Source organism: Budorcas taxicolor, chromosome 10 (genome assembly GCF_023091745.1).
Source record: "Budorcas taxicolor isolate Tak-1 chromosome 10, Takin1.1, whole genome shotgun sequence".
NCBI lineage: Eukaryota > Metazoa > Chordata > Mammalia > Artiodactyla > Bovidae > Budorcas > Budorcas taxicolor.
In genome coordinates this window covers 56,777,216-56,902,657 of record NC_068919.1, presented here as the reverse complement: position 1 = coordinate 56,902,657, position 125,442 = coordinate 56,777,216, and the positions used below count along the sequence as shown (strand labels likewise).

Below are 125,442 nucleotides of genomic sequence, written 5' to 3'. Positions count from 1 at the left end.
GAGGAAAGCTTTTCATATAGTACATTCCTAAATAAAATAGTAATAATTGCACTTCAAGGTTATCTGTTACACAGGATTACATTATTTTGGCAGATTTTAGAAGCATTTATTGCTTTGTCTTTAGGGCAACAAGATCACAGGATGAGATATGAACGTTCAAGATAATTATGTAGATTTTGTCCACATGGCATGATCCATCCAGACATTTGCAAAGATCAGGAAAAAATATGAATTATTATTTATCCAGAGTTTGTCATCTCAAGGACAAAGCCTGTGAAAGTACAACTAAGATGACTGCCTGATAGATGCTTGAATCTTTTCATCCAGCAGCCAATAGTGTCATGTTAAGCTAAGGACATTTGTGACTGCAGCCTCTGGCACCAGCTCTTTGATAACTGTCAGTGCCTAAGGCTAGAATTAATGGCCCTCTGACATTGCCTTAGGCTCCTCTCCCTCCTCTTCCCCCTCCTTGCATTCCAGTTCATTCTCTTTCTTCTCTGTAATTCTGAGCCTTGTAAAGGTGATGTCCTTTGTTGATGACACCTGGAGCTAAAGGAGTTGCTGACTCAGGCAGATAAATTCACTAAGTAATTGAGTGTTCCTGAGTTGCTTGATAGCAATAAAACAAATAAATGGGAAAGCATTTCATACATTATTCTAGTTAGTTTATAAAACACACAGAAACTGGAGAGAAAGTCCTTTCATTAGCCACAAAAGTCTGTTGGGTTTTCTGTAATATCTTTTCGACCAACTTTTTTGACCTTTGAACGAACTTTTTGACCAACCCAATAAAATTAGATATTTACTTGTAAGTGCCCACATCTCTAGCTCTAAAATCTTTTGAAAAAAGAAAAAGAAAGAAGAAGAAAACAAAATAAAATCCTTTAAGATCTAAGAATATTTTATTATAGTTTTTGAGGGAATAATGAGCAGAGCATATTGAATTTTGGAAATCACAAAGATTCTTTAGTTTTCTGCTAGATTTCCCTATCTATTAAAAAAAAAAGTAGTAACTACTATTTGATTTTTTTCTTTCCCTTTTACTCATTTAGCTGTGGTATGTTGGAGCCAACTCATACAGGTTTCACCATTATTAAATTATCAAGAATCTTGCAAACTGGTTGCTAAGCACAACCATTATTAAAAATTAACGGCATGCACTTATGATTAAATAATTATATCCAAAAACAAAAGTAATACTCAAAAATACATTTTGCCATTTTCGTACTCTTGAGATTATTTGCACCTATTGTGTTTTTGGCACAAATTGTTTTTGGCAGAAATGCTATATCGTGGTATGGTATTATACATCTGTCCCCAACTTGCTAGTTCTTCCCAACTAAGAAGTTCTGTACTTCTTGTTGGTAGTTTGAAATTGATCATGGCATGGAAATTGATAAATGTTATAAATCAAGACTTTCCCCTATCTCACCTATCCCCAGGTTGCTGGTTCATGCCTCTACCATCAGCATAGCACTGGGTGAAATGTATACAGTTTTTCTTCTTTTTTTTTTTTGTATACATGTTTTGGTTACCATGTTGCCAAAGGGAAGAACACTTCTGTTTCTTAGTTGTCTTTCTCCTTTCCCTTCAGATTTGTTGCAAATATATTCAAGTGCAGAGACCCTGACATGCCCCACTAAGTAAGGCTTTTTCCTTTCTGGTCTCATTTACTCTCTTTCTTGCCTTCTCCCATAAGAAATCTTGGATCCTACACAGAGTATTTCCTGCAGCCCCAAGATACTGTGGACCTGGGGCTAAAGCAGTTCTTGGCAAACCCTGGCAGGAAGAAGGAAAAAGGTCAGGACTTGATAGTGACTGTGCTGCAGTTGTTGATAGTATTAAAGCAAAATAATGGGATATTGTCAAAATTTAGCACTGTTTTTAGCTTATAAAATAGTTAGGTCAAATGTATATAGAATATATTAAATCAAATATTATTAATCAACTTATCATTACCTGTGTTTTTGAAGTAGCTTTAAAGGTGGCATTTCCATGAGTATTCACGTAACTATTAGAAGATAAACTTAAATTTAGAGGGCCTATATATCATTTAATTAACCTAGGACTTCATTTCCCCATCTCCACAGTGTTTGTAAGTAGAAGTTCCTTCATGATCCTGAGCATGGTTAATCCCTTACTATCCATCATGGTGGAGCATAATGTATATACAATATCTTTATACATATGCATTTTGTCAAATATTATGTCAAGATATTTGGCAGCATCTGGACAATTGATTGAAGGGAGGTCATCTTTCCCCAGACCACCTCCTTTCCCCTGTTAGACTTGTACAGGCCCACCCTATGTGTAAAATCATTCACCTGGACTTACAGGCTCCTGTCACCAACACCCATCCCAGCATATGTGGAAGATAACTTTTAGGAGATATTCTGGGAGTCTAGAGAGATCATGTCATTAGTCCAGCACACCTCCCCATCTGCCAGAAGTGTGTAGTGAAAGCTGCTTTATCCTCATCAGCACAATTAAATTCCTGCCTTTCATCTTAGTAGGGCATAACGTAAATAAATGCCGTGCGAGTGTGTGTGTATTGCCAAATATCTACCTGGGTATTTGGCTGCATCTGGACCACTGATTGAAGGGAGATACTCTCTCCCCAGCCCCATTTCCCTTGTTCTTTTTAGAGCTGTTTTAGGCCCAGGTTGATTATGAAATCACTCCCTAGAAATTGCAGCTTAGGTCACCAACCACCAAATTTCACAGCACTATGGAAGATAACTCTTAGGGAAGCCTGGAAATTATTTCATTGTTCCAGCACCAAATCTCTCCATATGCCTAAAGTATATGAGTGAAAGTGCTTTCATCTCCATCAACATGCTAAGGCCCCTTCCTTCCATTTGTGTAGGATATATTGTATATAAATATTTTGTACATTAAAGATTGCCAAATACTATAAAGGAGGTATTTGGCCAAAGCTGGACTCCTGATTGAAGGGAGATGTTGTCTCCCAGTCTCTCTTCCATCCCCTCTCTCATAGTTGATACGGGCCTAGGTTAGGTAGAGAATCGCTAACCTGAAGGGGCTCGTGCAACTCACCCATCTTAAAGCATGCGTTTCATCTTACAATACAAGCCCATCTCCATTTAAAAACTCACAAAACATCCCAATGCCTATACTCCTCAAAACAATTTCCGTAAGGGAAGCCTGGCACATCAAATCAAAAGAACGGCTGCTTCCCTTCCAGACAGAAATGTGGCCCCTGGCAGGGCACCAGCATTAAGGAAACCAGTGTGTTCTGAATAACTGCCATGAGAACATTTCAGTCAAAACTGAAACCGATTTAAGCATCAACATGCTTTAAGTGTAAGATAGCCCTTTAAAAGTTCCAAGAGTTTGAGGATATTTTCCTTTTTTGTGGTCATGATGTACTTAGCCCTCTTCTAGGCACTGTGAAGGAGACAGGAAGTGTGAGATTATTATAATTTGACCTGTGCTTCTGGGTCTTGGGATAGAGTGCCCTTTGGGAAAGTAGATACCATTTTTTAGCTCAAGTATTGATTGCATATGCAAAAACTAGCAGGGAGCAGTGAGCTGTGAACACTGGGTTCTGTGCTGTGTTACCTATCCCCAGGAGAACTGTTTCTGGAGTTGGGTTTGAAATCATGGTTCTGTAGCTTCCTTCTTCTCTTCCAATAATGAAGCAATGATAGCTATATTCATTGTAATGAACAGGGAACTAAGAAAAATTTTAGCTTTGCCTTCCAGTAACAGTAACAGTTTCCCCTTATTGCTCCTAATTTAGAACATCCCTGCCACTCACTGTGCCATCCTCAATACTCAAGGATGGAGACACATCCAAAGGAAAGGTGTGAGAATGCTTGGGAGCATCAGGCATGCCCTCTGGATGAAAATCACATGATCAGCCCCCTGGTAACAAGCTGGAGAGAGAAAAGTACCCAGAACTTCAAGGATGTAGTCACTGTTCTTGCTCCCAACTCTAGGTCAGATCAAATTTTATTTTGTGGTTCAGGAGTTTAGTAGTGTGGAGGGGCTAGGTGCTGTGGAGAAGGCAGATGCAAATCAATGTTTTTCATTTGCCTAAGGGTAGAAGCAAGCTCTGCTCAGCTTACCTCTTTCTCCTCTGCCCATAACAGCTATGATTAAACATTCAGAAGATGGATGAAGGAGGAGTGGCAAAGTTTGAATTTATAACCTGCCTGTGCTAGGAAGGTTGTACACATATCAGAGGTTATCCCAGTTCTGTGGTGCATCGTTGACTTGGAAGGAGGGTAAAGGAGACTAGACTTTTCTCTGACATCTTCCATGGTAGTCATTCTGAGCACATTGGCTCTGCTAGTTGGTATGGTGGAAGGGCACCATACCAACAGATTTGGAGACTGACTCCTAATCCCATCACCAACACTTAGCAGGTATATGATCATGGGCAATTCATTCAATTGCCTGACAATTATAGACTATATAGGGGGAAGAGCACTGGATTTGGAGTCAAGACACTTGGACACTTGGCTCCATACTTTCTTAGCTGGGAGACTATGGGGCAAGTCACTCAGTCTCTCAAACCTAAGGTTCTTCAGTTATACTATAAGGGGAATAATCTTCACTAACTACCTCACAGAGTTGTGGTGAGAATATAATCAGCTATTGGGATGAAAACACTATACTGGAAAGGGCTATACAAAAGTGGGAGATCATTTTTTATTATCTATTCACTACTGTTTTCCACTGCCTCTTGAATCTGTTTTCTTTTCTTCTAAGCAACAATTACATCTTTCACGTGTTTTTGAATATGGGGAATTGAAGCATGAGTATGATGTCGGGGACTGGAGTTATTTTACTTTCAACATAGAAGTAGGAGAAGTGGTAGGTAGGTGCTGTGGGTGTTAGACATACCAGTGAAGAGTGTGGGGCGGGGTGGGGGGAGCATTTTCCTGGGCCATTTTGACAGCACCCTGGGATGTGGTCAGGACCCTTGCAGAGAGCCTAAGGCTGGACACAAGGGGGAAACAAACAGTAATTAAGAATTGAGGGGAGGGTCTGGAGCACCGCTGCTCTCCAGTCAGCTCTGTCACTACCCAGGGGGTGGGTTCGGCTAAGGCTTGAGGTGTGATTGGAGGCCTAGGAAAGAGGACTGTTGTTAGGGCCCCAGCAGCTGTGTAACAGGCTTGAGCCCTAATAGCAAAGGGGAGAAAGTATCACTTGTGAGGTCATCTCTCCCAGGCATCAGCTGCTTTGTTATCACCAGCAACCTTAGCCCTGATCAGTATTATTTTCTGCTAAGATATTGAAACATAGCCTCAAGGGACTTTCATAAGCACTGGGAGGCAGGGACTGTCTCATGAATCTTTGCATCTTCAGTAGCATCTAGTAAGGTGCCTTGTACATAATAGGTGCTTAATAAATGTTCTTGAATTGAAATGTCCTCCAGCCCCGTAAGAATCATGCTCCATTTGCCACCAAGTGATACTTTTGGAAAATAATACTGATTTCGATGTCAGCTCTGTGTGGATTCCCTAGTGGCTCAGGCAGTAAAGAACCTGCCTGCAAAGCAGGAGACCTGGGTTTGATCCCTGGGTCGGGAAGGTCCCCTGAGAAGGGAATGGCTGCCATTCCATTATTCTTGCCTGGAGAATTCCATGGACAGAGGAGCCTGGCGGGCTATAGTCCATGGGGTCACAAAGAGTGAGATAATTGAGCAACTAACACTCTCACTTTTTTTCACTATGTCTGACTTTGGTCAGGTCTTTCATCGAATCTTCATTTCCTTTCTAAAATGAGTGAGTGGATTAGATGCTGTCTAAGGTCCCTTCCAGCTCCCAAATGTTACAATCCTGTGATTCCAAATGTTTCCGTCACCTGTGAACGTGGGTGCTCTATGTGGCTCCTTCTCTCCTCCGTAGGCTTTGTTCAGAGGAAGGGGTCTGAACATTCCACAGAGCTATTTCTTCTTCAGTGGTTTTTACTGTCTTCAGAATAGTTCTAGAGGAGCAGCCTTTTCAAAAAGGACATTTTAAAATATATTTTCTCCTCAACAGTAGAGAAAGAAAGAAGGAAATGTAAAGAAACTGAGCACAGTAAACATGGCATGTTTTTCATAGATTTTTATTTAAAGATGGAGAGAATCTGAGCACATAAAAGCCAATCGCACAGTACACTGTGCGACTGAGAGAAGCTTGTCCAGGATTAACACGTTCCCATGGATAATCTAAATGTGGATAGATAAGAACTGGCCATATGGTGAGATGGATAGAAGGTATACTTTTAAAGGACATTTTATTTTAGTACCAAATTTTGCCAGTGACAATCTTTAGTTAAGAAAGAAATTCTTCGGAACTAAAATTCTCATCTCTGCCACTTTGCTTTTTAAAAAACCCCATTATATTCATGGAATAATATTTATATTTTAATTAAAACTTTATCTTAATTCTGTTTCATCTATTTAAAGAAAATAAGAGCATTTTTCATTGCATTAAAAAATGTAAAATACTTGCATGCCACCAGTGTGTAATACTTTCCCAGTTCAGATGCTTGTAATATGTGACTTTATGTGTCTCTGTATTATTTTGAAAAGAACAAAGGAAATAATACTTTGTAAGCTGTTTAAACTTATAATGGCAATATTTATTTGGCTAAGTGGTTATTGGAAAATGCACATAGTTTCGTTTTTCACTTTGAAACTTTCCAATCAAAGGTAGATATTGATTATATTCATTAGGGAATTGAAGACTAATTTGCCTTTTAAATGTGAAATTGAACATTTTGTGGGAAATGTGTGAAAAAGCAAAATGTATGAAGTGTGAAGAACTTTTCCCATGATAATTAATAAGGATCCCAGGTGGCATAAATAGATGCAGTGTTTGACTCTTTGGAATTTGCCAGCCTGATCTGACGCTAAGGTAAATGTATACTGTTTTAATTAATCAATATCCTTCTGCTTTTAAAAGATAATAATGTATTCATTTGTGTCTGGAATGAAATTTCCAAGTGAAAATGTACAGAACACTAGGAATTAATAAACTTTTCTTTTTAAAAATGAAAGCAAGGACTGATTTAATCTGGATAATTTTAAGACATCTGATCTTTTTAAAATAAATGGTTGGCACCGTGTTCTCATATTAGAAAAGTACATTTGCTAGAAAGGACCTTAGAGTGTCCCTATTATGAAGAAGATAAGAAGTAGACAGACAACCAGAAGTAGCCAGAGGAGAAAAAAGACGCTATTATCAAAAGGAACACACACACACACACACACAACATTCAGCTAAACAGTTCATGTTTGTTCCAATAAATGGGAACAAGAACACAGGTAACTCAAAGAGGTTAAGTGTTTTACCTTGATTTTTTTATATAAACTTTGGAATTGCTTTCTTTGTAAAGTATGCTGGAATTCAAAACAGAGAACACTAAAAATAATAAAGTTACATTGTAAAGGCTTGTCCTGGAAAAACAGGAAAACCTATTCTTTCTGCTGCCCTGTTGAACTGTACTCAAACTCTTTGTCACTTGGACTGATGACAAAGCCCAAGAAGAAGCACGGAAGGCCTGTGTCGAGTTTTGGTATTTGCTGTCTCACACCTTTTCATGGTCAAGGAGGTATAGTAATTATTTGAAGAATTCTCTTTCAGTCTATGAGGCTGTAATGAATAGGCATTACAGGTGTGCACTTTGGGATCAGAATCTGACTTCTGTTAGTTGGGTGAGTTTCTGCAAATTACCCAGCCTCAGTTTCTTCACTTCTAAAATAAGAATCACAACCCAGCTTCCCATTAGGGCTATCATGAGGATGCATGTGTAAACATTTAGAGCAGTCCCTGGCATATAGAAGACACTTAGATATTAGAAAAATTCTAATCTAAATAAGTATCCATGAATATTAACAACAACAAAGTTCTCCATTTTATGCTGACAGTGTTAGGAATTTAAGAAGGACTGACTCTTACTGGTTTTTGTGTTTTCATTGTCCATCCCCTTTCTGTCAGATAGGCCGTCCCCCATCACTCCGTGAATCAAATATGAATAAGATAGAGCTGACTCAGGAGTTACTCCTGACCCACCCCCTCACTTAGCTTTTCGTGAATCCCCTGACGTTTCACCCTGCTTGCATTTGCCCTGCTTGCTGGGTGCTCTCCTTTGGATTTGGCAGTCTGGCCTCAGGAGTGACTCCTTGATTTTGGGTCAGTTGTATGTTATGCTTGATTTTGTTATGGACCACCTTCTCTTGGTTTGATCATACAACCTTTCTCTGGGGCTGTAGGAAGTGGTGCTCCACACCCTCTCTGCCCTGCTTCCAACTAACTTCTCAGTCCTACCAGTCAGGGAACACAATCAGATGCCCACAGCATCCTGCAAGTGTCCCACATATCTCAGGGCCTTCACAGGAACTAGGTGTATGTGTGCTTTAGTGAGACGGGCTACACTTTGGGCCCAACCAACCTAAGAAATGAGATGCTGTAGGAGAATCAGTGCATGACTCAAAAGGTTTGGTGGTAGAGGTAGAAGCTGGGCAGAGATGGGAGAGCTCCAAACTGTAGACTACTGAACTTACTGGTCTTGAGCAACAGTTTAGAAAAGTGTATTATCCATTTTAGTGGTTTGTAAGCACTTAGAAGTGAAGCAGTGATCTCTAAGAGGCAGCATGCTGCTACTGTTGCTGCTAAGTCGCTTCAGTCGTATCCGACTCTGTGCGACCCCATAGACAGCAGCCCACCAGGCTCCCCCGTCCCTGGGATTCTCCAGGCAAGAACACTGGAGTGGGTTGCCATTTCCTTCTCCAATGCATGAAAGTGAAAGTGAAACTGAAAATGAAGTCGCTCAGTCATGTCCGACTCTTTGCGACCCCATGGACTGCAGCCTACCAGGCTCCTCGGTCCATGGAATTTTCCAGGAAAGAGTACTGGAGTGGGGTGCCATTGCCTTCTCCAAAGAGGCAGCATAGGTTCATGTAACATAAATGGTAGGAAATCATGAGAGTACCGTCCAAAGAACATACAGTGTTTAGATCTCATTGAGACATTTGAGAAAGTCTCACATTTAGATTGAGTCTTTAGCTCGTGGGCTCCAGGACAGACAAGGAATACTTTGACAGGTTCAAAACTATCTGGACAGGCCAAAGTCTATGCCTGTATCTAAACAGATAAAATTGAATAGAAACAACAGTACAGTTTTCTACTCTTAATCCAAAAACCAACTACAAAAGATAGAATGGAAAAAATGTGACTTAATTACCATCTGTGCGGATAAAGACTTCAGTGTTGACTAAAATCTTAACTGTGAGCAAGAAGTAGAATGTGCCTGCCTAAAAGTTAACTCTATGCTTAAGTGACTAGACAAGGAGTCCTGATAGTTGGCCAAGAATCTGCTATTTGTCCTGGGCTTTGGGCCTCAGCTTTTGGAATGCCTACTTCACTATTATTTCCGTCATCCTTGAACTTTGTCATGATTTGTGTTTATATGTTTTTAAGTGTTATTCTTATATCTAATCAGTCAACAGTATCACTGATAAGAACAAAGTATGTCATTTAGATTTGCTATTATTTTATGAATGTTCATTTTTAGATATAGGCAGGTATTCTAGATTTAATCTCGTGAAAAATCTCTGTTATTTGTTGCAGTTCTATTAATTGCAATATTGTTGCAATATTAAATTATATTGCTGATTGGCTAAGTAAAATCTGTAGTGATTCCTTTATTTTGTGTTAAACATCAATTAAAAAGAAATCAACTCAAAAATTATTAAGAACTTTCAAGCAGTTAAGTAGAGAAATAGGTTGACAGGTACTACAAATAAGGACTGCTAGATACCTTAGGAATCTTTTTTATTCAATAAATGTTTCTAAAACTTTAAGTAATGATACAAGGAAGGATAAGAAGAGATTATATCATAACTCTATTCTTTGTGGAAATCTTTGGTGTACCTAGAACATATAATTTAAAACAAGAATTTAATTCTTGCTTAGTTACATTTAGGACATGGCTCTTGTTCATCTACTCACCTCAGCTGAAATATGACTCTCTCCAGTGACTGTACGAGTCTTACAGCTCACAGAGCTTGGAAATTATTATTCCTATGCTATGTTAAGCTTTACTATTTAAGTACCAATACTTTAAATAATATTAAAACAGTAAGTTAGATTTTGGCATCAGTTTTTAGGTTTGTGTATCCTAGAAATTTATTTTTTGATAGTGACATTTGTGAGCAACTTTGGCTTTGGCTGAAAATTTGAATTAGCCCTTTGTCATCTGGCTGAAAGGTGGGTATATTTAGTGCACCTCCAGTGGAGGCATAATAGGATATGAAAATGTGAGGAATGGCAAAATTAATTCCAGCTGATGGCATTAGGGGAAGTTTGAGTGAGAAACAGGCATTTGAGATGCACAATGAAACATGAGGAAGCTTCTAACAAGCAGACATGGGGGTGCTAAGGAAGGATATTTCAAGCTAAAGGCTTAAATCCTTCCTTTAAAATCATACACACCAGCTATGGTGTCTGTCTTCTCTGATTCCTACCTCCCACTGCTTTAACCAACTCCAGGCTCCCAGGAATGAAATCTTTACCTTTTTTGTTACAACTTGATGTCTTCAGCTTAAGTTTTCTCTGCTGGCCTATAAAATACATTAAAAAAATAAGTATATCAAGGAAACTATTTCCTAAAGAAAACTTTTGATAACAAGAAAATTGCTGCTGGCATTAATTTGCAAATGATGATTCAGTGCAACAGGCTTTATGAGTTACTCTGGCTGGAAATTTAAAGATAACACTAATTAGGCTTGTAATACATTAATTAAAGTTACTGTGTCACTTTATCAATCACTTTCACTCTCACTAAACCCTGAAAACAGGAAGTGTACTCTGTTCCTTACTCAAATATTTTACCTAACAGCCTCAGATTTGTTCTCTTCTGTACGTTAAACTTAATGAAAGTGAAAGTGAAAGTCCAGTCACTCAGTCATGTCTGACCCTTTGCGACCCTGTGGACTGTAGCCCACCAGGCTTCTCTGTCCATGGGATTCTCCAGGCAAGCATACTGGAGTGGGTTGCCATTTCCTTCTCCAGGGGATCTTCCCGACCCAGGGATCAAACCCAGGTCTCCCGCATTAGAGGCAAATGCTTTAACCTCTGAGTCACCAGGGAAGCCCCAAACTCCCCCATGCATTTAGCCCCATAATTGAAGTGAAGTGGGGCTAAATGCATGGGGGAGGGGTGCCATACCACTTCTATTTCAGAGGCTTGCCTTTCATGGACTAGTCACTGCAGTAGTCAGCTTTGCTAGGTCAGTCTATAGTAACAAACAAACCTAACTCTCGTTTACTTCCTGCTCACATTACATGTCAACACTTGCTTTTGGCCAAACCTCTGATTCCATGTGACCTGTTCTAAAACCCAGGCAGAAGGACAAGACTTGATCTGAGACATGCCATCCTCCTGGTAGAAGGAAAGAGTAAGCAAACGGGTGGAAAGAGTAAGCACATGGGTGGAAATAGCATTCTTAGAGCCTCCACCCAAAGATGTCTTATTGTCACTTCCACTCATTTTACTGGCCAAAGAAAATTCATGTTTATAAGTTTTGCGATGATGATATGAAAACATTTCGTGTGAAGAAAGAAGGAAAAGAAGCCTGAAAATATATACAGGGAGGCACTCCAAATCATATAACAGTGGGTAAAGCAGTCCTTACAGGAGAGCAAATAATTGGGAACAATATTGAAATCTGCCATTTAGTTAGATTATTTAGTCAGATTAACCTTTTAGTTAGATTACCCTTTCCACTTAATTATGTAAATATAATTTTCAAGTTTTGCCTTTTTTTTTTTCTCTTCCACAATTGTGCTTTTCGAACTGTAAGCTAATAATGGCAACTCACAAATCGTAGTCCTTTAAAAAGAAAGCTCTGTCTCCATTTCAGGATGAGTTTCACTGGATCTTGCCTGTGGAGCCAAATCCTCTCACAGCTGGTGTTTATGGCTGCATCAGAACCTTGACTGGTCTTTACCATGAACCCTGTGGTTCTGTGTCCCACTCATGTGCAGGAGGGGGAAGGAAGGTTATTTCATGTATTTATTGAATACCTACTATATGTCAGGCATTGTTGCAGATGCTAGGGAGAGAGGGGTAAATGATGTGAACTCCTGGAGCTTACATTAGTATATCAAGCAAGATGTTAGGTAGCAACAGGGTGCTAAGAAGACAAATTAAGGGGAGAAAGGGTAAGATGATCAGAGAAGACATTTCAGAGGTGACATTTGAACAGAACCTTCGTGAAAATGAGGGCATGAGCCAGGAGTATTTGGGAGGAATGCATTCTTCAGTATACTGGAAAGAACTTGAAGTGACTGGAGCAGAGAGAAAGAGTGTGTGTGTGGCAGGAAATAAAACAATCACATAAGGACTGGTGGGCGTGGTAACTTTGGATTGTATTGGAAATATTTTGGGAAGCCCTAAGTGGTTTGGAGCAGGGGGTGACATGATCTCATTTGTTTTAAAAAGACCCGTTCTGGCACTTGTATAGAGAAATAGATTATAGTTAGAGAGAGAAAGCAATGAGGAAGATTCTGGGTTTTGTTTTGCTTTTACAGTTTTATCCAATACTCAAATGTTATTCTTAATGCCTCTGGCCCCATTTGTGATATTTAATGTATGTGGGTTTAGGAGATTCATATTTGTCAGCCTTGTCATTATCATATGATAACACTTGTCTGAAGAAAGGAAAAGAATCCTTCACCAAATCACTTTATTTTCAAAAGATGAAGGCATTTGTTAGGGACAAGTTAAAGAGCTAAAAAAGAAAATATATTTAGTGTATGCCTGATACCGAAGGAAATGGCAACCTACTCCAGTATTCTTGCCTGGAGAATCCCATGGATGGAGGAGCTTGGTGGGCTACAGTCCACGGGTCGCAAAGAGTCAGACATGACTGAGTGACTTCACTTTCACTTTCAATACCCCGTATTGGAAGGTCAGGGAGGAAATGTGTCATCTTTAAATCAGTCAGATACTGAATTAAAAGCCCTCTCTGCCTAAAGAGTAAAGCAGAAGAAGCCATATTACTGCAAAGTCCTGAAAATAAACCATATCTGGATAACCCTGCTCCCTTGCTTTTTCAGACACTCTGGTTTGTCAGTTTTTCCTGAGGTGTAGCATGAACTCACAAGAGACTTTCTGGTTAGCCACAATACCTATATATTAACTTATAATGAAATCTAGAACTATCAAATGAATCCACATATTCAGCTCTTCCAGTAAGAGCATCATCTTCCTGGACTGTATTAGAAAAATTTTTAATGTACCTTAGACGTGGTCACAGCAAGGAGATCCAGCCAGTCCATCCTAAAGGAAATCAGTCCTGAATGTTCATTGGAAGGACTGATGTTGAAGCTGAAACTCCAATACTTTGGCCACCTGATTCGAAGAGCTGACTCATTTGAAAAGACCTCAGCGCTGGAAAAGATTGAAGGCATGAGGAGAAGGGGACGACAGAGGATACGATGGTTGGACGGCATCACCGACTCAATGGACATGAGCTTGAGTAAGCCTCGGGAGTTGGTGATGGACAGGGAGGCCTGGTGTGCTGCAGTCCATGGGGTCGCAAAGAGTCGGACCCGACTGAGCGACTGAACTGAATTGAACTAAGATGTAGTCACAGATTATCTTAAAGAATTTGATGAAATTTAGGAGACAATCTGATCAATGGTGGAAAGCATGCTAGAATTTGAGTCAGGCTACCTGGACCACCTGACCTGCCTCTTGAGAAATCTGTATGCAGGTCAGGAAGCAACAGTTAGAACTGGACATGGAACAACAGACTGGTTCCAGATAGGAAAAGGAGTACGTCAAGGCTGTATATTGTCACCCTGCTTCTTTAACTTCTATGCAGAGTACATCATGAGAAATGCTGGACTGGAAGAAACACAAGCTGGAATCAAGATTGCCAGGAGAAATATCAATAACCTCAGATATGCAGATGACACCACCCTTATGGCAGAAAGTGAAGAGGAGCTAAAAAGCCTCTTGATGAAAGTGAAAGAGAAGAGTGAAAAAGTTGGCTTAAAGCTCAACATTCAGAAAACGAAGATCATGGCATCCGGTCCCATCACTTCATGGGAAATAGATGCGGAAACAGTGGAAACAGTGTCAGACTTCATTTTTTGGGGCTCCAAAATCACTGCAGATGGTGACTGCAGCCATGAAATTAAAAGACGCTTACTCCTTGGAAGAAAAGTTATGACCAACCTAGACAGCATGTTCAAAAGCAGAGACATTACTTTGCCAACTAAGGTCCGTCTAGTCAAGGCTATGGTTTTTCCTGTGGTCATGTATGGATGTGAGAGTTGGACTGTGAAGAAGGCTGAGCGCCGAAGAATTGATGCTTTTGAACTGTGTTGTTGGAGAAGACTCTTGAGAGTCCCTTGGACTGCAAGGAGATCCAGCCAGTCCATTCTAAAGATCAGTCCTGGGTGTTCTTTGGAAGGACTGATGTTGAAGCTGAAACTCCAATACTTTGGCCACATCATGCAAAGAGCTGACTCATTTGAAAAGACCCTGATTCTGGGAAGGATTGAGGGAAGGAGGAGAATGGGACGACAGAGGATGAGATGGTTGGATGGCATCACCAACTCAATGGACATGGGTTTGGGTGGACTCCGGGAGTTGGTGATGGACAAGGAGGCCTGGCATGCTGCGGTTCATGGGGTCACAAAGAGTCTGACACGACTGAGCAATCGAACTGAACTGATACTGGGTGTAGCTGGAATGTATCTCAAGCAGGCACTTCAGGCCTCTATCTGGATGCATTTTTTTTTTTTTAAGAAGGCGTATCAAAGTGGAGCTTGCTCGAAGGAATGGTTTATTCCTGAAGGGCAGACCAGGAAAATTACCGGCCAGTGATTAATGAATGCAAGGTCATGGCTGTTTCCTCTCCTCAGAGCTCAGGACAAAAAAGGCAGCCATTTCATAGGCCACCGGGGAGCTGTCTTCTAAAGTATTCCTGCTCTTTCCCTCCTCACCTCCAGAGTGTCCACCTGCCCCAGCTCCTGGCTAAGCAGCTCTTCTATTTTTTCTCCCACTGACATCAGTTCAGTTCCACTGCCTGGCGTACAGTTTGTAGCTAAAATGCGAGGTTGGGATGGGGCTGAAACAGATCTCTGCAACGTCATCCCTGGTTTCATACCTAAGGACCTCACTAGGGTCACTATGCCCTTGAGGCGACATCTCCTTATTTATGTCTCTCTCGTGTCTTGGCCTTTGTTTCCTTTCCTATCAGTTTTTCACAAAAAATTTAGAGGATTCAAAGTCATGTTCTCACATTAGCAACCAAGCATACAAGTCCTGCCTTGAGTCCCTCTTGACTAAAAGTCAAAGTAAAAAAGGAAATCTATACTAATAAGCCTTTAGCTCCTGTTTATAGCTCCCAAAGGGTCCAAGGTAGATAATTCCACGAGCAGAGGACGTTTCCTCGGGCTGATGCTAAGTCTTGGCATTCTCAGCCTCTTTCAACGTCCATCAAATAGAAAATACCAGGGTTTCGCCGAGTCGCGCCCTCCTCGCTCGGACTACAACTCCCAGGATGCCTCCTCGACCTGGGAGTGCGCACGCGCGTCTGGGGGCGGAGTGGGAACCAGCGCCGTCGAGTTGGGGGAACGCCGGCGGGTGGATCCGACCACTCCCTGGGAGGCGGACGCAGGCGGACGGGCGGGTACTGGGAACCGAGCGGCAGGCAGTCCCCGCAGGTTTGTGAAAGAGGTCGGTGGCCGCAGCGGACGCCAGTCAGGTAAGCCCAGCCCGGTGCTTTCCAGGAAGGCCGTCTGCGGGCGCGGGCAGGGAGTCGCACCGGCCATGGTGGCTGAGGCGGGAGAGGTTACTGCTTTCCAGCCGCCCGGCTTGCGATCTCCTTCCCTACGGATCCCACTCGGGGAGCGAGGGGACGCTGGGGGCTGCTTCAGAGCTGACGGGCCGGGGTAGCAGCCGTGGGACGTGCTGGGGCGTCGCCCGCTGTGGAGGCGCGCGAACCCCGAGTTGCTGATGAATCACTCGGGGGCCCGGCCTCGCGGGGCTCGGGACCGGCCCCTTCCCCGCCGGGCTGGAGCTCGCGCGGGCCGCTGTCGTGAGAGCTCGAGGTGCCTGCCCTTTCCCCCCTCGCCGGGCTGTAGCTCGGGGGACTAGCGTCTAAAGGTTTTTTTCACCAAGACTCCTTCAAAGATTTGATTTCTGCTTGGTGAAAGTTGGAAAGAAAAAAAAAAAAAAAGCAGGGCACACCCTTTCCTTTTTGATTGAAATCTGGCTTGTCTTGCGTTCCCCGTTTTGATCTATTTGCACTTAGAATAAGTTCCTGGCTCCCATGCAGGACAGCTGGATCCGGCTGTGAAGTTTGTACGTTGGTTTGTTTTGAGGACGTGACTGGGTCGTTATATTTTTGCTTACAGAAATTGGGGTGTTACCTCTGCAAGCTTGCATTCTCATTACAAACAACTGAGAACAGACATGGGGGGTTTTTTTGTTTGTTTTTGTTTGTTTTTTTTTTTTTATGTTTAGTTCAGAATCGCATTTCCAACTTGCCCTTGGCTTCTCTTAAAACCAAAAGTCATCTGGTAATGAACATTGCAGTAAAACGTAATCCCAGGAGGTCGTACTTGAACAGGAAATAAGCCTGTGGAGATTTAAGCTAGTTATGTGCGGTCTCCCTTGGTTTGTAACATTTTCATGCACCTCGTGTTTCTTTTTTCTGAGAATTCCTTCAGATTACTTTTTCAGATTAAATTTATTAATTAATTGGCCTGTCCAAAAATATATTGGGCTTAGAAAAATAATTTTCTTCAACCTCATTTGCCTTTGCTAGTCTCTCCTTCCTAGTCCTAGGCACCTTTTAAAAGTTTTATTTATTTGCTTGTTCTGGATCTTCATTGCCTCAGGCAGGCTTTCTCTAGTTGTGGCAAACGGGGGCTGGGGGGCTGTTATTCTTCCTTGGGTGGGAGGACTTCTCATTTCGGTGACACAGGTTAAAAGGCCAGGCGACTTTGCAGCACACAGGCTCAGTATTTGTGGCTCTCAGGCTTAGTTGCACACCGCCTGTGGAATTTTACCCTATCAGGGGTCGAACCCATTTCCCCTGCCTTGGGAGACGGACTCTCATCCACTATATCACCAGGGAAGTCCTTTGGCACCTTTTTTTTTTTTTTAACTGTCTCACTTCTTTAAGAGCCAAAGTTATTTTATTAGAATACTTAGAATCACTTAACACATTTCTAGGAAAGGAAGAAAAAGGGAAAATGTCAGATGCAGTGTATTTTGGCTTGTTTAGCTTGCTTGCTTTCAAAGCTCTCAGGATTTCTAGTTTGCTCATCTTTAAAATGAGGTTGTTCGGCCAGATGACCCCAAGATTATCAGCCCTAAATACCTGACTTTAAAAATGCATTTTGTTCATTCAGGAAACATTGGGCACACCTGTCATTCCAAGCCTTTGTACTAGGCATGAAGGAACAAAAATAGTTCTTTAGGATGTCACTGACCTAATAATGCTCAATTTGTGTGTGTGTTGTTATGACTAATTCCAAAGTTTTGTGGTATATCTTCCAGGTCAAATAACTCTGCAATGAATAACTTCACCTAAAGCTAAATACAGGTCAAATCCAGTTACAGTGCTCAGGTTCCTCTAATCAGATTTTTCAACTTTCAGCTGCTGGTTTATTTAAATGAAACACAGATTCATCACAACAGAAAGGACTTGAATGGGGTAGAGTGGCTCTTCTCACTATAAATTACCCAGTGTCTGGTAGGTTTGAAGTGGGGCTTTTGTATCTTCTGGTCAGATAGGCAGTACTGTAGTTGCATTGGGAGATGACACTTTGAATATGAAGGGCTGAGAGATGTTTTAGGGTGTTTATAATGACAGTTGAAAGACCAGTGCTAATAGCTGTGATATGAGATGCATAGCAATGGCTTTTTCCAACTCTCTTTCATTATTAAAAAATAATAATCCTTCTAACAAAAATAATTTCCTTAATAAGGTTTCTCCCTTTCTTTTTTCTCTCTTGCTCCTTCCCTTCTCCTTTCTCTTTGTTGTATTTTTTTCCCATCTCTCTTCCTCTTTCACCCTCACATGTTTTCACTCACATTAATTAGGTAATTCACTGATTCAACATGTGTTTTGCCCCCACCTGTACAAGACCCTGTCTTAGGCTTCTGGTGAATACAGACATAGAAGATACTTTTTTTTGTGTAAGAGTCTGCTGTCTCCGAGATTAGGCATGTGTACTTGTTTATAGTTCAGAGCACTGTAAGCTTGTCTGTAGGGAATAAAAACATGCTGTAGGATTTCAGAGGGAGAGATCTTCAACAGTCATGGGAGTAGGTAACAAATGAAGTCATCTTTTTCCCACTAAGTGATCATCTGCATTCCCCTAGGCTATACTCTCTATACTGTTTGAATGTATTTATGATATATCTACATAGAATAGAGTGCAACTTCATAAGTTTATTTATTTGGAATCTGGAGTGAGGTGGCTTTATGAAAATCAGTTAGATCTGAGCACTGTCCTGTGGAGGGTAAGAGGTGGTGAAGATGGAAACAGACCTGGATAGAGGCACGGAGGAGGACTCAGTGATAACAGTAGAAAAGGTCTCAGTGAGTTTTAGGTGTCTGTGTGATGTACACTGCTGTTGTTATTTAAGATATGTTATCTTTTAAAGATCAAATTACCTGGCAAATTATTCTTCATGCTTTTCAATTGTCCTTAAATTTAAACATACTTGACTGTCTTGATTGAAGTAGTTGAGAGCCTTATTCTTTGGGTTTGCCAGGCTGCCTTTTCCGTTCTCAGTTTTATTTCAGACCCTCTAAAATGACAACTATAAAATCATATTAGAAAACAAAATTTTACTGAACTTCTCACAGTCCATTAGGCATGTATTGAAATTTGTGAATAGTCAAAGTTGATTTGACGTTAATGAAACCAGAACATGAACACATATACTTTTGATCTGTATACCTATAGGCATCTGTAATCCATTAGGTGGTTTACAATAACGAAGGAATAGAGAGGTGAATAGCAAGTAATTGAACATGTGTGTGGTATTCTAAAATTTCATTTGAAACAAAATCATTACTGTCTTGAAGCAGAGTACTACATTACATATATATATTTTTACTGAGGTATAATTCACATTCTATGGAATGCACACATCTTCAGTATCCAGTTCAAGGAATTCTGTCCATTTTATACACTGTAACTTCTACTAGTGAGATAGAACATATTTTTATCACCATAGAAAGTACCCTCATGCCCTTTCCAGCCGTTTCCTTTACACATTCTCCAAAGCCCACCACTTTCTTACTCCCTGTTTCTGACACTATAGGTTTGTTTTGCCTAGTCTTGGACTTGACATAAATGGTAACATAATGCTTCTGAGATTTGTCAGTGTTGTGTGTATCATGGTAGGTTGTATCAGTGGTTTCTCTTTTACTGATGGATAGTATTCCATTGTATGAATATACTCCAGTTTGTGTATCTCATTTCCTCTTGATGGATATTTGGGCTATTTCTAGATGTGAGTTGTTAGGAATAAAGTTGTTATGAACATTTTATGAGTCTTGTGCGGATAAGTGTTTTATTTCTCTTTATAAGTTCCTAAGAGTGGATTTACTGAGTCATAGGGTAAGATGTACATTTAATTTTATTAAAAAGTTGCCAAACAGGTCTCCAGAGTGGTTTATGTGAGTTCTAGTTGCCAAATTTTAATTTTAAATGTCGCCAAATTTTAGTGCCATCAGCTCTTTTTATTTTAGTCATACTAAAGGATATAAAATGGTACCTCACTATGCTTTTAATTTGCCTTTTTTTTTTTTTTTGATGATTAAGGATGTTGAGTGCTTTGCATGCTTGCATGCTCAGTGTGTCTGATTCTTTGCCACCCCCTGGACTTAGCCCACCAGTCTCCTCTGTCCATGGGATTTCCCAGGCAAGAATACTAGAATGGGTTGCCATTTCCTCTTCCAGGGGATTTTCCTGACCCACGGATAGAACCGGGTCTCTAGCATTGCAGGCAGACACTTTACCCTCTGAGCCACCAGGGAAGCCCTGAGGCTGCTCAGTATTGTGTTAATATAGAAAGCATTCAGTGGGGTCAAGGAATGGTCCCGAGGCCAGCCATCTTTTCAGAGTGAGGAAAGCCAATATACCCTTTATAAACTTGGAGGATCTGCATGTACATGTAATTGGTTTTGATACTCTTACCAGTAAGTTCCCCTGTTTAAGTTACATGATTGGTCTGTTAATCTCTATACTCTCTTCTGTGGAAGAAAGCAGGAAGGCACCTGCCTTTGTTCAGCACGCACGTGCACACACACACACACACACATGTATAAGGCTTCCCTGGTGGCTCAGATGGTAAAGAATCTGCCTGGAACGCAGGAGACCCAGGTTCAGTCCCTCGGTCGGGAAGATCCCCTGGAGAAGGGAATGGCAACTCACTCCATTATTCTTGCCTGGAAATTCCCATGAATAGAGGAGCCTGGTGGGCTACAGTCCACGGGTCGGACACAACTGAGCGACTGACACACATATATATACACATAGACACATATATATATATAACCCATGCATTGTAGTTTTCATCTTTCTGCTACACTACTTCAGTCCAATCCTTTTTGCCATACAGTTTCTGAATTTGTCTTGAAACAATTTCCAAGGTTGGTTCTTTTTTCTTGGCTATCAGATTATCAGATTTTATTGACTGATAACGCAATACTGTAACATTTTAAAAAGAACATCACCTTAATCATATTACTCTAATATAACTATTTTGTTTTTTCTCATTTCCTTCCTTCCAGGCTTTGTTCATCCACATACATATTTTTGTATGGTTGAAATCATAGTGTACATGTCCTTTTCTGTGGTAACCAGTGGACACCGTGTTCTGTATGTCGGTCACCCTTGTTAGTACAAGACTAACAAAGCTGGAGATGGAGATGAGACCACTAAGGGACTTAGCAGTGGGAAATCTTGAAACTAAAGCTTGATTGAAACTGAAGTAGAAGACAGTTGAAATTTTCGAAGATAGGGTTACCCTTCCATGGAAATGCAGGACAACTTTGGTTTCCTTATTCTTTTTCTTTTTAATGTATAACAGCTTTATTGAAATATAATTCACATATACAGTTCACCTGAGGCAAAGAGCCGACTTGTAGGAAAAGAACCTGAAGATAGGAAAGATTGAAGGCAGAAGAAGGGGACGACAGAGGATGAGATGGTTGGATGGCATCACTAATTCAATGGACATGAGTTTGGGCAGATAGTAAAGGACAGGGAAGCCTGGTGTGCTACAGTCCAGGAGGTCGAAAAGAGTCAGACACGACTGAGCAACTGAACAACAGCCTACAGTTCACTCACTTAAAGTATAAAAGACAGTGGATTTCAGTATATTCATAGAGTTGGGTAACCGTCACCACATTCATTTTAGAACGTTCTCATCACATCAAAAAGTAACCCCATGCCCATTAGTAGTCACTACCCACTTTCTCCCAACCCCCCTAGCCATAGGTAACTGTTGCACTTTCTGTCTGTGAATTTGCCTGTTCTGGACATTTTATATAAATGGAACGGACCTCTTTTGCCCTTATACTCTTTCTTTTTTTTCCTCTTTTTGCTTGTTTTCTATTTTTTATTTCACCCTTTTAATAATTCACTTTGAGAATTGTGCCACAGGCTAGGTTCCTCCACAGACATGCACCCTTTTTGACCTGTAGAGAGAGACACTCCCTCGGGTATGTGTGCTCAAAAACTTAAACCTACTGTTTGAGGGAGGAACACAAACACACCAAGACACACTTAAACTCTAAGGTAATTGATGCACAGAGATTACTCTTTAAAAGTAACAGTTTCATATCTGGACACATCTAAGCACTAATAGCACTACAGGCACGCACATGTGAACATAATTCCTGAAGCACATGTGAGAACACTGGTGAAAATATGGTAAGCTGGGAGGGAGGCATGAGTGGACAAGAGTGAATGAGAACTGATGGCAAGTTGAGTTTATTTCAAGTATTTTCTCCTGGTGTTAAAACACTTCCTGAAACTTTCAATCTGTTAAATCAGTAGCAGTCATCTGATGTTTGTATTATTTAATATGTATCAATATATTGGCTCAGAGGTTAAAGCGTCTGCCTCCAACGTGGGAGACCCAGGTTTGATCCCTGGGTCGGGAAGATCCCCTGGAGAAGGAAATGGCAACCCACTCCAGTATTCTTGACTGGAGAATCCCGTGGACGGAGGAGCCTGGTAGGCTACAGTCCACGGGGTTGTAAAGAGTTGGACACTTTCACTTTCATAGACTTGTAGGTAAGATTGTTGTAGTTAGCTTAGATTTGGTACAACCCCAGGATTTATTTTTGTTCATGGTGGGTGATTATTAACCCAAGTTAGTATTCTTAAAGAACTGTTCTTCCCCCCTCCCCCTGCCTTTGTCATAATGGCCTCTGGGCTACTTTGCTTGGCTTGAAGGTGGGATTGGAGGGGTGGTTGGGATGGGGGAGTGGGGAAGTAGGGAAGCAAGATTATTATGATTAGGAAAAATCAGTAAAGGATTATTTAAAAGTCTACCCCCTCCATTTGTTTGTCCCAAGGAACTATAGTATCTTAGAGAAGATGGTAGAACCATACACCGAAATGGACCTTGGCGGATTTACACATTTTTATCTCTGCCAAGCCCTCTGTGCAGCTACACCTGCTTTTGCTTTGCCACTTTTGAGCCCCTGTTAGTCCTCTTTGTCAAAGAGTCTCGCCTCCTATTCTCCCCTAAGACATCATTTGCTCTCCACCAGGGTACAGTTCTTGTCACTGCATTCAGCTTCTTAGTTAGCCTTCCCATCTGCCATTTCCTCTTGTCTATCTTTTCCCACTGCTAAATAGGAGTTCTGGCTTATAACTCCTTCTGAGTCAGATACAAAGAAATGTTTGAACTGGTCCCTGAAAGAACAGATCTCAACATGAGCAGAGGGTGAAAGGACATTTCAGGTGTAATGAGCAGTGTTATCTGAGGGCTGGAGGCAGAAGAGCAGGGAACCATAAAGTAAACATACTTTGTGGCTGTACTACAGAGTATGTGAGGATCACATCTTCCCCTTTAAGTTTCTTCCTTTCCTTTCTCTGGTTCCCTGCTCATCCTCCTCCCATCCCTTTTTAACATGTACTTTGATCTTCTAGCTTCAAATATAGCTCCGCCCTGCTATCTGGATACAGGATCCTTCCCTGATCACCCACAGTGATCTCTGAACTTCTGTAGCACTAATTGCTGGTACCATTCTTTTGTCAGTTATTTATATATTGCCTTGATTTAAAAACACACACACACACACAAAAGCTTTATGTGCATGTCTCATTTTCCCAAAACAGAGTTTATCAATCAGGGTTCTTAGGTCTCAGAACACTACCCGCTTAAGCTAGCTTACTCAAAGGTATGGCAGAAAGGCTGGGAGTTATAGTGGGTGTTACCCAGTTAAGGCGCCTGAGCTCCTTGCACCGAACTACAGCTGGAACCCAGAGCAGGCACTTGGAAAGCCCCTGTCCTTCCTCCCTCTGAACAGTTTGCATGGGCTCTCTTCAGCTTCTTTCTGTGCCTCCACTCCATTCCAATTTGGATTTTTAAAAATATCGTCTGTCTTTGTAACTGAGTCTCTTGGTGCCCTCTTAAATCTTACACCTGGGGCAAATGTCCCAGCCCTGCTCCATCCCCTCCTGACTTTCTCTGTTTTCCTTTGGCTTCTGCTTCCCCCTTAGCTTCAGCTTAATTTGTGACTTTGGCTTGCTATGAGGCTACCTCCAGACTAGACTGGATGATACATGATCTCTCAATTTAGGTTTTGTTTCTCAGCTTTTCAGATTCCTGAAGATGGATTTGATCTGTCTTTCTTAGGCTGGGGTATTCCCTGTATGAACATCTGTGAGGAAGGAGGCATTGTTATGGCTGTGTGCTTCATAAGGCCTGAGGTAAGGGAGGTCTCAGACAAGGGGGTTTAGGCTTGGTCATCCCCAGCCATGCTTACTTTGGTACCGGAGGTCATTGTGTTTTTGTATCTGCACTTCATCTGGCAGATTGACAACTAAAAAGTAGGTGTGTCTATTTAGATCAGTTTATTGCTATGACTTCTGGCCTGGAAAATCCCATGGACGGAGGAACCTAGTAGGCTGCAGTCCGTGGGGTTGCAAGAGTCGGACACGACTGAGCAACTTCACTTTCCACTTTCTGACCATTAGAATTAACTTTGGGGCATAACAGGCAAATCAGCAGTATTTTTAATATTAAAAATAAATTATCAAAGTTTGTTTTATCATCATCACTTGAAAGATTTCTCATTTTAGAGCAAATTAACTATTTTTTAAACATTTTTGAAATGTATTTCCTAGTTCAGAAGGAATAGAGGAGTAGAATATTGATAATCAATTAAATAAAAAGTGATAATAAGTTGACTCATTGGGAAAGACTCTGATGCTAGAAGGGAGTAGGGGCAGGAGGAGAAGGGGACGACAGAGGATGACATGGCTGGATGGCATCACCAACTCGATGGACATGAGTTTGGGTGAACTCCGGGAGTTGGTGATGGACAGGGAGGCCTGGCGTGCTGCAATTCATGGGGTCGCAAAGAGTCGGATACAACTGTGCAACTGAACTGAACGGAATAAGTTTTTACTGACTCTTCCGCCAGTCCTGTTAGGACTGGTAAAATCAGGTATGCCCATCATTGATCTCAAATCTTACTGAGTCCCACTCCCTTCTAATTTTGTTATACATTTAGTATCTGCTATGCTGCAAGCCCTGTACTGAGCTGATAATATAAAAATAAGTACCTGCCCTTAAAAGACTCTTGGCCTATGAAGAAAATAGATATTAAGCAACTGATTATATTATGAGATATATGTTGATAGAAGTGTAGGCAAAGTGGTGACTTAACATCTCTCTTGTACTGCTTTCTTTGTACATTTGTCATCTCTCACTTTTTTATAATCTTTTTTTAGTCTTCATTGCTCTCACCCAGAATTTTCAGTTAATTACTTGGATTATATGGATCTCAGTATGATATCTCATTTACCTAGCATGAACTAATGAAGGTATTCCTTTAAAATGAACTTTGAAGATAATGACTTTATTAGCCAAAATTTATCGAACATTTGCTCTGTGTCAAGAACTGTTTTGATTTAGATGAATTCATTTGATGAATTAATATATCAGCTGCCTGAGATAGGTACTATTATTATTCTCATTTTACAGATGAGAAAACAGAGACAAAAGGTCACTAACTAGCTTGCCCAAGTTTGCAAAGTGAACTATCTGTAAGAAGACTAAGTTCTTTTTAAAAATCTATTTAAAATGTCATTTTTGGTAAAATGCATTATAAAGCTCTTCCTGGTCTTAAATTCTTTTAAGATGATTTGGAGGACATAGAATTCAGAGTTCATTGTGTTCAGCTGAACATGCATACGCTTGTGCATCAGGTATTCTGTGCTACTGATTTGCCTTCTGAGGTTGTTGGCAGTTTGGGGGTAGTTATATTAAATTGTCCCACACTTTTCTCTTTGCCTCCAGCTGTGGCTTCTTGTTGCCAATTACTGCTGTTTCAGCAACTTGCTTCTGTTAGTATGTGGTGTGTAGTAACATAAAAGTAAAAACATGGTAGCAAGTATTTTATAAAGGCAGCGTGATAGAGTGTAAAAAATGGATTTTAGGGTCAGGTTCAAATCTCACATCTCATTGTTGAGAAACAAGTTATGTATCCTTGGACAGACTCCTGAGCCTCAGTTTCGTCATCTATGACATGGGGATAGCAATATTTTAAATATTTTGCTATGAAGAGATGTATTTGCGAAAGTAGCTGACACATAACAGGTATGCAAATAAAAATCATTCCTTTATTTTTCTCTTCATTATGTTGGAGTATGACATGTGGCCTCTTTGTTAATCTGAGAACTCAGATTAATGAAAGAAATTTGTTTCTAAGATGTAAGAAGATATAGACAGTCTTATTCTAACTCTTAAAAATTTTAGTTTATAGTTGGCATCATAAGTGTCTATTTGAATATTATCCTAAACTCCTGTTTTGGGTCTTATACTAAGCTCTTAGTAACCTCCTCCCCTTCTCTGCATTAAATTAAGTTGCCTCTACTCCTTTCTATGTGGCTTTCTTGATTTCCTTTGTTTGCTGTTAAAGGAAAAATGTCCCTTAGCCCTTTATAAAAGAACGTATGCCAAGGCAGACATTATGACCTTGGGGACAGTAAACCAAGCTTCTTGACCAATAGCAATGATTTCTAAGATTTCCTTTCTTTCATCACTTCTGCTTTTTTCCAACTATCAACAGTCTTAAATATTAGTCTTTCTTTCCACCCCACCCCTTCCATTTCTCCTTTCTCCAAAACTATCCCCACTAGCTGAACAGTTCTATTTCATTAGTTTTATATGGTTTGGTTTTTATTGTATGTATTTCTCAAAGACTATATTTTGATAATTTTTATTATTTATTGGAAGCTCTACTATCATAATATGATGAAAATTTTCAGCTTTTGCACCAAAGGTTTTGTGCCTTCTGTCTTGAAATTCCAATAAAAATCTGTGGTACCCTCTCCTTACAGGACTGTTAGATGCTTCACCCCAAGCAAGTACTCCAGCTCAAGTCACCCCAAAGTTTTTTAAACAGTTTTACTGAAGCATAATTTATGTATCATAAAATTTATCTGCTTTAAGTGTACGATTCAGTAACAGCAAATAACTTTCTCTTCTCAAAAAATATTGAGTGCTGTCTTTAGTCTATAGGAGGATAGTCATCTTGGCCTTCTCCCTTTTTGTTCCTGAGATCACTTGTGGTGGGTGGGCTGTGTGATCTTGCTCCTGGTTGCCAAGTGGTTACTTACATGTCTCCATCTGTTGGTCATTGCTTCAGTTATTCACTTGGGATACCATAGTATCTCATTAACAGTGACGTTCTCTATGCTTGGGACACAAAGTCAAAGTGTTACGATAGTGCTATTTTCTTGAAGAATGGCTCCTTTTTGGCATTAAGTGAGGGATTCTTTCCTCTTAGGTATTCCTCATTCTTTCCTGTTAGGTATTCTTCACCTGATGAGAATTATACCCTAATACTACCCCTTGAGACATCAAGACATGTTATGTAAATTGTAGGCATGTGCCTCTCCAGACATAACAGTTTGTCTATGTTAGTCTGAAAATTAATTGCTATGGCAAAGCTTGGTGTGTCCCTGGTCTCCTGAAACTGATTAGGGTAAAATGAGTGGTATCCCTAAAAGTCACACGTGTGCTATTTCTCCAATGTTATGTATGAAATACTTCACCATGTAGGAGTAAGGCACAGCCCAAGGGGAGCATGCATTCATAGCAGGTAGGGCACCAGACACTTAATGAAAGTGCTGGGGCTAAATGGTGTGGTTTATCTTGAGCGTTGTTAACCTTCAGAGTGGAAAAGAGGCCAAGTAGGCTGGGAGGAGCTAGGAAAGGCTTTGAGGAAGATGGACTTGAGCTAATCTTTGAAGGGTATGCAAATGTGGATAGGATGGAGAAGTGAAATTTGGCACTGGGGTAGGGAGGATTGTTGAAGAGAAGTGCAGTCCATTTGGGGCAACAAATGAGGCACAGATGTAAAGGGGAACTTTAGGATATTTGTGTGACCTTGAGCCAGCTTGATTAGGGCTGAAGATACCTAACAATCCTTAGTTAAAAAGTAGAAAGGTGGAGTTTTAGCAAAATCACCCAAGAAACTGTCAAAATACAAACCATTAACAAATAAAAATTAATTCTAAGCAAACAAGTGTAATGTAGAAGCACTGTTTCAGGAAGCGTAGTTGGGTGACTGTGATCAAGATCGTTAGAGCAGGAAAGCAAAAGCTTACGTCAGGCAAGGAGTTCATTTGTCCCTAGGAAAGAGGGCTTGGTAAAGCATTGTTTTCACTTCCCCTCTTTATGAGACTCCAGAAATTTTCCTAGGTACTGGAACCGTTCCTGGGAAGAGGCAGAGTCCAGAAACAGAAGTCTTTAAAGGCCTGCACAGAACTTTGGAAAAGCTAAAGTGATTTCTCTTGATGTTTCCTTAGAGAAAAACAGCCCAAAACTGGCCCCTTCCCAGTTTGAGTTTTAATTACATAGGGCCTTTGGTCCCAAGCTTCTGGAGCTTTGGAGAATTGATAATTATGTATCTCTTTAAATGATTTTTACTATTGGTCTCATGAATTGTTAGGTTTTCCTCTTAATGTTCTGAAATTCTTTTAATAGTACTCTTTAATGAAACTTTTTGTTCTGGCATGCATAAACTCAGAGGCAGTATTTGTCACTGTCTTTCATACACAACTGCAAAGTATAATGAATGACTCATTTGTTGTTCAAATTAAGAATTACATGTGCGTGATACAGAACTCAAAAGGGGCCGCTGGGGATCTAGTGCGCACTCTCCCTGTTTCTTTAGTTCTCTGATTTGTCTCTGGTCCTTCTGAGCCCTTCCAGAGTTGGTCCCCAGGCCCGTATTTTTAAAACTTGAGTGATCCTAGGGATCATTTGTTTACCATCAGTCTTTTTTGTAGTAATAGAGAAAAGTGCCAGATTTGAGGGATGGACATGGATGAATTAATGGGATTGAGTGACTCCTCTAAAATTTCTTAGACTATCACCTTCTGAAACTAAAGCATTTATGAAGCCTGTTTCCCAAACGCCTCTTTCCTAGATTCTAAATCTGTTTTCCCAGTCTGTTTTCCTTGTTCTAAAGTCTTTTCCCTAATATCTTCTAGTACTGTCCTATTTTTGAGTGTCTTGGTTTTAAATTTTAATTGAAATAGAGACAGAAGTTACTTGTAAATTTATTTTAAAAAGAAAAAATGACATAACAAGGCAGAAGTGCATATGCTGCTCTATACTTCAGCGTTTTTACTGTATTAATAAAATTTGTATTTAATTTTGTGATTAAAATTCTTTTGCATTCATTCTTATGATTTATTATGTATTGGGAATTCATGTTTTCATAGAACCATTTCTAATTTTATTATGGGAAAATAGGAAATGATCTGTAAAAATTTGCTTGATTTGGCAACTTTCCAAGAAAGCATTTATTAATGTGGTCATTTCACTTTAACTTCTCTAGTGCATAACAGCATAGGCCCATGTTTGACTTCGTTATTTACTTTTTTGTTGTCTAATCTGTTCTTGTTTTCCAAGTCACTTTCCTAAAGTGTTTCACTGTATGGTTTTTGAGCTTACCTAGCATGATTCAGCGCTCATATTTTCCCTTTCTACTTATACATTGTTCATCTTGACAGCGATAAGGGCAAGTTACTATTTTCCCCCCAAGTTTAGGTTAGTGTTCCTGTAAGATCACAGACAGTAGAGCTAGCAGAGACCTGAGGGCGTTGGAGTTGGGAATGAAGTTAATGGGCCTCACCCCTTTGCCACTTCTCTTCTGGTGGTAGTGGCTGCCTGAAGACTGAGGCAGAGTTTCCGCTGACTGGGAGAAGGCTGTTTGATTTGCTGTGTCTGGACCTGGAGGAGTCTATTGTCAGAACTAGGACATATTTTGGTTATTCCTCATCTAGCCTGAAAAACTGAGAAGGGAAGTAACTTGCTCAAAGTCACAGAGCCCTTAAATCCATGGATCTACTGACCCCCAATGTTTGGAACTAAATGCTAAGCTTTTCTCTCCCCAAGAATTGTGGATTTCTTTCTGTATTTTTTGGTTTGTGTTTGTTTTTTTCTCCTTGAGGGATAAGTGGATTCTATTAAGTATTGGGTTGGCCAAAAAGTTCGCTTATTTTTTTCCATACCATGGCTCTAGTTGTGCTTGGTGGTCTTTAACTTCATTTAAGACAGTTTTGTTAGATTGTATTGTGACAGCTGTTATTATCAGTGTGGCATTTAAAAAAAAGAAAAAATAGGTCAGTTTTTATGTAGCCATTTTAATATTGAAGGTGGAAGGAAAAAAGCATTTTCAGCATATTATGCTATATTATTTCAAGAAAGGTAAAAACAATTAAAATGCGAAAAAAGATTTGTGCAGCGTATGGAGAAAGTACTATGATTGAACATGTCAAAAGTGGTTTGCAAAGTGTCATGGTGGAAATTTCTCACTGAACAGTGCTCCAGTCAATTGACATTGATAGTGATCAAATAGAACAGTCAACATTATACCATGTGGGAGATAGCCAACATACTCAAATCATCCGAATCAAGCATTGAGAATCATTTGCACCAGCTTGGTTATGTTTATTGGTGGTTATGTTAATGGTTTTTGCATAAGTTAAGTGAAAACCTTGTATTTCTGCATGTGATTCTCTAAAACATAATGAGAATGTTCTGTTTTTAAAACAAATTGTGATGGCAATGAAAACTGGATACTGTACAATAATGTGGAACAGACAGATCGTGGGGAAGTGCAGTGAACCACCACCAACCACACCAAAGACCAGTCTTCATCTAAAGAAGTTGATATTGTGTACATGGTGGAATTGGGAGGGAGTCCTCTATTATGAGCTCCTTCTGAAAAACCAAACGATTCGTTCCAACGAGTACTGCTCCCAGTTAGACCAACTGAAAGCAGCACTCTATGAGAAGTGTCGAGAATTAGTCAACAGAAAACCCAAAATCTTCTGTCAAGATAACAGAAGATTGCATGTTTCTTTAATGACTAGGCAAACACTATCACAGCTTGGCTGGGAAGTTCTGATTCGTTTGTTCTATTCACCAGACATTGTACCTTCAGATTCCATTTATTTTGGTCTTTACCATGTTCTCTAAATGGAAAAAAATTCAATTCTCTGGAAGACTGTAAAAAGTGCCTGGAACAGTTCTTTGCTCAAAAAGATAAAATGTTTTAGAAAGATGGAATTATGAAGTTCCCTGAAAAATGACAGAAGGTAGTGAAACAAAATGGTGAATATGTTGTTCAATGAGGTTCTTGGTGAAAATGAATAATGTATCTTTTATTTTTACTTAAAAACCCAAGGAACTTTTTTGCTAACCCAGTACTTCAATTTGTCATAGTCTGTTGTATCTTCAGGAAAGACTCAGAAGTTTTCATCATGCAGTTTAGAAATAAAATTTTCCTCATTCTAGGACAGAAAGGGGACTTGAGTTATAGTCTAGCTAAAACTGAGAACTTTCTTTTCACTTATTTTTAAGACTGAAAAGTTTTCCTATTAAACTTTTAAAACTTGCTATCTTATCCTCATTACAATCCAACCAGACCTCTCCTCCAAAAAAGGCAGGGAAAGTAGAATTTTATTAGAAAGAATGAATTTTATTAGAGATTGTTGGTTCAAAACAAAATCTGGTCTGGAAGGATTAAAACACTAGCCGATTTATCACCTGTACTAGTTGACATTTTGGGCAAGATTGTGCATTATTTTGTAATTACAGATACAAATATCACAGTACACAACACAGATAACAATAGTAGCTGTATTCTGTGTGTATGTTATGGATATGGGCTTATTTTGATGACTTAGGTTAGTTCTAATAATTCCTTAGAGCACTTTGTCCCATGTTTTACCAAAACCTTCACTTTTTTAAGTCTCGCGAATGCTGGGACAGCTTTCACACAAAGTATTTTGATGCCTTATTAAAAATGTTTATCAGCAGGTCTGCAAGTATTGCTAGCAACACTTATGTACATCTTCATATAGTCACATTTTGTTGAGAATAGTGGATTTCTCCCAGGATAGTTTCCTCATTCAGAGGTATATTTTTCTATAGAAACACATTTTCAGTTAAACAGTGAACATTGCACTTCTTAATCCTTTTCTGTGGCACAATTATTGATACATAGCATTGCTGTAGGATAGGGTTGTACATACCTGTGGATGTTAAAAGGGAGTGGAGAAGGAGAAGTGAAGAGACATCCCAGTGTTGGGTTCATTCTAATGTACCACCTGGGCTGTACTCTTACGATGGAAAGTGGCAAGAGAGGGTCTGAGGGAGAATCAGATTTACTCTCACTGTGTGCCCTGCTTGCTGGTCACCACACTGGCATATTGAGAGAGCTCAGCAGTGTATCTGAAGAAAACTTTACAGTGTTGAGTATGAATCTGCATTTATCATTAAATCTGCAGTTGAATATTATGGTCTCTATGCCCTATTTTTGCCATGTCTTTGATTCTTATGATCTTTAGATTTCAGTTTGACAAATGTTATATATTAATGTATATACATGGAATCTAGAAAAGTGGTTCAGATGAACCTGTTTGCAGGGCAGGAATGGAGATGCAGAGGTGAAGAAAAGACATGTGGACACAGCAGGGGAAGGAAAGGGTAGGGCAAATTTGGAGATTATCATTGACATATATACACTACCATGTGTGAAATAGCTGGCTAGTGGGAAGATGCTGTTTAGCACAGGAAGCTCAACTCACTGTTCTATGATGACCTAGCAAGGTGGGATGTTGGGTGGGGTGGGAGGGAGGCTCAAGAGGGAGGAGATATATGTATACATATCGCTGATTCACTTTGTGTACAGCAAAAACTGATACCACATTGTAAAGCAATTATACTCCAATAATAAATTTTTAAATAAATCCTGTTTGATATACAAGCAGCTCATGCAGCTCAATACCAGAAAAATAAATGACCCAATCAAAAAATGGGCCAAAGAACTAAACAGACATTTCTCCAAAGAAGACATACAGATGGCTAACAAACACATGAAAAGATGCTCAACATCACTCATCAGAGAAATGCAAATCAAAGCCACAATGAGGTACCATCTCATGCCAGTCAGAATGGCTGCTATGCAAAAGCCTACAAACAATGAATGCTGGAGAGTGTGCTGGAGAAAAGCACCCTCTTACACTGTTGATGTGAATGTAAGCTAGTACAGCCACTATGCAGAACAGTGTGGAAATTCCTTAAAAAACTGGAAATAGAACTGCCATACGACCCAGCAGTCCCACCGCTGAGCATACAAACCAAAGAAACCAGAATTGAAAGAAACATGTGCACCCCAATGTTCTTTGCAGCACTGTTTACAATAGCTAGGACAGGGAGGCAACCTAGATGTCTATCACCAGACGAATGGATAAGAAAGCTTTGGTACATATTTACAATGGAATATTACTCAACTATTAAGAAAAATGCATTTGAATCAGTTCTAGTGAGGTGGATGAAACTGGAGCCTATTACACAGAGTGAAGTAATAAGTCAGAAAGAAAAACTCCAATATAGTATATTAACGCATATATATGTAATTTAGAAAGATGGTAATGAAGACCCTATATGTGAGATACTAAAAGAGACACAGATGTAAAGAACAGACTTTTGGACTGTGTGGGAGAAGGCAAGGGTGGAATGATTTGAGAATAGTATTCAAACATGTATATTACCATATGTGAAATAGATCACCAGTCCAAGTTCGATGCATGAAACAGGGCACTCAAAGCCGGTGCAGTGGGACAACCCAGAGGGATGGGATGGGGAGGGAGGTGGGAGGGGGGTTCGGGATGGGGGACACATGTACACCTGTGACTGATTCATGTCAATGTGTGGCAGAAACTACCACAATATTGTAAAGTAATTAGCCTCCAATTCAAATAAATAAATAAATTTTTAAAAATTCCAATTTGAGGAACATAAAATGGGGAGAGAGAATAGCAATCTGTTTATGGAATTATCTGAAATTCTTTTCCTTTCATTCTCATGATCCTTTTCCTCTCCCTATATCCTACCTGCTTACGTCCAGTGTCTCCCTTCTCCTGGACAGCACATTAAGTGTAATTCGCACTTAATAAATGTATACAAATACATTTACTGATTTGAAGATGGGGAAATTGGTAAGGCTGAAAAGGAGTTTTTCAGAATGAAGGAGAAAATCTGGTCTGGAGCCCAGGAAATTGAAAAGGGTGAGACTGAGGAAAGATGTTGCTGTTCACCTTTTGCTCGCTGCGTAGAACTCAACTTGATCTCAGCATGATTTCTTTTAGATCTAGCCTAGTTTATTTTAGGATTTAGTGTCTAGTTCATTGCTTACTAACGCGGTGTATTAAGAAAATTCTTGCAAGAGGAAGAATGAGTCATAGCAATACTTCCCTTGGGAGAGAGAGAGAGAAAACTCTCAGTCTCTCCATTGTATACTTGGAGTGGATGCAGCATTTTGACTGATGGCTGAGCACTGATAAGCTTTTCCTGCAAGTCACCTCATATTTGGTTTTGCTCACAGTGTGACTGGTAGAAGGATCCTTTAGGTTAACCAACAGAGATAAAGAGCTCTGTAACCTTAATACCCTGAGAGACTTGTTTATGATGTCATTTCTATTTTAAGGTTTTTTTGAGTTTGCAGTAACTTTTAGAAAAGCTTGAACATTTCCTCGTTTACCCAGTCTGTTAAACAAACCAAAAAGAAGACTGGAAAACATGTGGTACTTATAAACTGGGTTTGCTAAGGGCGTGGTTGATGTGGCATTCATCCAAATAGAGTGGGTTCCTCTCTGACCTTGCCCTGGATCTCTGATGCTGCAGCTACACGAAGAATAGAGAGGAGGTGGGCTACAACTGGGAGCTGGCTTGGCTACTTTGAACCATAAAAGGAAGTGGGTGCTCCCATGGGAGCCACAAGGTCTCTCAGTAGAGTCTTGTTGAAAGATTGTTTTTGAAGTGGTATGAATAACCTATGAAGTATTTCTCCTAATAGTCACAGAAATGACCTGGTTGCTTTTGCCCTTAAGGGCGCACTGGGTAACCTGCTTCCAGTTAAATCTCTTTTTTGTTCTGGCCCTAACAAGTTTTTCTGGACTGCCCTCAGTCTCCAGACTTTATATTCTTTCCTTGTGCTTTTGAGGTGAGTCTATAGACCTCATTAAAAAAAAAAAAATCAAGATAACATCAGTTACAATGGCAAGAAAGACAGCTGCTTAACTAATCTCATACTTAGTGAAGGTTGTAAGTTTCCAGGGAACTTTTACACAGGCTAATCAACTACCAGTTTCTCAAACTTCTGTGTGCTGAGCAACTTCCTCACTCAGATGTACCCACATCTGGGTCAACTGTAGCATCCTATGAATGCCACAAAAATCATTATTTAACACCCTGCCTTTTATGCTTCATGGTATAGAAGAGGTAGTGAACAGACTAGGAAGATTTAACATCCAATTATTTCCTTTAAAAAAGTCTTATTTACTGCAAAAGTAATACACATTATATACACCTAAAATAAAATGGTTTTTATATTTTAGAAGGTAAATATGGTATGCATAGTATTTTGGACACAGTGGTGTCCAAAGTACATTTTTTGGTTATACTGTTATCTAGAATCATAAGCTCATAAAAAGGAAATGACCTGTGAGACTTTTAAACTCTTGCAGTTGAGGAATCTGCTGCACAGTATTCCTGACAGATATTCCTGTGCTTTAGCAAATGCCAGGAATAAAGGACTTTCTTTACTCCAGCCTTCTCCATCAAAGGGGATGTTCCTCAAACCAGCAGAGTTGAAACTCAGGGCTGACACTAACTAGGACAGATTTAGATGCTTTAAATGTTAGCGATAGCTTATTTTAAAATTGTTTCCAGGTTATTTTTGAAGCCAGGCCCAAACGAGAAAGAAAAAGGAATGTTGATTTGAATTTTTTTAACCAAAACATATTGAATCAGATACTTAACAAGTTGTGGATGGTGAACCATATTCAGTTCAAAAGACTAATAGATATGTACCCAGAGAAAATATTTTGATCCTAAGTACTGTTATCTAATATGTATCAACATTGAAATACTTTTATTGGTTAAAAAGATATATGTAGTCATTAAATTTTCTTTAGCATAAAAGGATAAGACTACTAGCCAATAGTCAATACCTGAAACAAAAAGACAAACCTGAATTTAATACCTACTGTAATTAGAGAGAGAGCTGTGCTAGCTAAACACAGTATATCTGAGCAGAGGAGACCAATTTCCTATATATGGTTTTTGGAAAGAGTGGAATTATGGGACTGGCAATTGCTGCACCATTGTGGTATGAGTATTCTAGACTGGTTGACTCAGTTTGCATTCTGTTAGCAAATTATGCATATCAGTTGCTCCATATCCTTGCCAATATTTGACATTGTCATTCTTAACAGTACTTGGTATTGTCATTCTTTTTTGTTTTAGCTATGCTTGTAGGTATTTGTATTTTTATTTTCAAAAAGGCAAATTTTGAAGGAAAAGCTAAAAATACAGAGTTAGCTCAATCAAATGTTAATTTTCCTATTAATTTTTAGCTTGATTTATTTGCTTCTTAGTAAATAAGCCTTGATTTATTTCTTAAACAACTTCTTAACTTATATTTGATCTAGGAAGAAACATCCTAAACAAAGCTACTGTCCTTTAAAGGTAAGAAGTTAGTGTTTCAGTAATCCTGAGTGACTCCAGGTCGACTTAACGTGACTTTCGTAAGTATACCCTTAGTCTTAAGGTTAGATATGTTTGCTGTTTTTTAGTTTTGGCCTGTGCCATGATGTATTCTCTGATGATGTAGCACTAAACAAAGCAAAGTCCTTGATGGACTATAGTTTAGGTTTTAGTGACAAGATATAGATAATACATAGCATGTTAGACAATAATATATAGAGAAATACAGGGTAAGAAAGTAGAGAATGCCTAGTACAGTAGTAGGGGAGTCTGTGAGAGTTGTTATTTTATAGACAGAGTTGTTATTTTATAGACAAAAAATGTTATTTTATGGACAGAGAACTCCTCTCAAATCAGTTGATATTTAAGCAGAGATCTTTTCTTAATATATTTATTTTATTGAAGTATAGTTGACTTACAGTGTTTCAGGTACACAGCAAGGTGAATCAGTTACACATATGCACATATATTATTTTTCAGATTATTTTCCATTATAGGTTATTACAAGATATTGACTATAGTTCCGTGTGCAATACAGTAAACTTTTGTTGCTTGTTAAGCAGAGATCTTAAAGAAGTGAAACAACAGGTCATTTAGCCATTTTAAGGAAGATTTTTCCAGGTAGAAGGAACATCAAGTGGAAAAGCCCTCAGGCAGGAGTATGCCTGGTTTGTTGGAGGAAGAACAAGAAGATAAATGTTGCTAAAGTGCTGTGAACAAAGTGAAGAATGGTTGGAGATGTGTTGGGGCTTGGGTTGGGGGAGCTGGGATGTTGTACAGCTGTGTGGACCATTGGAAAGCCATTTGGTTTTTATTCTGATTGAGATGAGATGACATTAGAAGATGTGAGCAGCAGAGTTAATGGGATCCGGCCAATTCACACAAGAACCTATACACAAATGTTCATAGATACTTTATTTGTAATAGTCAAGAACTGTCTTTCAACATCTGAATGGTTGAACTACAGAAAATACATACCATGGAATATAACTTCTAAAGTGAACTATTGATACAGAGCATCTTGGATGAATCTTTAGGAATTTATGCTTATGATAAAAGCCAGATCCCTAAGGTTGCATATTGTGTGAGTCTATGTATATAACCTTTTTTAAAATTACTTAATTTTAGAAATGGAGGGCATTTCTTAATTTTAGAAATGAAAGTGAAGTTGCTCAGTCATGTCCGACTCTTTGCGACCCCATGGGCTGTAGTCTATCAGGCTCCTCCATCCATGGGATCTTCCAGGCAAGAGTGCTGGAGTGGGTTGCCATTTCCTTCTCCAGGGGACCTTCCCTACCCAGGAATCGAACCCAGGTCTCCCGCATTGCAGGCAGACGCTTTACCGTCTGAGCCACCAGGGAAGCCTTTAAATTACTTAATTTTAGAAATGGAGGGCATCAAATGTTGTTTGATAGAGTTAGAGAAGGAGATGGGTATGGTTATAAAAGGACAACATGGGGAATCTTTGTGATGTTGAAACTATTCAGTATCTTGACTGTAGTGGTGGGCACACAAATCTAAAAGATAATAAAATTGTATGGAACATACTATATGTATATGCCCAAATATGAGTATAAGTAAAACTGGGAAATCGGACTAAGATCAGTGGGCTATGTCAGTGTCAGTATGTTCACTGTGATATACTATAGTTTTGCAAAATGTTCAGTTCAGTTGCTCAGTTGTGTCTAACTCTTTGCCACCCCATGAACCGCAGCATGCGAGGCCTCCCTGTCCATCACCAACTCCCGGAGTCCACCCAAACCCATGTCCATTGAACCTGTGCTGCCATCCAACCATCTCATCCTCTGTCGTCCTCTTCTCCTCTTGCCCCACTCCCTCCCAGCATCAGGGTCTTTTCAAATGAGTCAGTTCAGTTCAGTTCAGTCGCTCAGTCGTGTCCGACTCTTTAAGAGGTGGCAAGAATACACGGAAGAACTGTACAAAAAAGATCTTCACGACCTGGATAATCATGATGATGTGATCAGTAATCTAGAGCCAGACATCCTGGAATGTGAAGTCAAGTGGGCCTTGGAAGGCATCACTACCAACAAAGCTAGTGGAGGTGATGCAATTCCAGTTGAGCTGTTTCAAATCCTGAAAGATGATGCTGTGAAAGTGCTGCACTCAATATGCCAGCAAATTTGGAAAACTCAGCAGTGGCCACAGGAATGGAAAAGGTCGTTTTCATTCCAATTCCAAAGAAAGGCAATGCCAAAGAATGCTCAAACTACCGCACAATTGCACTCATCTCACAGGCTAGTAAAGTAATGCTCAAAATTCTCCAAGCCAGGCTTCAGCAATATGTGAACTGTGAACTTCCTGATGTTCAAGCTGGTTTTAGAAAAGGCAGAAGAACCAGAGATCAAATTGCCAACATCTGCTGGATCATGGAAAAAGCAAGAGAGTTCCAGAAAAACATCTATTTCTGCTTTATTGACTATGCCAAAGCCTTTGACTGTGTGGATCACACTAAACTGTGGAAAATTCTGAAAGAGATGGGAATACCAGACCACCTGACCTGCCTCTTGAGAAATCTGTATGCAGGTCAGGAAGCAACAGTTAGAACTGGACATGGAACAACAGACTGGTTCCAGATAGGAAAAGGAGTACGTCAAAGCTGTATATTGTCAAATGAGTCAGTTCTTCCCATCTCTGTTAAGCAGAGATCTTAAAGAAGTGAAACAACAGGTCATTTAGCCATTTTAAGGAAGATTTTTCCAGGTAGAAGGAACATCAAGTGGAAAAGCCCTCAGGCAGGAGTATGCCTGGTTTGTTGGAGGAAGAACAAGAAGATAAATGTTGCTGAAGTGCTGTGAACAAAGTGAAGAATGGTTGGAGATGTGTTGGGGCTTGGGTTGGGGGAGCTGGGATGTTGTACAGCTGTGTGGACCATTGGAAAGCCAAGGGACTGTCAAGAGTCTTCTCCAACACCACAGTTCAAAAGCATCAATTCTTCTGCACTCAGCTTTCTTTATAGTCCAACTCTCACATCCATACATGACCACTGGAAAAACCATAGCCTTGACTAGACGGACCTTTGTTGACAAAGTAATATCTCTGCTTTTTAATGTGCTGTCTAGGTTGGTCCTAACTTTCCTTCCAAGGAGTAAGTGTCTTTTAATTTCATGGCTGCAGTCACCATCTGCAGTGATTTTGGAGCCCAGAAAAATAAAGTCAGCCACTGTTTCCCCATCTGTTTGCCATGAAGTAATGGGACTGGATACCATGATCTTAGTTTTCTGAATGCTGAGCTTTAAGCCAACTTTTTCACTCTCCTCTTTCACTTTCATCAAGAGGCTCTTTAGTTCTTCTTCACTTTCTGCCAAAGGGTGGTATCATCTGCATGTCTGAGGTTATTGATATTTTCCCCAGGAATCTTGATTCCAGCTTGTGCTTCCTCCAGCCCAGCGTTTCTCATGATGTACTCTAAATATAAGTTATTATATGTATATAATATATTCATGTATGTATATATATTATATATGTAGTAATATATACATATATTACTGTCAGAGAAGACTGGACAACATGTTGAAGGGATCCCTCTGTGTCGCTTCTTGCAACTGCATGTGAATCTATAAATATCTCAATAAAAACTTCAATTAAAAAGAATAAGGTACCTGTGGTACCTTTGCTGAAAATGGACTACAGGCTATATGGGCCTACAGGAGCCCCAGTTAGGAGGGGTTTGCAATAGCCCAGGAAACAGATAATGATGACTTAGACCAAAGTGGAAGCAGTGGAGATGGTAAGTCCATGATGTTTTAAAGATAGAGCCAAATGTTTGATGGATCAGATGCGGAGTGTGAGAGAAGTCCAAGTTAACTCCAAGATTTGTGGACTGAGTTGCTGTTTATTAAATGTAAAATCATGGCGGGAGTAGGAGGTCTGGGGGGCGAAAAAATAGTCTGTCTGTTTATTTGTGTTTGAGATATCTGTAAGCCATCCATTTCTATCTATGTAGAAATGTTACATAGGTAGAAAATTTTAAGTCTGGAGTTTGGGAGAGAGGTCCAAATTGAAGATACAAATCCAGGAGTTGTCAGTATATGAAGTCACCTGGGGAGTAAGTATAGAAGAGAGGCTGTCCAAAGCATTAAGTCCTAGGAATGCTTCCTTGTTTAAAAGTAAGGAAGACGAGGAGAAACTAGCAAAGGAGAATGAGGTGAGGCAGCCAAGAGATATGAAGAGACCAAAGAAAATAATGGCCTCATAGCCAAGTGAGAAAAGTGTTTTGGGATGAAAAGCGTGATCTCTTATCAGATGCTGCTTCAAGAAGTGACCGTTGGATTTGGCACCATGCAGGTTATTGCTGACAAGATCAGTTTGGGTGGAGTAAGTGCTATGAATGAACACCAGATTGAAGAAGGTAGAATAAGAGGGTGGGAACTTGGGGTACCAAAACCAAATAGTTCTTTTGAGGAATTTTGCTATAAAGAGTCAAGAAATAGTTGAGAGGGAGATGTGAAGTGTCTGGAGGGGAATATAAAGTCAAAGGAGTGCTTGTTTTTAATTTGGGAAGGTATGTTCCTGTGTGCTGATAGGCATGATCCTGTTGAGAAAGGGCCAACTTAATGGAGTAATAATGTATATATGCGCATGAATGGATCTTGTCACGGACTATGGGATTGGCCTTAAATAAGAGTCTGAACAGCTTATGAAAACAAGAAGGAAAGTAGACTTATGGGTACACATTCAGGTCAGTTGGTAGACGTAGCAGTGGGAACTTACGTATCCTTTTATGATTGCTTCAGTATTCTTAGTGAAATATTAAGGTGGAATCTTCATCTGAGAGTGATAGGTAAGAAATATTAAAGGTTTGAGGGAAAATGAGAAAGTAAAGAAAATAAGTAAAATAGTCATATTAGATTGTGAGAGAGTGACTGGACCAGGGAAATACATTGGGATTACCCACTAGTTTGATGTTAGTGGGATGATAAATATTAAATATGGTTAGTCAGTTTGTGTGTTTTTTTTTGTGCTTTATCTTCCAGTCTGGTACAGGTGAGGGGTAGGAAGAGTGTTTTAACCAGGATTGGGGTTTTGCTAAAAGAGTTCCCGAGAGAGATAGGAGATCAAAGAAATTGAGTTATGAAGGGATATAATTATTGGTAATGATTAGCATTAGGTTACAGCCATGGGACTGTAGAGCTAATATAGGGCAGAGGACCAGACCTTCAGAAGAAAGTCAGGGAACTCAGACTGGGTGTTGGAAGAGTCAGCTGTGTGGATCTTGAAATCACACTGATTGCTGTGTGCCAAATTCATGATCACCTCTTCCTCAGCAGTTTGACAATAATTGTCAAAAATATTGGAGAGAAAATAAATTAGGAACAGTAGTTGTGTAGTATTTTTAAAAAAAAATCATGGCAGATATTTGCTTGTTTCACTTTTTAGACTCAGCTCTTTGCAAAAGATGCCAAAAATAGTATTAACAAAGTCATACCCTTTTTTGGGGGGAGGGGCGGGTATGGAGGAGCCATGCCACACAGCTTGCAGGATCTCATTTTCTGGGCCAGGGATTGAACTTGGGCCACAGCAGGGAAAGCCCAGAATCCTAAACAAAATGATCACATGGATCACAGCCTTGTGTAACTCAGTGAAGCTATGAACCATGCTGTGCAGGGCCACCTCCTAAGACAGATGGGTCACGGGAGAGTTCTGACAAAATGTGGTCCATTGGAGAAGGGAATCACAAACCACTTCAGTATTCTTGCCCCGAGAACCCCATGAACAGTACGGAAAGGGACACATAGAGGGACTACCAAAAAAAGGAAAGGGGAGAGTGATACATGATCCTGTTAAATCAAAATTGTCTTACCTATGAATAACCAAGTATTGTGCCTCTTGATGGCATCCCAGTAAGAAATGAGTTCTGGGAGAGAATCTCTTCTGTGAGGGACTTACAGTGTCTAGCGAGACAGACAGACAATGACTGAATACACTGTCATTGTTGCTTTGATTTGAGATAGAGGATGTCTTTATAAGTAGTTGGCCAGCCAACCTTGGGATAGAATTTCATGTGGTGGTCCTCAGCTTTGCTTTTGCAGAGACCTGATTTCAATCCATCAGTAGGTGCCTGATTTCTTAAAAAACAGCCCATACTAACCACGCTCATAAAAGACTGGTGCTTCAGTCAAAACATCAGTTTATTAATTTACAGTGAGGAAAGCTATGGAGAAGACAATGGCAACCCACTCCAGTACTCTTGCCTGGCAAATCCCATGGACGGAGGAGCCTGGTGGGCTACAGTCCATGGGGTCGCTAGGAGTCGGACACTATTGAGCAGCTTCACTTTCACTTTTCACTTTCATGCATTGGAGAAGGAAATGGCAACCCACTCCAGTGTTCTTGCCTGGAGAATCCCAGGGACGGGTGAGCCTGGTGGGCTGCCATCTGGGGTCGCACAGAGTCGGACACAACTGAAGCAATTTAGCCGCGGTAGCAGCAGCAGCAAGCTATGTGAATAGCCAAGTTTTAATTAGATTACTTGGTGAGCACAGAGAAGAATAAGGGGAACTGAGTAAATATTGAATGACATTAAGCATTGGCCATCTGAGCTGCTTCATACAAGGCATATAACTGCAGTGGGAATTAGCCAATCACATCTGCTAATCAGGACACTGAGCTTCCCTTGTGCTGAATGAACACAGCCAAATCTTGGTTCAGTTCAGTTCAGTCGCGTCCGACTCTTTGCGACCCCATGAATCTCAGCACACCAGGCCTCCCTGTCCATCACCAACTCCCAGAGTTCACTGAGACTCACGTCCATCGAGCCAGTGATGCCATCCAGCCATCTGATCCTCTGTCGTCCCCTTCTCCTCCTGCCCCCAATCCCTCCCAGCATCAGAGTCTTTTCCAATGAGTCAGCTCTTTGCATGAGGTGGCCAAAGTACTGGAGTTTCAGCGTTAGCATCATTCCTTCCAAAGAAATCCCAGGGCTAATCTGCTTTAGAATGGATTGATTGGATCTCCTTGCAGTCCAAGGGACTCTCAAGAGTCTTCTCCAACACCACAGTTCAAAAGCATCAATTCTTCAGCGCTCAGCCTTCTTCACAGTCCAACTCTCACATCCATACATGACCACTGGAAAAACCATAGCCTTGACTAGACAGACCTTAGTCGGTAAAGTAATGTCTCTGCTTTTGAACATGCTATCTAGGTTGGTCATAACTTTTCTTCCAAGGAGTAAGCGTCTTTTAATTTCATGACTCCAAAAATAAAGTCTGACACTGTTTCCACTGTTTCCCCATCTATTTCCCATGAAGTGATGGGACCAGATGCCATGATCTTCGTTTTCTGAATGTTGAGCTTTAAGGCAGCTTTTTCACTCTCCTCTTTCACTTTCATCAAGAGGCTTTTTGGCTCCTCTTCACTTTCTGCCATAAGGGTGGTGTCATCTGCATATCTGAGGTTATTGATATTTCTCCCAGCAATCTTGATTCCAGCTTGTGTTTCTTCCAGTCCAGTGTTTCTCATGATGTACTCTGCATAGAAGTTAAATAAGCAGGATGACAATATACAGCCTTGATGTACTCCTTTTCCGATTTGGAACCAGTCTGTTGTTCCATGTCCAGTTCTAACTGTTAACCCCATTTTCTTATATCTGCATGGCAACCCCTTCTTTCTGTGGTTATGTTACTACCATTCTAGAGTCATTTGTTCTACTTTTTTAGGAAACATTCTCTTTTCATCCTCATATGTTGATCTTATCAGTTGAAGATCTTTCCTGGGGGTGGGAATGGAGAGCAGAGAAAATGTCCAGGATGATATGTATGACGTTTACTTAGGCCTTAAAGAATATGTAAGGATTTGAGGACAGAGGAAGATGAGAAAGAGTGCATTCATTGTGGAGAGAGGGAAATAAGCAAAGGCCTAGAGACCTAAAACTTGAGGGTCTATTTGGCATATAGGCTATGTGATGGTCAGCAGCCAGAGATAATGTTGCAAAGCTAGCTGGGATCCGTTTATAAACTTCGTATCTCATGTTGAGGAGTTTGGATTTTATCTGGTAGGTCAGGAGTTGGCAAATGTTTTCTTTGAAGGACCAGATAGTAAATACTTCAGGTTTGACACACCATATGGGTCTTTGTTGTATTTACTCAACTTTGCCATTGTGGCACAAGGAGCAGCCGCAGACAATACATAAGAGTGTGACTGTGAGTCTGTTGCAGTAAAACGTTATTTACAAAAATAGGCAGCAGGCCAAATGACACTGTACTTTACCTTATCCCATTGAAGATACTGTGAGACTTAAGATTTTTGAACCAGAACACAAGACCACATGTATGCATTAAAGAGAGAAAAGATAAGAGGCTGAACCCAGAGCCTGCCCTATTGAAATAGTGATGCAATGAGGGTTAACTCCTCATATATTAAAAGAATGTAACTCTGAATCATGTAATTCCAGTCGTGGAGGGTTTTTTTTGTCTTTTTTTTTTTTCCTTGAAGAATTTTAAAAATTAATTTATCTTTTAATTGGAGGATAGTTGCATTACAGAATTTTGTTGGTTTCTGCCAAACATCAACATGAATCAGCCATAGGTACACACCCCTCCCTCTTGAACCTCCCTCTTACCTCCCTCCCCATCCCACCTCTCTAGGTTGTTTCAGAGCTCCTGTTTGAGTTCTCTGAGTCATATAGCAAATTCCCATTGGCTGTTTTACATTACGTATGGTAAATGTACGTTTCCACGTTACTCTCTCCATAGTCTCACCCTCTCCTTCCTCCCCCTCCTCCGACCACATCCACAGGTCTGTTCCCTGTGTCTGTGTCTCCGTTGCTGCCCTGCAGATAATTTCATCAGTACCATCTTTCTAGATTCCATATATGTGTGTTAGTATATGATATTTATCTTTCTCTTTCCAACGTACTTCACTTTGTACAATAGGCTCTAGGTTCATCCACCTCATTACAACTGACTCAAATGTGTTCCTTTTTATGGCTGAGTAATATTTCAGATATATGTACCATAGCTGCTTTATCCATTCATCTGTCAATGGACATCTAGTTTGCTTCCATATTCTAGCTATTGTAAATAGTGCTGCAGTGAACATTCGGGTACATGTTTCTTCTTGAATTTTGGTTTCCTAAGGGTATATGCCTAGAAATAGGATTGCTGGGTCATATAGTGGTTTCATCCTAGTTTTTTAAGAAATCTCCATACCGTCTTCCTTAGTGGCTGTATCAATTTAGATTCCCACCAACAGTGCAAAAGGGTTCCCTTTTCTCCATACCCTCTCCACCATTTACTGTTTATAGACTTTGATGATGGCCATTCTGACTGGTGTGAAGTGATATCTCATTGTAGTTTTGATTCGCATTTCTCTAATAATGAGCAGTGTTGAGCATCTTTCCGTGTGTTTGTTACCATCTCTATGTGTTTTTTGGAGAAATGTCTGTTTAGGTCTTTTTTCCCACTTTTTGATTGAGTTGTTTGTTTTTCTGGTATTGACTTGTATGAGCCACTTGTATATTTTGGGAGTTAATCCTTTGTCAGTTGTTTCATTTCCTGCTAATTTCTCCCATCCTGTGGGTTGTCTTTTCACCTTGTTTGTGGTTTCCTTTGCTGTGCAAAAGCCTTTTTTAAAAAAAATTCTTCAATTTTTTAATTGAAGGATAATTGCTTTACAGAATTGTGCTGTTTTCTGTCAAACCTCAACACAAAAGCTTTTAAGTTTAATAAGGTCCCACTTAATGTGGTGTTGCAGTCCCTTGGACTACAAGGAGATCAAGCCCCAGGCCATCCTAAAGGAATTCGGTCCTGAATATTCATTGCAAGGACTGATGCTGAAGGTGAAACTCCAACACTTTGGCCACCTGATGCGAACTGACTCCTTAGAAAGGACCTTGATGCTGGGAAGGATTGAAGGCAGGAGGAGAAGGGGATGGCAGAAGATGATATGGTTGGATGGCATCACCAAATCAATGGACATGAGCAAACTCCGGGAGTTGGTGATGGACAGGGAAGCCTGGCATGCTGCAGTCCATCGGGTCGCAAAGAGTCAGATACGACTGAACAACTGAACTGAACTGAGGTTCCACTTGTTAATTTTTATTTCTCTTACTCTGAGAGGTAGGTCATAGAGGATCTTGCTTTAAATCATCGAGTATTCTGCCTGTGTTTTCCTCTAAGAGTTTTATATAGTTTCTGGTCTTACATTTAGGTCTTTAATCTGTTTTGAATTTATCTTTGTGTGTGGTGTTAGGAAGTATTCTAATTTCATTCTTTTACATGTAGTTGTCCAGTTTGAAGAGGCTATCTTTGCCCATTGTATACCAGTTGTTTTCTAAATAGTGTCAAGATCTAACTCTATTTTAAAAAAAAAAGTGAAACTAAGGGAGAATAAGTGGAGACTGGTAAAGTAGAGAAGTATTTCTCTTAAATTATTGTGGATCCTAGTGTTAATTGACTATTTTCTCAAAAAAACAAAATTGCTGTCAATGGGAATATGGTACTGACTGCTTCAAGTTCTGTATAAATTCATTATGCCTGTCCGACCATCTGCCGTGTGCGAACATAATTCTTCCTACTATTTTTCTGTATTTGAACCTCAGAGAATCCTTTGGTTACATAGTACTTTGTCTCTATTTTGTGCAAATGCATCATTTAGGTATTAAAACTGCCTGTGTATTCAGTTCAGTTCAGTTGCTCAGTTGTGTCCAACACTTTGTGACCCCCATGGACTGCAGCACACCAGGCTTCCCTGTCCATCACCAACTCCTGGAGTTTACTCAAACTCATGTCCATCGAGTCGGTGATGCCATCCAACCATCTCATCCTCTGTCCTCCTCTTCTCTTCCTGCCAACAGTCTTTCCCAGCATCAGTGTCTTTTCCAGTGAGTCATTTCTTCGCATCAGGTGGCCAAAGTATTGAAGTTTCAGCTTCAGCATCAGTCCTTCCAGTGAATATTCAGGACTGATTTCCTTTAGGATGGACTGGTTGGATCTCCTTGAAGTCCAAGGGACTGTCAAGAGTCTTCTTCAACACCACAGTTCAAAAGCATCAATTCTTTGGCACTCGGCTTTCTTTGTAGTCAAACTCTCACATCCTTATATGACTACTGGAAAAACCATAGCTTTGACTAGACGGACCTTTGTTGACAAAGTAATGTCTCTGCTTTTTAATATGCTCTGTAGGTTGGTCATAACTTTTCTTCCAAGGAGCAAGCATCTTTTAATTTCATGGCTACAGACACCATCTGCAGTGATTTTGGAGCCCAGCAAAGTAAAGTCTGTCACAGTTTCCATTGTTTCCCCATCTATTTGCCATGAAGTGACGGTACCCGATGCCATGGTCTTAGTTTTCTGAATGTTGAGTTTTAAGCCAACTGTCACTCTCCTCTTTCACTTTTCATCAAGAGTCTCTTTAGTTCTTTGCTCTCTGCTCTAAGTGTGGTGTCATCTGCATATCTGAGGTTATTGGTATTTCTTCTAGCAATCTTGATTCCAGCTTGTATATCTCATGATGTACTCGGAATATAAGTTAAATAAGCAGGGTGACAACATACAGTTTTGACCACTTCTTTCCTGTTTTGGAACCAGTCTGTTGTTCCATGTCCAGTTCTAACTGTTGCTTCTTAACCTGCATACAGATTTCTCAGGAGGCAGGTCAGGTGGTCTGGTTTTCCCATCTCTTTAAGAATTTTCCACAAGAACAATTAAAGCAGTTCTACTTGGTGCTAATGCAGTGATAAATATAAATGTAAATATGGCATCTGGAATCTCACAATAGTGCTTCATTTAAAGTGATCCCAAAAATCTAGAATATAGCTATTTAAATTCTAAATAGAAAGCTAAAATTTAAAACATCTGTCAAATGAGATGGCTGACAATCCATCTGGAAGTCATGTGTGGAAAAGGAGAAGGATTCTACAGACAGGTAATAACTGAAAAGAAGTCAGTTAATGGAATGAAGGCTTTTGGCAGAACATTCCAGAGTTTCCCTGTGTTCCTGGTATTGCTTCCACTAACTGAATCCAGGGGAGCAGGAGTGAAAAGGAAGCCACGCCCTGGCAACAGCCCCTCTAGCCTTTGGGGCTCTTCTGACAGCTCTCCAGCCTGTGGGCAGGGCAAGACAGCTGCCAGGAGGATGAGCAATCCGGCTGTCAGACCTTTCACAGTCAGCTCCTCCAGAGCAGAGCAGAGCAGAGCAGTGACTCTCAAAGCCTGGCTCCAGACTGACTACGTCAGCACCAGCTGGCAGCTTGCTAAAAATGCAGCTTTTAATAGCCAAGACATGGAAGCAACCTAGATGTCCACCAGCAGACGAATGGATAAGAAAGCTGTGGTACATATACACAATGGAGTATTACTCAGCCGTTAAAAAGAATACATTTGAATCAGTTCTGATGAGGTGGATGAAACTGGAGCCGATTATACAGAGTGAAGTAAGCCAGAAAGAAAAACACCAATACAGTATACTAACATATATATATATGGAATTTAGAAAGACGGTAATGATAACCCTGTATGCGAGACAGCAAAAGAGACACAGATGTATAGAACAGTCTTTTGGACTCTGTGGGAGAGGGCGAGGGTGGGATGATTTGGGAAAATGGCATTAAAACATGTATAATATCATATAAGAAATGAATTGCCAGTCCAGATTCGATGCAGGATACAGGATGCTTGGGGCTGGTGCACTGGGATGACCCAGAGGGATGGGATGGGGAGGGAGGAGGGAGGGGGGTTCAGGATTGGGAACACATGTACACTCGTGGCGGATTCATGTTGATATATAGCAAAACCAGTACAATATTGTAAAGTAATTAGCCTTCAATTAAAATAAATAAATTTAAATTTTAAAAAATGCAGCTTTTCAGCCCTATCCCTCAACCTACTCAATCAGGAAACTTGGGGTGGGGCCTCAGGGTGACATTCTAACAAGCCCTCCAGGGGGTTCTGATTCACTCTAAAACTTGAAAACTGCTGCTCCAAAAAGGGAGTCAAGGATAGAGAATTAAAGAGTCTGATCATATCAGAATTTCAAGTTCAAAAATTTTCTACTTCTGCCTTGAAGTTTACCTAATTGGCAAAACTAACTTTTGCTTATATACAACCTTTAAAAAAAATGACTTGAGACTATTATGTTTAAAAAAAATCTATTCCTGTACTGTGTAAATTGTGAAGTGTATTTTTATGAAATGGATTTTACATTAGCTTGGCAATTAAAAGAAGTTCCTGTAGACTCAGTGTAGATTTAAGATACTTCTCTAGGACACTGGTTGAAACCATTTAGCATTTATTCTCCTTCCAATACACAGATGTCAGAGGGCAAGCAAGAGAGGACATGTTATCCATGGACAGAAAGCAGAGCTAAGCACAGCTTCCAGAGCTTCCCTTCCTAAGAAGTTCGAAGCTTCTCTTGCTAATGCTTGGCATATTGTCACTACACAGCTAATCCTCAGTGAAGGATGAGAGGTACAGTCAGGTTAGGAATCTGAACGCTTTTGCTGAGTTTTGAGCAGTGTTAGGTAGGATGAACTACCTGGAAGTTCTTGCCTCTTGGCAAAATTTCATAGTTTGAACTTAAAGGAAATGCCTTTGCATTGCTTTGAAAAGGAAAAAACAAGCCAAGGAAGTAAATTCCTTAGATAACTGAAAAACATTTTGATATGTTTTCCCCAAGAAATACCTTAATAAATTAGTAAGAGTTAAAATAGAAAAAGAGATTTGAAATGTATAACTGACAAAGATTAGTATCCAGAAGATGGTAAAGAGCATCTATCCTGTTTTTTAAAGATAACACAATATAAAAAAGGGCAGAGGTTCTTCATAGACTAAGGAATACCACTGTGTCTAAGTGACAGAGGCCAAGAACATAAAAAGATGCACAGCCTCATCACAACTCAGCAAAATGCAAATTAAAACCACAATGAAATATTATTTCATATCCACCAGAGTGGGTAAAAATACCCCCACCTCTGATAATATCAGTAGTTAGCAAGGATGAACAACATGAATTGTCATGCACTGAATCTTCCAGGAATCTAAATTGGTACAACCACTTTGAAAATAGTTTAACATTACCTAGTAAAGTTGGTAATACCATACCCTTGTCCTAGCAATTCCATTCCTAGCTTTCGACAACTTGGAGAAACTCTTGCACATGTATACCAGGAAAATAGGCAACAAGCAGCCTATTTCACAGCAGAAAAATAGAGCAGGAAAGACGGCAGGTCTTCAGATGTTCATTTATACAGTGGAATATTATATAGAAATGAAAAGAAAGAATTTCAGCTCTAAATATGAACGCAAAGCAATGTTGAGTATAGAAAGCAAGTCATACTTGTGGACACAGTGTGGGGAGGGATAGTGAGATGAATGAAGAAAGCATCAGCGTATATCCACTATCAGGTGTAGGATGGATAGCTGGTGAGAAGGTGCTGTGTCGCACAGGGAGCCCAGTCTTGTGCTCTGTGATGACCTGGAGGGATGGAATGTGGGGAGGGGAGGCGGGGAATGTTTGTATAATTATGGCTGATTTGCATTGTTGTATGGCAGAAACCAACACAGCACTGTAAGAAATTTTTAAATTAAATAAATACATCAGGAAAAAGATAAAATACATAATGTACAAGTCTACATATGTATATGTACCAAAAATAGCAAAACTAAAACTGTTTCAAGATATGTACATTTGAGGTAAAACTGTGAAGAAAGTAAGAGAATGATTAATTCAAAATTCAGTACGTCTACTGGCTACTACTTCTAGAGGAATAGATGGAAAGGGGAACATGAGAGTACTGGTAGTGTTCTCTTTCTGAGGCTGGGTTGAATGTTCTCATGGTGTTCATTTTATTAATCTTTAAGCAGTACTATTCAGTGCTTTGTGTGACAGCTTTTACTTTGGAATAAGGAGCCATCTCTTGGAGTATTCAGTCACTTTAAGGGAAGTCATGTTCCAAACCTATAGATCCTTTTTTAAAATTTTATTATTATTATTTTACTTTACAATATTGTGTTGGTTTTGCCATACATCAACATGAATCCGCCACGGGTGTACACGTGTTCCCAATCCTGAACCCCCCTCCCTCCTCCCTCCCCATCCCATCCCTCTGGGTCATCCCAGTGCACCAGCTCCAAGCATCCTGTATCCTGCATCGAACCTGGACTGGCAATTCGTTTCTTATATGATATTATACATATTTCAATGCCATTCTCCCAAATCATCCCACCCTCTCCCTCTCCCACAGAGTCCAAAAATCTGTCTCTTTTGCTGTCTCGCATACAGGGTTATCGTTACCATCTTTCTAAATTCCATATATATGCATTAGTATACTGTATTGGTGTTTTTCTTTCTGGCTTACTTCACTCTGTATAATCGGCTCCAGTTTCATCCACCTCATTAGAACTGATTCAAATGTATTCTTTTTAATGGCTGAGTAATACTCCATTGTGTATATGTACCACAGCTTTCTTATCCATTCGTCTGCTGGTGGACATCTAAGTTGCTTCCATGTCCTGGCTATTATAAACAGTGCTGTGATGAACACTGGGGTACATGTGTCTCTTTCAATTCTGGTTTCTTTAGTGTCTATGCCCAGCAGTGGGATTGCTGGGTCATAAGGCAGTTGTATTTCCAGATTTTTAAGGAATCTCCACACTGTTCTCCATAGTGGCTGTACTAGTTTGCATTCCCACCAACAGTGTAAGAGGGTTCCCTTTTCTCCACACCCTCTCCAGCATAAAAAGGTGAAATTCATTGTTTTGGGGTGAAATGTCCTATAGATATCAATTAGGTCTAACTGGTCTATTGTATCATTTAAAGTTTGTGTTTCTTTGTTAATTTTCTGTTTAGTTGATCTATCCTTAGGTGTGAGTGGGGTATTAAAGTCTCCCACTATTATTGTGTTATTGTTAGCATACTTGTTAGCATTTGTCTTACATATTGCGGTGATCCTATGTTGGGTGCATATATATTTATAATTGTTGTATCTTCTTCTTGGATTGATCCTTTGATCATTAGGTAGTGTCCTTCTTTGTCTCTTTTCACAGCCTTTGTTTTAAAGACTATTTTATCTGATATGAGTATTGCTACTCCTGCATTCTTTTGGTCTCTATTTGCATGGAGTATCTTTTTCCAGCCCTTCGCTTTCAGTCTGTATGTGTCCCTTGTTTTAAGATGGGTCTCTTGTAGACAGCATATATAGGGGTTTTGTTTTTGTATCCATTCAGCCAGGCTTTGTCTTTTGGTTGAGGCATTCAACACATTTACGTTTAAGGTAATTATTGATAAGTATGATCCAGTTGCCATTTACTTTATTGTTTTGGGTTCGGGTTTATACACCCTTTTTGTGTTTCCTGTCTAGAGTTTAGTTCAGTCGCTCAGTTGTGTCCGACTCTTTGCAACCCCATAAATCTCAGCACGCCAGGCCTCCCTGTCCATCACCAACTCCCGGAGTTCACTCAGACTCACGTCCATCGAGCCAGTGATGCCATCCAGCCATCTCATCCTCTGTCGTCCCCTTCTCCTCCTACCCCCAATCCCTCCCAGCATCAGGGTCTTTTCCAGTGAGTCAACTCTTCTCATGAGGTGGCCAAAGTACTGGAGTTTCAGCTTTAGCATCATTCCTTCCAAAGAAATCCCAGGGCTGATCTCCTTCAGAATGGACTGGTTGGATCTCCTTGCAGTCCAAGGGACTCTGAAGAGTCTTCTCCAACACCACAGTTCAAAAGCATCAATTCTTCGGTGCTCAGCCTTCTTCACAGTCCAACTCTCACATCCATACATGACTACTGGAAAAACCATAGCCTTGACTAGATGGACCTTAGTCGGCAAAGTAGTGTCTCTGCTTTAGAATCTGCTATCTAGGTTGGTCATAACTTTCCTTCCAAGGAGTAAGCATCTTTTAATTTCATGGCTGCAGTCACCATCTGAAGTGATTTTGGAGCCCCCCAAAATAAAGTCTGACACTGTTTCCATTGGCTCCCCATCTATTTCCCATGAAGTGATGGGACCAGATGCCATGATCTTCGTTTTCTGAATGTTGAGCTTTAAGCCAACTTTTTCACTCTCCTCTTTCACTTTCATCAAGAGGCTTTTTAATTCCTCTTCACTTTCTGCCATAAGGGTGGTGTCATCCGCTTATCTGACGTTATTGATATTTCTCCCGGCAATCTAGCAATTGTTGGAGAGCTGGTTTGGTGGTGCTGAATTCTCTCAGCTTTTGCTTGTCTGTAAAGCTTTTGATTTCTCCTTCATATTTGAATGAGATCCTTGCTGGGTACAGTAATCTGGGCTGTAGGTTATTTTCTTTCATCACTTTAAGTATGTCTTGCCATTCCCTCCTGGCTTGAAGAGTTTCTATTGAAAGATCAGCTGTTATCCTTACGGGAATCCCCTTGTGTGTTATTTGTTGTTTTTCCCTTGCTGCTTTTAATATTGTTCTTTGTGTTTGATCTTTGTTAATTTGATTAATATGTGTCTTGGGGTGTTTCACCTTGGGTTTATCCTGTTTGGGACTCTCTGGGCTTGGACTTAAGTGATTATTTCCTTCCCCATTTTAGGGAAGTTTTCAACTATTATCTCCTCAAGTATTTTCTCATGGTCTTTCTTTTTGTCTTCTTCTGGGACTCCTATGATTCAAATGTTGGAGCGTTTAATATTGTCCTGGAGGTCTCTGAGATTGTCCTCATTTCTTTTAATTCATTTTTCTTTTTTCCTCTCTGATTCATTTATTTCTACCATTCTATCTTCTACTTCACTAATCCTATCTTCTGCCTCCGTTATTGTACTATTTGTTGCCTCCAGAGTTTTTTTAATCTCATTTATTGCATTATTCATTATATATTGACTCTTTTATTTCTTCTAGGTCCTTGTTAAACCTTTCTTGCATCTTCTCAGTCCTCGTCTCCAGGCTATTTATCTGTGATTCCATTTTTAATTTCAAGATTTTGGATCATTTTCACCATCATTATTCGGAATTCTTTATCAGGTAGATTCCTTATCTCTTCCTCTTATGTTTGGTTTGGTGGGCGTTTATCCTGTTCCTTTACCTGCTGGGTATTCCTCTGTCTCTTCATCTTGTTTATATTGCTGCGTTTGGGGTGGCCTTTCTGTATTCTGGCAGTTTGTGGAGTTCTCTTTATTGTGGAGTTTCCTTGCTGTGGGTGGGGTTGGACGGGTGGCTTGTCAAGGTTTCTTGGTTAGGGAAGCTTGTGTCAGTGTTCTGGTGGGTGGAGCTGGATTTCTTCTCTCTGGAGTGCAATGAAGTGTCCAGTAATTAGTTATGAGATGTCAATGGTTTGGGGGTAACTTTGGGCAGCCTGTATATTGAAGCTCAGGGCAGTGTTCCTGTGTTGCTGGAGAATTTGCACGGTATGTCTTGCTCTGCAACTTGTTGGCCTTTGGGTAGTGCTTGGTTTCAGTGTAGGTATGGAGGTGTTTGATGAGCTCCTGTTGATTAATGTTCCCTGGAGTCGGGAGTTCCCTGATATTCTCAGGATTTGGACTTAAGCCTCCTGCTTCTGGTTTTCAGTCTTATTTTTATAGTAGTCTCAAGACTTCTCCTTCTGTACAGCACCATTGATAAAACATCTAGGTTAAAGATGAAAAGTTTCTCCACAGTGAGGGACACCCAGAGAAGTTCACAGAGTTACATGGAGAAGAGAAGAGAGAAGAGGGAGTTAGAGGTGACCCTAATGAGATGAGGTGGAATCAAAAGAGGAGAGAGCAAGCTAGCCAGTAATCATTTCCTTATGTGCTCTCCACAGTCTGGACCACTCAGAGATGTTCACGGAGTTATACAGGGAAGAGGAGAGAAGAGGGAGGAAGGAGACAGAGGTGGCCAGGAGGATAAAAGGGGAAATGAAAAGGAGAGAGACAGATCCAGCCAGTAATCAGTTCCCTAAGTGTTCTCCACCGATTGGAACACACAGAGATTCAGAGTTGGGTAGAGAAGAGAAGGGGGAGGGAGGAGACAGAGGCGGCCTGGTGGAGAAAAAGGAAAGTCCAACGGAGGAGAGAGCAGTCAAGCCAGTAATCTCTCTCCCAAGTAAAAATGGGTACTGAAGATTGGGTTTTTAAAGGTACAAAATTGATAACAAATACCAAAAAGCAAAGATTAAAAATCTAGAGTAGAAGTTGGATTTTCAAAAATACAATATTAAAGAAAAGATGAAGAAGAAAACAACAAAGTCACAAAAATTATTAAAATATATATATATATGAAGTTTACTTTTAAAATAGGGTCTTTTTTTTGAAAAGTAATAGGTTATAAAAATGAAAATTAAAGGAGTAATAGAGGACTTAAAATTTTTAAAAAGTTTAGAAAAAAGAAGAAAAAAAAGAATAATTGTAAAAATAGTAAAGATATATCTAGGACTTTCTCTGGTGGTGTTGTGGGCAATGTGGGGTCAGTTCATTTTCGGATAGTTCCTTGGTCTGGCTTATATTTCTCAAGATCTATAGGCCCCTTCCCATGTAGTCGGTGCTAACTACAGGGTTTTAATCTCCTGCACCTGTCGCTTCCAAGGCGGTTCCCTCTGTTTTAGGTTCTTCTGTTTGCTGGTCTCTTCAGTGTCTTGATTTCTGCCCTGACACAAGGGGGGTGGTGGTGGACACTTTTTTTTTAAGGCTCACTTGTTCAGTTGTGCTGTGGGGAGGGAGGGATGCTGCAAACAGATAACACTGGCGTGTGCTCGCAGTGTCTCAGCCACACTGGGCCTGCCCCTGCTTGCGGGGCACACAGCTCAGGCTCTAGGTTGCTCTCCCGGGAACTGTCTGAGGCCAGCCCTCGGCTGCATGCACCTCCCAGGTCTAAGCCACTCAGGTTCAGGCACTCAGGTAGTCCTCAGTGGTGCAGACTCGGTTGGGCCTGCGTTTTGTGCCCTTCTCAGGTCCGAGTAGCTCAGGTGTTTGGCGAGTGCGGTCACTGCGACTTATCGCCTCTCCTGTCCCTGCTGCTCGGTTTTCTGGGTGTACAACTGGTGCACCTTCTCAGGCGGATGATGACTGTCCAGAACCCCAAGAAGTCTTAGTTAGCAAAGAAGCCTGCTTGCAGTTTGGTAGATAATGTCTCTCTGGGGCTCAATTGCCCCCTTCCGGCCCTTCTGGCTCTGGCTGCCTGTCACCGGAGGGGGATGGTCTGCAGCCGGCTATTTCTGTTCTGTCCTTTGTTCTATGTGTGGTCTTGGCGGTGTCTTATGTTAGAGCTTCTCGCATGGTAGATATCCCACAGTCTGGTTTGCTAGCCCAAGTTAGTTCGCTCTGGTTACCCTTGGGGCATTCGGCCTGATCCTTAAAAAGCAATGCAGCCCGTGCCTCCCTGCCCAGCCCCCTCTTGCTAGTGGCTGATGCAGGCGTCTGCGCTGCTTCTCTGCTGGGGGATTTACCGTTGGGCTCCTGATCTGCGGGGTTTAATTATTTATTTATTTTTCCTCCCTGTTATGTTGCCCTCTGCGCTTCCAAGGCTTGCCACAGACTCGGCAGTGAGAGTGTTTCCTGGTGTTTGGAAATTTCTCTCTTTTTAAGACTCGCCTCCCGGGACGGAGCTCTGTCCCTACCTCTTTTGTCTGTTTTTTGGTCATTTATATTTTTTCCTACCTCTTTTCGAAGACAGTGAGCTGCTTTTCTGGGTGCCTGATGTCCTCTGCCGGCATTCAGAAGTTGTTTTGTGGTATTTACTCAGCGTTTAAATGTTCTTTTGATGAATTTGTTTGGGAGAAAGTGGTCTTCCCGTCCTGTTCCTCCCCCATCTTAGGCCTGCCTCAGGACCAGACCTATAGATCCTGAGTGGCATGTAATGTTGCCTTTGCCCCTAATGCCTTATTCCTATCATATTGCCCGTTACAGTACCTTATTAGTAAGATTGAAATGGAGCAGGACCCTATAGATATTGTCCTTCATGTCCTCTACCTGCTTTTTTTCTGTAGAATCTATTTAGCTAAAGAATAAGTTTAATCAGAGCAGTGAGAACATGCAGAAACAAAGGAAAACAGTCAAAGGAGGCCAAATAACACTAGCTTAGCCGTTAAGCAAGGTCAAGGACTTTCAGTTCCTCCTCAAGGGCTGTATGTATGTGTTAGTCACTCAGTTGTGTCTGACTCTTTACTACCCCATGGGCTGTAGCCCACCAGGCTATTCTGTCCCTGGAATTCTCCAGGCAGGAATACTGGAGTGGGTAGCCATTCCCTTCTCCAGGGATCTTCCCGAACTAGAGATTGAACCCAGGTCTCCTGCATTGCAGGCAGATTCTTTACTGTAAGCTATGGTAAATTCCAGGAACAGAGGGGCCTGGCAAGCTAGAGTCCATGGGGTTGCAAAGGGTCAGACATGACTGACTGACACACACACAAGGGCTGTAGATAATGTTTTGAGCCATGTCTTGTGAGCTGTCATAGATACTGAAACCCCCACCAGGTGGAAAAGTTAATTATATGATGACCAGATTGTAGCCAAGACTTAAGTTGACACAATTCCAAGAGCTGGCCTCAAGAAATGGAAACCAACCAACCCTGGAACTAAAGATTAACTGTACTTACAACATATCAAGATGATGCTGATCAGACCACCAGTGATCAATTTCAGATGCCTGTCAGAGGTGACTGTGCTGTTTCCGTATGTAGCCCCCTCCCTTGGCCTATAAAAACTCCAGCCCACTGATTGTTGGCCGGGAGAGTGGGGGTTGCATTTGGACAGCCCCCCACCCCCAGCTGCTGGCATCCAAAATAAAGCAAAGTGTCCTTTTCACCAGCCTTGCCTCTTAATTGGCTTTTGAGCAGTGAGTTACAGGATGACCTTTATTTTATGGCCCAAGCTGGAACACTTGAGAGTAAGGTGAGGGGATGCTCAAAATACTTAATACTTATTTCTTTGAAATATTTATTGAGCAAGGTGTTGGCTTTATGTTTGCTATAAACCTCATGGCAAATAGATGGGGAAACAATCGACAGTGAGAGACTTTAGTTTTGGGGGCTACAAAATCACTGCAGATGGTGACTGCACCCATGAAATTAAAAGATGCTTGCTCCTTGGAAGAAAAGCTATGACTAACCTAGACAAAATATTAAAAAGCAGAGATATTACTTTGCCAACAAAGATCCGTCTAGTCAAAGCTATGGTTTTTCCAGTGGTCATGTATGGATGTGAGAGTTGGACTATAAAGAAAGCTGAGTGCAGAAGAATTGATGCTTTTGATCTGTGGTGTTGGAGAAGACTTTTGAGAGTCCCTTGGACTGCAAAGAGATTCAACCAGTCCATCCTGAAGGAAATCAGTCCTGAATATTCATTGGAAGGACTGATGCTGAAGCTGAAACTCCAATGCTTTGGCCACCTGATGAGAAGAACTGACTCATTTGAAAAGAACCTGATGCTGGGAAAGATTGAAGGCAGGAGGAGAAGGGGACGACAGAGGATGAGATGGTTGGATGGCATCACCGATGGACATGAGTTTGAGTAAACTCCAGGAGTTGGTGATGGACAGGGAATCCTGGCACGCTGCAGTCCAAGGGGTCGCAAAGAGTCAGATATGACTCAGTAACTGAACTGAACTGATAAACCTCAAAATATGTTAAACTACAGTAAAGACTTTTTGAATTGATTGTTCAAACATTAAAAAATATCAAAAGCTAATTACTCTTAGTACATATTCATGTACTTTTATCAGTTTCTTACCCTTCAGTTCAGTTCGGTTCAGTTGCTCAGTCATGTCCAACTCTTTGAGACCCATGAATCTCAGCACGCCAGGCCTCCCTGTCCATCACCAACTCCTGGATTTCACCCAAACTCATGTGCATTGAGTCAGTGATGCCATCCAGCCATCTCATCCTCTGTCGTCCCCTTTTCCTCCTGCCCCCAATCCCTCCCAGCATCAGAGTCTTTTCCAATGAGTCAACTCTTCGCATAAGGTGGCCAAAGTACTGGAGTTTCAGCTTTAGCATCATTCCTTCCAAAGAAATCCCAGGGCTGATCTCCTTCAGAATGGACTGGTTGGATCTCCTTGCAGTCCAAGGGACTCTCAAGAGTCTTCTCCAACACCACAGTTCAAAAGCATCAATTCTTCGGCACTCAGCCTTCTTCACAGTCCAACTCTCACATCCATACATGACCACTGGAAAAACCATAGCCTTGACTAGATGGACCTTTGTTGGCAAAGTCTCAAATACCATATCACTGATACTTTAATGAAGGAAGTATTTTTTCAAAATGTTTTCTATTTTTTCCCCTGTAGTTACCTACCACCTCCTTTAAAATTGCATTTTATGGTTAATATATTTGAAAGTGCTGATACCTTCTATTGAATAGTCTCCACAAACTTTATTGTTTTTAGTTGAGCAGATACACTCCCTGGATGCTTGATAAGCATGTATTCCTAAAGTTGGAAGTACAGAGGAGGTTTACCAAGCTTAGTAATAACAATAATGATAATAATTACGTGTTCAAAAAAGTGAAAAATAATCCAGGGTTGCTGCTAAACCAGATGAGGCGCCAGCAGAACAGGTGTAAGCCAGACCCATCTAGGGCTATTGTACAAAATGCCTCTGATTTAACATCTGCGTAAGTACGGCTCCATTTATTTGCTTGTTATTGGACCCAGATGTTCGCTAGCTGACAGACCCCTGTAGTGAACCTTCCTTTCTTCTTAGGAGATGAAAACACATAAAAGGATCCACGAAGTGTTACTAGTTTGAGGAGGAAAATGTATTAGTAAAAATACTAAGTTAGGAAAAATTGGGAGAAGGGAGTAGGAAGTGTATCCCAGCTTTAAAGTACTGGGCGTTTTATAGCCGAGAAAAATTTAGCCACATCACTGGGTCTCAGGATTATTTCTTAATCACACAGAAACATTTGTGAGACAATGATCCACATATGTGGCTAGCATTTCTAGAAATACTTCATTTTTATTTCACACTTTTTGTGGTACTTATTTTAAGTATTTTTTTTTTTCCTGTGGTACAGTCCTGCTGTATCTGGAAAGATGCTGCTTTTTGAGTCACTTCAGAGCTGTTTGGGAGGGATGGACATGGTGAGGAAATGGTGGGATCCTTTCCTATCGCCAGACCCACCTGACCAATCTTTCTGGTCAGTGAATGACATATCGCAGCATAGTATTGAGTTTTTTTCTAAAGCATTTTCAGAATGCTGTGTTGTTTTTTTTTTTCTTTAAAGATGCCTTTTCTTAACAAGAATGTTAGTATCTATTGTTTAAAATATATATAATATTTCATATTTAAAAAATAATCAGTACACTTTCTTCAGAATTTTATTTCAACTTGGAACCTAGATTACTTTGCTAAATAAATGTATTATTTTCATAATGCAGCAAAATATAAATTAGAAGGAAAAATGCCTTATCAAAAATATTTTTTAAATGTATCTGCTCATTTTTTTCCAATGGCCGCTTCTCCTGTGGAAAGTATATTAATATCCCCTCTACATTGAGTCAGAAAATAATGTTCTTCTAAGCAGTTTACAGCAAAACACGCATACCTCAAACATACTGTGCTTAAACAAAGTACTCTGGTAGCAATCATTTGAAAACCATTGATGGAAAAAAAAATATTTTGATATATAAATTCTTCCCCCCACTAAAACAGAGTTATCAGGAAATCTAAGTACTATCAAGAAGCTGTCTTAATGGATTTGAATTTTATTCGCTCCTTCACCTCTTTCTTTCTAGTTGTGGCTTTCTGTTTTTGTTTGGTTGTTTTTTGGCAACAAAAGGCAAAAGGTAAAGGCATTTAATGATTCATAGAGGAGGGTAGTGCATGATATATGGTCAAAGAATTTATGACACATGGAATTTACATTTCATTTAACCTAGAATAGATTGAAGTAAGGTGGACATGACATAACATTTTAAATGTTTTTGTTTTCTCTCCGTAGTTTTGAGGAAAAAAAATCACTTCTCGCTGTACTGGATAGCAAAAATTAAGTGACTTCCTCTACTGTGAACCATGGCGCTGTCATTCCGGAAGGACTTAGAAAAATACAAGGACCTGGATGAAGATGAACTCCTTGGGAATCTGTCAGAAATAGAACTGAAACAGCTGGAAACTGTTCTGGATGATCTTGACCCTGAGGTAGGTGCTAGGTCATAAAGAGAAATGAAATAATTTTTGAAACCCTTTGATACTAAGTAGCCGCCTTCGAGCACTTATCTTTTTCATGACTTCCCTGACACTGCCCTCCCACTCCTTCTCTTTATCCAAATGAACTTTTTGCCTCCTTCTCAGTTCCCCCACTTTTGCCTTGTATCTCTAATAACATAACTAGTCTAAGCATTTTTTTCCAACATTTTTATTTTCAAACATATCCCGAAATTTTCTCCCTTTTAAGAAATCTTTTCTCTCTGGGCAGGGAATAATGTTTTGGGTAAAATACAGCATATGCCAGCCTCTGTGCCTCTTCAGGGCTTCTATACCAGGATGGTTGCAGTGTAGAAAGTGTCTCTAGAAGGTTCTTCATGACCTTAAATCTAATGCTTACCTTTCTGAAAGATGCTGAACAAACTGAATCAAAGTTTCCAGTCATTGGTAGAATAGATCTAAGCAGACTCTGGGCAGTACTGCAATCCATGTAAAGCAGACCTGAATATATGTTTTGTTTTCCAAAATGGATGTTGTTTATCTTATAAATTACTTAAGGCTAAGGTAGAAACCCTTGATCCTTGAATTATTAATCCCTGATATGTTTTGGGGGGCAGCAGCAGATGGGTAGGGGGTGAAGGTAAGTGGCAGTGAGGGGAAAACACTGAGTTAATGGCTCCCTAATCTAAAGGTAATGACTATTTGCTGCGCTTCTTTACCATGTTTTATTATGCCGAAACATTGATTTTTAGTGCCTTTTATGGACTGTGGTAGAGTTTGTTTTATGAAAGTGTTCTTGTCACTACCACACATTTATTTCCTGCGAGAATATTTTTTAATTTTATTGAGCATTACACTCCTATTCTCAGCATTACTTCAGCACGTGGTTAATGTGTCTACTACAGATCAAATTCCTTAACCATAATTGTTATTGTAAGGAAGATTTTTTAGTGCACCTAAGTCTGTGGGTTAACTCAGAATAACAGTGCTCTTTTGCATGTCACAGCAGAATCTTCCCCAGGTAGTTCAACCTATCAGGCCTATTTGAATCAAACAGTAGGAACGTAAAGCTTTCATCTAGTCCAGAGTTTCTCAGCCTTGGCACTATTGACATTTGGGGCTGGATAATTCTTTGCTGTGGGCTGTCTGATGCTTTATAGGAGGTTTAGCAGCATCCTAGACCTCTGCTCACTACATACTAATAGCACACCCTCCTGTTTTAAAATGTACCTGGGATTTTGTTTTAATCAGGTCTGGTAAGATGACATGTAAAAATAACTTACTTGAAAGAAGAGTTTATTACAGTTCCCAACAGCAGGAGGCACACCAAGCTGCACAGGGCGGCAGGGGAAGCAGGGGGTTGGCCAGGAGTCAGAAGGAATGAGGAGCAAGTGTGGCCTAGAAATTTTACTGTGCTTTCCAAAGGAAAAAAACAGGTGAGACAGAGTAAGCAAGTGTGGGCAAGCTTAGGATTGGGCAGTTTGAGTAATTCAGTGTCTCTGGGCTACAGGAGGGGCTTCTAGTTATCTGGTATCTGGTCCTGGGCCGATTTAGGGCAGAGCAAGTACTGGCTTCGTGTGTGAGAGGTAAAAGAGGTGGTTGGGGATATAGTCTCAGTTTTCGTATGAAAGGCACACTGATGACAGACAGAGTTGTTTGCTATCCCTAGGAACTAACTGATTAGCCCTGCGAGGGGCGTTCTTTCCAGGATTAGCAAGGCCCCCACAATGTCAAAGCATCATAGAATACAGAAAAATTTAAAATATGGTTAACATGCTCTCCCGCCAGTTGTGACAATCAAAAATATTTCCAGATATTGCCAGTTGTCCCCTGGGGAACAAAAACACCCTTAGTTGAGAAAAACTGATCTAGCTCTTGTCCTCTGTTTCACAGACAGAAAACAAAAAGTTAGGTGGCTTGCCTCAGTTCTACAACTATGGAAAGGCCTGAACTAGATGCCTCACTACCTGATTGATGCCTTGTAGGGTCTAGTGGTCTTTCTGTTAAATGACAGCGAGTCCCCTTTAATTTGTGCCTTAAGCTGTAGGTCTAAAAGCTGATGGCTTTTATTTTATTTGGAAATTCATAGCCTGCTTCTTGTATGGAGAGACTTGAGTTCTAACTTTTGGATGTATTTTGTAAACTCCCCAATCCTAGCTGTGACTCCCCGACCCCTGGTACTATTAGTTGAGACTAGAAGAACAGTGATGTTTATTGACACCTTGATGCAGTGTGAATATGATATCTCATTATAAATATTTTAGAGGGCTATTTTACTTTCCTTATGCTACATTCAGTTTACTTATTTGCTAACTTAACTGTTTTGAAACTTCTGTCTCCAAAAGACAGCCAATCAGTCTAGCAAAAGCTATTTTTTCAATTCTAAACTGGGAATTAATTATTAAACAGCATTTCACTGTAAGGGAGAAGCGTGTAATTTTAATGAGATTTTAATCTATTTATTAATAGATAAAATATACTTTTATCTGTTAAGTAATTATGATCTATTAACTCGAGATCATATTATATTAACTGGGGCTTTCCTCGTAGCTCAGTCAGTAAAGAGTCTGCCTGTGGTGCAGAAGACCCGGGTTTGATCCCTGGGTCGGGAAGATCCCCTGGAGAAGGGAATGGCAACCCACTCCAGTATTCTTGGCTGGAAAATCCCATGGACAGAAGAGCCTGAAGGGCTACAGTCCATGGGGTCATAAGAGTCGGACACGACTTAGTGACCAAACCCAACTTGATTAAAGTGTGCTTCTAATAAAGCTTAGCTTTTGGCCTCCAAAGCCAGATAGCTCTCATTTATTTTGTGGTCAAAGACTGTATTTGAGGAGCCAGGATTCTAGCTAATGTATCATTTAAAACCTGTATGTTTAATATGGGCTTGAATAGGCAGGTGGAACACTGCAACTCTATTGCTACCACCATGAAATAGCAGTATATGTATAAGGGTCTTACTGATGGTGAAAGGAAGTAGCTTGTATTAATTTGCCTTAATGAGCATTTTTCTTTAAAAATATCCTTGGGACTTCCCTAGTGAACTAGTGGTTAAGACTGTGCCTCCCAATGCAGGGGGTGTGACTCTGACCTCTTGTCTGGTAGGTAAGATTCCACATGCTTTGAGGCCAAAAGAATCAGAATATAAAACAGAAGCAGTGCTATAACAGATTCAGTAAAGACTTTAAAATGGTCAACATCAAAACAATCTTTTTTTAAAAAGTAGTCTCAAATCCTTATTCAGGGACTTCCCTGATGGTCCAGTGGCTAGGACTCCGTGCTGTCAATGCAAGGGGCACAGGTTCAATCCCTGGTCAGGAAACTAGGTCCCACATGGGGCAGCTTAATATCCCACATGCCACAACTAAAGACCCCATGTGCTGCAACGAAGGTCAGAGGTGCCGAGTGCTGAAACTGGGACCTGGCACAGCCAAATGAATACATAAAATAAATGTATTTTCAAGTCTTTATTCAGTAATTATTGGGGGTGGGAAGCAACCTATATATCTCAGGTACTATGCTAGGCTTAGGGATGCAAGAGTGATCTAAACAAGCGTGGTCTTTGCCCTCAAAATAATCATGCCGTATAAAAGCATATAATGGGAGGTTAGGAAAAGCTTTCTGTGGAGGGATGAAGCTGCATTCTGAAAAATGAATAACAAAAAAGGATGGACAGAGCATCCCAGGGAAGGAAGTATATGGCAGGTAAAAGGGAAGAACAAGGGCTGATGGAGCTAGAATGGAGAGGGTATGTGAGGTGAGGCTGGGATAACTTCTAGGGTGGGTGGATGGTGTGGGAGTGAGTGTTGAAGAGTATTTGGCAGCTGATTCAGGGAGACCAGTTGAGAGGCCTCTGCAATTTTCCATCCCAGCTTGGATTGTAGTATATACCAGAGTAATTGTGTTAGAGATGGAGGAAAGTTAGACAGTTCTTTAGGAAGTAAAAATGGTAGGATGGTTGGTTGGGAGTGGATTCCTCATGTGAAGCTCTTGCCTTGATTTCAAAGCCAGAGGGTAGAAATCTTGTGTTTCTTTTTTTTGTTCTTATAGACAGTTTTGTGTTGTAGAAACCTTTTTGGGGCATGGTTAGGAACAGATCTCTTTTGTATTTCATCTTGAAAGATGAACTTTCTGTGGAATACATGCAACATTACATGAGGAAAACACAAAAGATGAATTTTATGAAAATTATTGTGGATTTCAGCAAATGGCCAGAGTTGAAGTGCCATACCATATTTTTAGTTATACAGTGAAAATTTGTTTTTATCGTTATCCATATAAGATTACCCCGAATGAAAAATGATCTTATAACAGCCAGGAGATTCAACATCCTCACGGATATTGGGAGGTACTTCAGAACAGAGTTGGCCCTTTTATGTGACTTTTTGCCTGCCTCCCATTTTCAAAGCAAAGAATACTTAAGAACTGTGAGACAAGGTAATATCACCTCTTTGGTTTTTGACAAGCAAAAGGATGACCCTCACATTGTCTAGTCACTGCTTGTTATTCTTGGGCTTAGTGAAAATACAGAGTGGGACCTAAAAGAGACAACTTTAGTCCATCGCCTCCCACCTCTCCCCCAACCGTCAGTTGCTCCATGCACTCAAAAAGACTGTACCCATGTGGAAACCTAGGGATATAACTCTTGCCATAGAATCTGAGTGTCTTAGTGCATGAGTAGCCAATGACAGTGGTTGCTCCAAATACATCCTAGTTCTGATGTATACACACATACGTACACATAGAAGTTGAACACATTGCGTTTAAACACAAGTAAATGTTAATTGCGTGATATCCTGTATAGATATACTGTATGTATACATATTTTTCTTATGAAAAAAATCTTTATGATGAAGTAGACATTATGAAGGACTATGATGTATATAGTCATTTAGCATTCTTTTGCAATGAATGTTACAATATTTTCCATATATACATATATGTTGAGCTGTTATTAAGCATCACAAACTATTTTTTGTTACTGTCCCAGAACACTTAAAAAATAAAAGGTGTTTCCTGCTAGTAGAATACTCTCTGAAGAAGAGGTAAATGTACCTATTTTAAAAATAGTGTAAGTTAATTCTACCTAATTTTAAAAAACTTCATTTGGAATACTTTTATGTTGCTGCCCTCGAACCCTGTAATGAAGTCTTTAACGCTTACATCTCATTCTAGTCTATAATTCTTTCTTAGATGGGTAACATCTGGACGCATACAGCATTAGCGTTCTTGCTGGTCATAATGGCTGATTCATTCTCTTTGGCAGAACGCCCTTCTGCCTGCAGGGTTCCGGCAGAAGAACCAGACATCAAAGTCTGCCACAGGGCCATTTGATCGAGAACACCTCCTTTCATATCTGGAGAAGGAAGCTTTGGAGCATAAGGACAGGGAAGACTATGTGCCCTACACTGGAGAAAAAAAAGGTAAGTACAAAACTTGGAAGCACAAAACATGATTCAGTGGCACTTGATTTTTTTTCTTATAGGTAGAACTGGAGAAAATATTTTTAAAGCTGCATCATGGATAGCCTCAAAGATATAATACTGTTGACTTTAAAAATTATTAGATAATTTGGGCATTTCTTTTACATTCATTAACTTGGCCCGTAAGTTCCTTGTTAATGATTTGTTAGTGAGGTTTTATTACATAGTGATTTTTAGTTCTCTGAGGAACTCTTTAGTTCTCAACTGTAACAAATACTAAAAGTTAACTGAGGTAAAATTTTAAATGCAATACTACATTACGAAATGCAGTGATGTCAAAGTGCCATTCAATCCTAACTCTTATGTTTAAAGTGGAATGCCATTAAAAAAAATTCAGGTCATATTTTCAAAGACTTTTTAAGACCCTACAGCCTTCTTTACAGCCTCTAATTCAGTGATTCATAACCATTATAATTTTAATTATCAATGCTTCATAATTATTACTTTTGGGAAATTCTTCGAGCCCAGGTCCTTCCCACTGAAGATTTTGACCTTAGCTAGCCTCAGTGGAGAATGAGTACAGCTATGTTTTTTAAAGCTTGCTATGTAATAATATTTAACATGAGATAGGTTAAGTTTCTCAGCTTTCAATACAGGTTGGCCCGAGAAGCCAGGTTCTGCTTGCTCTTCTGTTGAGAATACTGTGCACAGAGCCCTGGGGAATGGTGGCAGCAGTAGACCTGATCTTCAGTTCTTCCAGGCACTGCTTTTACATCTGAATCCTTCGTAGACCAGGCAGGGAGAATGGTTAGAGCATGGTGCTTTCTCCTAGTGAGGCTTTAGCTTTTTATTCAGGACGGAAGCCATTCTCAAGAATATGGCCACAGCTCTGTCACAGGGTTACCCCTTAGCTGCAGGCAAAGGTAGAAAATTCATTTTAGCATTTTCATCTCTGTAATAGACAAAGGTTGTGAATGGCTTTTGAATCAGTATTCACAAAGTCTGCATCAGGCCTTTTCAAAATTACCTATTATCCCCAACTCCTTTGCTCTTTTTATCAACCCCACATCTCCCTCATCTCTAGTTGAGAATCAGTGCCTTACTTAGATACTTACGTTTGTCAGTGTTCTACAGAGAAAGAACCAAAAGGGTGTGTGTGTCTGTGTGTAGAGACAGAGATTTATTTATTCATTTGTTCATTCATTCCTTTTTGTGAAAATTGAGGTATAGTTGCTGTACGAAATATAAGTTTCAGGTATACAACACAATGATTCACATTTTTAAAGGAAATACTTCATTTGGTTATTAAAAATATTAGCTATATTCCCTGTGCTGTACAATATATCCTTGTAGCCTGTCTATTTTATACATAATGTGTCTGTCTGTGTGTTCATTTGTGTCTGCCTCTTTGCAACCCCACGGATTGTAGCACACCAGGCTCCTCTGTCTATGAAAGTTTTCAGGCAAGAATACTGGAATGGGTTGCCATTTCTTACTCCAGGGGATCTTCCTGACCCAGGAATCAAACCCATGTCTCTTGAGTCTCCTGCATTGGCAGGCAGATGCCTTAATACTGAGCCACCTGGGAAGCCCACACATAGTAGTTTATGCCTATTAATACCCTGTTCCTATTTTTCCCCTCCCCCTGTCTTCTGCTGGTAACCACTAGTCTGTCTTCTGTATCTGTGAGTCTGCTTCTTTTTTGTTATATTCACTAGTATATTCTCTCTTTTTTAGATTCTACATGTAAGTGATAACATACAGTATTTGTCTTTGTCTGTCTGACTTATTTCACTAAGCATAATACCATCCAAGTTTATCTGTTTTGTTTCAGATGGCAAGATTTCATTCTTTTTTTTTTTTTTTTATAGCTGAGTAGTATTCCATTGTGCATACATACCACAACTTCTTTATCTGTTCATTTGTTGATGAACACTTAGGTTGCTTCCATATCTTGGCTGTTGTGTTATAAATAATGCTGCTGTGAATACTGAGTGCACGTATCTTTTTGGATTAGTGTTTTTATTTTTTTCAGATATATACCCAGGAGTGGAGTTGCTGTATCATATGGTAGTTCTGTTTGCAGTTTTTTGAGGAACCTCCATACTATTTTCCACAGTGGCTACTCCCATTTACATTCTCACCAAGGGTCCCCTTTTCTCTACATCCTCACCAACTTTTGTTATTTTAATTCTTTTTGATGACAGTCATTCTGACAGGTGTGGTGTGATATCTCATTATGATTTTAATTTGCATTTCTCTGATGATTAATGATGTTGAGATGTGCCTGTTGGCCATCTGTTTGTCTTCTTTGGAAAAATGTCTCTTTAGGCCTTTGGTCCATTTTTAATTTTTTTTTGATGTTGTGTTTTATGAGCTATTTATGTATTTTTGGGTAGTAACCCTTTATCAGTCATATCATTTGCAGATATTTTTTCCCATTCGGTAGGTTGTCTTTTCGTCTAGTTGGTGATTTCCTTTGCTGTGCAAAAAGCTTTTCAGTTTAATTACATCCTTTTGTTTATTTTTGCTTTTCCTTTGCCTTAGGGGACAGATCCAAAAAAGGACTGCTAGGATTTATATCAAAGAGTGTTCTGTGTATGTTTTCTTCTGGGATTTTTATGGTTTCCAGTCAGACATTTAGGTCTTTAATCCATTTTGAGTTTATTTTTGTATATGGTGTTAGAGAATGTTGTAATTACATTATTTTACAGGTAACTGTCTAGTTTCCCCAGCACCACTTATTGAAGAGACTGTCTTTTCTCTGTTGCATATTCTTGCCTCTTTTATCATAGAAGATTTGACCATAAGTGCATGGGTTTATCTATGGGCTCTCTGTTATTTTCATTTGATCTATGTTTCTCTTTTTGTGCCAACACCATGCTGTTTTGATACCTGTGGCTTTGTAGTATAGTCTGAAGTCAAGGGAGCCTGATTCCTCCAGCTTCATTTTTCTTCCTCAAGATTGTTTTAGCTATTAGCGGGTCTTTTGTGTTTCCATATAAATTTTAAAATTATTTGTTGTAATTCTGTAAAAAGAAAAAAATGCCTTTGATATTTTGATAGGGATTACATCGAATCTGTAGATAGCCTTGGGGAGTATGACCATTTTAACAATATTAATTGTTTGAATTCATGAACATAGTATGTCTTTTCATCAGTTTGTGTTGTCTTCAGTATCTTTCCTCATTGTCTTTAAGTTTTCGAGTACAGGTCTTTTACCTCCTTAGGCAGGTTTGTTCCTAAGTATTTTATTCTTTGATGTAGTTGTATATATAATAGGTTGTTTCGGTTGTTTCCTTAGTGAAAATAGATTTATTGTAAGGAATTGGCTCATGTGATTATGGAGGCTTAGTAAGTCTAAAATCTACCAAATAGGTTGGCAGGCTGGAGACCCAGGGAAGAGTTACAGTTGTAGCCCAAAGGCAGTCTTCTGTCAGAATTCCTTCTTGCTCTCAGCCTTTGTTCTGTTAAGGCCATTGACTGATAGTAAGACCCACCACATTATTGCTTTCTCAAAGACTACTGGTTTCAATGTTAATCTCATCCAAAAAATGCTTTCCCAGAAACTTCTAGAATAATATTTGACCAAATAGCTGGGCACCATGCTCAGCCAAATTAACCGTCAGACTGCTGTTATGTTGGGAATGTCATGTTCCTCGGGTGTTTGGGGCCCAGAAAAGGCATTGAAAACTAATGCCTAGTTTTGAAGTGTGGAAAATCACAAAGACAGAAAAAGCATCAATTTCTTTGCATTTGTCAAAGGAAAGACTGCCGGCTATATTTTCATATGTACAGCCATACTTGTAACACTATTTAAAGCTTCAGTCCTGTTTATATAGAGGAACAGAATTTTACAAGACTGCTTTTTACAATTATGTGCATTTCATGTGAACTCAGGGTGTATAATGAGGAAGAAGAACAGATGTAAGAAACACAAGGAGAGATGTGAGAAAGATATGGTGGGAAAAATATGGAATTTGAAGACAAGAAGAGAAAATAAGAGATGTGAAAGAGCTGCATTTGTCCTCAGCTGACCCAGGAAGCTCCCCAGAATGCTCTTGTTTCATCATCTCCAGTTATCTTGAAAAAGATCTTGGAGGGTTAGAGGAGATAGGAAAGAAGCGGGAGAATTGTGGAAAATAAGAAAATATCAAAAGGGAGAAATGATAGAGGTGGGGAATATGGTGATGATAGAAAAAAATATTATATTCTTAACTATAAAAGTTTTTGTTTCCTTTTTTCTTATTTTTTACTTTGCATTGTAAATGGGTATGAAATAAATGGAACTGGCTGAATTAAAAAGTAATTTTTCATTCACAATTAGTGGTTTTCATTTTATAATACATTCAGTATTTTTACTGCCTCTTTCACCATATATGTCTGTTCGGTACTATTTATAAGCAGCTTTGATGCAGTGATTAGTACCACATCATTTTAAAAAATAAACTTTTTATTGAAGTATAACATGGTTACAGAATATGCCCAAATAAGGAGGATACAAATCAATGAACTATATAGTGAGCATACCCATGTAATCACCAGCCAGGTCAAGACATCAGCACCTCCAGAAGATCCCTTCATGCTTCTTCCCAGTCACTTGTCTTTCTTCTTCCCAAAGGAAACCACCATCATAACTTTTAATATAGTCATTAGTTCTGCTTATTTTGACATTTGTGTAGATGGACTCACATAACCTGCACATCTGCCCTGCCTACTTCATATAGTTTTTGAGAGGATCAAATTTGTTCATGAATATAGTGAAATCAGTGTTAAAAATCTTTTATAGTGTAATCATTGTACAGGATCATATTGTGTAGTTACCAAATAAGAGATTTCCATTCTCTGTCATGAAGGAGTGGTTCAGAACCACAGAACATAGGTGTCTGTGTGTATGTTTTTAAAGATTTATTGATTTATTTTATATTTTGGCTGTGGTGGATCTTCATTGCTGATGCAGGCTTTCTCTGATTGCAGCAAATGGGGGCTCCTCTCTAGTTGAGGTGAGTGGACTTCTCATTGCAGTGACTTCCTTTGTTGCAGAGCATAAACTCTGAGTCATGTGGGCTCAGTAGTTGCAGCTTATGGGCTGTAGAGCTCAGGCTCAGTAGTTTTGAGTGCATGGGCTTAATTGCTCCACAGTGTGTGGATGTGACTGGTGATAGAAGCAAGGTCTGATGCTCTAAAGAGCAATATTGTATAGGAACCTGGAATGTCAGGTCCATGAATCAAGGCAAATTGGAGTGGTCAGACAGGAGATGGCAAGAGTGAACGTCGACATTCTAGGAATCAGCAAACTAAAATGGAAAGAAATGGGTGAATTTAACTCAGAGAACCATTATATCTACTACTGCAGGCAGGAATCCCTTAGAAGAAATGAAGTAGCCATCATGGTCAACAGAAGAGTCTGAAATGCAGTACTTGGATGCAGTCTCAAAAACGACAGAATGATCTCTGTTCGTTTCCAAGGCAAACCATTCAATATCATGGTAATCCAAGGCTATGCCCCAACCAGTAACACTGAAGAGGCTGAAGTTGAACAGTTCTGTGAAGACCTACAAGACCTTTTAGATCTAACACCCAAAAGAGATGTGCTTTTCATTATAGGGGACTGGAATGCAAAAGTAGGAAGTCAAGAAACACCTGAAGTAACAGGCAAATTTGGCCTTGGAATATGGAATGAAGCAGGGCAAAGACTAATAGAGTTTTTCCAAGAAAATGCACTGGTCATAGCAAACACCCTCTTCCAACAACACAAGAGAAGACTCTACACATGGACATCATCAGATGGTCAACACCAAAATCAGATTGATTATATTCTTTGCAGCCAAAGATGAAGAAGCTCTATACAGTCAGCAAAAACAAGACCAGGAGCTGACTGTGGCTCAGATCATGAACTCCTTATTGCCAAATTCAGACGTAAATTGAAGAAAGTAGGGAAAACCACTAGACCATTCAGGTATGACCTAAATCAAATCCCTTATGATTATACAGTGGAAGTGAGAAATAGATTTAAGGGCCTAGAACTGATAGACAGAGTGCCTGATGAACTGTGGACGGAGGTTCGTGACACTGTACAGGAGACAGGGATCAAGACCATCCCCATGGAAAAGAAATGCAAAAAAGCAAAATGGCTCTCTGGGGAGGCCTTACAAATAGCTATGAAAAGAAGAGAAGTGAAAAGCAAAGGAGAAAAGGAAAGATATAAGCATCTGAATGCAGAGTTCCAAAGAATAGCGAGGAGAGATAAGAAAGCCTTTCTCAGTGATCAATGCAAAGAAATAGAGGAAAACAACAGTATGGGAAAGACTATAGATCGCTTCAAGAAAATTAGAGATACCAAGGGAACATTTTATGCAAAGATGGGTTCAATAAAGGACAGAAATGGTATGGACCTAACAGAAGCAGAAGAGATGGCAAGAATACACAGAAGAACTGTACAAAAAAGATCTTAACGACCTGGATAATCACGATGGTGTGATCACTCATGTAGAGCCAGACATCCTGGAATGGGAAGTCAAGTGGGCCTTAGAAAGCATCACTATGAACAAAGCTAGTGGAGGTGATGGCATTCCAGTTGAGCTATTTCAAATCCTGAAAGATGATGCTGTGAAAATGTGCTGCACTCAATATGCCAGCAAATTTGGAAAACTCAGCAGTGGCCACAGGACTGGAAAAGGTCAGTTTTCTTTCCAATCCCAAAGAAAGGCAATGCCAAAGAATGCTCAAACTACCGCACAATTGCACTAATTTCACATGCTAGTAAAGTAATGCTCAAAATTCTCCAAACCAGGCTTCAGCAGTACATGAACCGTGAACTTCCAGAAGTTCAAGCTGGTTTTCGAAAAGGCAGAGGAACCAGAGCTCAAATTGCCAACATCCTCTGGATCATGGAAAAAGCAAGAGAGTTCCAGAAAAACAACTATTTCTGCTTTATTGACTATGCCAAACCTTTGACTGTGTGGATCACACTAAACTGTGGAAAATTCTGAAAGAGATGGGAATACCAGACCACCTGACTGGTCTCTTGAGAAACCTATATGCAGGTCAGGAAGCAACAGTTCGAACTGGACATTGAACAACAGACTGGTTCCAAATAGGAAAAGGAGTACATCAAGGCTGTATATTGTCACCCTGCGTATTTAACTTCTATGTAGAGAACATCATGAGAAACGCTGGACTGGAAGAAGCACAAGCTGGAATCAAGATTGCTGGGTGAAATATCAGTAGCCTCAAATATGCAGATGACACCACCCTTATGGCAGAAAGTGAAGAGGAACTAAATAGCCTCTTGATGAAAGTGAAAGAGGAGAGTGAAAAAGTTGGATTAAAGCTCAACATTCAGAAAATTAAGATCATGGCCACTGGTCCTATCACTTCATGGCAAATAGACAGGGCAACAGTGGAAACACTGGCTGACTTTATCTTTTTGGGCTCCAAAATCACTGCAGATGGTGATTACAGCCATGAAATTAAAAGATGCTTACTCCTTGGAAGGAAAGTTATGACCAACCTAGATAGCATATTCAAAAGCAGAGACATTACTTTGCCAACAAAGGTCCGTCTAGTCAAGGCTATGGTTTTTCCTGTGGTCATGTATGGACGTGAGAGTTGGACTGTAAAGAAGGCTGAGCGCCGAAGAATTGATGCTTTTGAACTGTGGTGTTGGAGAAGACTCTTGAGAGTCCCTTGGACAGCAAGGAGATCCAACCAGTCCATCCTAAGGGAGATCAGTCCTGGGGATTCATTGGAGGGACTGATGTTGAAGTTGAAACTCCAGTACTTTGGCCACCTCATGCGAAGAGTTGACTCACTGGAAAAGACCCTGATGCTGGGAGAGATTGGGGGCAGGAGGAGAAGGGGATGACAGAGGATGAGATGGCTGGATGGCCTAACCTACTAGATGGACATGAGTTTGAATGAACTCCGGGAGTTGGTGATAGACAGGGAGGCCTGGCGTGCTGTGATTCATCGGGTCGCAAGGAGTCAGACACAACTGAGCGACTAAACTGACTGATGTGTGATCTTCCCAAACCAGGAATCGAACTGGTGTCGCATGCATTGTAAGGTAGATTCTTAACCATTGGACCATCAGGAAAACCCAAAGATAAGCTTTTAAGTTTCAACGCTCTATCTGGTGGAAGAAAACACTACCACTCACACTTGATGGAGCCAAGCCTTAGCAACCATGTTACAAGTGTCTTAGACCTAAGGAAGGGCAAGTTTGTCTTCATCAGTTGGGGAACTTCGGTTACGGAGCTCTGTTTTGAAATACAGCTAAAAGAGGGCTCTAGGCTTTTTAAAGCCACCCTGGATCTCATCCTTAAGTTAGTTGGCCTTGGTTGTCCATAGTCACTAATCTGCCTTCCTTTCTTTGGGTCTCATCCCCAAGATCTGGATCACATTCAGAATAAATTATCTACATCGTGTTAGCATACCTTCTAATCAAGCTAAATGTGAATCCCCTCCTTAGCTCTGAAAATTCAGAAGTTTGTTTCTTTTAAGCTGTTACCTGAATACCTGGGTTGAGTCCCAGGTTTCTTAATGCCTTATTTCACAGGAGATACACTTTCAGATGAAGGATGTCTTCCTAGACGGAAGAGGTTCTCCTGGTTCTTCTTAAAACAATTTTACAAACCTATTAATAAATAAAAGCATTTTACTTTTCTGCTGTGCTCAGACTAGATAAGAATCTATAAAATGTGCCATTAGTCTCTAAATCATTTTTCTTACTAAGATGCCTGGTCTTAGAGTTCAGTCCCTACTGGCAGAATTAGCTTTCTGTGCCAGGGAATGTTATAGCAATTCACTCAGTTTCTTGAGCTCCTTCCAGCTCTTTCTAGAATCCCATAGGAATCTTTCATTGTAAATTATTTTAAAAGATCAATCAGGTGACTCAATTCTTTAAGGAAAAAAATTGGAAACTGCTAAAAGGAATAGTTATCCAACTACTTTCTCATATTCTGAGACTAGATGATGATTAATTATACTTGTTACTTTTTCACTTAAAGGCACACTGTCTTTCTGGGGCTAAAATTGTACAGAACTAGTGTGATGAAAGGGAATCCCCATAAAATTGAAAATTAGACATTTCGTGATTTTTCTTTTTGACCATGAACAAAAACTGTATACTCATGCCAAATTTCATCTTTCTGGATCATCTCAAAATGCCTTGAAAAGACCTACAGAGTAAGAATACTTGAGGGCTGTTATATAGAAATAAATTAGTAATTTCAATTTGTGATTTGTGAAATAATTGTAGTTGTACATTGTATGGAATTAAAAGCATAGGTCAAAATCTGAGAAGGAGGAGTTAATCCTAATTAGGTGAATTTTAAGGCATTATATCTTCAATGCATTTGAGGAATGTTTTGTCCTACACTAATAAATGTTCTGCTATTAATAATTGTAGTTTTTTTTGACAGCAAGAAGAAGGTATTAGGCAGCTAATAAGGCACAGCTGTCAAAAGATATATTAAAGATTGTTTTTAAGTACATTGTTTACAGTAGAATCCACAATATACATCTATTAGGTCATCTAAATCTAACCGTCTTGTGCTGATCCTGGAAAGTGAAGTCAAATGGGCCTTAGGAAGCATCACTGCAAACAAAGCTAGTGAAGGTGATAGAATTCCAGTTGAGCTATTTCAATTCCTAAAAGATGATGCTGTGAAAGTGCCGCACTCAATATGCTAGCAAATTTGGAAAACTCAGCAGTGGCCACAGGAGTGGAAAAGGTCAGTTTTCATTCCAATGCCAAAGAATGCTCAAACTGCCACACAATTGCACTCATCTTACATGCTAGCAAAGTAATGTTCAAAATTCTCCAAGCTAGGCTTCAACAGTACATGAACCTAGAATTTCCACATTTCAGGCTGGATTTAGGAAAGGCAGAGGACCAGAAATCAAATTACCAACATCTGTTGGATCATCGAAAAAGCAGGAGAGTTCCAGAAAAACATCTACTTCTGCTTTATTGACTATGCCAAAGCCTTTGACTCTGTGGATCACAACAAACTGTGGAAAATTCTTCAAGAGATTACCAAACCACCTTACCTGCCTCCTGAGAAATCTGTATGCAGGTCAGGAAGCAACAGTTAGGACCAGACATGAAACAATGGACTGATTCCAAATTGGGAAAGGAGTATGTCGAGGCTGTATATTGTCACCCTGCTTATTTAACTTATATGCAGAGTACATCATGCAAAATGCCAGGCTGGATGAAGCACAACCTGGAATCAAGATTCCTGGGGAAAATATCAATAACCTCAGATATGCAGATTACACCACCCTTATGGCCGAAAGCAAAGAACTAAAGAGCCTCTTGATGAAAGTGAAAGAGGAGAGTGAAAACGTTGGCTTAAAACTCAACATTCAGAAAACTAAGACCATGGCATCTGGTCCTACCACTTCATGGCAAATAGATGGGGAAACAGTGACAGCCTTTATTTTGGGGGGCTCTAAAATCACTGCAGTTGGTGACTGCAACCATGAAATTAAAAGATGCTTGCCCCTTAGAAGAAAAGCAACCTAGACAGCATACTCAAAAGCAGAGACATTACTTTGCCAACAAACTTCCATCTAGTCAAGGCTATGATTTTTCCAGTAGTCGTGTATGGATGTAAGAGTTGGACTATAAAGAAAGCTGAGCGCTGAAGAATTGCTGCTTTTGAACTGCGGTGTTGGAGAAGACTCTTGAGTGTCCTTTGGACAGCCAGGAGATCCAACCAGTCCATCCTAAAGGAAATTAGTCCTGAATATTCATTGGAAGGACTGATGCTGAAACTCCAATACTTTGGCCACCTGATGCAAGGAACTGACTCATTGGAAAAGACCCTAATGCTGGGAGAGATTGGAAGTAGGAGGAGAAGGGAGTAACAGAGGATGAGATGGTTAGATGGTATCACCAGCTCATGGACATGAGTTTGAGTAAACTCCAGGAGTTGGTAATGGACAGGGAAGCCTGACATGCTGCAGTCCATGGGATCGGACACTACTGAGTGACTGAACTGACTAACTGAAATCTAACCAGCTCAAGGTAGGAATGGTGTCATGGTATCAAGTAATCATGGTAAAGATTAATGGGAATATCTTTCTTATGAGCCTACTATGTTCAGAATGTTGAGAAACTAAATATTTAGGAAAATTAAAACAGCATAATTGTAATGTAATTCTCCTTTTACTTGAAGGTACATGTTAAAATGTTGGGAAGCTTTTTACCTCTTTCTCCTTGAAATGTCACAAAAGATGTAACTGAGGCATAGACTAAGGGCGAAGGAGAATATTCATGCAGCTCTTTCTCACTCTTGAGAATGTTGGAAATGCAGAGTTTTGACTGGTCATTATTTCTCATCTTCTTTTTATATACATTGAGTATTCTGTCTCCAGGATAGATAAGGCTTAGAGCCTGGCCATGGATTTGACACTTAGAGGAATATTTAAACTCAGTTTTCAGTATTTCTTACAGACTCTCACTTCACTTTGCTTTGCTAGGAGTCTTCCTCCCTACTTCTAAAATCACACTTCCCCTAATCTAGCCTAACCTAAGACTTTTTTCCCCTCATTTTTCTCTTATTTCATAGACTGGAGTGTATTTTACCTTGTACACTCACTCCAGTGCACCGTCAAAGAATTCCTCTATTCGAGCCACTGATGCCCACAGTTTGGGTTCCTCCTCTCCTTGAAGAACACGCCTGTACTCTAAGTTGGCCCTTAGGGTGGACATCTCTTCTTTCTGTTGATTTCCCTTCCTCTCCAGATAAAGGAATGCCCTTGGGTTTTCTTCTCAAGAATCTCCTATGCCCTGCTCTGTTTAACTTACTAAAGGTGAATTTAACCGATTAAACTTAAACTAAGGGTTTCTCATAAACTTTCCAGATTCTTTATTCACAGTTACCTCAGCCTTCCAGAAAACTTACTATAGTCACTCTTTTCTGAAAGATGCTTCTCTCATCTTGCTGAGAATATGATTTCCTTGTGGAGAAAAGGCAGATGTGATTCCTTAGTTAAACCAGAAAGATCATAATTATAAACTGCCTAAATCAATCAGCAGGATTATGTAACTGGCAGTGGGCAGTTGTTTTCCACTAAATTCAGAGTAAAGACTGAGTCTATTTTTATGCTCAAATTTTGTGAGTTGTAAATGTCATTTATATACCTCTAGAAAGTGGTCTTCTCAGCCCAGTAGACTGGGCTACTTAAATTAGTCATGCAGATGCAGGCATCCCCTTTGCAGACTGGTCACTGTATCTTTTGAATGATTTCTCTCACTACTCCTTTGGAGTGAGGAGTTAGCCCGATGGACTATTCATCATTCATGTTTTATGGAAAACTTCCCCTGAATAAACATACCTGCTCTGGATATTCCTTTCCCTCCAATGTGTCTGTATATAATTTACATACTGCAGAATTTTTATTTTTGTTGCTCCAGAATCTTGCACTGTGAGGCTCTAATATTAGGTTTTTCATTTTAATTGATTTAAGCTTGTTATATCCTCTTGATGAATTGCCCATTTTGTCATTATTAAGTGACCTTTTTTATCCCTGGTAATGTTCTTGCTCTGAAATCTACTTTATCTGATATTAATATAACCAATATTGCTTTCTTTTGATTAGTGTTAGCATAGTATATGGAGAAGGCAATGGCAACCCACTCCAGTACTTTTGCCTGGAAAATCCCATGGACGGTGGAGCCTGGTAGGCTGCAGTCCATGGGGTTGCTAAGAGTCGGGCACGACTGAGTGACTTCACTTTCACTTTTCACCTTCATGCATTGGAGAAGGAAATGGCAACCCACTCCACTATTCTTGCCTGGGGAATCCCAGGGACGGGGGAGCCTGGTGGGCTGCCATCTATGGGGTCACACGGAGTCGGACACAACTGAAGTGACTTAGCAGCAGCATCATAGTATATCCTTTTCTATTTGTCCTGTCAGTTTTTGTTCCTTTTCTTTTTTTTTTTTTGTTTCATATCTTCCATGTCTCTACATAACCTTTTGAACATATGAAAACATATGAATGTGTGCAATATAGTAACTATTTTAATATCCTTACCTGCTAATTTTATCATTTGTCATTGCCAAGTCACTTTTAATACATTGTTTTCTTTCTTTTATGGATTGAATTCCCCTGCTTTGCATGCTGGTAATTTTTATTGAATGCCAGACATTATGAATTTTAACTTTTTGACTGCAGGATATTTGACCTACAAATAGTTCTGGAGTTTCATTCTGAGACATGATTAAGTTACTTGGAAACAATTTGATCCTTTGGGGTCTTGCTTTTTAAGATTTGTTAGGTGAGACTAGAGCTGTGTTCAGTTTAGGGCTCATCGTTTCTCCACTACTGAGGCAAGGGAGACCCTTCTGAGTTCCCTACCCCCTGAGCTGAAGAATTGATGCTTTTGAACTGTGGTGTTGGAGAAGACGCTTGAGAGTCCCTTGGACAGCACAGGGATCCAACCAGTCCATCCTAAAGGAAATCAGTCCTGAATATTCATTGGAAGGACTCATGCTGAAGCTGAAACTCCAATACTTTGGCCACCTGATGTGAAGAACTGACTCATTTGAAAAGACCTTGAGGGAGGGGGGTTCAGGATTGGGAACTCTTGTACACCTGTGGCGGATTCATGTCAGTGTATGGCAAAACCAATACAGTATTGTAAAGTAAAATAAAGTAAAAATTAAAATTAAAAAAGGAAAAGAAAAGACCTTGATGCAGGCAGGGAAAGATTGAAGGCGGCGGGAAGAGAAAGGGACGACAGAGGATGAGATGGTTGGATGGCATCACCGACTCAATGGACGTGAGTTTGAGTAAACTCCATGAGTTGGTGATGGACAGGGAGGCCTGGCGTGCTGCAGTCCATAGGGTCACAAAGCGTCGGACACAACTGAGCGACTGAACTGAACTGAACCCAGCGCCCTGTGAATTGAGGTTTTCCAGGCTGGTCAGTGGGAGCACGTTCTATGCCCAGCCCTGCATGAGCCTGTGCACTGTTATTTCTAATCTTTTCAGTGGTTTTTTTCCTTGGCCCAGGGTAGTTTCATGACTCACATGTGCTGATCCGTGCTGAATGTTAAAAGGCAGCCCTCTGCAAATCTCCGGAGTGTGCTCTCTGTGTAGCTCTTCCCTGTCTGATGCCCTGTCCTATAAGCACTGACTGCCCTCGTCTTTCTGGACCTCAGCTGCGTCTCCTTGGTTCAGAGTTCCCCAGGCTCTACCTGGGTTCTTCCCTGTGCTGCAGCCTGGGTTCTCTTCTTCAGGCAGTAACCTGGGCAATCACGGCGCTCACTCTGTTTCTCACCTCTTAGGAATCACTGTTGTTTTTTTTTTGCCTGATGAGCAGTGTCTTCAAAACTTCTTCCTTATATTTTGCCCTTTTTGGCATGCAATCATGGGTAAATCCTGACCCTATTCCTCCATGTTGGCCAGAAATGGAAGACTCCAGAATCACATACCATAGATACATAATTTCCTCAACTAGAGTATAAGTTCCTCAAAGTAAAGAATCTCTTATTTTCCTTATGCTGTCTTTCTGGGTCATTAACTAGACTATACAAGCTCACTAAGCATTTGTTGAATAAAGAGGAATTTATTGGGACTTCCCTGGTGATCCATTGTTTGGAAATCTGCCTGCCAATGCAGGGGACATGAGTTTGATCCCTGGTCCAGGAAGATCCCTCATGCTGCAGAGCAGCTGTCTGTGCACCACAACTATTGATCCACGCCCTAGAGCCTGTAGGCTGCAACAAGAGAAGCTACAACAATGAGAAGTCTGTGCACTGGGCCCAGTACAGCCAGAAATTAAATAAATAAAAAAATTTTTTAATTACCAAAAAAAGAGGCATTTATTGGTGATCATATTGTAATATTGAGCAGGTGTCATGGGTGCTACTGGGTCAAAACAAAAATTCCTCTCCAGAATCTGCCCCATGGTCCTTTGATTTGTTTGATTTCAGGTTTGTACACTTCCTATCAAAAAGCTGTCCCCAAATCCCCTGTGGACATTATAGTGGCCGAGTTCCCTTAAATCTTTCCTGGAACAGTGTAGCTTATAAACATACACATAGTAAAATTAGCTAGGGCCTTTCTCTTTAGAAATGAAATAACTAAGAGATGACTCTGTTTGTATTTATTGTACCTTTTATATACTGAGCAAGGATGGGACCATGACAAAGACAATATTTAACATTCTGGTAGTTGTAACTTGATATCAGAGCAGAAGAGATGAAGACTTTTGAAGAAAGGTCCTGGCAATAAAATTAATATGGTTCGTAATATTTTACTGATTTTTGGAACAATAACAAGGGTCTTGGCAAAATATTCCTTTTTTTTTTTTTTTCTTTTCTCCTCTTGGCACAAACACAGTCTGGATAAATGCCTACATTTCAGCTACTATTATATAAATTTTATCTTGGTTTCTTCTATTTCCTTAGCTGCCATTTTGTAGTTGCAGAAACATTACTGAGCTATTTTAACATTCTTAGCAACCAAGAGTCATAGCCTTGCTTTTCTTTTATTGCATTTGGGAGTGGTGAAAGATTTTTTTATGATCTTATCATTCCTTATTTTCATATTTTGCTACAATGTAAAGAACTCTAATTTCAGTTTTTAAAAAATCCAGTTTTAGACATTGCTTTGTTAAATAAGGAAATTAAAGTTGTCAGATAGAATGCTGTATACTGAAGAATAGAAGTGAATAGCCGTTTTTTTAGACATTGTATTATTTCAAATAAATACAAATATTAAAAGTTAGAAGTCAGGCTTTCTGACGATACTTCAAGGAGAGAAAAGGTAAAATTAGTACAGATTATCATCCTAATCTTTTAAGAGCTGTAATTATATGGATTACCACTTTATCAACATGAGTAGATAAAAATAAGAACCATATAGGGAGCATTTTCAAAAATATCCATGCCTAGCCAATCTTCATTTTCTGAATTAAAGAATCATGGATGTAGACACTTGGGACTTAATGGTTTTCAGTACTTCAGGATTGTTTTTGGAAAATGCTCTCTCTCTCTCCAACATACACATGCAAGAAATTCCAGAGAAAATAAGAATAAAGAATTAACATGGGTCTATTGTGTTTACTGTATACCAGTTGCTTTATATGTGTTAAATCATTTTATCAGAATGAGATTGAGAATCCATGATTTGAGAAAACACATCAGAAGGAAGATGATTGTAATGAAATAGTATACTAATGAAGTTTGTTAACAGATGGTTTTGGATAAAAGTAGTATCAAATTTATGCATTTCCCTACGCACTGCAAACATACACACCCCTTTACACCCCTACATAATAATTGTACATCGAATAAAAGCTGAGCGTTTCACTCATCCTGTAAGATATCGAGGGCACATATCACATTAATTGTTATAATGGAGATCTATTTATCAGCATCTCTTAGTAATTAAGATTTGTAACTTAAATCTCATTTATATGAGACTAAATTAACACCCATGTTTACAAAGGCATTTTCTGTTAATATGGAATTGATCAAGCAGTTTGTTAACTATGTAGTTCTCAGAAAACAGCTTATTTTGACACACACACTGTCTGGCTGAATGTGTCTCAGAAAATTACCTTTTTTTTAATCTTTATAATTTAGGGGGCCAAATATAAATTTACTCAAAACAACAACAACAACAAAAAGCCCTTATTTAATATATCAGCCCCTTCAGTTCAGTTCAGTTCAGTCGCTCAGTCGTGTCCAACTCTTTGCAACCCCATGAACCACAGCACACCAGGCCTCCCTGTCCATCACCAACCCCCAGAGTCCAACCAAAGCCATGTCCATTGAGTTGGTGATGCCATCCAACCATCTCATCCTCTGTCGTCCCCTTCTCCTCCTGCCCTCAATCTTTCCCAGCGTCAGGGTCTTTTCAAATGAGTCAGCTCTTCGCATCAGGGGGCCAAACTATTGGAGTTCACCCAGGACTGATCTCCTTTAGGATGGACTGGTTGGATCTCCTTGCAGTCCCTTAGTGTTTTTTTTAAAAAACATCTTTATTAAGATGCAACCCATATCATAACATTTACCCATGTAAACTGTACAACTCAATGATTTTTAGTACATTCACAGAGTTGTGTCACGATCAATAGTCTTAAGTTTAGAACGTTTTTATTATCCCTGAAAGAAACCTTAAACCATGAGCAGCCAGTCTCTACTCCTCACTGAAACGCTCCAGCCCTAGGAGACCACTCATCAACTTTTTCTCTAAATTTACCTGTTCTGGACATTTCAAATAAATGGAATCATACAATATGTGTTTCTGACTGATTCCCTTCACTTAGCCTGATGTTTGGGTTGGGAGTTTCATCTGTGTTTTAGTAGGCATCAGTGCTTCATTCCTTTTTATATGGATCAATAATATTTCATTGTATGGAAACACACACTTTGTGTATTCATTCATCAGTTGATGAACGTTTGGATTGTTTCAACTTTTTAGCTGTTAAGAATGATGCCGCTGTGAGCATTTGTGATTCCCAAGTGGCGCAGTGGTAAAGAATCCGCCTGCCAATTCTGCGGGCTCTATCCCTGGGTCGGGAAGATCCCCTGGAGGAGGAAATGACAGTCCACTCCAGTATTTTTGCTAAGAAAACTGTGCGGTCGCAGAGTCGGACTCGACTGAGCGACTGAGCACACAGCCTGCTTTCCGTTTTCCTGTGCACAAGTTGCTATTTACACCTACCAGTGAAATTGCTAGGTCATATGGTGACTGTTTTTAACAATTTGAAGAACTGCCAGTTTGTTTTCTAAAGTGACTGCGCCATTTTACATTCCCACCACCAGTATTAGGGTTCTGATTTCTCTCCATCCTGGTCAACTCTTCTCTTTTTGATTATAGCCATCTTTGTAGCTGTGAAGTGATAACACTCATTGTGGTTTTGATTTGCATTATCCTAATGACTAATGGTATTGAGCATTTTTTCTTGTGCTCTTAGACGTCTGATATCTTCTTTAGATAAATGTTTCTTCAAACCCTTTGCCTATTTTTAAATTGATGTCTTTTTATTCCTGATTTTTGTCAGTCAATATTTGATTTATTATTGATAAATATTCTTTGTATATTCTAGATTTTTTTTATCACATATGTAATTTGAAATTGGTTTCTCTCATTCCAGAGCTTACCTTTTCACATTCTTGGTGGTGTCAGTTGTCCCACAAAAGTTTTAGATTTTTATATAGTCCAATTTATTTTTTCTTTTGTTGCTTGTACTTTTTTGTGTTATATCTAAAAAATCATCGCCTAATTCAAGATCATGGAGATTTACTCTTATGTTTTTGTTTTTGTTTTTTTAGTGTTATAGTTTTAGCTCTGATATTTAGATCTGTAGTTCACTTTGAATTATTATTTTTGTATGGTATAAGATATAAGGGTCCAACTTTGTTCTTTTGCTATTGTCCCAGCACCATTTGTTGAAAAGACAACTCTTGCTCAATTGAATTGTCTTAATATCCTTGTATTGATAGAAATTCAATTGACCATAAATACACTAATTTATTTCTGGGTTCTGAACCCTGTTTCATTGATGTAAATGTCTTTCCTTGTACATCAAAACGCTATCTTAATTACAATAACTCTGTATTAAGTTTTTCAGTTGGAAAGTGTGAATCCTTCAGCTTTGTTCTCCTTTTTCAAGATGATTTGGCTATTCTGGGTTCCTTGGATTTCTACATGAATTTTAGTGTTACCTTGTCACTTTCTGCGAGTAGCTGAGATTTGTTCAAGGGATTGTTTAAGTCTGTAAATCAATTTGGGGAGGACTCCTTAGGTTTTGTATTCATAATACTAAACTTAAGTTCTGCCTGTTTTATCCTTTTTTAGAGATATTTTCTTTTAGTTTTCTGTAAGATTTTATACATACTCATCAAAGTATAATTCTTACAGTGTATTCATGTTAAACTAATCATGAAGAAATATGAAGTGATTATTTTTTGTATTGTTAAAAGCACAAAACTGTGTAAACTAAATACTGCTACAGCAAAAATCTCTACATACAGAGAAAATAAGTAGAGGAGTATCAGAGGAGGCATCAAATTATTTCACAGCTGTATAAATTAAGCAAAATTCTGTCACAGAATTTCCCTAAGTCCTTGGAAATTTTGTTTTGCTTTGTTGTTTCTTCTGATGAGATTCATTTTGTATTTGTAAGTATTAGCAAAGGTTTTTGGGGAAAAATTAGATATGAATAATGCCTTTATGGCCTGTATAGGTAAGGATTACAAAAATAAACATTTTAGAGTTTTGTAACACTTTAGATTCCATTGGTCCCTAGAATAAGATGTGGGCAGCTATTTGATAGTTAATGTAGTTTTGTTCACCAAGTGAATACTATAATCCAGTGGTTCTTGACATTGGCTGCTATGCATAAGAATTCCTAGAGAGCTTTTGAAAATCCAAATGTCCCATACAGCACATCAGACCAATTAAATCAGAATCTCAGTGGGTGGGGTGGGGTGTTGGGACTTGGACATCAGAATTTATCAAAATTGTCCAGGTGAATCCACTGTGCAGCTAGCATTAGCCATGGTGATAGACATTTGAAAGTCCCGATAAGATCTTGCTCAGGAAAATATAATTATCCTGAAATGGCATTTAAAGGCATACCATCTGAATTGTATGCCACTTTGTTACATCAGCCACTGTGAAAAGTGTTATGGAATTATCAGGATGTTATTATTTGGATTTGCCTTTGCCTGTGAACTAATGATAAAAGATTATCTAATAATCACCAGAATTCCAAAATTTGATGCTAAGAAGATTAATTATGTTCTACCATATAGATGGGTGCTTCCCTCCTAGCTCAGTCAGTAAAGAATCTGCCTGCAATGCAGGAGACATGGGTTTGATTCCTGGATCGGGAAGATCCCCTAGAGAAGGAAATGGCAACCCACTCCAGTATTCTTGCCTGGAGAATACCATGGACAGAGGAACCTTGCAGGCTACAGTCCATGGGGTCGCAAGAGTCGGACACGACTGAGTGACTTTCAATTCACTACTGCCATAGAGATAGGGATTTGAGTTGAAATGTCCACTGCTAAAGGGTTAAGTCTGATAAACCACCAGTTTATTGGAAAAATTACTGGGTTGAGAGTTGGGGAACCCGTGTTCTTGTGCTCACTCTGCCATGTAACTTTGAACCAGGGTATTTAGGTTATAGTTTGTACAATGAGGTAACTGAGCTGGAGGTGATCACCAAATTATTCAGTAAATTGAATTGCCTGTTATGAGCAAGGCAAGAGTGTGGGATTGGACCAGAACATTGGGAAGCTCACAGAGGACAGACAGACATGCCAAATGTGTAAGTGTAGCTATAGTGAAATGTTCAGGGAATTAAGGGAGCACAGTACTTCATCTGGTTCAGTATTGGGACAAATGTTTTCTGTTTAACAACCATTCACAAATCCTTTCTTTCTTGCTGGCAGAATCCATCTCTGAAATAGACTGAAAAGGCCAGATGTTGCTTTTCTAGCTACTCTTGCAGGGAGGCATGGCCCCAGTGCTGGTCAGTGAGACCAGTGGAGGAATCTGTCAGACAGTTTTCCTTAACAACAGTTAGCAGTTGAGAAAGTTCCCTTCCTTCCTGTCATGACTTTGCTGCATGAGGTTGTGATATGTAGTGTTACAAAGATCATCTTGAGACTAATGGCCTGAGAACAAAGGCCTCCATGCTGGTTATAGTCAAAGAGAAAATATAGCCTGAATTTTTTATGTCAACATTGAGCTACTGAACTAAACCTTCAGCCACCTCCCTGTGGAGTTATTAAATGATATAGAAATACTTACTGTTCGAACCCTTGTTGCTTTGAGAGTGATCTGTAGATCACTGGTCACCTGGGAGGCTGGTTAGAAATACAGGTTCTTAGTGCTTGTGTCAGACTTACTGCATGAGTCTGCACTTTAATAAGATCACTAGATGGATGATGTGCACGTTAAAGCTTGAGAAGCGCCAGTTTAAACCACTTTGAATTGGATATTCTGTTAAATGCAGTTGAAAGCTTCCTTACTAATATAAGTGAATTATAGTTTGCTTAAAAGACTTCTAATTCAGATGTAGGAAGTTGCAAGAAATTTCTTATTCTCACCAAAACAAGCAATATAAACTACATAATCACAGTTAAAAAAAAAAATACCAGAGAGCTTGAAGACACAAATCTTAGTCACTCCAGAAAGTGGTAAGTCTTCCATAAGAGAAGTGACCCTCTCTCTGCCTTCTTTCCTGACTGAAATATAGGAAAAAGGCAGAAAGCACCATAGAGAGGAATAAGAATTTTTAAATTTCTAATGGCTGTGTATGGGCTAACATGATAGAGTGTAAACCAGTGAAGTTATAGTCTGTATAACTAAATGGCTTATAGTTATAAAGTTCGGTCCACTAGAACTTCCTGCCATGATGGAAGTGTTCAGGATCTGTGCTAACCAGTGTGGCAGCTACTAGCCAGATGTAGCTAGTGTGACTGAGAAGCTGAATTTTTATTTTAATTAATTTAAGCCCAGTCACATGTGGCCAGTGGCTACCATGCTGGACAGTGCACTGCGTGAGATAGAGTGAGACTGCACTGCCCTTTAGGTCTTCGTCTAGTGTTAGGGATCCTACTGCAAGAACTAAGGCAGGGAAGCACAGCTGAGAGAAAACTCCCGAGGTATGGTTTTAGCTCAGGAGATTGAGAGAAAGAGAGAGGAGAACTGAGAGAAATCCCCTTCAGCCCACCTCCACCTTCACAAAGTGTAGAGCAGACAACACGAGAGCAGGGCTGAAAGAAGCAGGCATCTCAGAGCTCTCAAAATCTCACTGGAGCTCTAATGCCAGGCCTTGCTGAAGATTAAGTCCTGATCTTTCCTCAAGCGAGGAAATGAATCAAACTAAAGTTGCAACAAAAAGCCCAAGTCCAGCTCAACTGTAAAGCATATAACTTCAGTCTTGACCTGAGGGGCATGCCCCTTTCTGGGGACAAATTTCATTTCCTTTAGTCTCTGCTATACTTTTCTACAAAAATGCCCAACACAAAATGAAAGATCTTAAGACATGTGTGGCCCATAATCAAGGAGACAGTCAATAGAAGACCCAGAGGTGATCCAGATATTGGTGTTATGAGTCAGAAACTTTGTGGCAGAAATACCAGATCTGGTGGACAAGGTGCACCACATGTATGAACAGATGAGGAATTTCAGCAGAAAAATGAAAACTGTTTTTATTTTGTTTTTTTTTTGTTTTTTTTAAATAAGAAATGGAAATACTAAAAAATAAGAAATATAATATCAGAAATTAAGATATTTTAGATGGGCTTAGCTGAAAATACCTGACAAGCTTAGGCTAGATTCCTGGGAGCAGTGTGCATTGTGGGAGGTTTCCTTATGAGTTACACTGATTGCTGTTTACCTTGAATAAGAATAAACAACACTCACTGCCCTGATTATTAAGCCCACAAATATTTCTTTTGATAGAACACTGCATAGATTTACCAGCCACATGGCCTCATATTTTCCTGGTTATTTTCTGATAGAAAAGAAAATAATTGAACTTCTGTGAAGACACACCTGTGAAGGCCTTCCTAGATTCAGTTTAGTTCAGTTGCTCAGTCGTGTCCAACTCTTTGCGACCCCATGGATCGCAGCACGCCAGGCCTCCCTGTCCATCACCAACTCCCAGAGTTCACTCAGACTCACCTCCATCGAGTCAGTGATGCCATCCAGCCATCTCATCCTCGGTCGTCCCCTTTTCCTCCTGCCCCCAATCCCTCCCAGCATCAGAGTCTTTTCCAATGAGTCAGCTCTTCGCATGAGGTGGCCAGAGTATTGGAGTTTCAGCTTTAGCATCATTCCTTCCAAAGAAATCCCAGGGCTGATCTCCTTCAGAATGGACTGGTTGGATCTCCTTGCAGTCCAAGGGACTCTCAAGAGTCTTCTCCAACACCACAGTTCAAAAGCATCAATTCTTCAGCGCTCAGCCTTCTTCACAGTCCAACTCTCACATCCATACATGACTACTGGAAAAACCATAGCCTTGACTAGATGGACCTTTGTTGGCAAAATAATGTCTCTGCTTTTTAATATGCTGTCTAGGTTGGTCATAACTTTTCTTCCAAGGAGTAAGCGTCTTTTAATTTCATGGCTACAGTCACCATCTGCAGTGATTTTGGAGCCCCCAAAAATAAAGTCTGACCCTGTTTCCACTGTTTCCCCATCTATTTCCCATGAAGTGATGGGACCGGATGCCATGATCTTCGTTTTCTGAATGTTGAGCTTTAAGCCAACTTTTTCACTCTCCTCTTTCACTTTCATAATTTTTACCTCTCTCAGGAAGTAAATGAGAGGCAGTGTTGGTAACTTGGTCCCACTGTGTGTAAGTATATCTTGTTTGGTCAGCTTGTGCTGCAGTTTTTTTTGTTGGTGGGTTTTTTTTTTTTTTACTTTATTTACTTTACAATTCTGTATTAGTTTTGCCATACATTGACATGAATCCACCACGGGTGTACATGCGTTCCCAAACATGAACCCCCCTCCCACCTCCCTCCCCAAACATCTCTCTGGGTCATCCCCGTGTTCCAGCCCCAAGCATGCTGTATCCTGCATCTGACATAGACTGGCGATTTGATTCTTACATGATATTATACATGTTTCAATGCCATTCTCCCAAATCATCTCACCCTCTCCCTCTCCCTCTGAGTCCAAAAGTCCGCTCTACACATCTGTGTCTCTTTTGCTGTCTTGCATACAGGGTCATCACTTCCATCTTTCTAAATTCCATGTATATGTGTTAGTATACTGTATTGGTGTTTTTCTTTCAGGCTTCACTCTGTATAATTGACTCCAGTTTCATCCATCTCATCAGAACTGATTCAAATGTATTCTTTTTAACGGCTGAGTAATACTCCATTGTGTATATGTACCACAGCTTTCTTATCCATTCATCTGCTGATGGACATCTAGGTTGTTTCCATGTCCTGGCTATTATAAACAGTGCTGCGATGAACACTGGGGTACATGTGTCTCTTTCAATTCTGGTTTCCTCGGTGTGTATGCCCAGCAGTGGGATTGCTGGGTCATAAGGCAGTTCTATTTGCAATTTTTAAAGGAATCTCCACACTGTTCTCCATAGTGGCTGTACTAGTTTGCATTCCCACCAACAGTGTAGGAGGGTTCCCTTTTCTCCACACCCTCTCCAGCATTTATTGCTTGCAGATTTTTGGATCACAGACATTCTGACTGGTGTGAAGTGGTACCTCATTGTGGTTTTGATTTGCATTTCTCTAATAATGAGTGATGTTGAGCATCTTTTCATGTGTTTGTTAGCCATCCATATGTCTTTGGAGAAATGTCTGTTTGGTTCTTTGGCCCATTTTTTGATTGGGTCGTTTATTTTTCTGGAATTGAGCTGCATAAGTTGCTTGTATATTTTTGAGATTAGTTGTTTGTCAGTTGCTTCATTTGCTATTATTTTCTCCCATTCAGAAGGCTGTCTTTTCACCTTGCTTATATTTTCCTTTGTTGTGCAGAAGCTTTTAATTTTAATTAGATCCCATTTGTTTATTTTTGCTTTTATTTCCAGAATTCTGGGAGGTGGATCATAGAGGATCCTGCTGTGGTTTATGTCGGAGAGTGTTTTGCCTATGTTCTCCTCTAAGAGTTTTATAGTTTCTAGTCTTACATTTAGATCTTTAATCCATTTTGAGTTTATTTTTGTGTGTAGTGTTAGAAAGTGATCTAGTTTCATTCTTTTACAAGTGGTTGACCTGTTTTCCCAGCACCACTTGTTAAAAGAGATTGTCTGCTCCATTGTATATTCTTGCCTCCTTTGTCAAAGATAAGGTGTCCATATGTGTGTGGATTTATCTCTGGGCTTTCTATTTTGTTCCATTGATCTATATTTCTGTCTTTGTGCCAGTACCATACTGTCTTGATGACTGTGGCTTTGTAGTAGAGCCTGAAGTCAGTCAAGTTGATTCCTCCAGTTCCATTCTTCTTTCTCAGGATTGCTTTGGCTATTCGAGGTTTTTTGTATTTCCATACAAATCTTGAAATTATTTGTTCTAGTTCTGTGAAAAATATTGCTGGTAGCTTGATAGGGATTGCATTGAATTTGTAAATTGCTTTGGGTAGTATACTCATTTTCACTATATTGATTCTTCTGATCCATGAACATGGTATATTTCTCCATCTATTAGTGTTCTCTTTGATTTCTTTCATCAGTGTCTTATAGTTTTCTGTATATAGGTCTTTAGTTTCTTTAGGTAGATATATTCCTAAGTATTTTATTCTTTTTGTTGCAGTGGTGAATGGAATTGTTTCCTTAATTTCTTTTTCTACTTTCTCATTATTAGTGTATAGGAATGCAAGGGATTTCTGTGTGTTGATTTTATATCCTGCAACTTTACTATATTCATTGATGAGCTCTAGTAATTTTCTGGTGGAGTCTTTAGGGTTTTCTATGTAGAGGATCATGTCATCTGCAAACAGTGAGAGTTTTACTTCTTCTTTTCCAGTTTGGATTCCTTTTATTTCTTTTTCTGCTCTGATTGCTGTGGCCAAAACTTCCAGAACTATGTTGAATAGTAGCGGTGAAAGTGGGCACCCTTGTCTTTTTCCTGACTTTAGGGGAAATGCTTTCAATGTTTCACCATTGAGGATAATGTTTGCTGTGGGTTTGTCATATATAGCTTTTATTATGTTGAGGTATGTTCCTTCTATTCCTGCTTTCTGGAGAGTTTTTATCATAAATGGGTGTTGAATTTTGTCAAAGGCCTTCTCTGCATCTATTGAGATAATCATATGGCTTTTATTTTTCAATTTGTTAATGTGGTGGATTACATTGATTGATTTGCGGATGTTGAAGAATCCTTGCATTCCTGGGATAAATCCCACTTGGTCATGGTGTATGATCTTTTTAATGTGTTGTTGGATTCTGATTGCTAGAATTTTGTTGAGGATTTTGCATCTATGTTCATCAGTGATATTGGCCTGTAGTTTTCTTTTTTTGTAGCATCTTTGTCAGGTTTTGGTATTAGGGTGATGGTGGCCTCATAGAATGAGTTTGGAAGTTTACCTTCTCTGCAATTTTCTGGAAGAGTTTGAGTAGGATAGGTGTTAGTAGGTGTTAGCTCTTCTCGAAATTTTTGGTAGAATTCAGCTGTGAAGCCGTCTGGACCTGGGCTTTTGTTTGCTGGAAGATTTCTGATTACAGTTTCAATTTCTGTGCTTGTGATGGGTCTGTTAAGATTTTCTATTTCTTCCTGGTTCAGTTTTGGAAAATTGTACTTTTCTAAGAATTTGTCCATTTCTTCCACGTTGTCCATTTTATTGGCATATAATTGCTGATAGTAGTCTCTTATGATCCTTTGTATTTCTGTGTTGTCTGTTGTGATCTCTCCATTTTCATTTCTAATTTTATTGATTTGATTTTTCTCTCTTTGCTTCTTAATGAGTCTGGCTAATGGTTTGTCAATTTTATTTATCCTTTCAAAGAACCAGCTTTTGGCTTTGTTGATTTTTGCTATGGTCTCTTGTGCTGCAGTTTTATCATTATCATTTTCCCTTCCCTTCACATTTTCATCTTTTCATTGAACATATGGTAATAAAATATCAAATTTTCACATACCAAGAACTATGGGTTTCTAGAAGAACTATTTTCTTAAGTAACCTTGTTACTGTCCAACAAGGCTTAGAAGAACAGTGCCAGAAGGTTTCAGATGACCACTCAGTACATACAGAAATCTCTTTTCAATTAGAACTTAAATTTTTGGAAGTTTTAAAAAATGTATTTATTTATTTTTGGCTGCATTGGATCTTCTTTGCTGTGCAAGGGCTTTCTCTAGTTGGGGCAAGTGGGGCGACTCTTCCTTGTGGTGCACAGGCTTCTCACTGTGGTGGCTTCTCTTGTTGCAGAGCCCAGGCTCTGGGGCTCAAGGGCTTCAGTAGTTTGGTATACAGGCTTAGCTGCTCTGTGCCACGTGGCATCTTCCTCAACACTGAACACGTGTTCCCTGCATTGGCAGGCAGATTCTTAACCACTGCACCACCAGGGAAGTCCAAATTTTTGGAAGTTGAATTGCCTCTGCCATCCCCCAAGGGACTCTACCAGTTCTTGGCTTAAGAGTAAGCAAGTGAATTGTTTTATTTCCTTAATCTGTTCATAGATTTTTTATGATTTAGTTTTTTTTTTTTTAATATTTGTACAGTGGCTCATTATTACTCCCAAAAGCATCTTCCCTGGTGGCTCAGAGGTTAAAGTGTCTGCCTCCAATGCAGGAGACCTGGGTTCGATCCCTGGGTTGGGAAGATACCCTGGAGAAGAAAATGGCAACCCACTCCAGTATTCTTGCCTGGAGAATCCCATGGGTGGAGAAGCCTGGTAGGCTACAGTCCACAGGGTCGCAAAGAGTCGGACATGACTGAGCACCTTCACTTACTCCAAAAAGAGCCTATTTTACTTTCACAAATGGGAAAATTTCTCAGTTCATTTTCTTTCTTTTTTTTTTTTTTGGTTCTGACTCTTATGGCCACAATATTGCATTGGAAACTTATAAATACATGCTGAAGATGAAACAATTATTGTAGATGATAATTTTTTTTTTGCTTTCCTTATTTATTTTTTAAGTTCTTAATTATATTTATTTTGGGGGGTATCACTGATTAAAAATGCTGTGATAGCTTCAGGTGAACAACAAAGGGACTCAGCCATACATATATATGTTGTAGATGTTAATCTTGATTTTTTATTTCAGCTTCAGTTGTACATACTTCTAATAATTTCTGTTAGAACAAAATGGTAATGAGTTACTAGCAGTAATAGTGAAATTAACAAACTGCTTTATTTTACAGGGAAAATATTTATCCCCAAACAGAAACCTGTACAGACTTTTACAGAAGAAAAAGTATCTCTTGATCCAGAACTAGAAGAAGCTTTGACAAGTGCTTCTGATACAGAATTGTGTGACCTCGCAGGTATCTCCTAAAATAAACTAATTTGTGAGTGAGAATAGAGGGGGAAAATGCCAACACACACCTGTATTCACTACACAAATGCTGTCTTTGCCTAGCGAAGTGCTCCTGAATATGTAACCATATATTTGGCTTTGTTTTTAACACTATAAATCTGACATAAAGGATTTTGTTTTTTTTAATTCTCTTAGTGATCAAATTTTAATGTTAATGGAATTTATTGATTATTGGATGTCTTTTTTCCCCCTTCTTGCCATCTTTGAAAGTCTTTATAAAAGGCTTTCATCAGCCAGTGCTCAGCTAAAAGCCATCTCCAAGGTCAACTGCTATCCCATTTTATCAGAAGACCCAGAAATGGGTAACTTGAAATTAGATAAAATAGTCAGTCCTGAGGTATCATCCCACTTTCCTAACTTTTCTGCAGTGAGATGGAACTCCAAACCTCCCTGTGATTTTTCACTACCCATTTCTTATCTGGACCAGTGTCTGCCCCCAGCTACCTCCACCAACACCCATTTTCCTAGACAGAAAAATATGATGCCTGGGAAGATCTTAGTACCAAATAACCCCAAGAATTAACAAGAGGACAGTCAGGGTGTGGTACCACAACTGGAACAGGTATCTTATTCCCTGGGGGGCTGAGGACTAATGAATTTGTAAACAGTACACTCATCAGAATGGAATGGGCCCGTACAGTAGTAGCTTCTGCCTCATTTGTGCAAAAGAGCAGCAAAACAAAGCCACATTTATTTCTAGTCCTAAGGGATGTGATTTTAATCTTAAATGTGAGAATTCAACTGTACTTTTTAGTACGCTGCTCTCAGCTGAAGTACAAATGTAAATTAATATTAACAGTCAAGGTTAAGTTGAAAAATCTGTTTTTTATCTCATTCTGTTTGGAGAAACATTGTGAGAAGGGTGGATGGATAGCAGTAGATCATTTCCGTTTTCTCTCTTGGCCACCAGATGGAGCTAAGCACAGGTTTACATTTAGGGTCAAGCTGGCTCCAGCTGCGTATAAATTCAGAAGTGGGGAGAAAGTACAAGGGTATTGATAAGAAAGAGATTGTAGGGGACTTTTTTAAATCATGTTGTCTCCTTTTTGGGGCTACAAAATGTGTGTTTAATTGAATATGAAAATGTCTAGAGAATATTAAAATCATTGATAGAGATTTGGGGGTATAAAATAACATTCTTTTTCTATATTTATAGCTATTCTTGGGATGCACAATTTGATAACAAATACACAGTTCTGCAACATAGTGGGAAGTAGTAATGGTGTCGACCAAGAACATTTTTCAAGTAAGAACTTACAAAGCTTTGTGAATTTTAATCTTTTGTTAATTATGTGTTGTTTTCTCCATGTAATAACTTCAGTATTTGCATGCCAAATGTTACATATGTGTGCTGGAATCCTGAGATTCCAGTTACATGGTATTGACAATAGAAAGTCATTGAAAATAGAATATTAAATATTGTATGCTTAATGTGTCAGCAGACATAATAGGAACCACTCTCACCTTACTAAATAATGCTAATGGTAGATGCTATAGAAACCAGTCTAACTTGGCTTTAATTGACATTTTGTTTTCAGTGTTCCTAATTTTCAGGAAATCTACAACAGTGCTGACAAAGAAACTATATTATAAAATCAGATTCAGGAGAAAGCAAAGAATTCTTCAGACCCTAAACCTTTTTGTCTGACGCAGTGTTAGACAGACTAAAGCAAAGCTTTTTTAAAATTTTATGTGTAAGACATTTTAAAACTACCAGATTGTGTAGTAAATTCAAACATGACTTAAGTGCGCAAGAAGTAAGTGTCTCTATTCACAGCCATCCTGCCTTCTACTTCCTGCACCACCACCCACCCTCAGCCATGACTATTAACGATTTGGAATGTATCCTTCCTGACTTCATGTTATGCTTATGTAAACTTATATATGTACACATGTTATAAATAATCTTTTTTTTTTTTTTTTTACAAAAATGGGATCATACAAGAGGTATTTTTTGTTACTTAAGTTTTCAGTAATAGTACTGCTGGCTTTTTTTTTTTTTTGAATGCTTACCATGGGCCATGTTCTTCTGTGCACAGCTCTTGAATGTAAATTGTTCTCAATTCTCACAACAGTTAATAAATATTATTATCTCTAATTTGCCTATGAAGGAGCTGAAGTTTTAGAATGATGAAACTAGCTTTAATATCCCAAGAACTCAGTGGTGAGGATTTTAATCTATGCTATATAATATATTGCTTAGCAACATATCACATTTCCTAGTGAGTGCATATAGATTTACCTCATTCAAACATCTTTATAACATTTTTTTATGAATGTTCTATAATTGGCAATTCTCCTGGGTTTTTTGGGGGGTTTTTTTGCTCTTTATTGTGGAAATGTTCAAGCATACATAATAAAAGAGGGAATAACATATCCATTATCCTGCTTCAACTGTTTTTCACATCTTGCCAGCTGTGTTTCGTCCACTGACTGCCTCCTTCCCATCCGTTCTACTTTGTTCCCTGAAATATTTTAAAGCAAATCCTGTTTGTTTATATTACTTCACCCATTTCCATATGTGTCTCTCACAAAGGCTCTTCTTGTAACATAACCACAATGCCATTATCAAACTTAAAGATTTTGAGCAATTCTTTCATGTCATCCAATAATCAGTCCATGTTCAGATTTTCCGTATTCTCTCAAAAATATCATTACACAGCTGGTTTATTCAAATCAGGATCCAGAAGGGTCACACATTGCATTTGGTTGTCATTTTTTTTCAGTTCTTCTTAATTTCTTAACAGTTGTTAAGATTTTGTCATATTAGAACTTTATCTTGAACATTGCTAAAAGTAAATGGGATCACCATTTGTGTCAGCTTGTATCAGCAATTATATTTTTGTGATAAAGATATCTTGTAATACACCAGGAAGTAAGAGGCAGTGAAAATACTCATTTTTGAAGGCTGATACGTTGCAAACAAATTAAATGTTGAATTATGCTTGGTACTTATATTCAGTAAAATTTTATTTCAGTGCTTTGTATGTCAGCACATAAATGATCTTTTAGAAATTTGGGGGAAAAAACATATAAATTAGTTCTACTGAATGTGTGTGTGTGTTTGTGCTATGTGTTTCCAAGTTAATATATGCTCTCATTCTAATAGTGTCAATCAGTGAAATGCCTGCTCTTTCCATTTGTTACTGCAGATGTGGTAAAAGGGGAAAAGATTCTTCCAGTATTCGATGAGCCCCCAAATCCAACCAATGTTGAAGAAAGTTTAAAGAGGATTAAAGAAAATGATGCTTGTCTTGTTGAAGTTAATTTGAATAATATAAAGGTAGGTGTGATAAGCAGGCAGAAAACTGTTTTGAGTTGCTTTGACTCAGTTGGATCTAGGCTGAGAGCTGGGTAGTTTTGATATAGGCTGATCCCTTCTACTTAATGGTGAAGTTTTTACTTCTAGTAGTATGCTAACAGAGATTTCTTCGATTTTAGAAGTTAAGATGTAACTATTTTCTGATTTACTTTTTAAAGGCTATCATATATTAATAGAAATATAAACTCTGCAGATGTCTATATGTCTTGGGCTTCCGAAGTACTGCCCTTTTATAATAGCGTTTTAGTCTTTCAGTTTTTGTTTTTTTAATCAGGTCCCTTGAACTATAATGTAGATGTTGTGAAATTCTCCCTGTCTAGTGTGCACTTCTGTGAGTTAAAGCAAATGCATACAGTTGCGCCACCACCATCAGATGTAGAACATGTCACACCCCTTTGTCATCATTCCTGCCACCAGCTCCAGCCCCTGACAACCATGGATCTGTTTTCTTTCCATTATCGTTTTGCTTTCTGCAGAATTTCATATAAATGGAGTCATATAGTGTGTAGCCATTGAGTCTGGTTTCTTCGCTTAGCATAATGCTGTGAGAGTCATCCGTGCTGTTGCATGTCTCAGTGGTTTGCTGTTTTGTTGCTGAGCAGTATTTCTTTGGATGTGCCGCGGTTTGTGTGTCCATTCACCAGCTGATAGACTTAAGAGACTTAAGAGTTGCTTCCAGTTTGGGATAATTGTAAATAAAGCCACTATACACATTCACATACAAGTTTTTGTGTGAATATGTGTTTTCATTTCTCTTGATTACACACCCAGAAGTGGGCTTTATAGGATCTTACTGGAATTTTTAAAATGCAACTCTTCCATGAAGTAAAGAAAGAAGAAATGAGTTAGGAGAGCATAGGGATAATTAATTACCAAAGAGTAAACTCAGATGATCTCTTAGGTATTATTAGCCATTGCATAATAGCCTTGTTACAGATTCCTCATTTTCAATGTTAATTTATCTGAATTGAAGGCAGAGAGAACATCTGGAAATTACAGGACCCTAGGGAATTAGACCTCTGTGCTCTTTCTGTGGGTGTTCCTTCCTGTGAGTGGAGGCAGGACAGCCTTGGAAAAAGCTAATGTGCCTAGTTGATCACTAATCTTTTTTTTTTTTGATTTAGTTCTCATGTATCTTGGTCTCTAAATCAATAGTAATGATCTGAAAATAACCAGGCTAGAGGAAGTTGAAGTCTTGATACTAAGAGGAAAAACAGATGTCTCCTAAAACTGTCTCTTCCTCATTTCAAGTTAATCTCTCTTAACACCTTACAGCTTGTGACTGAGAACAGTATGTCATCTGCCTCAGAAATCACTATACGTAGATTCCCACATCTTTCTCTTTGTAGAAAAATGGAACCATTTTAAATACTCATAATACAAATAATTAAAAAGAGAATAGTGAGAATTTTCTTTAACCTCGTGCTAGAAAAGCAGTGATGTATGCTTTGCTCTATGCCAACAGTTTGTGCAGATATACCGCACTAGAAAAGTCAAAGAGATGAGGTGGCTGAGTTGTTAGTTTTCATTTGTAGGCCAGCGGTTATATGTTACATAACTTCTGAGTACATTTTAAGCAAAAGAGAAAGTAGAGATGTCTTTGATTATTGGACTGAATTTACTGAAAACTAAAATGTAATAATGTTTCACATTTTCGTCTTTCAAGAATATCCCAATTCCAACCCTGAAAGATTTTGCGAAGGCTTTGGAAACCAACACACATGTGAAATATTTCAGTCTTGCAGCCACCCGAAGCAATGACCCTGTTGCTATTGTAAGTAAGCTGTGACTAATAATATTGAAATTATGACTGTGCAATACCAGGATATGTTACAAAGGTGATTAAACTGGTTTTATAAAAAGATGTATTTAACTGTACTGCAATAAAAAATAAATAATTTTAGTACAGTTTAAAAAATTCTGTGTTCTAAGAGCTACTGTTAGTAACCATGATGTTCAGCAGTCAATAAAAGCAAGTATCAGTTTAAAAAAATTTTGTTACTCTTTTCAATTTCTGATTACTCACTGTTAGGCAATACGTTATTTACTATCCTTTTATATTTATTTTTTCCATGTATTTCCCTTCTTTGAAAATTTTAAAACATGAATGGAGTCATGCAGTGTAAGCTGTTCTGCAACTAAATTTTTTACTTTAGTATATCTTAGAGGTCTTTTCATATCAGCATATGAAGTTCTACATCATTCTTTTAAACCTGTAGAGGGTTCCATTTATGGATCTACAGTGTTGGATTTTTATCGATGCTTTTTATGTGTCTGTTGAAGTGGTCATGTGGTTTTTCTCCTTTATTCAATTAATATATATTACATTGCTTAATTTTTGTATGTTTAGTCAGTTTTGCATTTCTGGGGGAAGTCCCACTTGACAATGATATAAACCCTTTTCTTCTTGACTTTGAGGGTATCAATCCATTTCATTCTCCTCCTACCTGCTTGGACATTCTTCCTCTGGTCCCTAAACTGGATCCTTCTCATCTCCCCAGCATCTGAACCTCTAAATGGCTCAGAGCTTGGCCCTAGTCCCTGTTCTTTTTCTTCATCTACACTCACTTTCTGGGTGATCTCATTCTGTTTCATTGCTATATATTATCCATGTATGCCAGTGACTCCCAACATTATTATCTCCCCTGAACTCCAAACCCATGTTCAGCTTCTCCTTAACAGCTTTACTTGGATGTCTAACAGACGTCTCAGACCGAAATCCCAAACCAGACTCCTGACTTGCTTCCCATACCTGCCTCTCTCACGCTCTTCCCTATCTCACTAAATGGGAATGCCATTCTTTCATTTGCTCAAGTCAGGATAATAATAATGGAGTGACTTCCCTTTCTCACAACCTTAAATGTATATCCCACTCTGTCTTCAAATATTTCCTGTATATCCAGCCACTTCTCACCATCTTTACCACCACCACCCTGGTCCAAGCCACTGTCTTCTCTAATCTGGATTATGGCAGTGGCCTCCTAACTTAACTGCATGCTTCCTCGTTACTATCCCAGAGCCAGCTCTTTATACAGCATCACAAGTGAATCTTAAAACTTAAATGATTTCATTCCTATACTCAGAAGCCTCCGGCAGATCCCTGTCTCACTAAGTAAAAATCAGATTCTTTCAGTGGCCTAGTAAGGCCTAAGCTGAGGAGACTCACCTCCTTTCTTGCTGTTTCTTTCATTTTATTCCTGCTGTACAGCCTCCTTGCTCCTATTTCCCTAAAGATGCTCCACATAGTTTCACTTCATCACCTAAATTATTTGAGTCCTTGCTCAGATGTCCCCCTCCAGGGGCGGCCTTTCCTGAGCCCTGTATATAAGATAGCAAGCCAGCTCTTCCCCCAACATTCCCCATCTACCCTGCTTTGCCTTTTTTCCCTCCTCTATAGCCCTTTTTACCATTTGACATTATGTTTTGCTTTCTTATTTATTATCTGGGCCCCCCACTAAAATGTAAGTTCCATGAGGTAGAGACTTGTGTGTTTTACTTCAGAATCTATAGAGCAGTGCCTATCAAAAATAGGCTATTGGTAACATTTTAATAAATGTGGGTATGGATAGATGGATAAGGAATTTACCTCAGGTCACATGGCCAGTTGTTGCTAATAGGAAGTTCAGGAGTATAGATACCTGCCCCAAGTTCTTTATAGTGTGGCTGCCCCTGTTGCCTTTAACGACTTTAAGTTTGATCTTACCCCATGTTCTCTGGAGTTTGGCCTTTCTTTTGACCCCTCTGCAGGGCTGTATTAATAATCTCACATTCATATTCTTCTGTTACCCATCTCCCCAGCCCTTCTCTTTCCTCTCTGCTCACTTAACAGGCTTTGTTAATTATTCAGTATAGTGTTTATTAAGCACTGGGTCAAATGCCTAGCACTGCCACATCCTGTGAGAAATTGTAGTGCAAGCAGATGGAAGACACTGTTCTCTGAGGTGGTGAATATTTAGTTAGGCCCTTCTTTTCCATAGTTCTTGTGCTCTAGCAGTTCCAGTTATTTGTGTCCTTTCAGTTCTTGCTTTGGAAATTAGTTCATAATTTCGCCTCATTTGGGCTTCACTGTAACCTAGCTGCAGCAGGACCCAAGTAAGAAAACTTGTTCCAGAGACATTGATGAAGTTATTCCTACACAGAGACTGAGAGAAAGTCTGAGAAACATGGGAGAAAGAAGCAAGAAGCAGAAGCATGAATAGCAGTAGAGAGTGTTACCAATAGAGAATTACACATGACAACAAATTTAAAGTTTGTGACCAAGTGCATGTGAAAAGTAGATACATATGAGATCTGTGAGGTGGCCTGTCAAGCTTAAACAATCTAATAAGAAACATTAAGGCAGCTGTATTGATTTATGTATTTCTTCAGGCTTGTTCAGTGTTTATTTACCAGGTGCTATCAAACTAATCTCCAATTATTTTCTGTAATTTCCAGGCTTTTGCAGATATGCTAAGAGTGAACAAAAATTTGAAGAGCTTAAATATGGAATCCAACTTTATTACAGGAGTTGGGATTCTAGCACTGATTGATGCTTTGAAAGAGAATGAAACCCTGATGGAGCTGAAAATTGACAACCAGGTCAGTGGTCTACAGCAGCAGCTTTGAAGAAGCTGCAGCCCACACTCCCTGCAGAGCTTGGGGACTCAGGAGGCAGGCAAAAGGAAGGCTTTCCAGGGAGCCCTTGGGAAGGCAAAGGCCTGAAAAGGGATGAGACCTTTTGGGGAATCCAGAATCTTAATGTATAGAAAGGTATACAAGCAGCTCTCTCTGGTTGGTCTGGATTGAGATCGCTAGTGGTTTTGAACTAGAAGGATTCTTAAAGGTGACAGTCTGGCCTCAGAGTTTTCAGTTCTTAGGTAGCAATAGCCACATAATAACCTTTTTGTGGCTATAACATGTCAGTCCCAGACACGAGGTGAACAGAATAGTTCATGAAAAACAGAAAACTCCAGTATCCAGGGTACCCTGAGGGCACAGCTTCTATCCAGCCACATTGGGTGCTGACCCCCTAAGATATTGCTGGATCACCCAGAGCCAGATGCACTTTTCTTTAGAGAAGTAGAGAAACACATGTTAGAAATGTTTCCATCCAGAGTGTAGTTAACTAAAAATAAAACAACATATACATTTGACTGAAATACTTCAGTTTATTTTATTTGAAAAGTGACTTCAGTTATTTTTTTTAAATATGTGGTAAATGTCTCCCTCAGTTCTTCAACATAAATAAATTTTGTAGATTATGAAGATGGAATTATATCTTCAAATTTAACCAGAATACTATTTAATCAATGTTTCCAATCTTTTATTGAAATTTAATTCACATACCATATAATTTATAGAGTTGTATAACCATTACCACTGCCTAACTCCAGAACACTTCCATCACACTAGCAGTCAATTCCTATTCACCTCTCCCACCAGCCTCTGGCAGCCACTGATCTACTTTCTGTCTCCATGCATTTGCCTGTTTTGGACAGTTCATATAAGTGGAGTTATGTAATACGCAGTCTATTGTGTCTGCTTTCTTTCACTTAGCAAAATGTTCTGGAGGTTTATTCATGTGGTAGTATGTTATCAGTATCTATTCTTTTTTTATGGTTGAAGAATCTATTATATTTGGACACTTTCCACTTTTTGGATTGTAGAAATATGTTGCTATGAGCATTCAGGTGCAAATTCTTATGAATATGTTTTCATTTCTCATGGGTATATACCTAGGAGTGTAATTGCTAGGTTACATGGTAACCCTGCACTTCACTTTTTGAGGAATAGCCAAATTGTTTTTCGTAATAGCTGCACCATTTTACATTCCTGCCAGCCTATCTGAGGCTCCTAATTTTTCCATATATCTTGCCAATACTTACTATTGTCCATCTTTTTGATTATAATCATCCTAGTGAGTATGAAGTGGGATCTCATTGTAATAATCCACCTTTTTTTTGATGTCTATATGATCATACACTAAACTTTTTTTTTTCTCTTATATGTTGTAAGAATTGGGAAGATATTTTTAAAGAATCAGCATGTACATGAATGTCTTAGACTTGGCTTATATTTTGAACTAGCTTATTAATACTATTCTTTATTTCTAATTATTCCAGAGGCAGCAGCTGGGGACAGCTGTAGAATTGGAAATGGCCAACATGCTTGAGGAAAATACCAATATCCTTAAATTTGGATATCAGTTTACTCAGCAAGGACCCCGAACCAGGGCAGCTAATGCAATAACAAAAAACAATGACTTAGGTAAGACATACTTAGTATGAAATCAAAATTCTGAACAGTAATATTAAGCTAATGTATTGGAGGAACTTTGTTTTTAGTAAGTTTTTACACAGGATTTGAAGTTCTTTTAATATTGACTGAATGAGAGTTCGGTTTAAATGAAGTTGTAGTGATTATTTAGGTTAGTGGATGAGAACCTACTTCGTAGCTTTTAGTGAAATATGAAATAGTTTTCTACAACAGATACTTTGTTTCAGTTATAAGTTGCCTCTTGGAGCTATTAAAACAAAGATTTCAACATTATAGGAAAATTTTGCCCTTTTGATCAAACCAGAAAGTTTCACCCTTTTACAAATTCAGTTTCACACAGTGATATATAAAATAGTTGCAGTTTTTGAATTTTAAGTTTGGTGTTTCTTACTGAAGGGGCTTCCGTGGTAGTTCAGACCATAAAGAATTTGCCTGCAAAGTGGGAGACCCAAATTCGATCCCTGGGTTGGGAAGATCCCCTGGAGAAGGGAATGGCTACCCACTCCAGTATTCTTGCCTGGAGAATTCCATGGACAGAGGAGCCTGGCAGGCTACAGCCCATGGAGTTGCAAAGAATGAGATATGACTAAGTGACTAACACTTCTCATTGAAATATTTTTTAAATGCATGCAGAGAATTAAAATACTTCTTTTTAAAAAATTAATTTATTTATTTCAATTGGAGGCTAATTACTTTACAGTATTATAGTGTTTTTTGCCATACATTCATATGAATCAGCCATGGGTGTACAGGTGTCCCCCATCCTGAACCCCTCTTCCACCTCCCTCCCCATCCCATCCCTCAGGGTTGTCCCAGTGTACCAGCCCTGAGCGCCCCGTCTCATGCATGGAACCTGACAGGCAATCTATTTAAAGGGAGTCACATTCCACTGTGATGCAGTTCTTTTAGGCCTCAGCCATATTTGCGTTTGCATTTTTAAAGATTTCTGGAGCAGAAAAACCTTTAATCCAGATCACTGTGAAAAATATTGGTTCAGACTTTCTGTTCTTTGATGACTGTAGTTTCTCATAGCAGATTTTAGCCTCTTTTCTTTTTTTAAGGGAAATTTGGTGTGTGTTGTTTATTTTAGATGTAGTTTGGAAAGTATGCTGATTATTTAGTATTTCTTCGTTAGTTACCTTCTATTTTTTACATTTCAGGAATTTAAATTTTGCCTTGTTTTACAGCAGTGTTTCTCAAGTCTAACTGAACTTCACAGTTAGAAAACCTTAAGAACATATACCTTATTGGCTCTAAAAAGTTAGTTTTTTACTTACTAGGTTATACTTCATTCTAATAATCTATTTTTTCTAAGACTTTAAACTTTTGAAGGTCAGGGGCCATGTGTATCTTTTGAATCCACAGCTTTCTTTAAAACCACGTCTGACAATAGTAGGTACTTAATAAAGATTTATTAAGTAAAAAAGAATGTAGTAGAATTTGAATCCTGCTCAAAGTGGAATTTTCTCGTAACTAAACAGCTTTCCTGGGACCCTTTCCCAGAATGGGAGATAGCAGAGAGGAAGAATGGAGAGGACAAAGGGAGAGAGAGTGTCTCCATTCGTTCTCTCCTCTGAAACCACCTTAGCTTTCCTGGGATCCCACCAGCATCCTTGTAGCCCTAGCCATCTGTCACCTATATCCCTCCTAGAGAAGGTACCAGCAGCCGTCTGGCAGGAGCAGCACAGCGAGGGCCTGTATGTGTACAGCCCTGCATGTGGAAGGGGTGCCAGCCTCTCAAGGCTCAGCATTTGTGCCCTTCTGCATGCATGTTGTGGCAGGTGCTTTGTCCAGATCTCTGTCAGAAAGGAAGGCCTGGTATCAGAGCAAGACTTTTGGCAGATGGAAGATGCAGGGAACAGATGAAAACAGTTTCCTGGGCTGCCTTCTGTCAACACTGAGAAGTTAAGGAGTTGTGCATAGGCGTGTGTAAGAGGATGAGGCCATGTGGTTGGACACAAAGCTGAGGGCGAACGGCTTTGTGCTGGTAGCTCTCTAGACAAACCACGTGCCCTCCCCACGCTGTTTCATTCTGGTCCAAACCAGAGCTTCAGACACGGGTCTCAGGCATGAAATGAGAATAAGGACACTCCTGGAGTGAGCAATTGCATGGATAGAAGCTCAGATTTGGGACTAAGCAAGTTATTTATATGCTGAAGACAGCCTGCAGATTTTGAGAATTGACTCTCATAACAGGATGCAGAATCCAGAATAAACTTTGCATAAGTACTTGCTATTTGAAGCTAACAGAATGAAAATAAAATGCTGCCAGCGGATTAAGAGGGAATACTGATAGGAGGCACTAAAGTTACATGGTCAGGAACTTAGATTTGTTTGGAATTTATGTGGAGGTATTTGAGAGCCATTTTAGGCCACTCACTGAGTGCATGATTAAAATGATGCTTCAAAAACACGATTCTTACTACTGTTCTACAGATGGAGAAGAAATGAAATCAGTTAGGATTTCTTGGCAATTGACTAATCATGAAGTATGGAGAACTTACGTTAGTGGAGTGGGTTTTGGAAAGAAATTGCTGAAGAATTGTGAATAGGGCCAAATTTATTAGTCTCTCATCTGTAGGCTGAACGGAGGAATCGCTGCGGTAACACGTGGGCACCAGTGAGGAACGGGGGTCAGGAGTGGCCCTCTGCCTGTCTTCTGCTGTCCTGTGCTCACAGCAACGGCAACCTATCTTCCCTGCACCCTCAGCTGGTTTTACTTTTTACCCTGCACTTTGATTTCTGCCTGTAGATCAAGATGGCAAACCTAAAGACTGTTTTCTTACAAGCATTCTAGTATGTGGTAACTGGGCAGCGATATCAGAGAACAGAACTTAACAACTTGTACAGCATCTCTGGGACATATAATTTTCCTTCAGCTTGCAAATGGGGCTGTATCCTAACTTTAGTGTCCCGATGTTGATAATGTCTCCCTCTCTCATTGTTTTCTTAGTCTCAACTTTTCATTGAAATAATCCTACCTACTCGCCATCTCTCCAGCTAAGAAGTATCACGGCTATAACAGCAAAGAGGTTATATGGTGTATGTGCAACATTTGATTGAACTCTGTCTTATGTTCCTATCTTGACACTCACTATGTAATCAGTTTTCTATACTTTGTTCTATCTGTCCTATCGATCGTTTTTAATGTGCATTTTTAAAATAACATGCATTTTAACATCTGAAATGGTCTGCCAATAACATCCAAACACTACTGCAATTCAAAATTTTCTTGGAAATGTTCTACTTTAAAGAATGATATGATTTGCCTTTCAGATATATCTGTGTGGTTCAGATATCTATATACATGAATTAAGTTTGTATTTGCAGACTCAGTTCTCCATTTGATTTCTTCCCCTAATATTTCAGTAAACTTGTTCTTTGTTAACATGGGCAAAAATCAGAGTTGAGGTGCACACAGTTAAATTAAGTATATAAATGTTCATGGGGACCTGAAACTGCAGCCCTCCTGGTTTTCATTTTCTAGCCAGCGCCCAGCCAATAGCTGGACAGGCTTTTATGCACATCACTTGATTGTCCGGTATCATCTCTTAAAGCCCAGTGAACAGAAGCCAGCAGTCAGAACGACATGAGAGCAAGACCTGTAGCCTGGCCAGGAGGCCTGTGCACCTGTTGGCTTTTCATTCCTCTGTTAAAACAGCCAGTTCAGGCTGCACAAAGGCAGGTGCCTTCTTGCTTTTTTCCACAGAAGAGAGTATAGAAATTAACAGGCCAACCATGTAACTTACACAGAGGAACTTAACTTACTGGTAAGAGTATCAAAACCAGTTATGTGTACATGCAGATCCTCTAACTTTATAAAGGCTAAATTGGCTTTCCTCACCCCGAAAAGATGGCTGGCCTCAGGACCATTCCTTAACCCCACTGAATGCTTTCTATATTAACACGATACTAAGCAGCCTTGGGGCTTCCCTGGTGGCTCAGAGGGTAAAGCATCTGCCTGCAATGCGGGAAACCCGGGTTTGATCCCTGGGTCGGGAAGATCCCCTGGAGAAGGAAATGGCAATCCATTCCGGTACTCATGCCTGGAAAATCCCATGGATGGAGAAGCCTGGTGGGCTACAGTCCATGGGGTCGCAAAGAGTCGGACATGACTGAGCGATTTCACTTTCAAGCAGCCTTGAATTGCACAGCCATGAGGTTCAGGTGTCACTATTCTCCTGTTACAGAGGATGAGTTGAGGCTCAGAGAGGTTGCCTTGCTTGCCAAAGAGCACACTACAAAAAGCAGCAGGTTCCCACTCTGTTGCTGACTCAATGGAGTCAGCAATAGGAACTGGCCCAATGCTGAGGAGCCCTGAGCTGCCAGCTCTCAGCAGATGTTCTCTGGTGGCTGACAGGTGAGAGAGAAGGTAGCAAGATCCTGACTGAAGACTTCGCCCTGCTGCCAACGAGCGTGGCCTCGCAGCTCAGGGTCTCCAGCCCATGCCTAGGCTGCGCACCCTCAGACGTGCACCTCTGTTTACTCTGCTAACTGTGGGTCAACCACTTTGACCTCCCGCGTTTATGGTAGCCAGAGGTGACACCACCATATACTAGGGTCTAAGATCTTCATTACTTTGCATTTGTTGTATTCTCAGAGCCCCAAACTGGCTCATTTTGTAGGAGATAAGAGAAGGAAAATTTGGAGAGCAGTAGTAGCAAGTCACTTACCTTTGAAACTTTCAAAAGTATTTTTGGTATGTTCTTTCACAAACTAAGGAAATAACGAGAAGGGCATGCAAATTACCTTTAATACTTTCTAATCCCAGCTGCCTGTGTGTTATTTCAAAATTTAATATGTTACCATTTTTAATGGAGGTATAAAATTTTTTAATACATGGGTGAGACAGGCACAGTGAGTTGAAGGTGACTGCTGACCATTCTACTGTGCATTTCTAATGTTGCTGTTGTATAAGCACAGGGGAGCTTAGCTCCTCAGTTCTCAGCAGGTAAGTGAACATAGTAAAGGATATGAGTTTTTTATTTTAATAATAAAGGATATGAGTTTTTATTTTAATGGCTTTGTGAACTGCAAATGAACAATCCATTTTTTTACAACTCTAACTGGATTGCACAGAAACTTGTTTGTTACAAGCAAATGAACATTGTACAACCTAACAGGGATTTCTAACGTTCTTTCTTTTTCTCATAGTTCGCAAGAGACGAGTTGAAGGAGACCACCAGTAAGTCTGGCAACCTGTCATATTTGGAAGACGTTGAAAGGTCTTCAGATATCAGATGTAAAATTTTCCTGGGTAGAAGGGAAAAGACTGGAAATTTTTTTTTTTAATTACATGTATCTTTTTTTTCTAGTTTAAGGTTGTTACCAGTTTCAAACTGCAAAATCAATAGTAGGTGATATTTTGTATACTAAAGCATTATTTCTCCTAAAATTGATTTTAATTTAGCTTAATTAAATGTTTTGTGATGAGTTGGGTTAAAAAAAATACAGTTGTAAAAAAGTTTAGGAAGTCATTTATGTAGAATAATATGAAAATTTTAAGGACCAATATTTTCTAAGTCAAAAAGGGACATTGCTGATGTCAGAACTGCTGTCGTACTTCTTAGGTACAAGGCACTTCAAAGCTTTCCTCCTTCCATGGCATGGAGACTTTTCCATGTTTTCTAGAACACACACACTTCTTTCTTGCAAAAAGCAAAATGCCAACATCTTAAAACAGATGACTTAAAACTTGGTCATCTGTCTTAGAGTCAAAGCAGGTTTCCAGGTGAGAGGAAGCAGTCTCCTATGCCTCCCCAACACTGCACCTGTCTGAGGTGTCTCAGCACCTACAGTTTTTTTAAACAAAGTCATCATCTTGGCTAGGTTACACACTTTGTTTAAAAAGTAGCTGTGTCTAAATTCATTATAGGCTTTCATTTTAATAATGTGGGCATTATTAAATTTTTGTGAAAGTTCATAGTAAAAAAAAAAGAATCTGAGTAGGAAAGCTATTTTCTTCCCTGTAAAAGGCATACAGCTAACTCTGTTATTCAAGGTTTAAAAAAAAAAAAGCTGTTGTTAAACACATGAAATCAGACTTATTAAATGGTGGAGATTGTCTCAGGAGCATGCAGAACAGTCCTTTAAATTGATGGTTACTGTAAAGTAAATTAGAAGCTGACCTGTGTATAAATTAAGAGTTTACACAGGACAGTGAGATGTTCCTATATGCAGTGCAGAGTTGTCTGGATGATATACAATCACCTCTTACTACAGATTTTCCAACCAATAAGAAAAATGACTATTCTTGATAAATCTAATTTTTATTAACTGTTTCATCTTGAACTTTGTGGTCCATACTGTGTAAAAGTAGTTTTTCCTAACAAGATGTCTTCCTATCACTAAAAGTATTAAAGTGAGTGGTTGAACAGTGTAGCGTGGTGGCAGGCCACTCCAGGGCCAGTAGTGTGACAGACGACGTGGACATGTATTCATGCCAGGTTCCATGGCAGTCCTGGGAGCAGGAAGTGGCAGAGGCCGTACAGCTAGAGGACAGGGCACAAAGGAATCTGAACAATTCAGGCCTGGCTGTGTCACTTACAGGGAGATTTTTCTAAAGGGAGGAATCTCTTTCCAAAATAGGGGAGAGATGTTTCTTTTTTTTTTTTTTTAAACTTCTTGAAACCAAATTATAAAATGTCTGCTCCTTTGTCTTGGACTAGTCAGTTTGTCTCGAGCTAGATGGCTCCCTGTATGCTATAGAAATAAGCCTTCTTGACAGGTGAAAGCTCTCCTCATAAGGACTGAGTGTGGGTTTCTTTGGAATCAGTATTCAGTGTTTGAAAGGGGCCAAAGATTGACTTTGCACTGTTCCACTATTCCCTTTTGGTTATAGGGTGCTGGAGATTTTTTTTTTTTCAAGTTAGCAAGTCAAGCTCACTCTCACTGGCTCTCCCTCTCTCCTTTTTCATAAATGACTTTGGGAATGTACTTGATTTTTAGAGACTGCACAGTTCCAACAGAGGGGGGAGTTGGCATGGAGCAAGAGTACAGAGCTGCCAGTACACTTTTAGCAAGGCTTCCTTTTTTGCCCTTCCCTGTAAGTCAATGAATTGATAAGTATGTTACCCTGTCTTCACAAAAGTCTTTTTTTTTTTTTAATATAGGTAGGTAGGGCCTCACCTAGAATTCTGTATTAGACTTATGGGTAATATCTTTTCATTTATTATTTATCAAAGTATGAAGAAGTTGAGTGTTGTGCTTGTACCATTCCAGTTCTGAGCTACAACAGTTCATTATATAATGGAAGAAAAGATTTGTTAAGAAATAACTAAAGGTGAACATTCATCTATCTGAATACAGAAAATCTTTCACAAATTGTAACACAAGGGAGAAAATGGATGTTTACTTTGATCTTTAAAAATCTGGCATCTCTCAAAAAAAAAAAAAAATCTGGCACCTCTTATCCTTTTAGGAAATTTCAATATTTCTATATTGTGCTAAAATTTTATAATAGAATTGTGAAATAGTCTTGATTTTTAAACCAAAGATCTTCTAAGACATTTAAGTTTCTGTAGTGTAACCAGTATGGACTTATCTCGTTATCCAAGCAAAGACTGTTCTTTGCATTTTTAAATTGCTGTTTTTTTAAAAGCTTTTAATTTCACATTTTATAAAATTTTATATTCATATTTGTCAGAAGTTCTGATTTTTCCAGTTTGTCTACATGAAATTATATGTTTTAAAATCAATATTAATGATATTATTAAAATGGATTTTGGTGCTATATACTTGTAGCTAAAGCCTAGTATCAGTCTAAAGAATAGGTGGAATACATTCTCTAAGGGTGCCTGTCATTTAAAAGACCAAATAAACAGTTTCTGTTTAAAAAAATTAGACTGTTATAAATTCTAAGAAGAATTAATTACCTTGACTGTTAAATTGCAGATTGTCATGATTTGAATGAAATAACCCACATACTTGCTTTGTGCAGTAGGTACTCCCTCAAAAAGTTAACAGGTATAGAGCTTTGGAAATTCTTTTTTCCATTGACAGTATCTGATGTTTTTTCATTTAAAAAGGGGAATCCATGGTATAAAGAAAATTATAAAAGAAAACATGTTTTGATAAAAAGTTATGTTCTGTTGTACTTTATTTTTAACCCTTGCTGCCATTAAAATAAGATTAAGCAATTCATGAGGTTTCATAAAATTGTAAAATTTTGGCTCTGTGGTCCTAGAACTTCTAACTTTTTCCGTTTAAAATCAGGAATCACCATTATCTCCTGGCAGAAAAAGGGATCATTGTTTTTCTGGAATCTACAGCAGTTTCCATTCTCTGTAAGTTCAGTACTGTCTAGTTTTCCTCTATTACAATGTCACATCACTTAAATTTTTTTCTAGTTTTATTGAGATAGTTGACATATAACATAGTTTAAGGTATAAAATGTAATGATTTGAGATATACACATACTTGCAAAATGGTTACTACAGTAAGTTTAGTTAACATCTATCACTTCACATAGTTTTTAAAAATGTTTTTCCTTGCGATGAGAATTTTTAAGTAACTTTCAAATATGTAATAATACGGTATTATTAACTGTCATCACTATGCTGACGTTACATTCCTAGGACTTATTTTTCTTATAACTGGAAGTTTATACCATTTAACCACGTTCATCCATTTCACCCACTCTCCATACCTCAACTCTGGCAACCCGCAGTCTGTTCACTGTATCAATGGGTTTAGTCTTTTTAGGTTCGAATACATGAGATCATATAGTATTGTCTTCCTTTCAGATTCGTTTCACTTAACACAATGCCCTCAAGGCCACTCCACTTTCATATAGTATTAACTGAAGACACAGCACCCACAAGACCCAAACACATTGGATATGTCAGAGCAACTCCTGTCAAGGGGTGTGAGTTCTTCAGTCTAAACATCCATAGAACCCTCTTTTCCATCACTTCTCACTGAACATTCATGTTTCTAGCTACTTCTCACTCAAAGGAACTCTTCACCAAGTTTTAAATTGAGAAAATTGTATTTACAATCAGCAAAGAATTTATATTAGGTCATTTTAATTTGGTCATTCTTTCTTATGTCGTATTTCTTGTGTGTTGTAATTTAGTTCTGTATGTCCTTACCTACAAAAACTGAACACATTGGAACATTTTTATAATAAAACATTTACAAGTTTGTTAATGCTAAACTCTAACATGCAGCCTGATCTTTCAGAGAAGCCAGTCTTTAAACCCCTACCAAGCATTTTAGACAGCCTTCACTGATACATAAGGACTTTTAGGATATCTGCTCTGGTAGCTAGATAGATTGTAACACTGTGAAACACCACCAGCCATGTTTTGTATTGAGCACTATTGTTCAAGTTCGTACACTTCTAAGATAATCAAACTCTCAGAGTACACATATGTGAGTGAGGCTTAACTTCCTTTTCTACAGACAATCAGTATGTGTTAAATGCTGCAGAGCAATTAATAGGTCTAAAATTTTTCTGTCAGATATTGTAGTTCATCAGAGAGTAAGATTTAAAAACAAATTCTGGGTGCTTGTTCGTGGGTATGTAAAGCAAATTTTTAGTTTAAATTTCACCTTAAGTCAAAAGGAAAACAGTTTGATTCAGCTGTTTAAACTGTTTAGACTTGTCTGCTTAAGAACTGTAAAAAAGATAAATTGTAAAGAAAATTGCTCATGCATACATGTGCATGCACAGAGTATATAAAAACCATTGTAATTTTGAGAAAGTGCCCACTTTAAAAAGTCTTTTGGATGAATTCTATTTGGTTTCAGGTGCGTTTAAAAGCTTGAAAATTACTTTTGTAACAGTGCATTCTTTGTCACATGAAATTGGGCATTTACTTTTTTTTTAATGCTAAAATATAAAAATGCTGTAAATGCTTACTTTTTCAATTTTAATTAAAAAAACTTAACAAAATATTCATATTACTAATACTGGTTCATAATAGCACAGTGAATTTTCTTTTGAAGAATATGGATTATAGGCATTTAGAATTTACCATTTCATATTGGAACAAATAATTTCAATAAAGTCTATCAAATATACTGTAGACTTAGACTGTTTGGAAAATCCCGTTAATGCCTATGTTCTAAAGCTCACTCCTTACATACCTTTTAAGAACAAGTTTATTAATTTCCTTGAGTTATTCTGAAACTGTCAGGACTTGACCATTTACACCCATAAAGCAGCAAGTTCATATGGTTCAGTCTCATACCATCAGTACTCAGCCTGGTCTGTCCATAAAGTCAAATTGAGTTGTTGTTTTTTTTAAACTGAGTTGACAAATAGAAAGAGGGACCTATGATACAGTGCGTCTGGGCCTGAGCGGAGCCAATCCTCCTATTAGAGATTATTTCTAAGGTAAAGCAAAGATATTGCTTATCAGTCACCTAAATCCACCAACCAAAAGAGAAAATCAGTGAAACGTGTAATGGGTTTGAGGAAACTTTTAGGGATAAATATCAAATAATTCAACTTTGAAACTTAAGGAATAAAGAAATTTCTCTTGAATCTTTAGTATTGGTTGGCTTTCCAAGAATGGCTGTTGGGCTTACGTTCACATGTGGGAAGCCTTGATGCCTGTCCCCTTTGGTGAGTCAGAGGCTTGGGTGCTTCAGTTGTCAATTAACTTCAGCTCCTCTGAGTGGCCCTGGAGACAGGAGCTGTAGCCGTGGGGAGAGTGCCTTCTTGCTCAGCCAATGGCACCTCACTCCTTTAGGTACCAAATATTAAGCTTTCCAGCATGTCTGCAAGGGTTGGTGGCCTCTAGGCTCAGCCCAGCTTTAGCCCTAGTCCTGTTGCTAAAGTAGCAGAGACTCAAGGCCACCTCTATAAAGAATAGCCAACCTAACCTATAGATCTAATGCAATCCCCATCAAATTAACACATTTCATTTTTCACAGAATTAAGACAAATAACCCTAATATTTATAGAGAACTATAAAAGACCCAGAATTGTCAAAGCAGTCTTGAGGGAAAAAAACAAAGCAGGAGGCATAACCCTCCCAGACTTGAGATAATACTACAAGGCTATAGTGACCAAAACAGTGTGGTACTGGCACAAAAACAGACATCCTACTATATACAGGATGGATGAACAACACAGGGGACTATATCCTGTGACAAACCATAATGGAAAAGTATGAAAAAATATGAAAAAGCACATTTATGTGTGTATAACTGAGTCACTTTGCTGTACCAAAAAAACTATGTACCCATTATGTTCCAGCTACTGCACTAGTCAAAAAGCTAGAAGTCAAATCTAGTGTTTTGTTTCCCAGGGCTCTTTTTTCCCTCTAAACTTCTGGTGACCATTTTTCTCCAGGGTTTTGGATGTCTGTCTCCCTAAGATCAGTAATAGACCTGCTCAGCAGTGTGATGGCTGTGCAGATAAGTTCCTGATCCTTGTCTCAAAAATGCTTTTTTTTTTAAACTTGAGAAGAAAAAGCTTTGGTTAGAAGTCTTAAGTTCTAACTTAGCTTCCATATCTGTAATATGAGAACAGCAGCAGCCCTTTGAGTTGTTCTGAGGATTAGAACTGGTAAGGCCCATACGGCACGTAACAAAGCCTTGAGTCTCCAGTGAGCTCTCTTGTGCTATGCTTGCTCTGACGAAGAAAACCCAAGACACAGCACAAACTGTTACCAAAATGGTCTCACCTGGGAACAATGGATTTTCTAAAGTCACAGACTTGCTTCCAAACATTTTAAAACCACAACTAGGATTATGCAAAAGGAACTCAGTTCCTCACTTCAATCCCAAGTCATTTCATCATTGTTTTAAAGCAAGCAGTTGAAAACCATATTTATAGTGAGTACACGTTTTATGCTTCAGTCATCCTCTTCCTCTTCACCCTCTGCTTTCCTCTTTCTGGAGGGTTCATCTGAACAGATAACAAGAGAGAAGGTGTAAAATTCAATACTGAATGTTTCTGGAAGTTCTGTCTTAAGTAGTTCTGAGCTGATGGGGGAGCCAGCCTTTCAAGTTAGAACTCGACCCCCCAATAATGACCTTGTCCACAGACAGGTCAGACAAGGGGAGCCCAGACTTCCAGCGTTCAAGGCCAAGGAACACGTCACTCTGTTTTGGTGTGGATTCCCCTCATTACTACTTGAAATATGTTCCTCTGCTTCCTCAGTACTTCACTTTCTCTATCTAAAATTCACTATTTTAAAGCCTGTTGATTTTTTTTTTAAGGACTGCTTGTGTTTTATGTGCTTTTTTCAGTATGGTTTCCAAGTTTTAAATAGATTTTTTCCGCATGAAAAATGAGTGCTTCTTTTACATAGTAAGAGCCATTTCTGTTACTGAGATGTTTTCTCTGACCTGTAACTCAAGACCCATAGTGGAGTGTGTTATGTGTTCAGAAAACACTGGATAAATGAATATGGTACAATGGCAACAACAGAGTGAGTCACTTTGTGTAATTAAGACTTAAATTTTCTTGTGATCTTTAAGTGGAAAAGGAAATAAAGTAGATCATGTTAATAACATGGAAATGAAATAACCCTGCGCTATTATTATGCTCCTGGTGACCGGGAGAGGCCCCTTGATCTATTTCACTGAACCACCTCTAGTTCTCTAGTTGGGCCCTGGGGTCTCAGCCACATGTCTTTTCTGTCCACTGGCACACCCACCCTAACACTTCCTTCAGCGTCCAACAGGAGGTGACTGTTCTGGCTGCCTCCCGCTGCACACAGGTGCCAGCGTTCCTCTGGGCCACGCCTAGGCTTGTTACCGCATTCATCTCACCGAGTTGTAGGGCGATGTGTAGACACCTGTCTGTGCTCCTGGGCTGTGAGCTCCTTATTCCGGGAGTCGGCTTGTGGCTACAGAACAAACCCCTTCAGATTGAATAAATTTGGTTTTACCTCATCAGTGGTGAGTTTCTTTGCTGTCAGTGATCTTTGAGCCCCATCTTCATCTTGTCGCTCATCACTCTCTCGAGAATAGATTCTGGTCCCTTCCTCTGAAAGCAAATTTGAGGACTTTAGATATGGGACTGACCTTCAAAGATGAAGACTCATTTATTCCTGAAAAATTTTTTTTTTACTGTTGAATGTTGTTACTTCCCACTGTATATTTCCCTTTGTTGAGACACCAACCATTTTTTTTAAGTTTTCATGAAGAGATACATACAGCTTTCAAACATGCTTAAATGACTTATATTGGAGAGGTTGTTTTCCCTCAGAGAGACTGATCACTTTTAAATACCTGAAGGGCTGCACACACACATTTTTTAAAACTACAAAGTTTAACACTGGGTCCTTAATTATACAATCAGGCAAACTGCCTATTATACATTTTTTACCATGAGGACATAAATTATTTGGTTGATTTTCTTAATTATGGGGGTGCCTTATTTTCCCAGCCAACTTTTCATGTTGAGAAAGTGGTCCTAACAGAAACTGGAGCAAAGGCCTTTGCATTGTCCTCAGTGAATGACAGCAGGACAGACACTCAGTGGTCACCACACTCACCTCCGCGTCCCCCTTGGTCGTGGTTTTCAACAGCTTCACCCTCCTCGTCACTGTTGGGGTCCTGGTAGGGGGCACTGGGGCCCCCCTGCTTCTGTAGACGGATTGTCTCCTGGTGAGCAGAAGCCCTCAAACGTGCTGCTTCTTTCTGTAAAGACTTAAAAAAAATGAATTCACTTAGTGCTCACTTGAAACTAAAGAACATGAAAATGCCTTGCCCAGGATAACACCAGCTCCTATGTCCTCAGGGTGAGTTCTCTCCATTTCACACCTCTGTTACCACACACGGTCGTCGCCATGTTCAGTTCTAAGGCGTGAAGACACCACAGGGTGGACAGGCAGAAGGCTCCCTCACATCAACCTCCCCATCACAACTGGCACGGGCATGGCCTTGGGAGCTGCAGCGTCCCCTCTGCTGCCAGGAACAGTCCAGAGGGCACGACCAGCCTGAGGAGCCTCGTCCATGCCCAGCGGATGCCTGAGGGAGGCAGGTTCTCTTCACCCTGAGACACACCTGACTTGCCCAGGCTCCACCAGATTACCATGGCAGCCAGATATTCCTGCCTGGGGCCGTCAACCCAGGGCACTCCCCACAGCTAACAGCAGGATGAGGGGGGTGCTGGTGGGGAGGGTCCCTGAGTCCCAAAGTAGAGCCCTTGTTCCCGTCCATCCAGCTGGCTTCCACATGTTGGGTTCCACGGGTAGGGCCAGTGTTGACTGAGTCAGGAATGTCCTTTTTTTCCTTTTTTTAAGGAATGTCCTTCTGACCTTCCTACATCACCTTCCCTCTGGCTAACACAGCTTAATGATACGTGTCAAAGTTTATGTTTTTTTAAAAACTCAGTTTTCCTCTGAGAGCTCACAGATTGGGGAGAGAACACCCGAGTGTCTGGATTGCTGTGTCTCACCACTGGCCCATTGACTATGACCATTTCTGTGGTTAACCACACACTTGGAAGCTTAAGCTGGCTCCCTGATAACTACAAGAGATAAAATGACTGTGACAATAAGATGATTTAATATTCTGAAAAGCTCAGCTCTTAATGCTCCCAAACAATCCTAGGATAAAAGCTCAGTCAGCATACCTTAATCAACTCTACACGCTGGCATTCAGGATCAGGACCCACCACTGGTAAGATTCTAATCGTCTGCATCCTTGAGCATCTACTAGCAAGTGGCAGGGTCACCTTTTTATGTGTGGCATAGTCTGTAGCATGAGGTCTGCGGGAAACAGACAAAAACGACTCACTATCTACTAAGAACATTTGCAGGCAATCACAGCAACAGCAAACAGCGGCGGACAGTAACATCAGCACCCACAGCCCTCTCTGGCACGTGCACACACCAAGAGCATGCTTGCAGTCAGCCGGCTTCCCAGGTCAAAGGCCCTGAAGAGAAGGGATGTGCTGACCAGCAGAGTGGCACAGACAGTTCAGGCCTCTTACCAGGTGTGCCGATCAATGTGAATTAATAACTGGTCTTCTGGTTTAGACAGCAGCCTCGTGTTGGTTTCCATAGCATGAACTGGCTCCCTGAGAGACAGGAACTTGTTGCAAAGGTGAAAAATGGCATGGGAACCAGACCATGGGCCTTGGGGAGCTGCACTTCAACATCACGTCAGTCAGGCTCTTTGCACATCCAGCCTCTCTAACCTGTTGCTCAAACTGCCAAGCAGCAATAGGTCACTATGAATAGTTACCTGAAGGTGAGTTTGGACTTAAAGACGGCTTGTCCCTGCAGACCAGTGTCTTCCCTGATGAACAGGTGGTTGTGATTGGCCTGCATCGGGGCCTTGTAGATATCAAACACCTCGTTGCCTAAATGTAGGGACAGGCTGGAAACAGAAATAGTTCAGTTATTAGGATGGATAGTTAACAAATCCTATAGCTTCCATTCTGTCATGCTGTTTTGTCATTAAGTTATGCTCGACTCTTTGCAACCCCATGGACTGTAGCCCGCCAGTCTCCATGGGATTCTCCAGGCAAGAACACTGGAGTGCATGCCATTTCCTTCTACAGGGGATCTTCCCAACCCAGGGGTCAAACCTGCATCTCCTGCATTGGCAGGTGGGTTTTTTTATCATGAGCTACCAGGAAGTCTCCTCTACCCTGTTAGCAATTCTTAAAATGCTATGGAACTGCAGGATCCTGTCCCCATACTGAAGATTTAAGACAGACCAAAGATACTAGAAACAACTAACCTACCTCCTTTCAAAGTAAAAGGTGGTAAAATCCATCTTCCTTTCAACTTGAAATCTAATTGTTTTATCATTTCCCAGTCTCTACGACTTCATTAGTAAAATAGAAATCGTTTTTTCAAACATACCAATCTATAATGTCTAATGGTCACATATGGGCTCTGATATTAGGTTTTCATCTCGTTAAGGTAGGTACTGTGAATTTGATTACTTCTTGGGTCTACGTCTAGAGTCTCCCAGCACAGCACTGTGACCTCAACCCTGTTTATTTCTCCCAGGTTTCCCAGATAACGCCAGGAGCCTCAGTTCAGTTCAGTCGCTCAGTCATGTCCTACTCTTTGCGACCCCGTGGACTGCAGCACACCATGCCTCCCTGTCCATCACCAACTCCCAGAGCTTGCTCAAGCTCATGTCCATTGAGTCGGCAATGCCATCCAACCATCTCATCCTCTGTCGTCCCCTTCTCCTCCCACCTTCAGTCTTTCCCAGCATCAGGGTCTTTTCAAATAAGTCAGTTCTTCCCATCAGGTGGCCAAAGTATTGGCGTTTCAGCTTCAGCATCAGTCCATCCAATGAATATTCAGAACTAATTTCCTTTAGGATGGACTGGTTGGATCTCCTTGCTGTCCAAGGGACTCTCAAGAGTCTTACAACACCACAGTTCAAAAGCATCAATTCTTTGACACTGAGCTTTCTTTATAGTCCAACTCTCACATCCATACATGACTACTGGAAAAACCAAAGCTTTGACTAGACGGACCTTTGTTGGCAAAGTAATGTCTCTGCTTTTTAATATGCGATCTAAGAGGCCTAGATTTTGTTAATTCTGTAATGAAAAAAGATCCCCAAATATGGTCCTACACAGAAAACTTCATTCATTCCAGGCCTCCCTCTGGGTGTTGCCATACTCCTCAGGTCTGTGCTCACCTTCCATCCGACCACTTGACTATCCGAGCATTGCTTTCTTTAATTTTAATTCCGTCTTTATTCCGGTGTATCCTCCATCGTATAGTATTTTCTATCTGATATAAAACACAAAGGCATACAAAACCAGCTGGTAAAGAATCTGCCTGCAGTGCAGGGGACCTGGATTCAATGCTTGGGTAAGGAAGATGCCCTGGAGAAGAGTGTGGCAACCCACTCCAGTATTCTTGCCTGCAGAATCCCATGGACGGAGGAGTCTGATGGGTTACAGTTCATGGGATCGCAAAGAGACATGACTGATCAACTAACACTTTCACATACAAAACCAGTATTACTGACTGCATGTTCTTTTCTTCTCAAGTGATTTATAATCACATGCCAAGAATTCAGAGGTGGTGAGAAAATAAGCTCACCGAAAAATAGATGATTAGGCAACATGGAAACCCTCCTACTACAGATACCTAGAGACACTGGTTAAACTCACCAGACGTTCTGTTTTAATCTTTTCTGAGCTCCACCTCATGGCAGTGGAAGCAAAAACTTAGGGCCCATATGAGGTAGGAGGTTATAACTCAGATTTCTATTGCAGCCCCACTTGAAGGGTTATGAACCCAATGAAAGGACTAAAGAAAGGCCCAGCAGGAAAGAAAGCTCTGAGCGTTAATTTTTTTTAAAAAAATTCAGTAATAATAAATTAAAACCTGAGACTTTTGCTTTACCCATATGGTGAGACACTCCAAATTACAAAAGTAGTATAAGAATGGCTACCACTGTGGCCTCCGGCAGACGCTCATTCCATACCCGGTTAAAGACAATGCCATTCCTGTGAGAGCAATAGTAGGGTTTTGCTTTCCAGGTCTTCTCAAGGGGGACCCCCTAATGACAAGACCTCTTCTCTGTGCATAAGCTGAATTTCCATAAAGAGTCTGAGATATTTTTACTATGGGAAGCAGCTCAGATCTATCCATGATAAAAATTGGAGGGGCAGTTCGGTATATCTAGCTTTATTATTATTTATCCTGAAGGAAATAGCTAACAATTTTCAAGAATTCTTATCTTGACTGCTGTCAAAAAATTACAACTGCCAAAGAAAGGTTAGAAAAGTGATAATTCTACAACAATTTTTTAAAAAGGATATGTACCTTCTCTCCTAAAAATATTCTGAAAAGACATTTAATTCCTCATTCTAAACAGGTATTTATTGATCAAAAAATAAACATAAAGATCATTTTGTAAATTCATCTCAAACTGTTATCCCTGTGTTTTATTTTATAAAAAGCTTAAAAAAAAAAATAAAGTGTGGAATGGTACCTTTAATTTTAACCTGGTTCTCTCTTCATCAAGCATTTTCTTATTTTCAAATTCATCTTCATAATACTGAGGATCAAAAGGCCTAAAAATTGTTTTTTAATATATTAGCCATCTTTAGTATGAATATAAAATAATAGTCTTTATAACATGTACCAATGTTAAAAAAATCACAGTAGACAAATAACTTCAAGTAAAACTTCAAAGAAGTATGCAAATTAGTTTTTTAATTGTTTTCTTGTTTGGTGAAATAGTCCTCTAAAGTATAGGTGACACATGATCTGCCTTTTCACATTTTTTAAGAAAGGTGTCATGTTTAATTGCACAAGAGCTTGCACTTGTGAACCATCATGACGCCCAGCCATACTATTTTGTTTTCAAATATCATCATCTTTTCTAGATTCACAATGGCTTTTGCACTGAACTTTTGTGATTTCTCCAGCAAACTTTCTCACCTTCGTTTACCAAATTTTCAGCTTTATGAGAATAAAAACCATCTTCATCAGCTATGATATCTGCTCAAGGATAAGAAAGTGCCAAAATGCTAAAAGAATTATTAGCAGTAAAGCTTTCTCATGCCAGTAAATTCATCATTTTCTACCATAGCACACCCTAAATTTAATTTTTTCAGTTACATGAAAAATCTCCCACCTCTGATTAGCCAACGCATTACAAACAAGAACATTTACAGTCCACATACTTTTACTCAATATCTTGCAGGAAGAATAATACTTTAAATCAGTCCTCTTACTTGGATTCTATGCTGAGAAATTTGGGTAGTTTAACAAAGTATAATTCATTTCCTAAATCAGAGTTGATGTTAGGAATTTCTACTTCTATTTTGGTTTCAGAAATCGTCTCTTCCTCCTGCTGGTTCTGAGGCACTCCACATCCATCCTAAGGAAGGAATCAGAATGTGAGAGCTTGAGGTGACATTAGAAATGCCCTAGCTGTCCTTCCGCAATAGGCAGATGCAGGTTTGACAGGAAGTAAATTTAGAAACCACTTCAGAGATAAAGTAGTCAGCAGCCCCTCCAGCCTCACCTCAAAATTTCATCCTTTCTATCCTACTCCCCCCAAACCACCATGTAAAACAAGGCCTGTCAGCCTGCATTACCAGAAAAAAATGTTGACATACCTAGTTTTCATAAGATATTTAGCAACACAAGTGTGAAATTATACAACATTTCAATACTAAGTAACTATTAAAATCAGAGAAAAATGTCAAATAGTACACACTTCTCTGCACAAGTTTGAGTAAGAAAAACTTTTGAATCAAAGGTTTTCAAATTATGAGTCCTCACAGTCTAGCCCCTAAAGTTTGGCATCAAATTCATTCTGAGCAATTCCGTCTATGCCCTTTAATATCCAGAAATTCCCAACATAGCTAAGAAAGTCACCTATTCATCAGATGTTCCAGACTCTCTATATGAGAGTCAGGCCCATCAGCCTGTGAAACTTTTTTCTTAGCTTTGAATAATAGGCTCAGTTGAGATTTGTACTTACTTTAACAGGCTGTTTTTGAATGGGTGGTTGATTATCCCCATCACTGTCTGAAGAAATGTCATCTATGTCTCCAAACAGATCCATTGTCCCACTATAATCTTCAATGTTGGGAAAGAATGCATTGTATTAATTAATTTCTCTTGACTGAAGTTCTTCACATAGTTCTTGGCCCATCATTTCACTATATTTCCAAGATTCATAAACCAAATTTCTATTAAGCCATCCTGAAACTGGCTCCATGAGCCTGGGCCTCAGAAGCCTAACGAGCAGGAGTGACTACAGAGAAGGAAAATGGGGGTTAGTTGGTGGAAGTCAAGTTGCTGTGAAGGCCAGCTTTCAAGGTGGAGCCCAGGGGTTCCCCCCTCTGGTATGCTTGCCCTTGTGCAGTCCCCTCCAACAGGCCTCATGGTTGGTTTACGTGATCAACAGAATACAGCTTCACTTCCGAGGCTCAGCATGACGTCATGGCCTTTCTGCCTCACTCTTTCTCCCTTGGGTCACTTGCTCTGGAGGAAGCCAGCTACCACGATGTGAAGACACACAAACTGCCATGGAGAGGCTCATGCGGCGAGAAACTGAGTCCCCCCGCCCAAGCACCATGAGAGTGAGCCATCCTGGAAACGGATCCTTCAGCCTGAGATAACAACCTGACTCAGTGTTGGATGAGCCAACATCCTGACTAAAGCCTTGTAAGAGACCCTGGGCGAGGGCTACACCACTCCTGACCCTTAGGACTGTGAGATATATGAAATGTTTATTTTAAGTTGGCCCTCTCAGGGAATGTAGCTGGGGAAGGTGAGGGGTGGTGTGCAGATCATACAAGACATGTCTACTTCGACACTCCTGTCTCCCTGTTTTTGGATTCCCTCTGCTCAATGCCAGGGAAGCTTTGGTATCTCAACTTCATTAAATGTAGGCCACCACTGAGTGTTCTTAGTTAACCAATCAAGTACAGAGCCATGTCCAGAATATATAAGTGCACCCATATCAGTAAATTTGGCCCAAGGTAGTCAAGTGTTTTTCCTTCATCTCACATTCTTAGAATCCACTTTCCCACATATTCCCCAGGCTTTTGCCCATATGTATTAGCAAAACCTTGCAATTGTTTTGATGTATAAATTATTTCTTCTTCAGTTGAAGTTTATGCTTTCTTTGCCAGTATATAAGATCCTAGTGATGGATCTATTGGTAAAAATTGGGTAAGACAGCACTCAGCTGAGTGGTTCTTGAGGAGAATGAAAACTGACCCAAGTGATGTTATTACAGGATTTTCAAGCAAGAAGACTAGTTTCACAACCTACTGAATGGGAGAAAATATTTGCAAACGATATGACCCATAAGAGGTTAATAAAAACAGGTCATCCAATTCAATATAAAAAAAAAATCTAATTAATGGCCAGAAGACATTAATAGACATTTTTGCAAAAAAGACAGAGATGTTCAAGAGGCACATGAAAAGATGCTCAACACTCCTAATCATTCAAAATAGAAATCAAAACCCCAGTAAGATACCACCTCACTGAATAGCTACCATCAAAAAGTCTATAGATAGCAAGTATCAGTGAGAATGCGAAGAAAGAGAGACCCTTGCATGCTGTTGTGGAGAATGTAAACTGGTGCAGCCACTATGAAAAACAGTATGGCGGTTGCTCAGAAAACTAAAAGTAGGGGCGTCCCTGGTGGCTCAGAG

The 125,442-nt window shown here is 39.6% G+C and overlaps 1 protein-coding gene across 1 annotated transcript; it reads left to right on the top strand.

The window, feature by feature from the left end:
• The first annotated feature begins 15,668 nt into the window (after positions 1-15,668).
• TMOD3 (tropomodulin 3) lies at positions 15,669-109,549 on the top strand. The gene is made up of 10 exons (XM_052646944.1): positions 15,669-15,744; positions 61,155-61,351; positions 66,624-66,780; positions 94,608-94,730; positions 95,940-96,029; positions 97,936-98,066; positions 99,772-99,879; positions 102,540-102,683; positions 104,207-104,351; positions 109,515-109,549. The coding sequence occupies exons 2-10, from the start codon at positions 61,226-61,228 to the stop codon at positions 109,547-109,549; spliced, it is 1,059 nt and encodes a 352-aa protein (XP_052502904.1). The 5' UTR covers positions 15,669-15,744; positions 61,155-61,225.
• Positions 109,550-125,442: the final 15,893 nt, after the last annotated feature.

Coding starts and splice junctions, on each gene's coding strand:
- TMOD3 (XM_052646944.1), top strand. CDS start 61,226: ATGGCGCTGTCATTCCGGAAGGACTTAGAAAAATACAAGGACCTGGAT. Junction 66,781..94,607: donor CTACACTGGAGAAAAAAAAG/GTAAGTACAAAA, acceptor TTTATTTTACAG/GGAAAATATTTATCCCCAAA. Junction 98,067..99,771: donor TTAATTTGAATAATATAAAG/GTAGGTGTGATA, acceptor TCGTCTTTCAAG/AATATCCCAATTCCAACCCT.